General features: G+C 45.2%; 1 protein-coding gene across 3 annotated transcripts; it reads left to right on the top strand.

Moving 5' to 3' along the window:
- The first annotated feature begins 62,419 nt into the window (after positions 1 to 62,419).
- Frmd6 (FERM domain containing 6) lies at positions 62,420 to 133,318 on the top strand. Of its 3 annotated transcripts, none has more exons than XM_052739655.1 (14): positions 62,420 to 62,534; positions 96,553 to 96,817; positions 103,589 to 103,679; positions 108,562 to 108,665; positions 109,617 to 109,693; positions 112,385 to 112,571; positions 115,763 to 115,918; positions 119,190 to 119,255; positions 120,037 to 120,105; positions 122,509 to 122,683; positions 126,111 to 126,446; positions 127,175 to 127,306; positions 127,856 to 127,947; positions 130,364 to 133,318. In XM_052739655.1, exons 2-14 carry the CDS (start codon positions 96,719 to 96,721, stop codon positions 130,646 to 130,648), a joined length of 1,869 nt encoding a protein of 622 aa, XP_052595615.1. In that variant the 5' UTR covers positions 62,420 to 62,534; positions 96,553 to 96,718; the 3' UTR covers positions 130,649 to 133,318. The 3 variants fall into 3 exon arrangements, with proteins under 3 accessions (XP_052595615.1, XP_052595616.1, XP_052595614.1); XM_052739656.1 differs by lacking the exon at positions 62,420 to 62,534 and adding an exon at positions 63,028 to 63,141 and having other exon boundaries at positions 108,562 to 108,641; XM_052739654.1 differs by lacking the exon at positions 62,420 to 62,534 and adding an exon at positions 63,028 to 63,141.
- Positions 133,319 to 144,179: the final 10,861 nt, after the last annotated feature.

The raw sequence follows: 144,179 nt of genomic DNA, 5'->3' as shown, positions 1-144,179 counted from the left end.
TGTTTTGGCTTGCACAATTCTTTTTTTAGTCCTACACTATCATGCAGTGACAAGCCTCAACTGTCCCCCAAAAGGTCCGTGTAGTAAAGTCTTGGTCACCAACCTGCGATGCTGTTGGGAAGTCTGGAGCCTTCAGGAGATGAGACCCAGTAAAAGTACATTTACACCACTACAGATTTTCCGGTAAAGGACAGGGGACCTCCTCTGGTTCTCTTTGTCTCCTGACTGCCAGGAATAGCTCTGTCCCACTGTGGGCTCCCTGCCATGAGGGAAAATACAGCAAAACAGCATGTTGGTCAGAAACATAGCTGACTAACCTGGCTCTTCTAAAATTACCATATTTTAAAATACTCAGTGATTAGCACACATTATTCTCATGACCCGGAAGAAAATCTTTATTTTAAAACACCACCACACTCACACACACACACACACACACACACACACACACACACACACACACACACATGCTTGGTCTAAACTTCAGCTCCCTTGAGAGCTGAAGAAGCCTGTGGCTTTTGCAACTGTTCATCATTCAGGTCCTTCAACCAATACAAGAGCAAGATGTCTGTCTTTCTGCCTATAGTCCTATAAAACTTTTGAGTCCTTGTAATCTTTCCGAATTATCTTCTTACACACAGGGTCAGTGTATGCACATGTTCTCTCTCTCAACCTTGAAGGCCTGTATAGTGTTCTACAGGTACTACCAGAGATCAGTAAATCCTTTACCCACCTCTCCAAAGCCTTGCAGCAGTTGCTAAGGGAAATTACCCAAGGGTCAAGGATGGATCAGCTGACACTGGAACACGTTTAGTAAACTATGTGTTAAATGATTTAAGCGGTCTACACATTTAATTAAAATGTTATTTCTTTTCTTCAAACGACATAATTATTGAGAATCTAGAAGGCCCTGAATCATGGTGGGTACATTCTTTGGTTTCCATAGTAACAGCAATGCAGTCTCAGAATCTTAACACGTTTCTCTGGATTAAGGCAAATGGGGTTACAATTCTTACCCAAATATACGGCCCAGACAGAATTATGATTATTATGTAAGCTACAATTTCTACTTATTAGCTATTATTCATTTTTAATTAACAGGCTAGCTTACAGGTAATTTTTTTAAAAAAATGCATGTCCTTTGTTAAAAATGTATGAAGGGCAATGAAAGCAAAAAACAGAAATTCCTTATGCAACCCAACATTTTTTTTATTAGAATGAAATGTGGTTTTATTATGATACAGGAAAGACTAAATAAGCCATTGGGGAGGCCTGGGTAGCCCCTCAAAATAACGGGAAACAAAGGTAGCATAAACCTCTTGAGACTGAAACTTCTAACCACAGTGCAATCATTGGAGGTTTTTTTTCACATTTTTTTAGTTTCAAAGCTATAATAAATGTAACAAGTCACTTGAACTGTCAAAAAGACAATGAGTTTACATGAAGAAAAGCAAAAACACAAAAGCGCTCAGGTTCCCAAGGAGCAGGCCACACTGCCCAGCCTGAGGCACCCTGAAGCGAAGGGAGGAGCCTCGGGCCCCTCCTACCTCCTGGCCACGCCCACTGCAGACGTCCTGGCCACGCCCCCTGCAGACATCGGAAGAGGACCCGCTCCGGGAAACCTGTGTGTGAGCCTCTGAGAGCAAGCCGGCTCTCTGCTGTAGACTGGGACAGACGATTCATCCCTCTGTGGTGAGATGCACCTGTGACCACCCGGGCACCTACACTGGGTGGTCCTCAGATGACTTTCTCTCCCATGGAAGACTACACGCTTCTCAAGCTCACTGCTAGACAGGCTGCATCCCAGAGTCATCTGCACGCGGCCCGTCCGGAGCAGAGGCAGAGCCAGATGGATGTGTGATGGCCTTTTTTTTTTTTTTTTTTTTTAAGGACTGGCTGTTTAATTTGACTCCAGACGAACAGTCGTGCATGCACGATCATACTATTTTGTCACTTGGTTTAGTACACAGTGAATTGTGTAGTATTTCTACCTAAACCAACTTTTTGCTCTTGATGGTACCCTAAAGAGTTGCATGTCACCGCACTGCCCCAAGCTCAACGTGTCATTAGTGACCTCATGTCCCTAACTTTACACACACTGGAAGAAGCATTTGACAAGGAGAGCAGGGTAGAACTCTACACATAAGTTTCTCTCTGCTGACCTAGAAAGGGTTCGTAGGGTGGGTAGCCTCCAGCCATCGCCATCCGTCTTTTCCCCACGATCACAGAGAACGTGGGAGGGAGCAAAGGACACAGTATTCCCAGAAAGTTTAGCTACTCCCACCCAGCCCTTTAACAAACACGTCTCTCCTTGCCAGCTTGCTAAATTGAACCTGGGGCTTCAAGGAGTGAGCAAGTGACTGCTAATGGAGCTATGCCGCAGGCAGGCAGGCAGGCAGGCAGGCAGGCAGGCAGGCAGGCAGCTAGCTGCTGCTCACGCGTTCTTGTCCCCTGAATGGCACTTCAGATGCCAGTGAGCACAGGATGGTGCCAGACAGGTGAGCTCTCACTCCGTCGCGGCAAACCCAGTCTTGAGTCTTTCTGCCCTGCTACACACTTCATATGCCTCACCTCAAAAAGAAAGTCGAGGTGACATCTAATCCTACCGCTGGCTACCAGAGCATTTGCTTCATTTTTCAATGACAAAACATGGTGACTTGATATTTTTTTTATTATATACATACATATCTAGATATCTAGATATCTAGATATGTATGTATATATATAGCCCTCTCCCACCTTTATAAAATCTATATTCCTTGTTTTCTTGTTTTGGTTTTTCGAGACAGGGTTTCTCTGTGTAGCCTTGGCTGTCCTGGACCTCACTTTGCAGACCAGGCTGGCTCAAACTCAGAGATCCAACTGCCTCTGCCTCCTGAGGGCTGGGATTAAAGGCGTGCATCACCATACCTCATTACATTCCTTGTTTTTAAGAGAAAAATACTTAGACTTTCTGAACCAAACAAAGATCAGACAAAATAGCTTGGCATGGCTGAGTGTGTTTTTAGGGTGTGTGAGGTGAGGTACTGGGATTACTGATGGGACCTAGGTGCGGTTAGGCCATTTGCATACTTCTGGAGACCGAGGAAATGAACATACTTCCACCCCTTCTGTCCCCAGGCAGGAAAGTGTCAGCAGGGCAAAGGCTGGCCTGGGGACTAGAACAGGGATTTAGAGAGGAGAGCACAGGGTAAGTCAATACAAAGTGAAAACTATCAGGACCTGTAGCATCAGAAATGGCAAGAGGTCAGGAGCTGGAGAGGAGGCTCAGCAGTTAAGAGCACTGGCTGCTCTTACAGAGGACCCAGGTTCAATTCCCAGCACCCACACAGTGGCTCACAGCTGTCTGTAACTCCAGTTCCAGGGAATCCAACACCCTTACAGATATACATTTTGCAGGCAAAAACACCAATGCACATAAAATAAAAATAAATGAATTTTGAAAAAGCAAATGTCAAGAGGACGCCCTTCTATCTCACGGAGAAGGCAGTTAATGTGGGTGAATTTTAGATAATAACGCAGATCAATTACCCACCATAGACGGGAAAGCACTGGCTTGGCCATATGGTGACCGTCTATGGTTCATTACAATTTCTCAGTAAACAGCAGCTTGCCTTCCTTAGATTCTGAGGCAATAGTGGGTCTGCCCATTCTGGTTTTAACGCCAAAATGTTGCCAGTAGTTCATTAATGACAGTCTAGTGTGAATGGAAGCCCCGAGATCTTCCGAGACTCCGTATTCTCTCTTCTGTGGAGGACGTTGGGTTCTGCGTGTGGGAAAATGTTTTACTTCAACGGCTGCTGAGACCACAGTCTCTCCCTGTTCTCCACAGCTGTGAAGTTCTGTGAAGTTCTTGTCACTTGCAGAACTAACTGGTGTTTCTGTTGCAACCTTTTTGATTAAAAAGCATCAATGACGGGGGACAAGATGAGGGAGTGGGCGTTGCTTAGCGTTCTCCTGTTTTTATTTTGCGACAATGGTTCTCAACCCACATGTCACAGCCAAATGAACTATGGAACTTGGTGGAATTTCGAGGAGAGGGACGGGGACAGGGAGAGGGAGAGAGGGAGAGGAAGAGAGGGGGAGAGGGGGAGTGGGAGAGGGAGAGAGAGAGAATTTCCACATGGGGCTCTGAATCAAGAGCCCTCACTATTGGTTTCAGTATTAGAGAGCTGTGAAAGCCTGAAGTTGGGGAGTGATTCTCACTCTGTTGTAAACTGATACTCACAAAGTATCGTCCTATCAAATTATCAGATCAAAATACGTTGTGCGCTGTTCTCTGTTCACTCCAGTTGCCGGCTTGAAGATGAGGAGAGGTAGTCTTTCTTAAGGACCCCGTGGTTAAAGGGACAGAGAGGGTCAAAGATAAGGACTCTGAATGTGCTTCTTTACACAGGGATAGGCATGGTTTGTGTCCTCAGGGCAGCGGCTAACAACTGGATCTGGTAGACATCCACTGAGATTTCCGGGTTCTTGTGTCCCAGAGCAAGGAACTGGGAAGGAACCCAAGAATAGTGGGAGAAGCAGAGACCTTTCTTAAGCAGTTACAGAGATAAAATGGACTGTGGCTGGAAGAAAAGGCTAGATACGCAATGACCTTGTGATCTGATGTGACCCTTACAGGCCCCTTGCATAGAGCAGGCCTTTTTTTTTTTTTTTTTTTTTCTTCCCCTGTGAATGCTGGGTCACCTGTTGGCCTCAGAGGGAGGGAAGTTTCCAGTCTGGTTCTTTTATATGCTAAATCTGAACTCTCTCTCCACCCTACTCTCCTGCAGCAGTGGTCTAAACCACCAAAGAGGAGTTGAACTCTAATCTGGTTTCTTTTATATGCTAATTCTGACCTCTCCACCCCACTCTCTTGCAGCGGTGATCTAAACTACGCTAGAGGCGCTGGACTCCAGCTAAACAGGGATCCCTCTGTAGTTTGTGAACACAGCTTCCCATGTGGGCAGACTGGCAGATGGAACAGTTCTCCTGGGCAGAGCCCCAGTGCCCTGGTACAAAACATGGGCCCAGAAAGGGCAGTGAGAATACAAACAGCCCGGCAGGAACTCACAAAAGAAAGTGTAGGGACCTCAGGTGTGGTGGTGCACGCCTTTAATCTCAGTACCAGGGAAACAGAGGCAGGTGGATCTCTGTGAGTTCCAGGCTAGCCCAATCGACATAGCAAGTTCTCTACATAGCAAGTTCTGGAATGTCAGGGATACATAGAGAGATTCGGTCTAAAAAGAAAGAGAGAAAGAAAGAAAAAAAGAGAGAGAGAGAGAGAAAGGAAGGAAGGAAGGAAGGAAGGAAGAAAAAGGAAGGAAGGAAGGAAAAAAGAAAGAAAGGAAAGAAGGAAGGAAGAGAAAAAAGAAAGAAAATATAAAGAAATAATGCAATGTGTGTGTCTCATCCCAGACAAATGGGGCCTTGTGTGTTCAGGAGCTTTTTAGGTTGGCTTTGTTGCTCTGCTGTGTGTTGTTTATACACAGTGCTTGCCCTTCAGGAAACATGGTATAGTTTCTACTAACATATGTAAATATACTTCCTTTATAGTAAGTATTTTTGTAAGAGCCCAGTTGCAATGCGTATCAAACATGGCTATTCATGCAGCAGCATCACCTCTGTGGTGTGTATATTCATTCGCATATTGTTCCCGTCATGGGATAAATTCAGCAACACGAATTGTCTGTCTAATGTGTCCAAGGCCTCAGCCAGGCAATATGGGAGCTGGCTGGTGTTGAAGGCACAAAGCCGGCCGTGGAGAGCTCAGCTTCTATTTGCAAAGGTCGGGTTTGTGCATGTACACAGCACTAGAATACAGGGAGAAATGTAGCAGAGTCTCATGGTAAACTGAGTGCTTTGCCCTTTAAGGATAAGGAGTGTCTGCCTCTGACCATGGAAGGTTAAATGGCATTTCTAGTGGTTCGCAACCTAATGCTGCAACCCTTTTTGTTTGTTGGTTTTCTGAGACAGGGTTTCTCGGTGTAGCCTTGGCTGTGCTGGAACTAGCTCTGTAGGCCTCGAACTCACAGAGATCCACCTGCCTCTGCCTCCTGAGTACTGGGATTAAAGGCGTGCGCCACCACTGCCTGGCTTGCTATGGCCCTTTAATACCATTCCTCATGCTGTGGAACCAACATAAAATTACTATTACTATAAAATTATTTCATTGCTACTTCATAACTGTAAATTTTGCAACTGTTATGAATGTAATGTAAATTTTTGATATGCAGGATATCTGACATGTGACCCCTGGGAAAGGTTGTTTGACACACACCCCTCAAAGAGTCGTAACCCACAGGTTGAGAACCACTGATAGACAATAGAGCTAATGAAAAGGACCAGCAGAGGCAGCTTTCTAAGCAAAGGGAACAGGGATGAACAGGGGCATGGGATGGAAAAACTAGGGCTCATATATAGATAGGTAAGTTTGGCTGGAATACAGGAGAACTAAGGAGAGACAGCTCTCCCTGTGCTATGGGGCCCCGTTGGACGATGGCTGAGCCTCTCTGTACCCTGGTTTCCTCATCTGTACAGTGGTGATCAAGGGGCTGATTTAAAGGATTGTATAAGGAACAGATGAGCTCAAGAATGGCAGATACTTAGAACATTCTGTGCATGCAATCTGAGTTCTGTAAACACCCATTTGAAAGATTAATTCGATAAGTAAAGGAATCTTCTCAAAGTCCTGCTTCTAAGTACACAATACTGTGGTTCACTAGCATTCTCTGTGGTATCTGAGCATGGGGAACAGCTGTGTCCCAGTACCTGGCTATATTTTGGAGTGTAGGAAGGGCCAGGTCTGGGAACAGGGCTGATCTCTGAAAGCAGACAGCTGCCCCCTTCTCCCAACTTTGTTTTTAATATGGAATTTGAAGAAAAAACAAGAAGCCATTTTACACCACTCTGGCTTTCTCTCCAACAGAAAAGTCCCCCCATTTTCAATTTCCTTGGTCATGAAAAGATGGAAGAGAGATAAAAAAAAAAATAGCTTTGCTGTATAGAGAAGAAAAATGAAAAGGGATCAGCTAAGCAAACAAAACAGCAGACCCCAGCCAGAAATCACAGTGTTAGCTACAGACAGAGAGCACAGTGGTCCCAGTGCCACAGCTCCTTGTCTACATGCCTAGGCAGTGGCACCCCAAGTACAACCCAGATCCAGTGGGTGGGCTATCTGGGCATAGGGTTGAAGACAGGCCCTCACAGCCCCTGCCGCTTCTCTGAGGCAGCACAGCTTTCTCGGCCGGCCACTCTGGCTTGCCATCTCCCTTAGTGGTCAGGTCCTGAATGGCGACAACCTCCCAGGTTAAATATGGAAGCAAATGCCTTTGAGGTCCTCTGACTTCTCTGCCCTCTGTGCTTTCCAGAGACTGACTAATCAAACCTCTGAGCACTGTGGTACCAAAGTCCCCAGGTCCTCCAGGTCTGGATGGAGAGAGAGCCAATAATCTCCACCTTCAGTTCAATATCCCAACGTCCACCCATCTCCAGCCACATAACCCAGGCTCCTGAAGAGTTATCGGAAAGCTTGAAATCACCAATCTGAACCCCTCTATTTTAGGAATTCAAGGTGACATTGTTGCTATTCTAAGTTTTAAAAATTACAACACCCTGATTTCTCCCCAAAGGCTACAGAACAGGAAACAGTTGTCTCCACCTTTGCAGAAAGCCCTCCTTTGAGTCGCCACGGGGAATTAGTGCCATGAGCACAGAGAATTACTGCAGTCGATGGCAAAGATGTGCAGAAACTGGGGGCCTAATTTTTTCCTCCATCTAGTACCATTTTTCAGAAGAACACGAGTAATTGGGACATAATTTAGTTATCAACAGGAATCACCATCCTCTCTTGCCATTGACTTCGGAAAATCCTTTTGACTCTCGCAAGTGTTACAGGCAGGGTGAGGAAGGCTGAAATAGATGTAGAATTACAATCGCCAAAGGTAGGAGAGCTTTCTGTTGATATTTAGCAGGCGGGCTCGGGGGCTTCCACGGAAGCTCCTGAAACTCGGTTTGCAAGGGAGGGTATAGCAGAGAGCCTGCTCCTCCCCGGCTACAGCTAGATAGCAATCTCCACAAGAAACCTCTATTTTTCTGAGACTTCGATTTTAAGGCAGCAATTTTATCTATAACATCTAAGCCCAGAATTTATTTTTAGCTTTTCCAGAAAGTTGTACCGACTCAACTTTGCCTGACAATATAAGAGGGAGGGGAAAAAATTTTCTTTAAAGGATAGATTTTAGTTAAGTAAGTAATTTGCCTTTCTCTGACCCATCAGACCTGGGCCATGGCCAAAGGCAGAGAGAGCCAGGTGAAGTGGAACTATGGTCAGAGGCCGGGAACAATGTCAAGGATGGCAGCAAGCAGCAGCTGCCAATAGTCTGGCTAGTCATTTGCATATTATTTTAATGACCTATTTAACAACACTTAGATTTGGAATGAAAATTGGGTGATTAAAGAAAAAAAAACATCTCTGGCAGCCATTTTTAGAACATAGAAATAAGGTGTATTTTCACCTCTGGCTTCCTGAAGCAACAGAGGTGCACAGATGTTGACCTTTGAGCCAGGCCCGGGGTCCTCTTGGCACCCAGGGAACGTCATGGCTGGGGAAAGTTGGCTGGCTCCAACCTCCTATGCAGAAGCACCTGAATTGCCCAAAGCCACCTTTTCCTGACAACTTAGAGAGGCATTTCCCACCCTGGGTTTAAAATGTCTTTCAGGGAAGGTTTCATTCTGGGTAGCTCATCTCCTTCTCTCCCAGGATGAGGGGATCTTTCCAGAAGTTTCCGATCAAACCCACCTGCTCTGTCCAAGGGATCCTGCCAAAGCTCCCGGGTTCCATTCTTGTGCATTTTCTTTAGAGCTTTACAAATCGCTGCAAATTTACTAGAAGATTCAAGAATTGCCTCCAAGCTTGGGTTGCTGCTTAATGGGGGGAAAAGGGATTTTCTTTTGATCATTTATGCACATATAAAGCCATGAAATAGGGACACTTGGATAAAAGCAATGGGCCCCGGGCGGGGGGTTGTAAAGCCATTATCCACAATCCTGGAGTCTACATCACTTTATCTCTATATGTTAATGTCTTTGAAAAGGAAGAAATGATGTTCTCACTTTGTGAGTCTGAAAAAGTCACCCAAAGGTACTAAAAGTATAAAGAGGAAAAATTTTCCCATTCAACCACCCTCCTCCCTAGCAATCTAGATGCCCTCCACTTCCTGAGAGTCACCGTGGAAGCTTCCTGACAACATCAAGGCCAGCACCTTTCCCCATCCTCCATCTTCCCTAAGCAAAGTTGGCGTCCCTGCCCCACTATTCACCCTCCCTCCATGCATTACATCTTAAGGACACTTTCTTTTTTCCCAGAGAAAAAATATTGTGGAAAACAATGTTACCAGACTTAGGGTCACAGTGCATGTACCCCAACATGCTAGATTCAGCTACCGATCCTCAATAAACCGATTAAAATAGACAATTGATGCTGAAAAGCAGAAAAAGGAGGTAAATTCAATGTGGCCACACTGGGAAGAGGGACATCATGAGTTACCTTCAAACAGAAGCTAAGAGCTATGCATAGCTAAGTAGTCAGGCCCAGAGGCAGCCCTGCCCACCATTGTCTCAACTCAGGTCTCACCTGCAAGGTTGTCTGACAAGTTGTAAATCTTTCTCCAGGAGAAAAGTTCCTCCTCTGGCTGCCCCCTGGGCTTTTCCTCTACAGCAGGAGATTCCTAGGGAAAGTCTAACATCCTGGGTTCCATTGATTCGATAGTCTAATAGCCACAGAAGGGCACAAGTGTCTCTTTAGAGTATATCCATTCCTGCCAGGCAGCCCAGTTACAAGAGAACATCATTATAGCAACTAGTTTCGTGTGTATTTTGGCTTTCCAGACATCTCTGGGTAGCCCTGCATGTCCTGGAACTCACTCTGTAGACCAGGCTGGCCTTGAACTCAGGGTTTTGCCTGCCTCTCCCTCCCAAATGCTGGGTCTTAAGGAGAGCACCACCACCAGCAGTCTGAACATTGACAGTTTTTTAATGTTGCCTGTTACCACTTAAGTTGGGGACTTGAGGGAAAGGTTATAATCCCTGAAAAGTTTCTGCACCCCATAAGCCTCTCCGCCAATGCAGCAATCCAAATCAGACCAAATCAGACTGAATTAGAAAAAGCCCCGGTTTAATGGGTAAAGCGTTCCTGGATGGTTCTCTGGTGCCCCTAGAGAGGAGACAGGGGCGAGAGACCGAAAAACCACTGGTCTGTTTTCTGGGGTGCAGTTTAAATACCCTGTGGGAGCTGTGTTTGGCGGGACTTTCTGAGGGGCAGGGTCTGGGCAGAGAGATGGGGCTTCCACCAGAACATTCCAGACTCTTTGGGTATATGTATGCCAGGGTGCCAGGAGCTGAGGTGGAACTTCCACCAGAACAATCCCCTGTAGTCCAATGTGCAGGGAATTGTACCAGATTGTGTTGCTGGACAACATTGCCCAACTATGAGTCTCTACCTTAATTTAGACTTCTATTTAACTTATCACTTACTGAGCAGTTCATAGTTTATGATTTGAAATTTTTTGTTTGTTCTTTGGTTTTGGTTTTGGTTTTTGGAGACAGGGTTTCTCTGTGTAGCCCTGGCTGCCCTAGAGTTAGCTCTGTAGACCAGGCTGACCTCGAACTCACAGAGATGGGCCTGCCTCTGTCTCCTGAGTGTTGGGATTAAAGGCGTGCGCTGCCGCCACCAGCCTGCCGTGATTTGCACCTTTATCACGATTGTTCTGCCTCCCTGATTAAACACCTGGCAGAGGAATTATCTTAGCTTCTCTACTAGCCGCATAGCACCAAAATCACCTTCCTGAATAAACAGCTGGATATCCTGTGCTCGAAAAGGACGTCCCCAACATCCAGTTAGTTACACAAATACATTTTAAAGTGGAAATTCCCAAGAGACAGCTGGTCCCTGCCAGTCACTCCTTGATGTGAATGACTTCCAGAGAGAGAATTAGATACTCCAAGAAACAGAGTTGACTCAGGATAATGTGAGGTTTGGCCTTTTATTTTGTTTTGGTGTGGGGACAGGCTCTCACTGGCCTGGGACTCACAGCACCTGCCTCTGCCTCCCAAATGCTGGGATTAAAGGTGTGTGCCACCCTGCCCAGCTCTGCAATGTGGTTCTTTTGAGACAAGCTGGATCAAACTTACATCTATCCTCCTGAGATGATAGGTGCGTGCCTTCATGATAGACAGGAGCAATTTCTGAACCTGTGGAACTCTGAAGAAGGGTGGCCCACCTACTCTGGAAGGACTTGGGGATAATAGGTGTAGATGTGAGTGGGTGTGGACATAGGTGTGTCTAAATCTAGGACAAAGAAGGGTGGGGGAGGGAATCCTCAGTACTTCTGTGGCTTGGTCTGTAGCTATATGCAGATATGTTATCACCTTGTTAGTATGAATGGATAATTTAGAGCGTGAATGGGCCACTTGCTATAGTGGCACACACATAAAGAGTGCTTTTACATTTTTGAATGGTTGGAAAAAATAAAAGAATATTATTTTTATGACATATATAAGAACTCTATGAAATCCAAATTTCAGGGTTTATAAAATTTTATTGAGACAGCCTCACTAGCTCATGTCTGTCTTTCAAACAGCAGCTTTTGTGCTATGATAGTAGACTTGAGCGGTTTTATCAGAGATCTTATTATTTGTAAAGCCTAAAGTACTTATTACCTGCCCCTTCCCAGAAAACTCTGTCTACTCCAGGTTTATAGCACAATATTTCCTCTTTTTCAGCTTTAATTCTGTCAGTTGAACAGCCTTCATAACAATCATAAATATATTGCTCAAAAAATAAAACTTCTTCCCTTTCAGAATATTAAAATGTGGAAATATTTAAAGAGCTGTTCATCCTCTGTTACTATACACACAGAACCAAACTTCATGTCTCACCAGATGGCATTTGTTAAAGTATGGTGACTCAAAACAGCTGGTAGGTAGGGAATCCTTGGTGCGAGAGTATAAACTTCTGTGTCCCATCACAAAGAAAACTCCTGTGTTGAAATCCTAATTCCTACGATGATGACATGGCAGGAGGGTGTCCTAGGGCAATCAGAGTGTCAGGAAGCGAGAGACCTCACAAATGGAATTAACTCCTTAGAGCACTGCCAGAGAACTAGCCAGCTTTTCTCCTGGGTGAGGTCAAAGCAGGAACGCCCCGTTTGTGAACCAGAACTCAGGTCCTTCCCAGACACCTTGAAGTCCTCAGACTCCAGAGAAACAAATTTCATGACATTTTGTTATAGCCACTCAGAAAGACTAGAGACAAGTGACACGGGACTGTTAACTCTTTGTGTAGTGTGGGCCCATCAAAAAAATGTCTTCAATATGTGCACTTACATTCAGACTTGTTATATCCAAGAGGTAGACTTGTAAATGATCCCCCCTTCTTTTTGTGTCTCTGTATTCTCTGAATGAATGTCGATGAACAAATATTGTTGTTGTTGTTTTTTAAGAAATCTATACATGTACTTAGTGAAAAACTTTTTCCCTCTCATTCCAGAACCAGACATGTTTTTGTTTTTGTTTGTTTGTGTTTAATGGAACAGGAGCTGTTAAGTTCTTACAGAGGACCCAAGTTCAATTCTCAGCACCCACATTGGGTGACTCACAACTACCTGTAATTCCAGCTCCAGGGGATCTGACACTTTCTTCAGGACTTCCCAGGCACTTGCACACACACACAAACACACACACAATTTCACAATTTAAAATAATAATAGTAGGAAACTGTAATAACTTTGATATATTTTATAAAAGTAAGTTCTCCCAGGAGACTTTGGAACAACGACATTGTCATCAAGCCACCCACGGGCTTGAGAAAAGAAGTGCAGGTCACTACTGGCTGTGTCATTTAGATGGCATCGATGCTTTCCATCTGTGCTTGGTTTAGTCTTTCCAAGTTCTCAAAGGAGGAAAACGATGCCCTTTTTTGTGCTTTTTCAAGCCTACAAAAGCTAATGCATACAAAATAACCAATAATTCACCTAGTGTGGAGCAGATAAGCATTAGAAAGTATTGATTTGCAGCGCCTTTCATAGAAAAGTTTGGTTATAACGATGTTCTATAGCCCACAGTAGTTTGTCTTGTGGAAAACGTCATTAAAGTGAAATACAGGGAGTGAGGAGCGAGGAGGGTGAATGACGGATGGGGGACAGCCACACAGGGTGAGATGCCACCTCTCCTGAAGATGAGGGGAGATGGAGTGGTTGGGAAGGGTACTAACTTAATCATTTGGTCAGAAAGCTTCCATATAGTTGGGGGACAGCTGGATTGCTGAGGGAAAGGGGGGCAGCAATGGTCAGAACATCTCCATGGATGTGATAGGGAAAGTCTCTGGAGAACTGTCACAGAGTTCACAGTACAGGCAGGAGGCTTTCACACTTCTTATGGGAATAGCACCAGGAGCCCAAGATGCCTAGGATGCATCAGCTCCACAGCGAGCTGGTGAGAAAGAGATTACTCCGGGGGAACCATTGAAGTCAATCATGGTGTGTCCAACACACTTTCCAGCCTACCTGGTTAGAATGATAAGGAATATTTTCCCACTCAGGGCTAGAAAGAAAAAAAGTTGTTACACAGTTACCTTCACAATAACTATAATTAGAGGAAATTGTTGGATATAGTTGGATGAGGGATAAAAAAAGAGTCACTATAAACATTTAGGAAGTTAAGAGACTAGATACTAAGAGTTTCAGAGAATGGAGAGAGGGGAGTGAAGGTTCTGTAACCCATTGTGCATCTTCAACAGACACCAAGATACATCCCCTGGGTAGGAGAGTGTCAGTCAGAAACCCTACAATGTGCCATATTCCTTTAGACCCCTTTGTTCCTCATGTTCGACAGAGAATGCTACTCTGAGAGTTCATTTCCACGTGTTGGTTCTACCGGAACCTTCTCATACCTAAATTCTCTTCATCTTTTCAACTATTTCTTTGCACCATTCCTGGCACACGAATACAGTTCAGCCCTTGATACTACATTCTCGAAGTCAATGACCCACATGAGCAACGACATAAGCTATGTGAAGAGTAAAGTGAAAGTCAACCAAAACCACAAGCATCTTCACCCCTGCCCACCTACACAATTACTACTCTTCCTGGGTTCCTTTGTACATATATTTCTTTACATATTTTCTTTGTGTTGTGTTATTTACTCTCGTCCAGTTTTAGGATGGATTACTCTAGGTAGCCATTGCTACATCATACGAAGCAAACATAATATTCTCCTAACATTTGATACATATGTCATGCCTGAAGCACTTTGGGTCTTTGCCATATCTTACCACAAAAGGTACATTGTTCTACTTAAACATCCCCCTTGAGGATGTGAAGGGCGGAGCTATATCTTAAGACGTACTCCGTGAGGTGTGGTTATCAGACCTAGAGATCACAACAGGCACCCAAGTGAGGCCTGGGCACCCATCCTCAATAAACCAATAAAAGGAACCAAATTAAGCATGGAAAACAGAAGAAGGAGATTTATTCAATGTGGTGACACTGGATAGAAAGACAAAGAAATCCAGCAACCCCTCCAGTCCATCTTTGGGATCCTGAAGTGAGATGAGTGTTTAAATAGAGGGTCAAGGATATGTAGGATAAGCAGTTCTGGTCAAGGTGTGGCCCCGCCTACCTTGGCCCCTCGTTGTCTGGGTTTCAGTCATGTCCTGTGAGGTGGGTTGATTAGGTGTTTAGGGAGATAAGTGCCCCCCTGGTTACCCTTTTCCTTCTCCCAGCATGAGATTCCTGGGGAAATTCCCATTTCTTTGGGGTCCATTGTTTTAACAGTCTGATAGTCAGAGAGACGTGAATGTCTCTTTAGAGTATATTAATTTGTTCCAGGCTTGTGACAGTGTCACATTCTATCTACAGAAAAGTCACCCAGTAGACCAAAGTGGTACAGGATTAACTTCCTCTGGATTATGGCTATTTCATAGCTTGGCCCCCTCTATTTGAGATAGTATGCATACCTTTAAAAATTAATGATGTAATATTTGTTCATTTTGAGACCCATCGAAGAAGAATGCAACTAGACTTACCAAACATCACTTGATTCATTTGTTAAAAGGGCAGGCAGAAGGAATGAGAAGTCTTGTGTCCCAAGACTTCTTACCTTCCTAAGGCCGATCCTTAGACTCTAAGCTACTCTGCAGCAATACTTAATTACCAAGATCCCATGCCATTGACTCTGGAGGGTCAGAGAAATCAGTGTCAATTGAAAATTCTGACTTAGTCAGAAGCAAGATGGGTCAGTCCCCTGAGACTAGGGAAAGCCTACTCTTTCCTGAGTAGGGGAAGGACATTCTCCTGCCGTACACTTGCATCCTGGTGTGATGCTTCCAAGTCATTGAAAGGATGAGTCAAGAATGTAGTATTAGTCCAGGCCATGGTAGCACATGCCTTTAACTCCAGCACTTGGGAGGCAGAGGCAAGCGGATCTCTGAGTTCGAGGCCAGCCTGGTCTACAGAGTGAGTTCCAGGACAGCTAGGAATACACAGAGAAACCTTGTCTCAAAAAACTAAAAAGAAGGAGGAGGAGGAGGAGGAGGAGGAGGAGGAGGAAGCAACTTAGCAGCTCCTGGAGAATCCTAGCCTGGAGAAAGAAAGATCTTCCCACTCCACACACAGACATTCTCTCATACACAGGCAATTACATAATCATAAACATTCATGCTGGGCGGTGATGGCGCCTGCCTTTAATCCCAGCACTCGGGAGGCAGAGGCAGGTGGATCTCTGTGAGTTCGAGGTCAGCCTGGTCTACAGAGCTAGTCCAGGACAGGCTCCAAAGCTACAGAGAAACCCTGTTCTGGAAAAAAAAAAATTCACAGTTCATTCACAAAATATGCACAACTACACGTATTCGGCTATACAGATTTAAACACCTACACAGTTACACAAACACCAGCACACACATTACATGTGCACACCCTCACATTCACATATACACATATATGCACAAACCCACTAAGCACCGTGCAGACCATTGGTCCAAAGACCAATCTCTACCCTCTCTCACCCTAGCTCCCTCCCCAAACTTCTGTTTCAGTGGTGCTCTGGCCTTGAGCTAGACTGCACGGTCACAGCCCCTCCCGTCATGTTTTCCTTTCCTAGTATCTCTAGGATTGAGTGAGTGTCTGAAATCAGTGCTGAAACAACAGGAAGTTTGTGGTGGCCGGAAGTAGGGTAGCAGGAAGGAGGTGACGTCTCTGTGTTGTCTCTGGAAAGGGTAGATCAGACGATTTCTTCAGTCTTTTCTTGTTCAAACAGACTGTGAAATTAGCCGTGTTTGCACCGTACGGTAGAAAGTGAACTCCACATCTAATTTAATATGGAAGACGGGGTCATGGTCATTGAGATCAAAGAATAAAACGGCTCTGTCTAATCTTCCCGGATAAGGAAATGAGTGGGTACCTCTTCCACATTATTATCTGTTCCTTAAATTCCTTTGATTCAGTTTTACTATTTTCATTACCCGGTGATACATGTTTGTCGTCGGATTGTGAAAATTTCAGAATTACAGGTAACTCCCGTAAGAAACAGACTGCTGTGGTCCATTTTCAATATGAGGTGCATTTAGAGGTCACCGGAGTCACAGAGAAGCAGGAGGCTCTGGACCTCCCTCTCCCTAGCTGGCACCCGGCGCCAGCTTGTCTCGGGACGAGATTTGGAAAGTCACAGGCATCATCTGCTTCGTGCCTATGCCCTCATCAGAAAAAGGGGGCAGTCTCAAGCCCCAAATTGTTCATTGGACGAGTCTTTGTGTAGTAGGCCAATAAGAGGGGGACTTTGGGAAGTGGGCAAGTCTTGGCCTATGGGAAGAGAGACAGGAAATGATGAGCCTACTCTAAAAGAGCCTTGCTCGGAATCAGCAAAGAAGTCACGTCTGCCTGTTCTCCACGCTGGTGTCTCTTCCTGCAGAACTGTGTATTAAAAGCTGCTCCGTTTTCACTAGCCTCTTGAATTTGTTATCTTCTACAAAAACAAACCCTTCCTCCTCCCTCCAAACTACTCTCTGCTCACAGAAAGGCGCTGTTGGTGGTTCCCAGATAGCCAATGAGGGCCGCGCAGCTCTCTTTTATGACAAAAGGGATAGCCTAGTACATGAGCTGTCTTAGGCTGGCCTTTCCCCTCACTTAAGCATATGTCTGAAAGGACTTTCCATTAAGTGATTCTTAAATGAGGCAAGTCCCTGGCCTTCTAGGCAGGGCCTTTCCCTAGCTCCCGCCCAGTGCCACGCAGAGCCTGAGGATCTGTCTCCGACCCTAATTCCTAGTCCCTGCCTTTCCCATCTTCCAGTCACTGTGCCCTCTCCGCAGTGTCTGGGCTCCCGCCTGTCTGCTGTGGCCAAGAGAAGGAAGCAGAGTCGTCTTACTGTAATTATTTGAGGTTCTGGGCAGTGTGTGTGTGTGTGTGTGTGTGTGTGTGTGTGTGTGTGTGTGTGTGCATCAGATCCCGTAACACAAAACAGAAGAAAACCATTATGCCCTAAACCCAGCTATTTACTCTCCCACACAGGATTTGGGGGGGGGGGGTCGCAACTACATAATCTGGGAAAGGGAGCTGGCATCCTGGCTGGGAGCCTTGATCTTCAGAGAGGCTGGAAGCCCTGGCTGGGTGAGGGCCAGGAAAACAGGACTCACAGGAAGCTTAACCAAGGAGGACAACCCAGCATCAAGACAACACAGACGCAGTCAGATTCTTTTCCTCAAATTCAAGGTCCTTGAATGACCTTTTGGCTCTAGACTCTTTGTACAGATAAGTATCCTGTATGTATGGTATGTAGGGTAGCCTTCTTTCATCTGCATAGGGTTTCATTAGTGTTCTGTTTTGTTTCCTAATACATCCATCCCTACAATAAACATTCATTTGTAAACTAGGCACAGTAAGATATTAATATAAAAAACTAATAATAGAATAATTATACCAATGTGCTATAATAAAAAGAGATTTTAAACAGACAAGTGATTTATCTCTGGAATTTTCCATTTAATATTTTTGGACCATAGTTACCTTTTAAGCAACTGAAACCCTGGAAAGGGAGATCACCGTGGTGATGATAATTATAGCTACCTTGCAGTACTGTGGAGTTTTGGGAGAGAAAGCGTGAGAAATCCTGAGGCCGCTCTTAGTAAACAATGATCGGTAGGTCCATCTTTCCCTTCTTCCGGTTATGAGGCTGGGAACCCACTGCTGCCTTCCTTGCCTGGACCTTCCTAGGCGGAGATCCCAGGTGCATCTTCACTCATCTTTTCCTAAAATACCAAAGCTGCTTATATGCGATGTTCGTTCAAGCCCTAGCTCAACTCCCACCTCCCTTCACTCACTCAGGCTCGCCCTTCATTCCTTCAGTAGAAATGTGCCGACAACTATTCTATACTAAACATCGGAAGTACTGATGGGAAATAAAGAGATTAGGCTCCTGCTGTGAAGGAGCCCAGGGGACAGAGAGAGCTCAATGAGCTATCCTAGTGCAGGATACACAAAGATATTCTGGCTGGATAGCTTCTCTTCTCTCTTAAGTTGCTCCAATTCTATCTTCCAAGCATCCTATTGAATTTTTATATTCTTTTATGTTCTTTTTTTTTATTTCTTAGTAGCCTTTCTATTCTCTGATTATTCTTTTTAAAAGTAGTATCTCTTAGCCGGGCGGTGGTGGCGCACACCTTTAATCCCAGCACTCGGGAGGCAGAGCCAGGCGGATCTCTGTGAGTTCGAGGCCAGCCTGGTCTACAGAGTGAGATCCAGGAAAGGCGCAAAGCTACACAGAGAAACCCTGTCTCGAGGAAAAAAAAAAAAAAAAAAAAAAGTATCTCTTCAAATGTGTGGAAGAATCAGGCATAAATGTACATTTCAACCAGGAGAGCTCCTAAGAACCTGATCAGTGAGCCTGGCCTTGATTACCCCAGCCTTGTAACATTGTATGTAGGATACAAGGAGACTGTTGGCCTTGTTGATAAGCACAATCACTGCATCTCTCATATTGTTTTTGTCTGCTGTGTCCTCAGTTGTGGTTTGGAGTAGAAAGAGCCATGATCTGTGCTCTCTGGACTGCACAGCCAACTGGGAGAGAGCATCACACACACAGTGACAATACTGGGGTTGTTCTACAGACATGAGCATGTGGAAGAAAGCACTGGGAGGAGATGGAGAGGGCCAGCGGAAGACTCCATGTGGTCATGTTCACCAGGCAGGGAAAGATTCACAAATAACAAAGGACAGCATGGGGTGGTAGCATATTCCATCAAAGTGGTATTGAAGAGCTCACTGTGTCATGTGTGTTGAGACTGGTGAGAGATGAGGGTTTCTGGGACTGGAGTTGTGTTGTAACAGGATATTCCTTTACACTGTGTGAAGATGTGTCACTGTGATTGGTTTAATAAAGAGCTGAACGGCCAATAGCTAGGCAGCAGGTATAGGCAGGACTTCTGGCGACAGAGAGCTCTGGAAAGAAGAAAGAAGGAGTCCCTAGCTGGATGCAGAGGGAAAAGACATGCAGGAGAGGTAATATCCACAAGTTACATGGCAACATGTAGATGAATAGAAATGGGTTAATTTAAGTTATAAGAGCTGGTGGGACAAGCCTAAGCTATAGGCCAACCTTTCATAATTAATAATAAGTCTCCGTGCCATTTTTTTGTGAGCTGGCAGCCCAAAGACAAATCTGTTTATAAATGGCACCCAACATGGGGCTTGTATATAGAGCAGAGTTTAGTTTTTAGTGGAAGGTGAGGCAGGGGTCTGGAAGGAGACTCAGCTCAAGACAGCCATTCCTCTGGACTGTTCAGACCCTCCCCTACGGTGTTAGAGACTAGGCTTTCTATCTGTACATCTTCAACTCTTAACACAGACCTCTGGAGGACAGATGGTGCAGATTGCGAATCTTCTCACCCCATACACGCATGTAAACACAGAGTCTGAGGTGGCAAAGACTCTGAAGCCTGTCTCTATTGCGCCTGCTTGGGCTCAGGAGAAGCCTCTGGAAGGTTTTAAGGAGTGCTGTGTGCCTAGATAGTATTGAGATCCCACCCTCCTGCTTCCAGCAGAGTCACTGCTAGGTGGGCATCCACCTGTGTGTGGTTCCAGCGGCAGCTGCAGTAGGCGGTACTCGGCAAGCTCTGTTATTTCCCCAGATTACTTGTCTCTTCTCCCTTGATCTACTTGCAGGCTCAGCCCTGACAATCCTCCACCTAGAGACAGGAGTTGGAAAAAAAATGCCCAATTTGACTTTCTTTCAGGTCATCATTCCTTCTACCATGCTGCTTTCCCAGAGAGTTCCCAAATTGCCCCAAAGCTGAAAGCTGAAAGCTCCCATCTCAATTTCTTTTCATTCCTTTTTTTTTTTTTTTTTTTTTTTTTAGCTTTCAATGTTTGGTGGCTTCCTAGAAGAAAGGAAAACCATTGATTATAGTTGGTTGGCCATTACCACCTTCTTTCTTTTTTTCTACTTAAAAAGTTTCAAACAAATATCTTAGGGTTTCTATCGCTATGAAGAGACACCATGACCATGGCAACTCTTTTTATAAAGGAAAACATTTCATTGCAGTGGCTCACTTACAGTTCAGAGGTTCAGCCCATTATCATCAGGGTGGGACATGGTGATGTGCAGGCAGAAACGGTGCTGGAGAGGTAGCTGAGAGTTCTACATTTTGTTCAGGCAACAGGAAGTGGTCTGAGACACTGGGCATGGCTTGAGCATATACATAGGAGACCTCAAAGCCTGCCTCCACAGTGACATACTTCCTCCAACAAGGCCATACCTGCTCCATCAAGGCCACATCTCCTAGTAGTGCCACTCCCTTTGGGGGCCATTTTCTTTCAAACCACCACAACAAACTTTACCAATAAATTTTAAATATCATCCAACTAAATTTAAGGATATGAAAGGTACTGGTGTGTAGCTCAGAAATATTGTGTTCACCCAGCAGGTACAAGGCTCTGAGTTTGATCCCCAATCTCTCATCAGCAGCAGCATAATAAAGATTATAAGAAATTTTTAGAATCATTTTTCAATGACCAATAGCATCTCCATGTATTGTTTCCCATTCTAATAGTCTCTACAAATGTCAAAATAAAATCAAGAGTGCTTAATATGGTTCTAATTCTGCAAATAACAGAAACAATACCAACTTCTATTTTTGGAAACATTTATATTTCTCTGGTCCTAAGTTAGAAACAAATACTCTGGAAGCCTCCCACAGAGTCTCTTACTCATAGTTTATTTTTACTTTATGTGTACCTGTGTTTTGCCTGCATGTACGTCTGTGTACCAGTTTCATGCTAGGTGCCCGCAGAGTTACAACTGGTTTGTGAGCTGCCATGTAGATGCTAGGAATTGGACAGAAGTCCTCTGGAAGAGAGAAGCCAGTCCTCTGAACTGGTGAGCCATCTCTCTGGTCTACAGGGCTCTCATTTTCACGTGGCTGATTGGTTAGAAAGAAAAGGATGAAAATCGCCGATGGCCGTGACCTTTATGTCTTTCACCTGTGGCTGCAGCATTGTGTAGATGGAGTCAGAGATTTAAAATCCAGTGGCTTGCTCAAATGCAACCCTAGGAGAGAACAGACACATAGCAAGCAGGAGAATGTGCGGACAAATAAATTGGGGGAAGAAATGGGCTGGTCTTTCTATTGCTCCTTGGCTCTAGGACACAGAAACCATCATTTGCAGCCTGACAGAATAAAAGCCAGACATCACTTTCGGGAAGAGAGACATAGAGGAGGAGGTGAGGAAGGGTCAGCAAGAGGAAATCACTAGTGAGAAACCTATAGAAAAAAATTAATTTAATTTCTGTATCACTTTGTTGTTTTCTGGATGGCAGTTTGAGTCCAGACTTGGTGTTTCCGGGTTTTTGGCCTCTTATTCAAGGAATTGAAACAAAGGCTCACAGAGATTTGTAAAAGTACCAAGGGAACTTTATTCAAAGTGAAGTAATAGAAAGACAGATTACAGTGTAAGAGATTGGGGCCACCTGAGTGATATTACTCAAGGACCCTAGGTCTCGTTTTATGGGATTCTAAAGGAGGGAGCACTTGCTAAGGGATGTAGTTTGGATGATTCTCTATTTTGATTGATAGGCTAGATTATAATTATGTCTCAATTGTTTATGTCTGTCCCTTCTTGCAATGCATCTGATTCTAATCATCATGTACACCTGACTCTGAGCAGACTTTAGATGGTAAGTAGGGGATTCTCCCTACAGTTGCTTTGAGGACACAATTTTTACCTTATTGAACATGTACCCAAACCAGTTTCGTTTGATTGGCCCTTCCTCTCTTCTACCCAGACACAAGGCTACAACTGAATAGGATCTGGCTAAGTTTGATTGTGTCAGGGGAGGAGAAAGCTATTTTCTTATTTAAAGAGGAGTATGCATGTAGCTCAATGCAGGTGGGAGTCTAGTGTTGGCTTGCTAGGTGTGTTGTTCAGAGGGTATGCACAGAGTAAGAGTCTTGGGCTGTCAAGTGCACAATTGCTAGAAGAGAGGTGTGCACCTAGCCCAAGCCAAGTGGGGTCCCAGGCTGCTAAACTACTCCCTGTGTTAGCCTGCCTCAGTTTTGTCTCCTTTTCCCAGAACTCCTCATGGAAATGCATAGAATGGCCTCATAGGAAGAACTCTGTCACTGAAGAGTGGCATTGATAAACAACTTTGGATCTGTGTGTGGTGGTGACTCAATTTCTTCCATGGCTCTTGAGCACTATGAAATCACCAGGGTGGCTTTGATAAAAGCTACTGTGTGGGCTCCATTTGTAGAGACATGATTAGCAGAGGATGCAATCTGAACATTAGGATCTTGCAGATCTTTCCAGGCCTTTCTGAAATGTAGCCACGGCTGAGAACCACCGTGTCTCTTGCTGTACGTGCACATGAATCACCCGTGTATCTCATTAAATGCAGATTTGAGTTCAGTAGGCGGGGGCTGGGGCCCAAGAGTCTGCATGTCTAACAAGTCCCCAGGAACGGCTCCACCTGAGAAGTAGAGGCGGAGCGATCTCGGAGCCCATGTCAGGTTGCTAATACTATCGGCTTGCTGGACTCCATACCTTTAGCTATGGGTCACTCTACAGCTCAGCACTATGATGCGAGGAATTGACAGACTACCACTAATGAATGCTCACGTCATGAAGTCAAGTGAATTTTCTTAAATCATAAAAAGAGTTGTCATGGTGGCACATACCTATAATCCCAAACTTGGGAGGCTGAAGGAGGAATGTGAGTTTGAGGCAAGCCTGGTCTACAGGAGTGAGTCCCGGCCTCAAAGCAAAAACTGAGCTGAACCAAACTAGAAGGTGGCAGATAAAATTTTATACGACCACAGGTGTTGTCCAACGAAGGCAGGGGCGGGGGGAGGGGGGGAGGATAAGAATGACACCAATAATAATCTTTTTAAACGAGATTTATTTGTGTGTGTGTGTGTGTGTGTGTGTGTGTGTGTGTACACTCATGTGTGTGGGTGTGGAGGAGGAAGCAAGAAGAGGGTGTTGGATCTCCAGAACTAGAGTTACAGGTGGTTGTGAGCCACCCGATGTGGCTGCTAGAGACTGAACTCTGGTCCTCAGGAAACAGGTTCTTTTATTTATTTATTTGCTTGTTTGTTTGTTTGTTTATATATTTAATGTATATGAGTGTTCTATCTGCACGTGCACCTTTATGGTGGGAGAGGGTATGAGACTCTACTAGAGATGGTTGTGAGCCACCATGTGGGTGCTGGGAATCGAACTCAGGTCCTCTGGAAGAGCAGCCAGTGCTCTTAACCGCTGAGCCATCTCTCCATCCCCACGTTCTTTTTTTAAAACATAACTTTTTATTGATTCTTTAGAAATTTCACATCATGCACCCCAGTCCAACTCATTTCTCAGTTCTTCTGTATCTGCCATTCACCCTTGTACTATCCCCCAAAGGGAAACTTAAAAAGAAATAAAAATAAAATTAAAATTAAAAATACAAATAAGAATATTAATTTAAAAACAAACAAATAAAAAGCAAACAAACAAAAAAAAACCACATTACTCCTCCATCTTTCCTGCCTCTCCATCGCCTCTTCATTCATCTCAGTGGCCTTGGGAGCTGCTGTGTCCCATGCAGTAGACCCTTTGGTCCAAACAGCTTTACTTGCGCATGTTCGTTGTGTAATGTGTTGTTGGTCAAGTTCAAGGCCTCTGGCTTCTGCTACACCATCAATACTGGACCCTCTCTGAAACTCCTCTCGAATGGCCTGCTGTTGCTCCAGTTATGGAGATCCTGCGGCTACGGTTCCCACAGGACTTGTCCCTTCATGTGCTCCAACAGGCCATAGGTAGGGTAGATGTTGGGGAATGCCAACTCAAAGCCCTGGATGTGAGTCTAGATAGTAGCTGAGTTGGCCAGTGTGGGCCACTGGGACCACCCCTATAAGGGGTGGGGCCAGCTTTTCCAAGTTGGGGGAACTCTCCTATGAGGGGTGGGGCCAGCTCTCCAGGCCGGTGAAGGGCGGGGCCATCTCAGCAAGGCCCTCCTAGTCCTGTACTCAAAACACATGGTTCAACTCATAATTCAACACATGGTTCTCATGGGCTCCTGTGGTAACACAGGCAACAGACATCAACACTGACCGCAGCTGCAGCAGGACCGCGGACCCAGACAGAGCCATCAACAGCAGCTTGGGCCCCCGATGTCACCATGACCTAGGGTAGTAGCGCAGGCCACCCCCATCTGTATGTCCTGGTGACAGCATGACCCTTGGGCACCAACATGGCCTCAGGTGTCGGCCCAGACTCTGGGAATCTGCACAGTTTTTGGTGGTAATAGGAGCCATGGACATTGACGCAGACCCTGTCTGCAGTAGAGTCACGGACCCAGACATGGCCCTCTGCAGCAGCTGAGGCCCAGACAACACCATGGCCCAGGGTGGCAGCGCAGGCCACTCAGATCAGCACGGCCCTGGTGGTGGCACATCCCTTAGACCTTAACGTGGCCACAGGTGGCGGTACAGAACCCAGGTATCCTTGTAGTCTTTGGTAGCAACACGGGCCACGGATAGCAACACAGACCCCAGCTGTAGTAGGACCACGGACCCAGACATGGCTCTTGGCAGCAACTCATACCTGGGTGTCATCATGGCCCTGGGTGGTAGCACAGGCCACCTCAATCTGTACGGCCCTGGCGACACCATGACCCTCGGGCACCAACATGGCCCCAGGTGATAGTGCATGTTCTTAACTGCTGAACCATCTCTCCGGCCCCACTACCAGTGATCCCCCCATTCTTCCCCGCTTCCCCATCCTGGTTGGTTTTTTTCTTTCGGTTTTTCAAGACAGAGTTTCTCTGTGTAGCCCTGGCTGTCCTGGAACTCTCTCTGTAGACCAGGCTGGCCTTGAATTCAGAGATCTGTCTGCCTCTTTCTCCTGAGTGCTGGAATTAAATGTGTGCTGCCACCACCACCTGTCCTACCATTAGTGATCGTGATAGTGGTATTTTCTTCATTTTTATGGTTGTCAAACGTTCCATAGTTATAGCCGTTCACTTCCGTGACACACAAAATACTGCGAAAGAAATGCCTAAAAATCTGCAAGTAAAAAAAAAAACAAAAACCAGTAAATTTAGCTGGGCGGTGGTGGTACATGCCTTTGAACCCAGCACTCGGGAGGAAGAGGCAGGTGGATTTCTGTGAGTTCGAGGCCAGCCTGGTCTACAGAGTGAGTTCCAGGACAGCCAGCGCTGTTATACAGAGAAACCCTATCTCAAAAAAATGACAACAAAAAAACAAACAAACAAAACAGCAAATTTAATGCTTTCATATATCTAATTTTATGTTGAAATTCACCCTTATTTTCTATTAGCAATATATAGAGCTCGTGAAAATCTCTCCACTTAGCAGATCATGCAAATGAGACAAGTGCTTTCATTAGATAGCTAATAACCCACAGAGCTGAGGCTAAAGCCAGCCTCATTGCCATAATGCGGTTCTTTCCTCCAAAATGTTCTATCTCTCTCTATGAATGTAGTATCCTTATTTATGCTAAGTAGCTTAGAGAGTGCTTCTGGATCTAAGTAGCCACATGAGGAAGGGAAAGCTGGCTCCGCCGAGTACAAAAAGACCTGCGTTCTCATTTTTATCTTGCCCAGCAACCAGCTGCATGACTTTGGACACCTTGCTTAAATCACAGGGACCTGGTTTTCCGCTTCTGCAAGATGTGTATAAAGAGCAACGCTCACTTCAAAGGTCAGTCTGAGCATGGGGTGAGACAGCGGCCACTAAGGGGTAGCTCCACCTCTACTGTGTGCTCCTGAGGAGATGAGCGTGTAGAAGACTCCCCAAGCTTCCTCCAAACTCAAACTTGTAGAGTGAGAGAGCTGTATTTTGGGGAGACCTGTAGGAGCGTTGACTATCTGGAATTTCTGTAGCTGTCAAACAATGCCTCCCAGTCCTTAGCCATCTACTAGGCAACAAGCAGGAAAAGTCACAACTAAAATCAATACAGTGGCATATGTGCCACACTGGGGAAATGAAGAAGAGTGAAGAAAAGTCCCGAACTGACCGCGTGGGTGGCACTGGGGAGAAAGCGAATTTGAAGGAGACGGGAGGGAAAGGCAGTCCACTGGAGAGCCTGCAGGTTCACAGGCTCAGAGGCACGAGGACGATTGGGTGAGGGTGGCTAGAGCCGTGTGGGGGAGACGAGTAGATACAGAACCAGGCCAGAGGCAGCTTATGAAGAAACCTTCTGGCTCCTATGAAGGGCTTATGGCTTTGTGTTTGAACCAGGGAGCGATATACTAAATTTGTGATTGTTTTAAATTAACTTTAACCGCAGCAAGGGAGATGATGTGAAGGAAGAGAGTTGGGAGATTGTAGCAATAATCCAAGCAGTGGCGACAATGAAATCCAAAAGGGTGTACTAAGAGATGGATAGGTCTTAATGACTGTTTGCATGTTGGGTGTGGGCATGCAATTCAGAGAGGAGGAAGCCAGAGATGGCTGTGACCCAGATAGAAAATGCAAGGGGAGCAGGAATAGGGTGAGAGCTGCTGAATTATTCAATCCTCGGGTGGGGAAATCAGAAAGGTGGACTCAGCAGATCCTTGGATACATGTACTCCTGAATCTAGAAAATGGGCGAGCACAGAACCTGTGTGCAAGTGGTCAGCTGACTGATGGGTCGATCATCCTGTTCCTGTCAATTATCAGCAATGTCAGCCTAGCCTGCTGTCACAGTGCCCTGGTACTGGGCTGCATCAGAGACCCACTAACACATCATCTACAGGCTGAGGTGTGAGCCTGTACACCTTCACAAGACCCTCTTTTCTCAAAGAAAAAGTGTCCTCTGCAATTCTAATAAAAGTGGTAGATCAGGAATCTCCTATGGATATAATATGAGCTACTTGTACAACTTCATTTTTTCCAATTGCCATATATCTTCAAAGTAAAAAAAGAAAGGTAAAATCCACTTTAATAATAATTCTAGTCCAACATATATAAAATATAATTTCGTGGCCAAGTGGTGGTGGTGCATGCCTTTAATCCCAGCACTTGGGAGGCAGAGGTAGGCGGATCTCTGTGAGTTTGAGGCTAGCCTGGTCTACAGAGCGAGTTCCAGGACAGCTAAGGCTGTTACACAGAGAAACCCTGTCTCAAAAAACCAAAAAAAGTATATGTATACATATATATGTATATATATATATAAAATTTCATCTTTAATCAATAGAATTATTGTAGAGCTAGTCAACATTCTTCTTGTCACTATAAGTCTTCACGATCAAGTGTGAATTTCAGTCTTGCACTCCCCTCGATTGAGGCGACAGCCTACGAAGTGTGCGGTAGCCACACTACTGAACAGTGACACTGTATTGGATGCAGCCATAGACCACCACTCTCCTGCCGGAAAACTACAGAGACTGAGGAAAGTGTCTGGACATCATGGAACTTCTCAGAACTCACCAGGCAGGCACATCTGCACTTGGTTAAGAACTCTGGCTTCTAGGGCCCGGTTCTCAGAGTCTGATTCTAGAAATAGAATCTTCTTCAATGCTGTGAGGCTTCCCTTTTAATATCTTGCTCACGTCAAATGTGAAATAATGTACCCCGTGTAACGATAAGAACTCATTCTCGCACGGAAAGAGAGGATTCGACAAGTCTTTTTGTTTTGCAACCCAACAGTGGACCGTCTACTAAAAGATGAATTGGGGCATTTTCTGGGAGACATTGCTGCTTGCAGAATTAGTTTGTTAACCCTGTGGAGATTGTTTCCAGGCTGTACAGAAGCCAAGAATTATATGCAACATTTTCTGGGTGGATAACTTTAAATAGGATTATTAATTCAGCAATTTCTTTTCATTGAGTTTGGTGGCTTCCTTTACCCATGCACTGTTTATATACATATTTCAGAGACATTCTGTAAGGCCCTATTCTCTCCCCCAAGCCCCTGCATATGGGTCCTTTAAAGATTGTCCCCTCTAAAGAGTACTTCTCTTGGAGTCTTGGACAGAATTATTTTTAGAGGCAGCGTCACATCGTATGTGAAAGAATGGCCCTTCCTGTAATCGGCCTGTTGGGATGGTTCTGTTGTGGTCTTTACATAATTATAGACCTACGACAATGGTCTAAGGGCCATCAGCATATTTCCAAGGCTTCTAAATCAAGGGCGTGTGGTTAATTGCTCACAGGTGTTTGCTGGTGCTTATGAATGCACGCAGTCTTGAGTTTCATAAAATTTTGGCAGGAAGAGGGGGACAGGGCTGAGGAGTTTCTTAGGTCCATTTCGTCAACTGATTAGAAGACAAAGGGATCTCTCTCTCCTCCTTCGAGAGCAAGTATTTGGAGGATGGCTGAGGACAGACACGTGTGTTTCAAGAAATGTTTAAAAGGAAAAGAAAGGAATCAGGAAATTGTCAGGGCAGGACCACTCACTGTTGTGGCCCAGGCTGCTCTCTCGCTGTGTGGTGGAGGCAGGTCAGTACAGGGAAGTGGTACCGGATTTTAAAATGAAGCAGTGTGCCCGGACAAGAATTTTAATTTCCCTCCCTCCCTCCCTCCCTCCCTCCCTCCCTCCCTCCCTCCCTCCCTCCCTTCCTTCCTTCCTTCCTTCCTTCTTTCCTTCCTTCCTTCCTTCTTTCCTCTCTCTCTCTCTCTCTCTCTCTCTCTCTCTCTCTCTCTCTCTCTCTCTCTCTTTCTCTTTCCTCTTTTTCTCTTTTCAGTTTTTCAAGACAGCCTTTTACTATGCAGCCCTGGCTGTCCTGGAACTCACTCTGTAGACCAGGCTGGCCTTGTGCTCACAGAGATCCACCTGCCTCTGCCTCCCGAGTGCTGGGATTACATTTTACTTACTAATACTCTAAAGTGTAAGCCATCTGGTTGATTCTTCTCTCTTCTGGCTCTTGCTGGTCATTGTGGGGGCAATGCCCTTGGAGAAGACAGAAATACTGATGAGAGGGATTCTATGTTAGATTTGTATGTAAGTTGTCTTAAAAAAAGCAAACATGCCATTGTCTTGTGACATGGTATGAAATTCCAAAAAGTGTTTCACACACAACTTCTTCAGCAGTTGTTTGTGCGAGTTAGAGGGTAAGAGGCTGAAGACTTAAAACTCATTGACCACATCATTCTGCTCAGATGGAGAGTTGTTTTTGTGTTGTGTTGTTTTGTTTTGTTTTTGGCAATTCTGCTCAACAAGCATGGATTGAACACCCGCAATAAGCTAGGTACTGATGTCAACAAGGACAAAGACAGTGTGGTTCCTGCCATCAGGAGCATCATACATTTGAGGAAGAAGGAAAAATAGAGAACCCAGCCAAGTGCTAGGGTAGAGGCTTGATGTAGCCAGCAAATTGAGAGACATTGCATGAAGACTATGACAATCAAGCCAAGTTCTGAGAGACTGGTAAGGCTCAGCCGAATTATGAAAGTCTAGGATTCCAGAGAGAAGACAACCAGTAGATAAAAGACCAAGTAAGGAGTAGACAGGAGTGAGACTGGAAACACAGGTAGACATGGTACACTCTAGGATCATCCTTCTAGAGATGGAGGAGACGTTAGCTTACTTACAATCTGGAGGGAAAGACTCGGCTCCGTAGAAGAGATTCAATACACAGAAACTATGAGTAAACAGAGCAGAGCCAGAACTTGTTCGCCACAGAGCAAGGGATGCCTGCATTTCTAAAACGGGAAAAAAGGGAAGCAGGGTAAGGTTGGATATAGAATAGCTTGAGAGGATTCGGTGGTGAAGGTGGCTATGTTTTATTGCCATACATCTTCTGGTGAATTTCAAAGTGTTGTTATTTGCTGAAAGTGATAGTTTAGTCTTCAGCTATAAACTGAAATTATCTTGGGATCTTAAAAAAAAAAAAATCAGTGCTTGAGCTAGTCAAAAGCCACCAAGCCTGATGACCTAAGTTTTATCTTCAGGATCCACATTCGAAGGAGAGAACTGACTCCCACGAGCTGTCCCCTGACCTCCACACACAAATAAAAGTCATTCAAACAAACAAACAAAAATGGTGCTTAGATCTGATGCCAGTGGGTTTAATTTAGTTTATCTTGGATAACAACTTAGGAAAGGACTTTTTATTTTTAAAGGCTTGGGGTGATTTGATGAAGATGTTACAAATAAGAACTACTGATTTAAATTTAAGGGGTTGGGAGTGCAGCAGAGGTTGGGTAGCACTGCTCAGGGAGGTGGGTAATGGGAAAGGGAGTTGAGCATAGGCAATGAAAACTGAGTCAACCGCAAAGACTTTGTAAAAGCCCCAATCTGCGAGGGCTATTTTTCCCCCATAGTAGCAATATTATACCAGCAGGGAGGCTAGTCCCAAAGTGGGCTTTGGTGGTTATTAAGGTAGTGGTAGAAACGAACATGTGCTCAAGGGCACAGAGGCATGAAAATGGCTCAAGTCACTTCCACTCAGTCTAAGCCAGGCTCGGAAATAATGAGACCGGAAGCTCCCCAGGCCAATCCCACCACAATCCCATATTTGTGCTAGTAGACATTCTAGTAAACAGGACTCTGGGTCAGAAAGACAAGCAAGTAAACAAGCCACTAAGAGACGCAAAGGAACCAGCTACTCCACTACCTGTATTATTAGCTGCTGAATGACCTAGAGGCGGCTGTGTGTGCCTGCTATAAATATGTATGATGTTGCAACATCAAGAACTGCACAGTCTCCTCACCTCCTTTTGGGTCATGAAATAAAACATCAGGACCTGTTTATGACGGGTATGACTTTCCCAAGTGTCACAGAAGCCACACTCAAACCTTAGGAGGGCTCTGTGGTAGCCCTCCTGCGTTCCTGGGGACAGGCACCCTGCTCTTAACTAAAGCGGTGACCTCCTATTGAACTGGTTGCATTGTACACAGTGAGTCACTGTTCTGGCAGGAGTCCCCGCTCTCCACACACATTCTGACCTACCTTTGGAATGTGGGAACACTGACCTTCTCTATGATAGCCTGATAGAAAAGTGGCTCCATCAGAGATCTCATGACTGGACAGCAGACAGATGGAGGGAAAGGAAGAGAAGGGGAGGGGGAGGGAGCAGGAAGAGCAGAGGTGGGAACTGTCGAGAGGAAAAGGGAACGCTGGTAAAGACTGGCAGGAAGTTATTCTATAACCCGGACTATTGCTCAATATGGGAAATCTAGCTATGCAATGCTCAGTGTGTCACAACTACGCTCCAGTGAGATAACCAACCAGAATACGCATTATACTGTGAACTGTACTTCAGTAGACCTACTACTGCATGTGTGCCTGAAACCTTGGTTAGTCATTTCAGCTTCTCTATACCTCTATCTTTCCTGTCTGTAAAAAACAGAAAAAAACAGCCTGGAGTGGTGGAGTTACACCTTTCTCTTTCTTTCTTTCTTTCTTTCTTTCTTTCTTTCTTTCTTTCTTTCTTTCTTTCTTTCTTTCCTTTCTTCCTTCCTTCCTTCCTTCCTTCCTTCCTTCCTTTCTTTCTTTCTTTCTTTCTTTCTTTCTTTCTTTCTTTCTTTCTTTCTTTTCTTTTTCTTTTTTTTTGGTTTTTCAAAACAGGGTTTCTCTGTGTAGTTTTGGTGCCTGTCCTGGATCTCACTCTGTAGACAAGGCTGGCCTCAAACTCACAGAGATCTGCCTGGCTCTGCCTCCCAAGTGCTGGGATTAAAGGCATGTGCCACCACCGCCAGGCTAGAGTTACACCTTTAACCCCAGCACTTGGGAGACAGAGGCAGGTGGATCTCTGTGACTTCGAGGCCAGCCTGGTCTACAGAGTGAGTTCCAGGACAGCCAGGACTATGTCTCAAAACCAAATAAGCAAGCAAACACTAACATGGGTAAATATACCATTGCCTACCTTCCAGCAACTCTGCAAAAGTAGACAATGCTGATATGATCATTATATATTATATTCTTAATGTTGAACTGCTACACTAGACCCTGTAATTATTACAATTCCTGTGTCAGCTAAAATATATTAACAAAAATAAGAGAGCAATAGTAGCCATTGTTATTGTTATTCCTGTGTGCCGAATTGGAGAAACTTAAATCACCTTTTCTCACTTCTTATATTTGTTAAAATTCATCTTATTATCTAGTAAAGAGCAAAAATCACCTGGTAAATTTGTAAGTGAATTTAGTGGTACAAGGACAGTCATGCTTGTTAGACTAACACATGCAAGTTTCCAATGCATAACATTTATGATCTATTTTTTTTCCACGCAAATTGGTTGGACATTTATTATATGCTTACATTGAGTTGAAACATATACAGTGTCTGGAGACCATGCATAAAATTATATATAATATAAAGACAACAATAAAATATATTAGTGTGATATAATACATTAAAATATAATATTCACATTTGCAAGAGGTTTTTGAGACAGGGCTTCTCTGTGTAGTCCTGGCTGTCCCAGACCTCACTATGTAGAACAGGCTGGGATCGAATTCACAGAGATCCACCTGCCTCTGTCTCCCAAGTGCTGGAATTAAAGGGGTGTGTCACCATGCCTGGTTATTGCAAGAGGTTTTTGCTGTTGTTGTTTTAAGATTTATTTATTTTTATTTTATGTGTATGAGTGTTTTGCCTACATATGTGTATGTATACCACATGTGTGCAATGCCTCCATAGAGGTCAGAAGAGGAAGTTGGATGCCCTGGAACTGGAGTTATAGACAGTTGTGAGCTGCCATGGGGATTAAACCTAGGTCCTTTGCAAAGCAACTAGGATTCTTAACTGCTGTACCATTTCTCCAGCCTATATCTGTAAGAGTTTTTAAGACAGGGCCAAGTGTTGTGTTTGAGAGTAATAATTACATTCTCTGGGTTACGTTACATCGTTAAACAAGCGTGGATGCAAGATTTCTCTGGAAATTTACTTTCTGTTAAGACTGGAGGATAGAAAGAAACCTGTATTGTACAAAGTTAGGTATGATGCAGGCTGAAAAGGAAGCAAAGGAAATGTTTTAGATATTAGAGAAGGCCAAGGCAGCTGGGGTTTAGGGAGCCCATGGAGAAGTGGAAAGAGATTGAGACCTGCATTCAGGAATCTAGAAGCAGCGGCCCTTTTGCTCATGTCTCCTTTTTCAAACACCCGCTCTGGTCATTGTGAGTGACACAGATTGCAGAGAGGCAAGTGTGGAAGTCTATTGAGAGGCTGTAGGGGAGTGGGCCACCGACTCGATGGTGGCTTAGGAAGAATGGAGGTGGCCCCTAGAAAACTAGGCAGAGTCAAAACACATTTTGGAACTGAAATTGGTAGGTTTCCATGCCGGGTTGAATATGAAGATGAATATTGAAGGGTGTTAAGAAGGCCTCCTAGGGCTTGGGGGTCACAGCTCAGAGGTAGACACTTGTCTAGCACATGCAAGGGTGTAGATTCGGACCTTAGCACTGCAAAAATCCAACAGAGATAACGGCACCCAGCTGTCTAGTCTGAGGTGATAGGTAGATGATGCTACCACTGACTGAAATAATGAGGTCTACAGGAGGGACAGACTCAGTAGGGGAAGAGGATGATGCCGTGGGATCTACTTTCAGAATCATGTAATCAAACCAAAGCAATTTTATTCCATTACATTCAGTAAAATGTTATAGCACAATTACAGATGTGTTTTACAACAAATTGACAGTTATATCTGTTGTGCGATGTATATGCATGCGCACACCTGTATGTGTATATGCATCTGTATTTATAATATTGAGGAAGTCCAGATGATTCTTGGAGTCCCTGTGCATAAGAAATTTCAAATAATGAGACAAAATCTCAATGGATCATCCAGTGGTTTCGAATTGCCTTGGCTGTTAGTTTGGCTCCATTTGAACCTGCTGTTCTGTCCACAACAGATATTTCTCATGGCATGAGTTTCACACTAACTGTTCTTGATTTGATTAAAAACAAAGAGTCTTCCTGTGTATATATTAAAACAGGAATTTAAACCTGTGGGGAAATTGAGCAATATGAAGAAACACTTATTTTTAATAAATCATAGGAGGCCAGAGTTAAACATGTGACTAACTGTGTCCCTTACAGAAGCATTTATTGTAGATGGATATTCTCTGAGTAACTGAACTGGAATTTGAGGTGTAGAGGAAAAGGAGGAGGGGAGAGGAGACGGGAGGAAGGGACAGAAGAGGAGAAGAACATGCTGGATTTCCTCCCCTCTAACAAATCTGCAGCCAGTATAAAAAACGAAAGAGTGTCATTTGGAAACATTGTAAATATGACATGAAAGATTTCTTCTCAGTGCCCCATAAAGGAAGTTCTCTGCCACTGTGACCTCACAGAACCACCCCCTACCACTTCAAAAGTGCTGGATAGAGAGTGGACTCAGAGACCACCCCGGTCTCAGAGCACCACGGTTTATAGCAAGTGGACAGGGCATGGTTAGAACCTAAGACACAGATCCACCCAAATGTTTGGGAAGCTTGGTGCTTCCTAGCAGCTGCCCCTACCAAAACTATGTTAGCTACTTTGTATATTTTCTGGAATATCTGAAGTAGCTCAAAAGCTGGATGTTATGTGTTTTCTTGGGGCAGGGTGGTGGCTAATATTACTCCATTTTTTTAAAAGTTGGAAAGTGAAAAGAAAGATGAACTTGAGACTACTAGCCAAGGCCGTTCCTCATGGTGACTATCCACACTGTCCCAATGGCAAACACATTTCCCCTGTAGTTGTTACTGCCTTCCATGCTCTTCTCACTTTCAGCGTGCCCAGCTCTGCCTGATAAGCTCTTCACCTTTATGTGCCCCTGGGCCCCTCATTTGCAAAATGAAACAACTGAACGAAATGGTCTACGTGAGATTTCTTCCCGAAGTATCTCTCTGCAACTTCAGTGCTCTCTGGGAACGAAGAGTTCAAACCCCATGGGAATGGGCCTGACCTCTCTGTGGAGGTCATCCAAACCTGGTTTCCACTCAGTTTGGTTTGTGCACTCCACTTTTAAATTGGCCTGGGAACGTCTCTAAAAGTTACAACTGGATGAAATAAATCCATCAAGGGCCACTAATTAGCAGGGATGCACACGCCAGCAGTGGCTGACCAAGAGAGCTCTGTGAGGGTATGGGGAAACGATTCTCCCCAGACCTCAAAAAAGGTTCCACAGATTTGGCACATGTGTGGGGGCTGGGGTGATGACTGTGTCTCTTTCTCTGAGGAAGTATGATTCCCAAGTGTGTCCCAAATAAGAAAGGTCTGATTCTCCTATAACTTTCTGTTCAGAAAGAAGTTAAGCTATCTCAGTCACACTGGGTCCTCAACATGGACTTCTACAACCTGAGCCCACAACCATCCTAGGGATGCTCTTCCTGGGAACCTCCTCTCTCTGTGAGCCTTTTCCTGTTGAATATCCCCACACACACACCCCTGCAGAATAGTTACAGCCCTCTCCCTTCAGGATCTGCCAAGATAGAATAATCTGTCCAGACTCATGCGTCTGCTGCCACAACAGATCTGAGTTGTCTTTCGGGACCCACAGATGAAGATTCCTATAGACCCAGGTCCTCAAGCCGTGCTGCAGACACAGGATGCTGGCATAGGAAGCTTCTAGAGCTCAACAGCACACTCACACTCGTCACGTTCTGATGCTTCTGGAGATGGCCTCCAAGTTGGAAGTAGGAACTTGAGGAAGACGCAGCACCCAAGCCAGCTGACTTACCAGTTTGCTGATGGAATCGACTCGATTTGCTGTCGTGGGGCTTTCATATCACCACATTCCAGGGCTGCAGTATAATTTACTTTAAACACAGAGTGGCATTTAACCACGCCACTGTTTATGGATCCAAATCAGCACTCACAGGAAACTGCCTCTTAAGCCTTAACTTTTTGAAGTTCCTCGACACCACATGTGACTTCGGCAGCCTGGTTAGTTGTGCTCATTGGGGTGACTCAAAGGCTCTAAGTGTGGAATTGGATGTGTAGCCTTCACTAGAGAACTGCCCTGGCATCCTCACTGGTCCAACTTTGCATGGGGCTCCAGGCTTTGAGAGCTTGAGACTAACAACTAAGGCCACCCCTTCTTGGTTCTGAGCTACCCCTGTGCCACCCACCAAGGCCAAGTGACCTCTGGGATCAACTTCTGTAGGGCCACAGCACATCCAGATGACCTGTTTCGTCCAGAGGAGCTTCTGAAGGGACCTGAATGTCTGGTTGCTCCACCCTGCAGGCTGTTCAGGAAGATGGGCAGAGCCTCATGAGGACACACCGGGCTAACTCTACCAGTTAGCTGCTATTCCTCACTGTGTCTGTGATCTCTAAACGGAGGAAGCCATCGGCAATGACTGGTTTCAAGCCATTGGTTTCAATGTATGTAATCTGGAAACAGTAACTTTTTGGACTATAGAAAAACCGTGTAACAGAATCCTCCTTGCAACCCACTGTAAGTAGGTCAATATGATTACCCCCACTTTAAGGTTGGGAAACAGATTCTGGCAGACACGGCTAGGGCAGAGCGCCAGCACCCTAGAGGTGCTAAAGTTAGAGCCGAAAAGCCTTCCCATTTGGGTCAAGCTCATGTGGTCACAGAGGGGACCAGTGCAAGGAGCGGGACCACACCAAGCATCATGCAAACCGGGGCTGGTTTTTTAGAACACAGCAGGAATCGTTGGCCACAACTAAGCCGTACAGTTTGTCTGCCAGCCAACACTTAGCAGAACGTCTCCTGTAACCTTTGCCCGTGGGAGCGCATCCGGGTGATCCGTGAGGTCAGCGGACTGTATGGCTCGGGTCATTCAATTGTGAGGGACTCTGTGAGTGCTGTGCTGGCCGTGAACTGGAGTAGGGAGCGGACAGAAAGATTGCAGTTGGGAAGCATTGCTGTAGAAGCATTTCCAGGCACTTACCTTCGATAAACCTTTCAGATTTCATTCATTGTCCTAAGTAATTATTCATTTGCTGGTCCGGTTTGCATGTTTTTACTCCTCTTCCTGGAAGTCAGTTTGTGGCTGGAGGGATGGCTCAGTGGTCAAGAGCACTTGCCGCTCTTCCAGAGGAGCCAAGTTTAGCTCCCAGCTCCCATGTCAGATGGCTCACAGTCCCCTGAAGCTCTGTCTGATGCTCTCTTCTGGCCTCCATGGAACCCACACATACATAGTATATATTCACACTCACATGGACACACACACACAGACAGACACAAATTAAAACAAATCTTAAAAAAAAAAAAATCAACCCTCCACACACATCCCTCCTACTTACCATCCAAATGGCATAAGCTTCAGGTTCCATACTTGTGCCAGGACACCTGCTTAGGTGGGATGGTCTGGAGAGAAAAGAGCAATCAGCGTCATCCCAAGAGGGGGCAAATTAGACAACTTCTCATGGTACCTTATTTATAATGGTGGAAGTAGAAGGAGATGGTCACTCACGAAAGTTTAGAAGTGCAAGCAAATCTCTCAGCTCCAGCTGAGGGTCACAGATGAAGACACAAACAGCAGTTGTCCTTGGCTGTGTGAGGAAAATGGCCCATTGGTCTGTCCTCTCCTGTAGCCGATGCTTGTGATACTTCCTGCCCGGCAGCTTCACTTGGCATCACTCCCTAGTCAGACTCACACACACAGCACACTCAATTTTGGTCGATTCTTGTTTGCAGAACCCCCAAAATTCAGTCCAAACCAATCTTCAAGAGTCCTTCAATCTAGTTCTTTCTCAGCACAAACTCATCTTATGGCTTTGTTAGTTAACATTAAGATCTTGACTATACAGTGAGAATAAATAATAACTGCTCCTCAAAAAAAAAAGGGTGAGATCAAAATATTTATGTGTTTATTTAAACAAAGTCTTGCAATAATACTGTTGCAAGGTACTGCTGGTCAGAGGTTATAGTCTACCATGGCCTGGCAGCTCTCTGGGAGCTTGGTGCACCATGGAGGACTCCCTTCCCATGTTGGAAGCTTCCTGTTCTCTGCCTGGCCTTTTTTGGAGAATGTCTCTAGGCCCAGATGCCTAGCTTATTTCTAGTGTGGCCCTTAACACAGTTCCCTGCGAGAGCTTCCCCCTGCTGCCCATATGGTAATCAGACATCATACTAGGAGCTTTGCTATAGGACCCTGATGCCACATACAGAGCCTTATGGTAGGAGTGTGGTGTTTCATGCAAATAGATGATGCCCAGCCATTGTCTCCAGCCTTTATATCTCCCCTCACGCTGGAAGAAAGCTGAGCTGTAACACTGAAGCGGTCTCCCGGAAGGCTGTTTCCATTGTACCACAGGTTGGACAAGGCCCTGCTTCTCACGTCTACTCCCATTGCCCTCGTGGCCTTGTGACCAATAGACCACGAAGAAGGAAGGAGCCCACATAACATAGCCCAGGCTAGCCTTGAATTCCCAGTGCTAGGCTATAGCACCACTAAGCCAGAAGAAAACTTCCAAGTGACCGACTTCAATAGACAAGCGAAGGCAATGCTTTGGCGTGTGGAAGGCAGGGAGGGACTAGGTTGTATTAAAGAAAACACAAATGATCCTGGTGGAAGTTCTGCTCATGTTTTAGGAAATGAAATGAGATTTTCATTCTGCAGAATCTTTGTCTCTGTGGACCAGTCGGCCCTCATGCTTCCTCATAGTCAACCCAGGAAATGGCCTTAACAAGGACCCTGGAATTCTACATGCCCAAACACCCAGAGATAGTGGAATATGAAAACTAGACCCCTGACTGGTCACTCTGAATGCTGGCATCCCATAAATCACTCAGCCCCCTCCCGGCTCTGACAATGACTTTTGCCAGGTCAAATGCACGTCCTCTGTCTCCCCTGCTGACAAAGCCTCATCGTGTCTTTTCAGTTTGGGTGACTCTGCATCATCCTTCTCCTTCCCCAGGTACCACTGTACGTTCTGCCCGTTTTGACTTCTGGTCACCACGAGCACTTGGTCCCCAGTCACAGCAGAGCTGCCGTGTGCTGTGCTGAGGAGCCAGACTCACTGACTCCCCGGTCTCTTTGATCACACTTTGAGCAATCTAAGCATAGAGACTACATGTAACACCGGATGAAGAAACAAGCGAACGGAAGCAAGATAGCAACACACAGCACACATAAGGTGGAGACAGGAGCTGTGGTTTGCTGGAAAGTCAGAAATTTTCCCATCGACTTAGTTTTTCATTTTTTCCTGGGAACACCTTGTGTACTAGTCAAACACTGGAGTATAGAAAAAAAAATCGAGTGTCTTGGAGACTCTGAAGAACATATAAATGGTAAAATTGGACTTGTCAGTTTCACAGCTGTCCCCTCTTTATTCCTAGTTTTTTATTTTATTTATTTATTTATTTTTTTTTTTTTTTTGGTTTTTCGAGACAGGGTTTCTCTGTGTAGCTTTGCGCCTTTCCTGGGACTCACTTGGTAGCCCAGGCTGGCCTCGAACTCACAGAGATCCGCCTGGCTCTGCCTCCCGAGTGCTGGGATTAAAGGCGTGTGCCACCACTACCCGGCATATTCCTAGTTTTTAATATGTTGCCTTCCTAGTAATGAGATGGCCAGTAGGGGAATGTCATTCTGTTATAGTGTGTGTGTGTGTATGTGTGTGTGTGTGTGTGTGTGTGTGTGTGTGTACACATGAGTGTATCATTCTATTATAGAATGTGTGTGTAAGTACATGTGAGTGTATCAGTCTATTATAGTGTATGTGTGTGTAAGTACACATGAGTGTATCATTCTATTAGTGTGTGTATGTGCTCTGTTTCTATGTCTTTCATGACATGAACTGTCCTAGGCTTTATTTAGCCAGTGGATCAGAGCCCTAGGAATGCTGCCCCAGGAGTCCACAGGGATGTTTTTCACGCCCCTATAAACTTTTGCCCTTATAAACTTCAAGGCTGAGATAGCTAGACATCAGCATCAAATCTTTTACGCTCCACGAGTTAGTAAAATGAATTTTTTTTAATCCAAATTGGAGCTAAGGGAGGTTGGAAATTTTGTCTGGGATGCCAACTTGCCTATTTAATACCAATCTTAAATGGTGATTCAGCCCAATCTTGTACAAATTTAAAACTGTGTAATTAAACACATTAGGAAGCTTTTAAATGATCCAGGTAGAAGGAAAAAATTATGATGATAATAAAAGTTACATTGTGCAGCTTGAAACCCAGAAAGACAGTTAACATCACCTCTTCTGATTGCTGAAAGAGCCAACATTACCGTGATTTGACAGCACCATCATTGACTGCCTGCTCTGTCTCAGGCATAATGCAAGGCTGGAGGGAAAACTTCACCAGCAAGATTGGTAGTTAGAACCCGTGTGTTAGGGGCAGAAATGAGAGGGTGCTATATCCTTCTTCGTTACAAATGAGCTCAGGAGAGGTTGAAGAATTTCTATTGTTTGCATTTTTAGAGAATCAGTGAAACAAAACCTGAAAACAGGACCTAGGATTTCTAATATTTCTAAGCCTATATTTGTCTCATGGCCCATTTGGAATTCCCCTTTTCTTTCTTTCTTTCTTTTTTTTTTTAACATGATGGCTTGAAAACTGGCATATTCTAGACAGGGTAGAAAGCAGTGCCTGTACAACTCTCGCCTAAACTTTGGAACTGAATTCATTCAGTGTTGCATAGAGCTATTATTAAATAAGTATACATATAGTTTCATTGAATATACATAGATAGATAGATAGATAGATAGATAGATAGATAGATAGATAGATAGATAGCTACAGCCTTCAAATCTTTTAGCACCTCAGCAGAAACCTCATCACGCCAGCCAGGAGGTTATATACAATGTCCATCCCTCATTCCAGGTCTTTGTAAAATATTCTTCCTTCCCTAAAGATCTTGCCTTCTTTAGGTTCTCTACGGAGTCCCATTACATAGGGAAGCCACCCCCACTCCACTCGTGTTAACTGGGTCCTCCTCTAACTCTCTAGCACTTACTTTCAGAATCAGTCTTTACAGAATTTAATACTATTCTCCTCTCCTTTCACCTCGACTGAGTTATGAAACCCCAAAGAACAAGGCCCGTGTCTTATTCTTTCGAATTGTCCTGTCCTAGGTTTTCACTTGGCATTAAATATGCAAGATAAATATTTGTGTGTCCAATCCTTGGTGGTACTCAAAGGTCTGATGAGGAGAGAGATAGCACAGTGGAAAGAAAGAACAGGCATTCTGCATCCAACAGGGCTTTTTAACCTCCATGGCCCCCATTTTCTTCATTGTTGCCATGGTAGAGGCATGAGGTTTCTCAAATAAGCAGCAGGTATTGTGCCTTCTATAAAGAGGTTCTGGACCAATTGGCAGTTGTTTATGCACCAAGTTTTGGAAGATAATTATCCTCTTGTGCACGAGTTTGCCAAATAGATTAATGTGGTCTTGAGGCATTTCTTATTCAGGGAAATAAAAATGATTGAGTAACATTATTTGAACTCAGGAGGAAAGGATCAGGGGAGGGAACACAGGAAAGCCTGCAGTTCGTGGCAGCCTTCCCTGTGTGACTTTTTCTCTTCATCGTTAGGATCCGGACTAGGGTGAATGCAGCACAGGTCATATCTTCATGAGGAAAAGTTTCCAGAGATCTTGTCCTGCTGGTCATTCACTCACTGTCAGTCCTTATCGTTCTCCCCCAAGCTCCTCCAGTCTGATGTCAAATTAAGACAAAGACCTCTAAGACACATCAAAGGGAGATCTTAAAGGAATCTGCCGCGTAAGCGTTTACCTTGAGTCAAATGACCAGTTTGGGTTACTTAAAATCTATGCAGTGATGTGCTGTGGGATAATGGTCTTCATCTCCAATCCTTTGTCTTTCTGCAGTGAGGCAAATGCCAAGACCTTTGAACTACATGGAAGCCAGACAAAGCTGGTTCTTTACTGGTTCTAATTACCTGGTGCCCCGAATACAAACGGTCTTTTTCTTTTCAGGTGCACCGGTGATCTCCAGCAAAGGGAGAGCCCGAAGTGTTCCGGCTGACTTGAGAAGCTATAGCTGGGCCATGGGTAAGTGCACTGGTTAAGACAGTCTGAGGGACTGGCGAGGAATTAGTGCAGTGCTAAGATCGGGTGGGGGCTGGGAGGAGGGTGTGCTCAAGAACAGAGATCTACAAAGAGGCACCTTGTTGCCTACTCATCTCTTAGGGTCACATTTCTTTGTCCTCTCATGGCCTCCCGTCTACAACAAGGGTGACTATTTCATAAGACAGTTATCAGTGACAATGGGCAATGGCTTTAGGGTCAGGAAGGCCTGGGCTTGAATCCTGGTTATGCTGTCAGCTATCTCCTTGAGCGGAGAACCTCAATGGGTCTCATTTCTCTCATCTGTAAAATGGGAATAATTGTTGCACCTACTGTACAGGGACATTGTGAAGATTAAACAAGGTGCTGGGGCCATCATGGCTACTTGATAATTATCAACCATAATTTCCCAAGTACTATAAGCTTCTTATAGTAAAAGACTCACATAGTTCAAAATCCCAATTATTTAGCTGCCAGGTAGGCTTGCAGGACCTTTTCAACTTTAAGTAGGTTTTAAGTAGGCTTCATTTGTATGCCAAATGGGCTAATACTTAGATGACTCACACAGTCTCTGACTCTTCTTTACCTGTCTTTGGAACTGCACCCATGTGGGCCGGGAATGTAGCTCAGCAGCAGAGCTCTTGCCACACATGGACAAGGCCCTGGCTTCAGTCCACAGCAGAGCAAATAAACAAACAAACAAAACCCTGCACCCATCAGTGCTGGGAGCATCTATCTGCATGGTCTGGAGCTCAGTCAGACTTGGAAGGACTGAGAATGGGCCGAGACTGGTGGCACACACTTTTAATCCTGGCATTCGGGAGGCAGAGGCAGGAAGGTCTCTTCTGCGAGTTCCAGGGCATCCAGGACGACACAGTGAGACCCTGCCTCAAAAAAACAAAAAACTGAGACTGGATGAAGTTGAAAGAAGACAGTATTAAACAATCCAGTCCAAAGCTAGAATTCATTTGCTGTTCTTTGAGATCCTCAACCACATTTATTTCCTGCTGTAACATCAATCACAAATGAATAGCCCCAGCCGCCAGCTTAGGTATATGTCTGGAAGACCCAGAAAGACATTTCATAAGCTTCAAATGTGGCACACAGGGACCTCGTCAGAAAGGCCTCTCCAGAGGAGACACTCCAGGGCACAGGTAGCTGAGGAGCAGCAGAGGAAAAAGAATGGACCATTGGAGATCATTATAAATCAAGCCAAATCAAAAGTAGGAGAGGACAGACAGAGGCTGTAGAGCCAAGACAGGAAGTGGCATATGGGCGTGTTGGGTGCCGGGTGCAGACCCTGTGGCACCTGCCCTGCCATCTGCATGGATGATGTTAAAGACCAGAAGTGGCTTCTGGCCTGCTGCTCCCTGCTTCCCCGCATCCTCTCTCTTTTCGGCTTTGTAGCCAATTCAGCTTATTTCTCTGCTTTGCCCGCTGATCTGTGCTTCGCCCAGTTTAAAAGCTACACCTCTGGCGCCGTTACCCGCACAGCTATAGAATGACGGCAAGACCATCCATTTCCAGGAATACAAGATCACGAGATTTCGCACTACCGTGACTGCTATATTTGATAAGAGAATGTTATGAATTATATAGTAGTACGACATTCCAAACAACTTGAAGTACAGTTGTAAGGTCATAAATTTTAAATATGGAAATGTTCTAGGAACTTTTTAAGAGTTGTATAATCATCACCACAATCCAGTTTGGGAATAATTCCAACATTCCCCAGATAAGTCCCATGACAGTTTCCCAGTCAGTCCTGTCTCTTATTCCAAGCCACAGGAAGTCTCTAAATACTTTGTTTCCATTGGTTTCCCATTTAATGGGGTCTTACAGTCTGTCTTTTGTATCTCCCTCCCTTCACTGAGTACGCTGGCTTTAAAGATCATCCATGATGTGTCAGCCATCGTTCCTTTTATTCTGAATAGATTTCCCTTTCCCCGCATCAAGGCATTTCCAATTGACATTGTTAATACTGCTAAGAATACTCATACACACAGAGTGGTGGTGGTGCACACCGTTAATCCCAGCACTTGGAAGGCAGAGGCAGGTAGATCTCTGTGAGTTTGAGGCCAGCCTGGTCTACAGACTAAGTTCTAGGATAGCCAAGGCTACACAGAGAAACACTGTCTTGGAAAAAAAATTCTTGTACAGGTCTTAGAATGGATATGTTTTCATTTCTCTTCATCCCCAAGAACTGAATGGCTGGGTGATATCATAAATTTAACTTGTTAAGAAACTGCCGAGTTGCATTCTGGAGTGAAAAGAATCCCCCATTCCCACTAGCCTTGTCTGAGGGGCCCAGTTGTTTCATAGCTTCACATGTCCTAGTGTCTGCTTTTCAATGACGGTCGCACTGGGGGGGTCATAAGCACCGCACAGGGACACTCAGGGACACACAGCCATTCATCAGCTTGGAGCCACACAGGTAGAAAATGTGTGTTTAGTCAGACACCCAGAATAAAGGGGGAGAAGAGACCTAGAGCTTGTGGCAGATGCTGGAATGAGGTACTGGCGGCAAGTCTCCTTTCCCCAGCCAACTGGGCAGTTGCTTCCTTATCGAAGACCTGCTTTGTTCCTACAAACTGAGGTAGGGCCTTCCAGGATCAGCCTCTCGTAGCCTGTGTTGTTATTTCAAAGAAAACAAGCAGAATCAAAGAAATCGTTTGTTTTTGATTTTCTTCTCAAAATGATGGGATTGGATCAAAGTTTGACATGCCAGGTGGGGGGGGGGGGGGGACAAAGGGGCTCACTGTTCATTAATTGCCCACGTGCCAGGTCTGAGATGAACATTTTCATATTTTACATCACAAAACTCATCATCCTTAAGTTGGTTTTATAATCATCATCCTACAAGTGAAGAAACACAGGCCCAGAGAGGTTAGGTAAATCACAAAGGGTCACACAGCAGGTGAAGCTAAGAGCCAAGCCTCCACCACTTAGTTCCAAGCTGAACTTCACTATGCCAAGAACAAAGAAACGAGGCAGGATTTTAATGGAAAGCACACATAAATGTCAGCTAACGGGAACTCCGACTCCAAGCTTTTCAACTGCCAATCATGATCCCCCCTGTGCGCAGCAATTATCTCGTGGCGCAGGGCTCCTCACCCGCACACTCTGGTGCAATGCACAATGCGGAGTTCAAGCCCTGGGGCCCGAGGGTCCAGCTGGCATCTCCAGGAGGAACGTGGAGGAGTGGGATTCCTGAGTGCTGAAAAGACATTTTCGTTTTTCTCCCGGCTAAGAAAAGATTGTTCATTCCGAGTCCTTGCCTAGTTAGCACAGAGAAAATCCACAGAGTCATTTTTACCACCCAAGGTGAGAAACAGGGAGGCTCCAGAATTAAACTGGTACATTTTTTTGAGTAATAGTTCTGCTTCCCTCGGGTAAGAGGAATTTTTACTGATGTCACTGCCACCCACGACCACCTGGCATCTCCGCGTGGTGGCTCCAGAGGAGGGTGCAGAAGGGATGTTTTGCACAGAAGGAGCTATGGGGCCCTCTCGGAGAAGGCATCCATTATCTGTAGGCTGTCTAGTTCCCTTGGCTCCCCTGTTCCTTACAGAATCAAGTCAGGAGCTGTTCATGCTTAGTTTGGGATTGTGAGACAAGGGACGGAAGACGAGACTATGAATCATATATTAGGAAGTGACTTTTTCTAGTTATTACAGCCTACACCAATTTCAGTAATGGAGGATTACTTGTATGTTAGCAATTAAGTCTTTCCATGTTAGGGCTTTTTATTTAAATCCCAACTCCAGCGGGATCCTGCTACTTGGCTCATCTCAGGTACTTGATAACACTTAGAATCAAATGAATATAAAACTACTAGTTAACACCTGGGGCCTAAGGGTAAGAGGAAGGACTGGACAGAAACTTCACGTTCTCCTGAACCAACTGTGGAGTTAATAAAGGCAGTGGTGTGGCATAGATCAACCTGTTCCCTAACTGTGTTTCAAGAGATGATCTGTATGGGCTAGACGGCCCCAACTCCATTATAAGTTTGAGGAACACTGAGTGAATGTCTTTGTTGAGTACCAAAGTGTACACATTCTTGGCCATTGAACCATCTCCCCAGACCCCATGATAAAGTTCAAATGCTGATCTATTAGCCCCAAATCTAAGAAATCAAATTCACTGGAGCTTGGGCTGGGAGGGAGTGTGTTATTATCTTCTTTTCTCTGTTTTTTCCTCTTCTCCCTCTCTTTCTCCACACTTCCAGGGTTTTCTGGTTGGGCACACTGAGGTACATATAGGTCGCCTCCAGACTGTTACAGGTTTCGTATATATCCAGACATCACAGTCTGGGCCCACATCGGGAGCCCGCAAAGCAGTGATGCCAGTGTGTGAGCTAGCCAGGACATAACAAAAAGCCTATCTGTTATCCAGATGCACAGAGTGAGGTCGGCGATGCTAGCGCTCCGATCAACCACCTCACTGAACAGGGAAATTTAACACGGCTTGTTACTGCTGATTAGTTCCGACGTGTTTGCTGTTTGTAATACAAACGCAGCTGCACATCTTTGAATTAAAAAATGAGAACGTGAGTAATTATTTGCCTTAATTAGAAGGTAGCCATAGAATGATAATAAAAAGCAATGGTGTGTTTTTACAAGTAAAGCATGTTAAATCAAATGGTATGCAAAATAACGCTAATCAATTTTCACACATATACCTAAAAACATGCTCCTGAGAGGGAACTGAACTGCTTAGAATTAACAGTTGAGTGGTTACACATTCCACACACAGAACTACTGTCAACCTTCAGAAGCACAGAAGGTTGGAGCATTCTGACACACCTTCTTAAATTTTGGGGGATTCCCCCCCCCATTTTATTTTTATATATCTTTAAATGAATGTAGGGAGTTGACAGAGAAATCCAGCAAACGCAGTCCGAGCTATGAGTTCAATCTTCTGTATTCTTAAAAATCTGTATCGCCATATTTATGAAACGTCAGAGCAGAAGACTTAGCGACAAGGTGGCATGGGGCCCTGGTTCAGCCCCCACTGCTACAAGAAGAAAGCACAACAAAAACAAAAACAAAACAAAGAGAGCATGCCTAAGCATAACAGCTTGCATGACCTGAGCTAAGTGGGTTAAAAGAGTTAGTGCCGCAGCCTACGCTATAGATGCTTAGTATTATTTAATATATGTACGTGGGCTTTTCTGCGTTGAAATGAGTACAGAACCACACTGAATACACAAGCACATTTTCATCCAGTGAAATAATACGTAACTATTTCTTTAAAATGTTCGCCTCTTGCCACCTAAAGTCCTGTGGAATACCACACAGAGCCTTCCTGTTGCACCTTGGGAGACACCGGTCTAACTTAAGTGAAGCAAGAGTAAATACGCAGCTCCTTTGCTCAGAGGGGAGACTGGGGGAAACTCTCCCCTCAAGGGACAGGACTGTGCTGAAATGATGTTTGTCTGACCCGTACCTAACATGCATGGTGTCTCAGCCATGTTGGGCATGCAACGAGGATCTGCTTGAATAAATGAGTGACTGTTTATCATATCTCCGAATTATCTCTACTCCCCTAGTCCCCAAACCAATTATTTGTCAAGGTGAAGGCTTTAATCAAAGCTCTTAGCCTAAGAAAATTAAATTGCTGGGCTTGGCCCCTTTTGTAGGAGATGCACAACTCATGAAATTCAAATGCTCTTGAGAAATCCGGACACGTTTCATTTACCTTTTTTTTTTCCTTTTCTGAAAAACAAAGGAAAAATTTAAAGATTAATTTATTAGCTTTTATCAAAACAAAATAAAAACCCTAGAGAAAAAAAAAAAGTGGAAAACCGTCTCTGCTGAATCTGGAGGTAACTTGTAACTTAGTGTAGCTGAAAGAATGCAGTGAGGAAAACTGGAGACAGCCCTGGCACACTGGCTGTCCCTAACCCAGTCAAGTCACCTCATTGCTTTCCATGTACAAAATGAAGATGCTGGCTTAGATCGGCAAGCTTCCTTCAGGTCTGCAGTCAGTTTCCCGCTGTCCTTCGAGCGAGGACTAGCCTGTGCTTAGCCGAGGACTAGCCTGTGCTTAGCGGTAAGCTTAGCTCCTTCGCCAGCACCGTCTCGCAGGAAGTCTGCCTACGTCCTGCTCTTGGACCCAATGACATCAAAAATGACGGAAACCTAGACACTGGCTCACAAAATCCTCACTTGCCTGGTGAGGTTTTGTGTAAAGTATATTTGGGGAAAAAAATTCAAATGTTCATTTTTTTTTTTTTTTTTGCTGTGGGGCAGCATATTTTAGCTATAGAGACTATAATCTCTTCCACTGACCCTTTGGGTTTGAATTTGGCTTTAGTTTTAGGTAGAGGACTTCTCTATGCCATAGTAACTTTACCTCTTCAACATTATTATTATTAAATTAGAGAGTACTCTCTGATGAGTTTATTAGGAGACTTAAGAAGTAAAGGAAAATACTTTAGTACCTGATACACAGTGATCAACTGATGAAGCTCCATAATTGACCCTTTCCATAGTCCCTTTATCTAGAAAAACAGTATTTTTTCTGCTAAACTACCATGAGTTCTGTTACTTTGGGCTGAGTGTGGTGGGACGCACCTGTAATCCCAACACTTTCTAGGTAGACACAGGAGAAGTAAAAGTCAATCTCCTCCTCTACTACCACTGGATAATAGAGCTTGAAGCCAGCATGGGCTACTTGAGACCCTGTCTCAAAACAAAGCAACAAAAACAAAAACACCAAACCAAAACCCACTCCATTTAGGTTGATTAAGCTTTTCATGTTGTCCAGTTAGTATGCCTTTTGTGGGAAGTGTGGAGGGCAACGGTAGGTCACTGACTGACAGGCAGCTCTCCCCACCCCTCTCTGGAAGACCAGAGTCTTCCGCGGTGAACCAATCTTTGGCTTGCATCAACTCATCCGCTTACCTCGGTACCTCTTCTGTCTGGCTTTGTACCGTGGCCCCTTATATTTCCATCAGAGAAGTTACTGCATGAAATACCGATTTGTGCTGAGGTTGGCTCAGAATGCCCTTCTATTGGCCGGTGTCTCCGTGTTTTGGCAAGCTACAAGAGATATATCTGTGGTTTAAAACTGTAAAGTGTGACTTGGTATGGTAAGGGCCGGTGCGAGGCCCTCAAGGTTAAAATGTGGGAGGTGATACCTGAAACCTCTCTCAGCGTGACGAGGTCACGTGCTCACTTACACGTGCGCTGGAGTTCGGTGTCCCCCATGCACTCTGGGAAGGAAGCGGCAGAGTTCATTCCCAAGAGAGCTGAGAAACAACGGTGAGGCAGAGACAACTGTAGGGAAGAAAAGTCCAGATTCATTTGGAACCACTTTCCCACGCTCATAAATACCATAAGAGTAGATACATTTCGCATTTAAAAATAAAATTTCACTTATTCATTGAGATAATTGTCCAGAAATTCTTCTTATGTGACTACGATTCCAATTTAAGGTCAAGGATAAACATTTTAAGTAGAAGCTGTTACATCAAAATCCTTTAAAGCCTGACTCGACTAATTAATTGATGTGCTCTGGCTTAACGTGTAAATGATGTCAAGTATGTCATATGTCATTCCTTTATTTTAGGAACATAGCTTTGCTAGAAATATAAACGTATTTTTGAAGCGTAACAAGAGTGGTAACACTGCCCGGAAATAGTGTCTGAGCTAAAGCAAATGGCATGCCATCAGCAGCAGAGGGCAGAAAAATTCACAACTGTTGGCCACCCCAGACTTCCAGGGCAGTGTATCCTAGGGAAATAAAAGTTCAGAACAAGGAAAGTTTGTCTCTCCCCACCCCACCCCACCCCCCATCAATCAGCAGGACCCGTCACAACACTAGAGGGTCTTCATCTGAAGTTACAGCAAGTAGTAAAACTAAAGACTACTTTCAGATGCGGATGTCTTCTCGTGTTCACGATCGTAATACGTACATCCGGCCAAGTTCTCTTCACAGCCCTCCCAACCCAACCCTCCCCACTCAAAGCTCTCAGAAGATCTCAATAGTTGTCTCTCTTCTTCTTCTTCTTGAGACTTGAGGATATTTGTGAATCCTCCAAGATGCTAAGAGCAGCAGGGTTGTCTGTAAAAAGTAGAAAATTTGTCAAGTTCACTCCAGGCTTAATGATTGGAGGGGCCGGGATGGCCTGGCAGTCAAGGCCAGGGGAAGAACGGATGCTCGCCTTCACTCGGCCTGGCCTGTGAGCCTCCAGAAGAGGGTGGTTCTGCATTGCTCACATTCTTGCTGGAGACTCTCATTGCTGGGCCACTTCTCTGGGAGCCACAGCTGGCATGAGAGGCTCTTGTCACAAGGGGGATTTTACCACGTGGCTCCAGCAAGACTACACAAAACCAGAGGGACTGACGGCGCTGACTGAGGGACTGACAGTTTTCCATCTGTAACATGAACGTTCAAACTCTCTTGCTCTGTGTGTGTGTGTGTGTGTGTGTGTGTGTGTGTGTGTGTGTGTGTGTGTATGTGTGTGTGTGTGTGTGTGTGTTACTTGTAGTAGCTGGAGGTTTGAAAGCACAAAAGCTGAGTTCCAAATAGAACGCCCAGGGGTGTGGCAACTTGAGAGCTCCAGTCTGGTCCTTTCTTTAATCCCTTCCCTTCAAGACCCAGGCAAGCCTGAGCTGTCGCAGAGGAAGTGGTGTCGTCAAGCTCTGCCTAGTGACTCCTTCTTGCCAAATGGCCTCCAGTGGCTCCTTGTAATTATTATTAAAGAGGTCCGCCCATTGGAAATCGGCTGAGAGTCTCTCCCCAGCCCTTCCTGTTCCATATTCATACGTGGGTTTAAATCGGTGAGTGGGCACACACCTTGGGTAGTTTCCCCTGTATTCTGACACACAGATTGCTGTCTGAAATCCCTACACTCTGCCAAGAAGGTGGACAGACACTCAGTGTCACCTATGATCTCAATTAAAAACAGGTGTTTCCATTGGACAGACAGAATTGTTCTCTTCTCAAATTACTAAGGCATTCAATTACTAACGAGTTATTCAATTTTGGGTAATTTGCTAATGTCTTGTTTCCTTATTTGTAAAACAAAATATATGATGGTGCCTATCTCATAAGATTGCTGTTATGACTAAAGAAGACCATACACTTAAACTTGGCACAAGCTTTAAGACACAGTGAATGACCATAAACAATCAGCTGTTACTTACAAACGCAACACATTCCTAGAAACCCTTACCCTTGTCATTCGTTCAACAAACCACTTTCTAGCCATGCCCCCTTGTGTCTATTTATCTATGAACTGTCTCCTTCCGAAGTCCATAATGGGAAGAACAATAGGAACGAAACACATTCATTTACACAGGTACACAGGTGTAAAAGATAAACATGGCCAATGTCCTACGTCAAAAGAGAAAACTTCGGAGTAGGAAACAGTGGGATGCTCATATATCCTGCTCGGTCTATATTCTCAAAATGTTAATTAAAGCTCTGTTCGTTTATACATAATTAGATTGATGTGGCAGTTTCTAGGGACCAAATGCAATTACGCTATTCACCGAGACACTGGTAGTTTCCACCTCATTATCTTTAGTTGAACAGCTTCTTACTGCCCAAATTAATAATCAATTTTGATTATTCTATTCACATCACAGGAAATTAAAAATAGACAACCCTTTCTCAACCTGACTTGGCTGCAATGACGTCAATGCCCTTATTGTGGTAAAAAGATTACTAATCGCGTCTTAACACATTCCCCTTCTCCTGCAGGCTTTATTTCCCTGGAAGGGGGTGGGCAAGCTGCGGTGCCTGCAGCGTTTTCAACCTTCAGATTGAACACTGCAAAATCTTGACTTCATGTCGAACTTGCTTTGGCATCAGCCTCCACAAGCCGACTACCCATGTGGTCACGTGTGGCTGTCACAATCACTTAGAGTCGGTCGCTGCTATTTTAAGTCAAGATTCGCAGCCTTGTCGCCAGTTCTTACGTGGTTCAGATCCACTGCCAGATTCGGGAACCACTGTCAAGAAGAAATCAGCTCATACATCTTAGTGGAAATCAGACAATATTTTTACAAGACGATTCGTTCCCCTTTTCATAGCTGTTCTTGGGTTTTGTTTTCATGGGATCTTCAACATACTTAAGTATATAACATTTATAGTCTTTATCATAAACGATAGAGATATGAGTCACAGTGGAAACTTAGAGCTAAGGGAGAGTATTAGTCAATAACAAAGTGATCAGTATAATTTACATAGTCAACTTTAGACAGCTCTCAGTCATTTCAGAGTTTAATTTTAAATGATTGGGGATACGGCTCAGTGGTAGAGTGCTTGCTTGCTTGCCGTATACAAGGTCCTGCATTCAATCCCTAGAAATGAATAAAAACAAAGGTTAATGTTTATGTATTTAGTGGGGGCTGCTTGTTTAACGTACAGACTGTTTGATCTATTAAATATATCTCTACCAAGCCACTTTGTGGGTCCCAAAAATGTGGGCTTCACCTTCAGTGGCTCTGTTCCAAGCTTCCTGAAGGCTCACTCAGGGTCCCCAAATGGATCCCACCCCACCCTAGAACATAGGCGCACTATTCTGCTGACATTTACCTTCTAGATCAGTGATTATCAACCGGCAGTGAAAATTCTTCATTGCAGGTGAGGTCCTCTGCACTGTATAGAGTGTTTATCCGAGTCTCTAGCCTCTACCTGCTAGCCTTACCACTGCCCTTCTCCTCTCCTCCCTGAGGGCTAAGAGCACCTCTCTAGACATGGCCAATGTTCTCTGGGGACAAAATTACCCTCTGCATAAGGACCACCAGAAGTGGCAAAATATAAACTTGCTTTGTGCCCCACGTTTCAGGTGTTGAAATGCCTTCAAGGCAACAAATCCCTCCATAACGGCAAAGGGTTGCTTCTCAGAATGTTCTTGGGTCTGAAATGAGGAGAGCAGGAGCTACAGGGATTTGAACACTGACATATGCAGCTTTTTATTAAAAGGCATAAAGGAAGATGACACCTTCAAGCGTGGCTCACTGGACCTAGAATTATCTCGTCTACCTATCAAGCACGTGCATGCCCCATGCTTTGTGGGATTAACAGCCACAGCTTTGCAGACTAAGGAGGGATCTGGGGCATGGGGCCATAGTGGATGCTTAAGACAAATTGCTCAAATGAAAAGTTCTAGGTTGATTGACAAGGGGTGCTTTTTTTGCATGCTGGGTTTTGATGTACTTGAGTCCTTAATACCTGGCATGACAGTCCCTAACAAAGATCCGCTAATGAGGCAACAGTAACATGATGGAGAGGGAGCTGGAAGAGCTTCGGTAGGGAGACTGAGAAGCATCAGGAAAGAACGGCCTAAGGGAAAACACAGATGAGTCTTGAGGTGGAGAAAATGACCACACCTGAGAAATTGCCTGACCAGCTTCTGCAGTGGAGGCCACAAACAGGACAGAGGGACAAAGAAGGGACAGAGGGACAAAGAACGTGAGGTTCCGTTCAGATTTCCTACCAGTTTTCTGTAAAACTCTGGGCATCAATAAATGAGGATAATGATGGTAGTTCCTTCAGAGAACTACTGTGAGGATTCAGCAAGGTTACATTTATAAACCTTGTCTATGACTGACAAGCAAAGAGGAAGGCTGGGTTGAGAGTGGCGGGAAGAGGGATGTGAAGAGAGCTATGGACCCAACTCCCCTGAGCAGCAGTGTTTAGTATGGAGGGGGGAGGAAACATGGAAGAGGAGGAGGAGGGGAGGGGAGAGAGAGCAAATGCTATCTAGAAACTTCTAAGTAGTCATTGTGCGAGGAAAGGGAGCCAAGCAAAGAGGAATACAAAGTTGACCAAGCATCTGTGGGAACACTGATGGGACTGTTGTCTTGGTGACGTGGCTGATTAATCAGCTGGTCTATTTGATTTGCTTGGGCTTCCTCGCTAACTTTAAAGTAAAATGCAAGAGAAGCAATGGCTGAGTTGACCTTCATTTTGTTAGGAAAGCTGGATTAGAAGGTCGAGAGGCCCAGGACTCAAGACCATCCCAGGGATTAAACTGAAAAGAAAAGAAATGAAGTCAAAAAACCACAAACTGAACAGAGGCTCCTTGGGGGGGGGGGGGGGGTAGGCTAGGGAGCTTAGGGAGCTGCCTGGTCTGGGGAGAGAGAGAAGGAGGGATGTGGCAGACCTAGTGATTTACAGCAAGAGCTAGGAGGTGGAGCCACAGGCGCTAACTTCACCTGGAGGAGGTGGTGTTGCGCCAGGGGAAGCAAGCCCCCCAACCCCCAACCCCGACCCCAACCCCCACCCCACCCCGGCTGAACTCAAGCCATTCTGTCTCCAAGGCCATCCCATGGGCATGCTTTGTTGGTAAAGAATTCAGCAGTTTGTAAGTACCTGTAGTAAAGTGGCTTCAGCAAGAATCTTAGGATGTAGAAAGGCTGTAAGATGATTAGGGAAAGCAGAAGGAAAGGTTAGGGTAGAAGCAGTCTATAATAAGGAACAACATCAACTGGTACAGGATTTTAATCATTATCCCCATATCTATACTTGAAAAACTAAACATTATGGTTGACTTAAGGCATCCTATTCATGCCAATCAAAATTCCTTTTTTTCATCAACCTCTGGGATATTCTGCCCCAAAAGCATCTCAAATGCTGTTTTTCCTTCCACATTCTCATCTGGGAATGCCACTCTGCTCTCCACCCCACCCTCAACACACAAACACAAATGCATGGTGCATACACATTCTTCCTCCCTCCACATAAGTTATGAGAGTCATTCATTCAGTAAATATATGCCAGGCATGTTCTAGAGACTAGGGCCACAGCAGTTAGAGATAAGCTGTGTGCTCATGCAAAGCTTAAACTCCAAGAGACAAACACATTCATAAATAATTTCAGAGGGAGAAGTGTTACGAAAAAGATGAATGTACATGATCATGAATATCTTATGTTGATTTCTAATAAATCTATGTTATATGAAATTATCATAGGCTATATACATGTGCCCATTATCCTTTCAGACAAGGACAAAAATTACTATACAGTATAGATTAATGGCAGATGAGAAGAATCGCCTTCTGTTTTTCCAGCTCAAGAAGCCACAGGGAAGCTGGCCATGGTGCCACCTGTGATCACAACACTTGGGAGAGGGAGGCACGAAGCACAGGCTATCCCCAGCTACAGGAGACGTCTGATACCTCAAAAAAGACAAAACAAGAAACCAAGTGGAATGTTCGGCTCTAATTACACGCAAATCACAAATACATAGTCACTTTTTAAAAGAGTGTGTCTCACAAATGCATCCCCCATCTCACCTTCAAAGTCAGTTAGTTGAAACTAGTATTGCCCAATATTATCCTGTCTTTGTACTTATCAAAAGTCAACATCTTGATCTGAGGGTTTTTTTTTTGGTTTTTTCGAGACAGGGTTTCTCTGTGTAGCTTTGCGCCTTTCCTGGAACTCACTTGGTAGTCCAGGCTGGCCTCGAACTCACAGAGATCCGCCTGGCTCTGCCTCCCGAGTGCTGGGATTAAAGGCGTGCGCCACCACCGCCCGGCAGATCTGAGGTTTTTGAGAATAATTTCCCCGCCCATGATTTCTAATTCAGGATCTGCAGTATTATTGCCAGAGTTCTTCTCTCAAAAACAGAGGCAATCACTCCAGGGTGCTTTGTCAGGCCACCATTTAAAAAACAAAAGTGTAAGCATTGCTTTGCTTGTAGAAGACTTTATCTGGCATTTAACTCCATACTCAAACTGAGGAAGGGTGAGTATTGATTTCTTTTTCTAACTTACAGATAAAGGAAGTTAGGGAATTAATGAAGACGTCCCAAATTACTTTCCTTTTACCTAGCAGGGCCATGTTTTATACGCCAGGTGCCAGGCCACACCAACAGTCCTTTGACTTCAGTGAAATGACTCCCCAGAGCCCCAATATCTCACTTGTACTTCACCAATCTCTTTTAAGCACTGAAAGCCAAGTTTAATAGCGGGTTTGTTATGCTTACAACCTACTCATGGATGGGGGAGGGCGCTTTTGTGGAGGCCTCTCAACAAACCGCACTGTTGCGGGTGATCTCTAGAAAGCCAGCATTCCCCAAGCAGCACACACAAGTTCTGGAAGATCCGTGTTCCCGTTTCCTACTGTTCTCACGGCGGTTGTAAGCACAAAGTGATACTATGTCATAAAACAGTGAATAAAACCTCAGTGGCCCAAGATATCTATATGTTATCACTGTGTCTCAAAGCGACTCCTCCTAGGATTACTATCTCAGATAGCAGACAGAAGATAGGACAATCCTGAAGCACAAATAAGGCTGTGGAATCAGTGTACTGGCCAGCCACACGCTTCCTTCCTTCATCTAATCTAACTTTAGGTGGGGCTGTTACCTAGAAGCAGGGTGTGTTTTCTTTCAGCTTTTCAGAGAGCAATCAAGGAATCAAGAGCAGGAACACCACCCTGGGTCTTTTAAGATCCGTTCTGTGGACACCGATGTCAAACACTATGGATTTCATGCTGGAGGAATCCGTCCCCATTCCTGCTGTGTATTTTCTGTACTCAGCCCTCTGCTCCCCTCCAGTACCTGTGGAATGCGAAGCCTCACTCATAAGACAGCAGGCCTAGCTTCACAAGGACTCAGCTGTGCTCCAGTCAGCAGTGGCACCCCTTCAGCTAGCCCTGCTGCTGCCACTGAGTCTTGCAACAACCAGGACTCAGAGCCAGCCTCCATCCTGGGTCACACCTTTGCAAGAAAGAAGGACTGGGCGGGGCCCTCCTGGCCTTATCTATGGAGCCTTTCTTCTCACTCTGTAGTTGAATATTCTAGTTTTCCAGGACTGAGATTGGGATGTTTGTGGGGAAACAAACCGAACAGACTGTGTGTCCTATATCCACCCTGTACATGCTGTATAAAAAAACCAACCATACAGACTGTCTTCTACATCCTATCCATGCTGTATACCACCAACCATACAAACTGTCTCCTACATCCTATCCATGCTGTATAAAAAACCAGCCATAGACTGTCTCTTATATCCTGTACTTGGCTGTATAAAACCAAACTTTGCTACTTGTTTGTTTGTTTGTTTTGACAAAGTCTTACTATGCATTCCTGACTGGCCTCAGCTTGTGGTAATTCTCCTTCTTCCTCTGCCTTCTGAGTGCAGGGAGGCCATCCCAGCTGCCTTGAGCTTTTCACATTTTGAAGTAAGGAATGAATACATGTGTATAGAAAATTGAAAAAACAAAATACTACAAATAAGTCTTAAAAAAATGTTTAAGATTATTTTATTGTTTAGAATTAAATTGTGATAAAAATTAACTGTGTGAGCATTTTCCAGATTGCATCTGCTATAGTAAGCATGCCTGTACATGTGCTTTCTAGACACCAGAATAATATGTGAACAGTTAAGATCAGTTCCAGATAGTGAAGAAAAACTTTAATTTTTCATCTATTATGTACTCGAAGGTTTTAAGGGATTCATAGTTTATTTTAATGCTGAAATTTTTGTTCTGGTCTAAAAGAAAAGTCAGTACTTTGACATACTGGCTTTTAAAGAAAATGTTCCCCAAATCAAAGACTATTTATCATACTGGCTGAAGGTCATGCAGATTAAGCTCACTTTCCGTTTTGGTAATTATCGAGATGCGTTTTTAAAGCAAACTAAAATACATTCTGAATGAGATTACTTAAGTCCTGTCTAAGGTTTTTTGAATGTCTTTGTAGCTGATAAAGACACGTTATGGCAGACACTTAAAGAGCGTGGCCCTGCCCTGCTGGCTCTCCTACCCTAACATGTAAAATGCCCTTTTTACTGACCTCAGCTGCTTCATCACTGCGTTCTGCAAAATAAAAACACTGAAGGAGATTTCAGTGATTGGGTCAAGAAAATGGAATTCAGGTATTTAAATCTATCTAATTATTCTCCTAGGGGCACCTACCTAGAAATGTAAATACAGGTGGTCCCAATTCATGTGATTTGGGACCTTTTCACTTTATGTTGTAAAAGTGACTTGTCTGTGTTCAGTAAAACCCACATGCCATTTCGATTTTGAGCTTTGATTTTCCCTTGAGCTCGTGATAAGGACTTACTTTCTTGTCATACTAGGGTCCAGAAAGCTGCAACACACACACACACACACACACACACACACACACACACACACACCCCAGTCACATGATCACAGAGTAACCAGAATATAATCTGTAGTGTGCACCATTCAATGATTAATTAAAAGGATTAATGCTATTGAGCAATCGACTTCAAAAGACTTACCTTTATCCAGTTCAGCAGCACAAAACTGAAACACAATTTCATTAAATTCTCACTTGCTCATCAAATTTGGTATAAGGCAGGATCTTGTTATGTAGACTGAGTAGACTCAGTTGTCCTCCTGCCTCGGTCCCTCAACGTGCTGGAATTACAGGGATGCAACACCATGCTTGGCTTTGCTCATTAATATTTGAGGAAATCTTTAGCAATAGGATACCTTGATTATTGAGGGACAAAGACTGATTTTATACAGCATGTACAGGATAGAGGACACACAGTCTGTACGGTTTGTTTCCCCACAAACATCCCAATCTCAGTCCTGGAAAACTAGAATATTCAACTACAGAGTGAGAAGAAAGGCTCCATAGATAAGGCCAGGAGGACCCCGCCCAGTCCTTCTTTCTTGCAAAGGTGTGACCCAGGATGGAGGCTGGCTCTGAGTTCTGGTTGTTGAAAGACTCAGTGGCAGCAGCAGGGCTAGCTGAAGGGGTGCCACTGCTGACTGGAGCACAGCTGAGTCCTTGTGAAGCTAGGCCTGCTGTCTTATGAGTGAGGCTTCGCATTCCACAGGTGCTGGAGGGGAGCAGAGGGCTGAGTACAGAAAATTCACAGCAGGAATGGGGACGGATTCCTCCTGCATGAAATCCATAGTGTTTGACATCGGTGTCCACAGAACGGATCTTAAAAGACCCAGAGTGGTGTTCCTGCTCTTGATTCCTTGATTCTCTCTCAGTAGTCAGAGAAAGAAGGAGAATTACTACAAGTTGAGGCCAGTCAGGAATACACAGCAAGATCTTGTCAAACAAACAAGAGGCAAACACCAAAATATAAGCCTCTTGACTTTCAAGGGCAAGCGATATGGTTATCATGCTTTAAACGCATGGCATGCTTCTGGATTCTTCCTCATTCTGTTACCCTACCTAAGATCCCGTAGCTCCTGATCCCAAGTATTTCTTCACTTAATGTGGGGGTATTAAAAATGTTCCAAAGCCAGCCGGGCGGTGGTGGCGCACGCCTTTAATCCCAGCACTCGGGAGGCAGAGCCAGGCGGATCTCTGTGAGTTCGAGGCCAGCCTGGGCTACCAAGTGAGTTCCAGGAAAGGCGCAAAGCTACACAGAGAAACCCTGTCTCGAAAAACCAAAAAAAAAAAAAAAAAAAAAAAAAAAAAAAAAAAAAAAAAAAAATGTTCCAAAGCCAAGGTTGTAGTCCAGACCTAGTGCACAGTCATTGCTAGTTTTTCAAAGTTCAGATGGTCCCAATATGTTGACAGGCTTGAGAAGGACTGCCTTAAACTGGTTCCCAGGCAAACGTCTGTTCCTCTTTCCCCTCTCAGGTCCCAGGGTTCTCCCTGAAGGCTCCAGGCCTTTGCACTGTTCCTCCAGAGTAACTCTACCACGGCACTGAGGATGTCACAACTGTTTAAATTTCTGCCTCTTCTCCCAATCTGCTCTAAGATTCAGGAGTGAGTTTTTAATCTTTGCATCCCACGGCAACTGCTTAAATTTCTGCCTGTTCTCCCAATCTGCTCTAAGATTCAGGAGTGAGTTTTTAATCTTTGAATCCCACGGCTAGCCCTATGCCCCAGTGTTGGGAATATTTAATACACCCGTGGAATAGATCCAAAGAAAAACAAAACTAAAATTGTATCATGCTGATACTTAAATGCTTTGGAAAAAGTAATAATTTAAGATGCTCAGAATGTGTCACTGGTAAAGTATTCCACGTTAGAGAAACAGCTCATTGTACCAGTGAAAATAAACTAGATCCCAGCATCAAAGGAGAAACCAGACTACACACAGAACTGCATTCCTCATCGTAATGAGCACATTAAAACCATATCATGTGATAAGAAATGCATCCTTTCTCAATCCCCTCTCTATCTTTAGTGGGTTGTGTTGCTTCCAAGTCAACTCTTTGGGCATTTTATGTTGCAAGGGTTTATAAAACTTACTTACAAAGTTTGAAGTAGTTTACAAAATGTATCATGTAAGAGTGGGATTACTGTGCGGTTCACTGATAATATGGCCATTACAATTCAGAAAAATACTCACATCGTAAATTTTACCACAATCTAATCCTGGACAATAAGTCCAATCTTAAACATTTTTTAAAGCTATTTAAAATATTTTGCTCTCTGGATTGCCTAATTGTTTTAATAATTGCAGTTATGTTTCACAATCTAACAATATGTTGTTTTCTTTTTTTTTTTCCTCTGCTAGACTTTGATACATGAAACCTGAAAACAAATCAGATTTAGGAACCCTTTTCCAAAACAGTAATATGTTTCTCATTTATCATATACAGTAAATGCTGGTTTATCTCATTAAACTCCAATTAAATTATTACCAACTAATACCCAGTATGTACCCATCCTGAGTAAGTATAAAAAGTGAGAGGAAAAAGTCTTTTGTTCACATGCTTGTGGGGAGTCAGAGACAACTTTTAGGAGTTGATTTTCTCCTACCAACAGGTGGGTCCTACAGTCAGGCATGGCCACCACTGCCTTTAACTGATAAGCCACCTCGCTGACCCCATTATCTACTTTAAATGCAATACAAGACATCATGATTCACTACTGTGAACGTTAACTATTATTTTATATTAGTATATACAGTACGTAAAAGGCTTTTATTGAAACACTTTTTGTTCTGTTTTCCACCAACGAGCCATCACTTTAAGATCTAATTGTGATTTTCCTAGGGACTGCCTAACTAAGAAAAGGTAACCATCACAATCCTTAATACTCATGCTCTCCAAATAGGAAATGCTTTGGGTGGGGGGTGCTGTTTAGTTTTTATGTCAACTTGGCATAAGCTAGAATCATTTGGGAAGATGGAACCTCAATTGAGAAAATGCTCCCCCCACCCCCACCACACTGGCCTTTGGTGCATTATCTTAATTGATGATTGATATCAGAGGGCCCTGCTCATATGTGTGTATGTATCGGGGATGGGGTGCCACCCCTGGGTTGGTGGTCCTGGATACTATAAGGTAGCAAGCTGAACCAAACCAATAAGCAGCATTCATCCATGACCTTTGCATCAGCTCCTGATACTAGGTTCCTGCACCGAGTTCCTGCCCTGACGTCCTTCCGTGATGGAGTGTGGCCTGAGAGTTGTAAGCTGAAATAAATCCTTTGCTTTTGGTCATGGTGTTTAATCACAGAAATAGAAGCCCTAGCTAGGACAGAAGCTGTTTCAAGCATCTGTAAGGAACCCCAAATTGACCATCTTTGTATGCAAACAAGTCACACAGATAAGGCACGTCTATTCAATCAATAACAGATAGCTTTATATAGTTACGTATGGATCGAAAGAAGAGGACTATTTCAGAGCTGGCTTCTACCGGTATCAAGTGTTGCTTCTCGGCTACCTGGCAAAGCCAGACATACAGACCGCCCCCTCTGAGAGCAACGCTCACAGACCACAGAATCCAGCGTGTAGTTCTGTGGGTGGCAAGCCTCGTGGCCAGTTGGGGTCGCTCTCCCTAAACCTTGCCGGGCACCGCTGCAGAGACAGACCGGTGCAGAACAGAGAAGTGGACTTGACTTCTCCACCTTACTACTAAAGGGAGCAAGGAAACCTCCACGCACTGCTGAGGTCTTTAGGGCTAACGAAATCCTTTCTTGCCGCCTGCTGCCTCACTCGCCGCCGAGCGGGCCACCTTCACCTCGGGCAAACATCATTTTGGAGGGCCACAGGCAGAGGAGGCTGTGTCAACCTGGAGAGACAGACTGAGCGGGGGCGGATGGGCTTGGGCCGCGCCCACATCCTGCATGCAGGATAAAGCTGTGAGGGCGAGGTGGGCGCGGGACAGGAGGGGACCGAGGAGTCACGAAGCCTCCTCCACTGGGGACCGCCTCCCCTCGGAGTGGCCGCCCCTGTTTGTTCCGAATTATCAAACGGGAGCTCAGGTCAAACAGCCACCCACAGGTAACCCGTCTAGGCCCACGAGGGTGCGTCAAGGGGGGGTGGGGGTGCGGGGGCGGGGCGGAGAAGTGGACCATTCAGACGGAGGGGGGAGCTGACATTTACCCTCGTGCCCTGGCCTCCGTCGCCCGGGGGGGGAAAGGAATGCAAAGCCAGAGTCCACTCTATATATGTTATTAGAGCCTGGCTCGGTTATCCGGGGCTCAGAGGAGGGACGGATCTCCCCCGCAATCCCTCGCCCCCAGGTCGTCTCATCCCTCCTCGGGATTTTTGGTTAGGTCCGAGGCCAGGCGGGGCGGGGCGGGGCGGGGCAGGGAGGGCAGCGCTCCACGTGCGGCCGCGATCCACCAGCTCTCGGCTTCTTCCGCCGCTCGGCCTCCGCTTCCAGCTCGGGAAGGGGCGGGGCCTCGGGGGGGGGGCGGGAGGGCGTGTCTTAGGCGGGGCGTGGGCGTGGGCTCGAGGGGGCGGAGCGGAAGGCGGGGGCGGGAGGCGGGGCCGCTGCCGCGTTGGTCTGGCGGCGGCAGAGGGGTTGGGAGCAGCGAGAAGGCTCGGCGCCGCCGGAGCAGACGCCGGTTCCCGAGTCGGACGCCTGGCGCTGGCGACTTTGGAGGTATGCGCGGGAGCGGGAGAGGACGCGGGCCTGCTGGCCCCCATTCTGGGACGGTGCACCCCGGCCGCCGCTGTGCCCCCTGCTGGACTAAAGTGTGATTCCCGGCAGTGCCGCTCTCGGCGTCTGTCTTTCTTTCTCACGGGGCTGGCTCTCTGGGCGTCGGGCACCGGGCGGGCAGGTCGCCTCTCCGCGCGAGTCGGAGCTCGCCCAGGCCGGGGCCCCGGGGCAGCCGCGGCCGCGAGGGAGGCGCGGAGCTGGGGGTGCCGGGAGCTGCGTTCCCGGCGCCCCCAGTCTTCGGGACCCCGGTTCGTGGGGCGCCTGCTTGTAGCGCCCCGTCTGACTAGCTGGGACCGGTCGTGAGCCGGGTGTTCCCCCCCACCGCGAGCGCGGTGCCGTATTGCCTGTTGTGCGCGCAGGCCGGGCAGCCGGCTTCGGGAAGGCACCCCAGCGCGGCCGTCCGGTGTCCCCGCAATTGCCTAGTGTGGGAAGCCCCTGAAGGGGGCCTCAGGGATGGATGCACAAGACGGGGGTGCGGCCTGCAGAATTTGGGTTTCTGGAGGAACTTAACATGGCCAGGCAGAGAAGACCACTAGCCTCCTCTCCGGGAAGGCGGGGATGTGGACAGCTGGGGGCCACCCATGTGAGGTCTACAGGATTAAAACAACACTTGGGAGTTCCAGGAGGGCTTAGCCTAATGGTGGGGCGCTTTCTTAAAGGCAGGGGTAGATGGAAAGCTGTCAAAACAAGCACATTTAAAGTTGAAATAAAAGCTGGCACCATTTTCAGACCATGCAGCTGTGTGGCTAGTGTCGGAAGAAATATTACCTCATTGGCCCCCTTACACCTTTTTTTGGTGTTGTTTGTTTATTTATTTAAGCAGCCGGTCTGTTTTTGCTAGCATTGCCCTCGGGAGCTGTGTAGTGCCCACAGCGGGGAGAGAAAACTTGCGCAAGGGTTCTGGGCACTTCTAAGTGTGGAGGGAAAGTGTACCTTGCCGTATTTTCCACGCACGATTCCCTCCTTTTTTGGGACCTGGTGATGTTTGTTTACTGGTTTTCTAAGCATCTACTTACATTTAGTTTTTGCGCGAAATATGCCCCCTGTTGCCACAGGGTGTAGTTTGGGGATTAGAGAATGCTTTGGGAGAAAGCTGCTAGTGGCTTCATTTTCCAAGAATGTAAGTCATTTCCTTTCTGTGGTTTCAGGGAGTTGATATTTCACAGCATCAAAACTCTGTGGGGAAATTTTTCCGTAATACATCTGTCATTTAAAGGGCTTGTGACTTTTGGGTTTTCTTCTTAAGAACAGTGCATAAATATAGGCCCAGCATTGTTAAAGGGACAAGAAGGGTTTTTTGGTTTTCCTTGTCCCGAATCTAGAGTATTGAGACTGCTGTAGAAAGTTTTAACAAGCAAGACTTACAAATGGCTTGCAGGATGGAGAGTGGGGGAGGGGAAGAAAGCAGAAAGGGCCAGGAAAACAGATGCCTTTGGCTCCCGGTCCTCTGTAGTAAAACTTTTTAGCACCTAATCATTTTCCTTGGGTGTGGTTTTGAGACATTACAGTTTTACCTTAAAAATGAGAATACTCCACAATTGAAGGCAGTTGACATTGAAATGTGGGGTGGTTTTTTTTTTGGGGGGTGGTGGTGGGTATGTTTGTAAACATACTGACTTCGTATTTCTTAGTAAAGTAGACCTTTGGTAAGATTATTAGATGGAGGTTCCCCGGGGCATATCCCATATCAAGTTCTCTGCAGGGTATCTTCTCCAGAAAGTGGACTGACCTAAGAATTCATTCCCCCAACAGTTTTGAGTTGCTTGCAGAATACCTGTGATTGGCCGCTGATGGGCCGCAGTCATGGGCAGTTCCGGCAGGGCTCAGAACGTTTTGACTGACACAGGAAACTCTTTTGTCTTCTTCATCCCCTCCTTTTTGGGGCTAACAGGGTTAAGACACCAGCTTCAAGTACGCAGTGTGAGCGTGTCGATTTAAGATGCCCCTGGCTTTACAGGAAAATGCCCGAAAGCAACCTGGGCAGGCATGAGGCCTTGCTTTTAAATAAGGCAACATGCCAGCGTGCTATAGGTTTGTTTTTTTTAAAAATCTGTCATTCAGCTGGGCTGGCTGAATTGGGGGCTGTTGTAGGCCATTCCACATTTAACTATGCTTATAGAGCTTTTGGCTTTCAGAACTTATGACATAATGGGCTGTGTAGTCTTTTGTGGTAGCTGCTTGGAATGCAAGTTTCAAATAGAATTGTTTTTGACTGAGCTGACAGGTCAGAGTTGTGTGTAAATGACTCCTGTCTCACAGCAAACTCTCTGATAAAGGAATTCTTGGTAGTTTTCAGTTTGGATGTTACACATTTTGATTTCTAAAGCTGTGGTTTTTTTTTTTTTTTTTAATGAAACCTGCAACCAATTATTTTATTACATGAAAGCCAGTACCAAGAAAAGATTAATTCAGTCCAGATGTAAAAATGTATGTGAATTTTAGATTTGGATGATCTCAACAAGTTTCCCTTTTGTTGATGAGACTGCCTGGCTCCCAGATGGCATCCACAAATTATCCCATAGGCCCGTTTCTGAATTGAGGACCGAATTTCATGGGCTTTCTCCAGAGTCACTTTAATGTTATTTTAAATCTTCTCAAATAGAAAGCTCTCTGCACGTCTGCAGAGAGAGAGAGAGAGCTTGTTATTCGCATAGCAGCCTCCCAGTGCCCCAACGCAGTACATGCAGTCTGTTCCTTAGTGTCAAAACAGGAGGTAGAGAGCATTTAGATGACTAGCCTTCAAAAGTTTCTCATTAGTTATCCGATTCCAGCTTTTCTTTAACAGGAAAAAAAAAATGTTTCAGGTGTTTACAGTCTTCAATGGAATCCAGCTGTAAGAGTTTGTGGTTTCATGTGTGTTTGGTTCTTGTTTGACTAGCCTCAACCCTCTGTCCCCTTCTTAGTCTGAACAAGTAGTTTAGAAAAGAAAATTGATCTGTTTGTTTTTCCAGGCAGAGTTCCTCTGTTTAACAACTCTGGCTGTCCTGGAACTCACAGAGATCCGCCTGCCTCTGCCTCCCGAGTGCTGGGATAAAAGGTGTGCTCCACCACCACCTGCCCAGACTCCTAACTTACACCTATGTTAAAAAGACTCTGATGCACATTTCCAACCTTGGGTTTTAGGAGTCTTTGTATGATTATGGGGTCTTTGTTTTTAGTTTTTTTGTTTTTGTTTTTAAATAAAACCTGAGACAGGTTTTTTTGTTGTTGTTTTTGTTTTGTTTTGACAGGGCCATACTAGGTAGCCCTGGCTGTCCTATGTAGCCCAGGCTGGCCTCAAACTCACAGAGATCCACCCATCTCTGCCTCCTAGTGCTGGGATGCTGGAATTAAAGGCATGCTCTACCACACTGGGCTTTTCCATGATTATTTTGTATGTGTAATTACCCATTTTGTAACTTTGCTATGTTCTGGTTGTGTGCAAAACAGGAGATGTCTGTGATGGAGTTTCGTTTTTGTTTTTTATGCGTGGGTTTTGTTTTGGGTTTTGGTTTTGTTTTGAGTTTTTTTTCTAGACAGGGTTTCTCTGTGTAGCCCTGGCTATCCTGGAACTCCCTCTATAAACCAGGCTGTTCTCGTCAAACTCAGAGATCTGCCTGCCTCTGCCTCTGCCTCCTGAGTGCTGGGATTTAGGGCATGTGCCACCACTGTGCAGCTCTGTAAAGGAGTTTTATGAGTTCTCCAAAGCTAAGTGGGAAGAGTAGCAGTACCAGCCTTAGTGACTAAACTTCCATGGGGATGAGATAGTTGAGAGGGCTTTTAAAGTCGCACAGTGTCCAGGGAAGAGGCCTTGCCAACCTATGTAAATAAGCAGAAACAAGTTAAAGGGATAATTTGAGAGGAACGAGACAGCAGAGTACTGAGCACTGGGTTGCATGGAGAATTAAAACTTAGAAGGATAAGTCGTGAAAATCAGCATTGAAGTAGGGAGAACTTCTGATTTGAAAGTAGAAATGAAAAGAATAATGTCTCTCTTAGCTGCACAAAGGACGGATTTGGAATTGCCATGCCTAGGGTCTATATACAGCCTGGGATGGGACTGGCTGCTGATTGATTGTTGTCCTGGAAACCTTGCCTCCCTTCACGTTGATTCACTAGTTTGCTGTTAAGTAATGCGTAGGAACCAAATACCATTATTGCTCACCCCTACCCAGTCACTTCCGGTTTTAAAGAATGGAAAATTTTTGTGTGTGAATGCTAATGATTATACAGATATTTAATTGGTCTCTACCATTTGGGAAAGCTATTAATACATACTTAATTAAAAACTGTGGGACCAAAGGCTTCTTAGCGGTAACGGCCGACATTGTTAGAAAGTTTGGGGTAGAGGCAGGCACTCTGTACATCTCATTGTCTTTCATGATTTAATGGTGTAATTACTTCTAGTGCAGGTTTGTATATGGTCACTCTTTATATGCATCGAGTGGCGCCATCCTGCAATATATCATATTGATCAAAGAGATTACAGAACACTGAGAAGCGGGGAGAGAATAACTGATCTCACAGCTGGCTGTGTTGCTCCAGGAAGAGAAAAAATGTGTTGAAACATTCCCAGATGAGCCAAGTGTCACCCACAGGAGAAGGCAGTGTTTCCCTGGGGCTTCCCTGTCATTGTCTCTAGCTTGGCATTTTCTCACTTTTCTTTTCCCACCTGTATGGCCATGGAGGCAGAGTTCAAACAGTAAGAAACTAGGAAGGGATGCAGACTACCCGGGAGATTGTATTAATGTGCTCACAGGACGAGATTCTGATCAAAAGCATCAACTTAGATACGCAGTATCCTGAGTGGATTACCCTGGTATACCTTCAAATGTTTTCCAACATTTTTATGCTTTATATAAAACGGTGTTTTATATTAGCATACAGCCACAGTCTTCCCCTAGTGAAGTTAACTCAGGAGCTGGCTCTCTGGTCACACTGAATGAAATGTAATTAATATTCTCCCCACAGGAAACAGCATATGCTGTACCGTTTGAGTGGCTGGCTGGCTTTCTTTCACACCTTTTAGTCCTTGTTGCTTTATCTCTTTGAATCTGTTGCTCACTTATTATATATATAACCAGAGGAATGCACTACTCAGAATCGTCTAGCACAAAGCAATCTGGTCTAAGGAGGACCATTATTCTGACTTCTTATGCAATAAGCTAGTTTAATCTGTTCTTAGATTTCATCTAAATGCAATCAAATGTAAGTTGCTTGGTTTTCTTGCCTATTTTCCTTTTGGGGGCTTGGGTGGTTAGCCCAACAATGTCACATAATACGTAGAAATTGATGTAGATAGTGGTGATGCTTTTTCTTTTATTTCCACTAATTAATACATCCAACTTTTCCATTCTGTTGACAGACAGTTGACTGTTTTGATACCTCAAAAAAAAAAAAAAAATGAGTACTTCAGAATTGAGAGTATAATCTTAAGATTAAAAGCAACAAAAATAACTTCAGAAATAGAATATGAAATGATTTTTAACAAAGCGGTATCAACAAAAACACTGAAGATACAGCAGGGAACTCAATTTATGGGACACAGTTTGAAGACACAGCTAAACAGTGCCCGACTTCAGCTAAGCCTTGAAGTAGTGAAAGGGGCCTTAGGTGACATACTGGCTAACCCATCACTTTTAGAAGTAGAATGACTCACACCACGTCTCACCTAATGACCATGCCATAATGGGAGCGTCTCGGGACCCAGTGGAGTCCAGCCAGCAGCCAAGACAGATGGGGCTGCTGTCCCGAGCGGTGCAGATTTTGCCCTGCAGGGGAGAACACAGGGCTGGAACCCAGTGCTTCTCATGCTAGTCTGCCTGGAGGCTCAGGTTTTAGAGGGTGGATGTCATTTTCTGATTCACCCCCACGGTGCTGTGTGGCTCTGCTCAGATAGCCAACCTGCTGGAATGGATCTGTAGTAGGGCGGGATCTCTTTCCGTCCGGATGTGTCCATGTACACACACACACACACACACACCCACACACACACACACACACACACCCATACCCTCCAACCTGTCGGAATGGATCTGTAGTAAGGTGGGATCTCTGTCCATCTGGCTGTGTCCTCCACACTGAACTATTGGGATTTCTCTTTCCCCTTTCCCTAGCTCCTCTTCCTCCTGTCTAGGCTGGCCAGTGGTATATTGGGCTGCAAGCAGCTGAGTGGGTATCTCGAACCCTGTTGATTTCTTGACTTACTGGTCCCAAGTGGTCTAAGATGGACTCTAACTTCAGAAGATCCTGTCTCTAAAGAAGGTTCACCGTTTGGATCCTTCTATTTCTGCTTTCTCCCTCTCTGCAGTCCCCCCCCCCCTCCGATCCCTCCCCCCAGCAAGTAAGCATCCTCACAGACAGCCAGTCTTCACCAAGAACAGCAGTGACACTCTGACACTGAGTGCTGTGGCCTGTCCCAGGAAGCACTTACGAAGAAGCAGCCCGGGATTGTGATCTCACTGAGAGACCCAGTGGATAACACCAAGAGCCTGCAAAGGATGCAGATGCTTTCTCTCTCTCATGTCTCCCTGAAGAATAGAGGACATTTTCCTGGTTCCAGACGAGGCTTACCATTTCAGTTCAGGCTCATTAAAAAGGTGGTAGTGAAGCCGGGCGGTGGTGGCGCACGCCTTTAATCCCAGCACTCGGGAGGCAGAGCCAGGCGGATCTCTGTGAGTTCGAGGCCAGCCTGGGACTACCAAGTGAGTTCCAGGAAAGGCGCAAAGCTACACAGAGAAACCCTGTCTCGAAAAACCAAAAAAAAAAAAAAAAGGTGGTAGTGGATGGTAGAATTACAGACATTTTAAGTAAAGAGTATGTCATCATCAGCCCTGTTGGAATGAGGCATTACCTTCAACAGAACAAATTTGTCATGTGTAATCTTGGAAAAATGTTCAGAGATGCTGACCAAAGATCTTCAACCCTGACATGTTGCTTGGTGAAATGACAAAAGGTATGACCGTTATAGTTTGAGGACTGTCTAGAGGAGAAGTGGGGACGTGAGGTGGTAAGATGCGGACTTCCGTTTGTCTTTTTTAAGTTGGCATGTATTCATTGTACACAGAGATAGGTTTCATAAGGTGTTCCCATTCAAGTGTACCATGTGGTTTGACTGTATTTACCCCTCCCCCTTCACGTCCTTCCTTTATCTAGCTATCCTTGCCTCTGTTTTCATGTAACACACACATACACTGGCATAGGAATGATTTCATATATGTGTATGAGATCTAGAAACCACATATTAGAGAAAATGTATGAGTCTTCTGAGTTTGGTTTATTTCACTTAATTTGGTGATGTCCAAATTCCTTCTATTTTCCTGCAAATGATACACTTTATGATTGGATAAAACACACACACACATACACACACACACACACACACACACACACACACATCAAATTTTTCTCCATCTATTCATCTGCTCATAAGCACTTAGGCGAACGCCACACCGTGACAGTCATCATGAGCAGTGTCTCTAGCATGCTGACCCAGATTCCACCAGGTAGCTTTGAAGTCACTCCGTGGTACTCCGTCAGACTCTGCTGTTCTCCTTGGGTACCTGGAGCAATGACTTGAGCTTTGCATGTCCTTCCCTCCTATAAACGGATGGGTGATGGTATGAATTGCCCCCATAGAGTTCCTGTGATCACAAGATGGAATGGGACGTGCAGAACAGCTGGCCTGGTGTCTGACATACAGCAAGCAATCAGGTTTCAGCCATTGTCACTGAAGAGGAAACTATGTATAGAAAGATTAATGGACTTCTCAGAGGTCGCCTTTGTTGACAACTAGTTCATTGGATTTTCCTCTCAGGAAAAGCAGGCAACAAAACCGATTGCTGTTCAAATATTGGGCAGTTTGTTGCTATAGGAAGAACAGGTGGTCTTTCCTACTGATTGATCATTCATGGGAGGAAGTTTTCCCGAGTTCTCGTCTAATTGTTTTTTTTTTCTATTTTCTTTGTTTTTACAGATACCAAAAAGTAAATCTGCATATTAAAAATATTCCTCTATGTCATTAATGTATTGGGTAAAGTACTTTCAAACTTAAGAGTGGCAGAGGACCCTGCTTTCTGCTCATAGACCCTGCAGAATTTCCCATGAGCCCTTTCAAAGAAAGCCCCTGTTAACTGGTATGAGGCAGTTGTTTATCCCTCAGCCCCTCCCCATCGGCCCAGTTTATATACTGTGAGTCAAACCCTTAATGACTTTCTGTTATTGGGCCCAGAGTTTTAAGATTTAAAACCATTCATTCAGAGGAAATTAATAGTCTGGAAGTTTCAGAGGGAGCATTTAAACAAAAAGGAACTTAGCTTCAGCACATTGGGAAGATACATTTACATCTAAACAGCATAATTACTAGCTCAGCTCTAGGCCAGGATGAGTCGTGTGCTGTATCACTCTGCTCTGTTCCTGGAAGAGGGAATGCTACCTCACATGACCTGTTCCTGCCTCTTCTGCACTCTGGAAATCCCAGACTGGAGTAAACCGAACACTTTAAAAGTGTACACTAGGCCCAGCAGAAAATAGGTTCCGTGTCTTTATGGAGTGTTCAGAGCTGTGCTAAATAGTTCCTGCAGTTCCTGCCGAAGGATCTCATGTCTGCCTGGCCAGTGAAATACGTGTACGGGGAAAGGGATTAGATGTTTGTAGGTAGGTGTTAAGTTGAGCCTCAGTTATTAGGTAACAAGTGGTGATGGCCAAGTGTACCAGATCTAGCCCCAGCTTTGGGTGCTGAGCCTGTGCTAGGTAGGAAGCCAGGCTGCGCTCCATCTTCAGGAACTTTCCTGGGCTTCTGGAAAAAGCCTCAAGTATTAGAAGAAAACTAAGACATTGAAATGACTCTGTGTTTCAGTTCCATTGTTCATTTAACATAATACACAGCTGGCATGGGCCAGGTTCTGTTGTCGGCCCCAGAGGCATGTAAGTGAACATAGGCTCCATGGTTCCTGTAGTCGATTAAGAGACGACCAGGAAGAAAATACATTTCATGTGTTTAGAAGGTCGTAAGTATGAAACCAAAGGAGGTCAGAAGAAATGCTAGTCCAAGGAGCTTGAGGTACAGACTGCTCTTGGGCTTGTGTCCGATATGTTCAAGCTGAGGATGCTGGGAGTTGAAAGTGTGCTTCAATGTACCTCGCTTACTGAACAGCAGCGCTTAGCTGCACAGGGCTGGGGAGTGTGAGCCGTGTCTCGAGATCAACCGCACTGCTCCAGCCTCGGGAGAGAAAGTTGTTCTGCGTGTGGCCAGCCCGGGAAGGATCAAAAGTCAAAGCTTGAAACATGGTTTAGCTTACTGTATATCAACTTTGCATCACAGTTAAAAAATTAAAAAAAAAAAGTCAGATTATCTGCAGTGCAATTTAGATAGGCCGCGTTGAGAAGGTAACCTGAAGGAGCCGTGCAGACGTTCTGAAAAGAACATTCCAGCCGAGGGCTGGTGAAGGCTCAGGTGGACTGTGTCTGAGGCTAGTGAGCAAGAAGAGTGACGGAAATCAGAGCACTTTGGTGACTCATCAGGTAGGGCCAGCCTGGGCCATTAGAAGAACTTCGGTTTTTACTGAGTGAAGTGGGGAGCCATGAGGGTTTGGGGGGGCGGGGGGCACGGTGCTCTGACATGTGTCTTGATGGAATTACTGGCTATTGTGGGGAAAATGCAGGAGTGGTCAACGGTGGAAACCGAGATGTCAGTTAGTAGCCGTTGTCAGTAATCACGCCTGACAGGTGCCAGAGAGGAGGTGGGAAGAAGTCTGTAAGAAACAGCATCTTCTGATCGTCTCAGCCCGAAGACCAGGCTATCAGGGCAGCACCGAAGCGTTTTGCTTCATTGTCCCAGCCATGGTGACTGAGATGGGCAGGGTTCCCAGAAGCTGTTTTGACTGACTTCCAAGTGGAGAAGCTGAGGAGGAGCGAGGTTGGCTGTGGAATCTGGGGTCCAGGGAAAGGGTCCAGAGTTTGGAAGGTGCCAACAGAATGTGCATGAGATAACTTGTGCAGAGAGAGAGAGAGGCCGCTGAACAAAGCCATGGGAGCAGATAAGTGTTCATAGTTGATAGAGAAGAAACCCACAGTCCAAGGGAGGATCTTACGCCAAGGAACTTACACATTTCCAACCGAGTGGGCCCTTCCTTGAGTGTTTGATATTGTTACTGACACCATTGTCCACACCATGGGCAGAGTTGTTTTTCTGACTGTGGTGATGGGCAAGCTTAATTCCGGGATGCTTTATCAACAGACTTGAATTTAGAGTGAGCTACCAGAAGGATTGCAGGGCATGTCCCTGAAGTCAAGTAAATGTCTCCAAGAGGAGAGAGTGAGTGAGTGAGTGGTGGTGTCACGTGTTGCTCGGAGGTCAAGCGGGGTAAGGTTGGAGAGTCATTCTTTGGACTCCTGAAATCACTCTAGACCAAGGCAAAAGCTGTGGCGATAGCAGGGTTGGGACAAAAACCCAGTTGGAGAGAACCACAGGAGAATGAAAAGTTCATGAAAGATAACTGTGTGTAGTTCTGACACTTACAGACATTTAATATTGGTTGTGTGTATATTTTAATATGGGACAGTAGTTCAGAAACGGGATTGTTGGGAGCCATGAGGGCTTCAGTGAGCTCTGACAGGAGTTGGGTACCTTTAAGCCCCCCCCCCCCCGCCCCCAGTTATTGTTGCTAAGACTCTGGTGTTCAGATTGTGTGTAGTCTACTTATTTGGAAGTAAGAAAACTATTCTGATGCAGTTTTGAAGTTGCCAGTTGAATGTCTTTGGCTAAATACTGTATCCTGAAAGCACTTTGCGTGAGTCTTTATTTTATCCGTCCAATGGCCTGTTCTTGAATTCAGTATATGAATTCTTTTATAGGAAAAGAGATGTGTGCTTTGAGGTGGCGTTTTCTGAAATAGCCGTAGGTTTGGGGTGTCCAGACTATGCATAGGGACTACTCTGGAAGTTGTCATTCACAGAGTGGAATAAAATTCTCTTTAGTGTTTGCTCTATCCTTTGTTAATGGTTTTCATCATGACCATATCTCAGCTTGTGATTAAGCAATTGTTGTAATTCCGTGTTTTATATTATAACTGAGCACCAAGAATTTTCCCTTCCTGGAATTACCTTTGGATTATAATGCTAATTTTATGTAATACTGTTATCAGAATGAAGAAACAATTCTCTGATACTAATTCTCTTTTTCTAAGCGTATTAAAACCTAAACACTTAAGCTTTGAATGCACACGGATTGTCTTAGAGCGGTAAAAGCTTATAAGTGATTGGGAGAATTAAGACTTTGTTACACGTATCTGACTATTGTTGTTAATAAAAGATTCTTTAGAAAGTCCCTGATTGTGCAGAAATGCTGAAAAGGGCAAAGACTTCATTGGCAGAGGGTTATGGCACACGTTTTTTGAATAGTGGAGCACCACTGATTATAACCTGTTTACAGTGGACTGTGGTTTAGGCATCTAATGTCAACATTCTTAAGCACTGCTCTGTCAACACTTTTTTTTATTATCTTTTTGCATGTTTTTTCAGCTGAAGCTTGCAACTCACTCTACAGTTGGTTAAATGGTTATAATGGACGTGTTGTAGAAAAACACACCGGGCCAGTGTGAAATGTTTCTGCAGTGCAGTATTTTCCATGGTTAAGTCTCTTCTGTCAGGGACTGTAGGATGCTATCCAGATTTCTTAGCATGGGCATTTTTCATGCCAAACCAAAGTTGTGTGCCCGAGGCCCACCAGCAAGATTGGCAGCAGACGTAATTTAGCTTTTAACACGTTTATTTGCCAACATGTAAAACTTGGGAAATTTGACATTTTAAAAATTGTATTTTAGACTTTCCCTTGAGAAGTCAGAACCCCTGATGGCGACCTTCTTTATGTGGGCGTGTACTCTGCAACCCCACAGAGCCCGGCAGAGAGCCGTGTCCACGTCCCTGGAGTTGGACCTCTTTGTCTCAACGGGAGCCTGCCTCATCCAGTAGGCTGTGCGTTTGCGGGGTGTGTGCTGTAGCTGGTTATTTTTTCCCAGTGTCATTTCACAGCGTCTTAGGTCTAGTTAAATGGCCTTTCCCATGAGCCTATATGACACATCACCACCACATTTCCTCTTCTGGGATCTCTTTCCAGAAGCTGGCTCTGTGCTGTCGCCCCTCACGGCTGAAACCTGGCACCTGGTACAGTCAGCTTTGCACGCGTTACCTAGCTCAGCCCAGTTCGTTCGTTTCTTGAAAGCAAAGCCCATATAATTTACTAGCACCAAGAAAGTTTATTTTAGATTTACTGGATTAGTTATTTTGGGTTAGTTTCTAGTACATAGTACTCTATAATTACAGTGGTGGTATAGAACTGGAAAATCGCAGTCTTACGTAAAATCTCCCTCAAATTGTACTTTTAGGTGTATTATTCCCAGCCTTTGTGATATCCTTGGCGTAATCTGCTCGAGTATTCATTCACTAATCCTTTGGTTACCTTCGATGCTCTGTCGTATTGCATAGCATTTCCAGATTAATTAGTTATTATTGCTTACCAGTTTGGGGGGGGAGATGTATGCTTCACCTTAACAATGAGCACTTTCAAAAGTCCAAATCTTTTCATTCATTTGACAAATAATGTGTACATTATTGTATCCACTCCTAAAAATCTTATATTCTAACTAGAAGTCAGATTACTTTTTTTTTTTTTTTTTGGCTTTTTGAGACAGGGTTTCTCTGTGTAGGCCTGGCTGTCTTGGAACTCTGCCCTGTAGATCAGGCTGGCCTCAAACAGAGATCCTCCTGCCTCTGCCTCCCAAGTTTGTTTTTGTTTCTAAAGACAGAGTCTCACTGTGTATCCCTGACTGGCCTGGAACTCACTGTGTAGGCCAGGCTAACTTTGAACTCACAAATCATCTGCCTGCATCTGCCTCTGTGAGTACTGGGACTACAGGGGTGCAACACCATGACTGGTCGTGAAAGGTAGGTTTTAAATACTAGAATACATAATGAAAATTACTGCAATAAGTATATAAACAAACCGGGCAGTGGTGGTGCACATGCCTTTAATGCTCCGGAGGCAGAGGCAGGCGGAGGATCTCTGTTTAGTTCGAGGCCGGCCTGGTCTGTGGAGCAAGTTCCAGGACAGCCAGGGCTACACAGAGAAACCCTGTCTCAACACCCCCCCCCCCAAAAAAAAGTCTACAACAAGATCTTAGTAGGGAGCTTTAGTGTCTGGGAGGGGCAAAAGTAAGGGATATAATAGTGACCAGGCTCTGAACTCCTTCGCCTTTCCTTCTGTTCTCTCACAGAAGATTTTAAAATAATCGAAATATAAAAATACAGCTTTGGGGAAAAAATTAATGAAGATGTAACTAAAAATGAGGGGGTAGGGGATGAGACTGCTCAGAAAAGGACAGAGTTTTCCAAGGCTCTGGTCATTGCAATGATGCTAAAGAAAATAATACTTTAGGACCGTAGAAATTGTTTGGTGGTTGAATCTGCTCTCAAAAGCAAATAAAAGACAAAGGGAACGTTAGGCTTAAAATGGAAGACATAGCTAATTTGGAAAATATTTTATTGTTATTTTTGATTTTATTGTTATTTTATGAAACTATTAACTATTTCAAAGATATTAACAGTCATTGCTCTCAGAAGGAAAAACAGTAAAAATAAATGAACACCCTCCCCCATGAGAAGTGGGAGCACCTTTTATTTAATGGTTCCAAGCTCATAACTGAAAAATACCATTCTCTTCCCATCTGATTTCTTTGGGAAGTAATGAGTATCGTGGTACAGGACTCAGCTGTAAAGCCAGTGGTGTGCGGCCTACAGAAGGTGCACACCAGTCTCTGTGTTTGTGTGGATCTCATCACCACTACCACAAATGGCTCCTGGTTTCTCCAGAGAAAAGAGAATTCTGTGCTTAACCAATTATCCAAATGCAGTGTTAAAGTTCATTTTTTTTCATAGTAAAGTCAGTTTCAGGGTGCTAGTTTGAAATATTTGTTAAGGAATTCAAGTCACTTATAGAAGATTTTTTAAAATGGACAAATTTTAGGGAGTGTTACTTCAAGTAAACCTGAGATTTTCTGTTTTTTTTTTTTTAATCAAATTAAGGAACAGTTTTTTCCAGAAATGTCCAGTGTCTAGAATTTGCAGTAAATTCTAATTAAGTCCATTTAAAATACAGCCTTTCTAATCTCCAGAGTTTATTTTCGAGCCTACAGTCATTTTAAATAACTGAAAACGGACATTTGGTTGATTTGTAACTCACTAAATTACTTGCTTTTACAGGTGCCCAGAGAAACATTAAAAGAGAAATTTTCATGAAGTCACAGAGTCAAACCTAGTCCAGAAAGCTAATGGAAGTGACCCAAGATAGAACATAAAATCCCCCTTACTAGCAGCCTGGCTGTCCTGTAAGTGGACCAGCTTCCCGAGAAGTACATTGTCAGGAGCATGGGAATCAGAATGGTAGAGACAGAGGTCTAAACTAAGACCTCTTGTTCTAGAATCTGTTTTCTGTTGAATAGACTTTGAAGTAGTATTTTAAATTGCCTAAGAGATTGGAAAGGATGTGAAATTTAGTTTGAGGGCTTTGGGGAATGGAGCTGCCTTGGGGTCAGCCATACTGCCTTTTGGGGCACTCGAGTCCTGGTGAGACTTTGGATGGTGACTCATGTGTCTCGTGTGTCTCGTACAGGGATGCTATACTGTTGGGAGGTCTGTTGCAGCTTAATAGGTAGGCAGCAGGCAGCTTGACAGCAGACAGGCTCCTGCTCTCCCCGTCTCAACTCCTTCCCTGCCACCTAGAGCACCCCTGCCACCCGGAGCACTCCTTCCCTGCCACCTGGAGCATTCCTTCCCTGCCCCCCGGAGCACCCCTTCCCTTCCACCTGGAGCACCCCTTCCCTGCCACTCGGAGCACTGCTGCTTCTTGACCTGCGTCTGGCAATATCGCCGCCGTATTCCTTCTGAGCAGTGTGAGGTCATTCAGGTGGCATTTGGGCTTATACCTTTAGCAGATCACTTGTGACCTGCTGACCCAGAAGTTCAAAAACAACTAGAGGGAGTGTATTCTGTCCAAAGTCTGGCATATGAGTGAAATCTGTCGTCCTGTTACAGTGATACATATTCAGCTCTTAATATTTGCATTGAAAAAAATACAAATTTCGCTCCTTAAATATTCAAAAGGCCCTAAGTAGAGACTGAGTTTTATGACTACGGATAGAGGATAACAATATAAATTATCTGTGATTTCTCAATGTGAGATCTATCTTTTGAAATGCCCAAGTTTGGGAATATTGTGCGACAAAACCTGGGGAGATGCTACACACACATCTGTTCACCCCAGATTCAGAGCCCATGACAGACCAAAGTAATGATACCGCCAAAGTCCAGCTTGGTAAACCAGTGAGTTTTATGGGGTTACTTACAGGAATATGAGTGAGGGGTTACTTGCAAGAGCAGAAATGACTCAAATGCATCACCAAAGCTCACCCCAGCATGGGCGACACTAAGGAATCTGAGAACTGAGTCTGAAGACTTCTACAGTTTTGAAATATGTAGCTTAACATTTTTTGTTCCCCCTCTTTTTTTTAAACCCTTTAAAATTTATATATTTATTTATTTATTGAGAGAGATTCTTACCACATAGGCTGGGCTAGCCTGAAACCACCACTCTACCTAGATGAGGCTAGCCTCTATCTTGCCACAATCCTGCCTCAATCTGCTAAGTACTCTTGATACCTTAAAAAGCCAATTTTAGTTTCTGCCAAATACTAGCAACTTATTTTCTTTAGCTCATGTTTATTTTGACAGAAGTTTTATTTCAGGCTAAAGTCTATCTTTTCAAACATTTTTCAACTTGACACAGAATTCCAAATCGTTGTCCTTTAACCACAAAAAGCAAAGATGTGTGTAAAATTTTACACTGTGGATCCTTTGTTGAATGCAGCTGTTATCTTGTTACTTTATCGAACTGGCTAAAAAGGAATCTAAAATGAAAAGCGTTTTGAAATGAGTACACGTTATGTATTTAAAGATTAGACTTCATCTACTCTTCACAACTTCATAGTTTAAAAACTGGGATATGCAGAAGGCTCTGGAGCTCATGAGATAGTTTAACTAGCATTTTGTGGAAGCGTTTCTACCACATACCTTCTATAGTGGTACATTTGCTCACAGGTCACTTTGAAAATGAAAACATGGATGACTTGTCTCAACACTGGTTTGTGTGCCAGAGATGAGCAAGGCAAGAGCCTAGCACAGGTCGACCAGAAAGACCTTTGTCTTTGAACGTACACTTAACACAGTATGGCAAGGGGAATGCTACATACAACTGCCTTCCTGTTTTTGTTTGACAAGAATTTATCTTTTGCTGTTCGGAATTCTTTCTTCTTTTTATTTTACCAAATTGCCATGACTTCCTACATTTCAGTTTTAAGATTGAGTTTAAGCTCAGGGTTTAAGATAAAGCCTCGGCTTTACCAGTTGAGCCGATCTTACATTGTATTCATTTCACATATAACAGGAGGTTTGAGGTAACAACTGCTACTTAACATATAAGCACTAGTGGATATATAGATTCCTTTTTAAACACTTTACCTCCCTATGACAAATAACATGCATGAGAAATAAAGTTCACAAATTATAAGTAGATAATTGAGTTTTGGCAAATGTATTTACTCACATAACCAACAAAAGAACTAAAATATAGACTATTTCTATGGGGACCAAATGTTTCCTGTGGCCCCTCTTTAGTTCCACCCCATGCCTTCTTTCACCTTCCTTTTGTACATGGTTTCTTCTGTCATTTAGTATGTGTGTTTGGGGAATATAAACTTTTGTTAGGGATTTTGGTGAACGTGTTCATGAGTGATCTTTTTTAAAGACAAAGCCAGGCGGTAGTGGTGCACACCTTTAATCCCAGCACTTGGGAGGCAGAAGCACGAGGATCTCTGAATTTGAGGCTAGCCTGGTCTACAGAGCAAATTCCAGGACAGTCGGGGCAACACAGAGAAACCCTGTCTTGAAAAACCAAAGGGGGCGTGGGGGAAGAGGAAAAGTTCTTAATGCTTTGAATTCACTGTTGGTTGCCCAAACCAGTAGTTCCTTTTGCCTTCCTGGGTAGCATTCATTTGTCAGTTGGCTCATTCATTGCCCTACTGATGAAGAAACGCCTTGGGTTGTTCCGCTTTAGAGCCGTGATAAAGTTACTATGAATACCCATGTTTATTTCCTGTCTTAGTTGCGTGGTATCTAAATATGTAACCTTAATAGAGAAACTGCCTAGTTGTTTTTCTAAAGTGCCTTGTGCCATCTCAAGGTCCTATGAGCAGTGACCAAGAGTTCGTCTTGCTTCAGACTCTTGCCAAGTCTTGCTATTGTCAGGTTTATGAGAATGTAGGTAACTTACTGTGGCTTTTATTTGTGTTTCCTAATGAGTAATGATGTTGAGCGTCATTTCAAGTGCTTATTTGTCCTTCCCAATTAGTCTTTGCTGAAATGACCATTCAGATTTATTGGTCATATTTTTTAAAAAGTTGTCAGTTTTGTTTAGTTATAAGAGCTATTTGTGTTATTTATGTTTTCTGGGCTTGTCTTGAAGCAGATGTTTACTTTTTTTCCAGTTTGAAGATTTCTTCATCTCTAAGGTGACTTTCAAGGGGCAGAGTTCTGTGGAAGATTTTTTGTGTAAGGCCTATGGTAATTTTTCCCCATGTAGTTAGGCCTAATAGTTTCAATACCTTGATAAAAATGTATTCCTCATTGAATCATTTGATGGCTTTTGTCAAAAGCTGGATGACTTTGTAAGGCTTTCTTCCTGAATTCTATTCTATCCTGTTGAGAGTTCTGCTTTTGTTCGGTTCTGTTGACCTGCATCTGTCCTTAGGCCCCTGTCCTTAGGCTCCTGTCCTTAGGCCCCTGTCCTTAGGCCCCTGTCTTTAGGCATGTACTACACTGCCTTGCTTGCTCTAGCTTTCCTAAGAATTCCATGAATGAGATCGTAAGACTTACTTTGTTGTCTTCAAAATCATTTTAGCCAATTTTATATCTGCTTGTTTAGTTTTGTAGAGAAAAAAGCACACTGCAAGGTTTTAAAACTTTATTTTGAAATGATTTGAGAGCCACAAGAAAGTCCAAAAATAGTAGTTCATTGTATCCTTTGATAACCCCTCTACTTGGAAAAAAATCTCATAACTATATATATATATATATATATATATATATATATATATATATATATATATATTCAAAACCAGGAACTTGACATTGGCATAATACTATTATCTATGCTATAGACTTAAACTTACTGTATTTCCTCCTGGTTGGAGTTTTTTGTTTGGTTTTGGTTTTGGATTTTGGAGATAGGGTTTCTCTGACTAGCCCAACTGTCCTGGAACTTGCTCTGTTGACCAGGCTAGCCTCAAACTCAGAGATCTACCTGCCTCTGTCTCCAAATTATTGGGATTAAAGGTGTACATCACCATGTCCAGCTTCATCTTTGTCCTTTATATTTTGCAGGATTCAATACACCAAGTTTTGTTAAGCATGTCCATGAGAGATGTTGGTCATTTTGTTTGTTTTTCTTGTAATGATTAGGTTTTGAAAATGCTGTCCTCATAAAAATATTTGGGAAATAATTCTCCTTAATTTCCTAGAAAATTTGTATAGAATTGGCTTTTTTTTTCTTTAAACATGATAGTAGTTGGAGGGACAGCATCTGCACTTGGCATTTCCTTTGTCAATTTTCCTAGAAATTTGATCTGTGTGACAGATAGTGGTGTATTCAGGTAGCCTATTTCTCCAATGAGCTTCGGTAGATGGTGTCTTTTGAAACATCTGAAGATTTCATCTAGATTGTTGAGTCTGTCAACTTAAACATCTGTACCAGTTACCGGGTTTTGAGTTTGGACTCTATTCTAGCATGCTAGTTCCATTTGGTCCTCGGAAGAGTTGAAGCTCATAAGGTATTTGGAGAGTTGCTTTCACACTATAGCTATTTCGGAGACTTGCAATGGGGAGGGCCTTCAGAGTAAGCCATCTGTTACCATGCATGCTAGGGAGATGTTCTCCCTGGCTGATGGGACCGAGAGCCATTCCCAGACCCTGTGAGTGAACTCTGGGGATTATTGGCCCATTGCTTTCTGAGGATGCTGTGTTTGGCTTTGTGGGACTTTTTTTCCATACAGGCACCAATCAGTACTTGGCCGGTGATTTCCAGCATGTTCCCCCCACCCTATAGATCTTTGGCCCTCACTTTGCACCTCGACATCCTCTTTAGTGTTCTGTGCTGCCCAGGTCCCAGCTGCCTCTCCCACTCCAGCTCTGATCTCAATCGCCACGTCTCAGTGAGATGGAAATCAGCAAGAACTAGAAATTCCTAGATACGGTGGTTTTGACTTGTTTTTAAATCTTTAAAGCTCCTCAAACTAGAAGAAATACTTGTGAAAATATGGAGAACAAAACACTCCGGGGTGTTTCATGCATAATTTCTGTGCTTGTGCTGATTTTGAAGCATGGTTCCAGCGAGCACTCATCTGCTAAGGAAATTTATGTCTCATCCTGAGTGTTGCCAAGGTAAGACTGAAATGAAGGTCTTATCACTAATGTTGATAACCTGGAGCACAGGTATCCTCTGGCTACCATGCGTGGCAGCTTGGGAAACTGCCATCCTTTACCCTCAGAGGAATCATTTCCAAACTCTAATTGGAAGATGGCTTTTGAAAGGAAGACTTGTCACGGGAAGTTTTAGGATCATCTGATTATTGTGACCTGTATCGACAGCAGATGACATTTTGCAGATCTTATACATGAGAAAGAATCCTCACCCAGCTCTCCATAGTAGGAAGCTCAACATTAGGGGTGACATGCTTTCTTAACCCATTCCTCATCCCTAGGTGCTGGAGTTTGAACCCAGGACCCAACATAACCCTAGCTAGGAGTTCTGCCTGTGAGCCATATCCCCAGTCTAGACACTCAAGTATTTTTAATTATTTGGGGTGTGTGTATCCGTGGTGCTTGTATGGTGGTCAGAGTCAGGGTGGGTTTCAGGAGTGGCTTCTGTCCTTGCACCAGATTTGAACTCAGGGGTCGTCAGGTTTGTGCATAAGCCATCTCCCTGGATCAAGAGTACATTTTTATTTTTATTTTACTTTGAGGCAGGGTTTCACTGTGTAGATCTGGCTGTCCTGGAACTCATTGTGTAGACCAGGTTGGCTTCAAACTCACAAAGATCTGCCTGCCTCTGCCTCCCAAGTACTGAGATTAAAGCCGGTACTTGCCACTATTCTGGCAAGATGAGTACTTTTGAAGGCACAGATGAAATGGTTGAGAGCACTAGCCGTAGACGGGCTTGTCCTGGTTAGGATTGAGGGAGTTCATGGGGTGGCACTGTGCCACCGGTGTGAGGCATTGGCCCTGCCGTGAGTGACAGCTGGTCACAGATAAGCCGCACATCCAGTTTGCCTGGGCTGAAAGTCCCTGGCTCATCTCAGGAATAGTTGTCTTTCCGGTGTGATCACAGTCTTATGAAAAAAGTACTGAGCCGAGGTGGGGTAGTTTCTGGTTTTGTTTGGCTTGGGACTTTTTAAAACTGTAACCTTCAAGATTGAGGGATGGTCCCATTTTTTTCATGGAAGATTAACCATGTTAGTGTAGGGTAAGGTGTGATTCTGATTTCCTTCCTCCACACCCTTTAAAAGCCAGACTAAGTCTCCCACAGTGTCAGTGGGTGATTACTGTAAGAAGGAATGTGCAGTGTAGAGGGAGATGCACAGCACACAACCAGAATGCAGTGAGCAGGTGGGTCAGGCCCAGGGAACTTGACTAGGCTGTTCGTGACTCACCTCTGTACTTTGGCAGCCTCACATACCATAGGGCACAGAGGTTCAGGCCATGGCTTTCTTTCCATCCGCCTTAGAAGAAATGGATAATCATGGAGTTGCCCTTGATTTTTATCTTGATTCAAAACCCCAGTGAAAAGAGTTGGAGAAATAAGACTTGTGAATTGGCGTAGGGGGAAGCAGAACATTACCCCACAGGTAAGCACCCTTCAAAAATGACATTCCAGCTAGTGGACTTGGCATTTTTTTGGCCATTACCTTCCAGAAGTGAGAAAGCTGAAGGAATTAAATACTGGCTATTGGGTAAAAGAGACAGCTCCAGGCTGAAGATTCCCCAGGGACAACATAAAGGCCGTAGCTGTGGCTTCCCACCATCTCCCATCAGCCACTCTAAGAGGGACACAAACCACCTCGGTTTCCTCAGAGCAGACCAGCTCATGGATTTAATGACACTGTAGGGACTGTTGACCAAAGCCGGGCTGGGGCAGACATTTTTAATGTGTCTGGTAGAGAATCCCTGTGTGCGAGGGACTATTTTGTGAAGCTGTGAAAAATAGGTCATGCACAGAGCAAACACTTTTATCGTTTTTCTTAAGAGCTCTTTAAGCCATAAATCACAGTTCTGTCTGTATATGACATTTTTGTCTCCAACTCATGTATTCAAAGCAAAATCCCCAAGGGGGTGTAAAACAAGACTTCATAGCAATATAAAGCTTTGTTAGAAAATTTTCCTTTGAAGCCTGTAGATTATGCTTTTGATCTTTTACTGAAAAGGGTGTCTGTCCCCAGACTACATGTGTACAGGCCACGTGTATATGTGTGCATGTACATGATGGTATCTTGTGGAACTGCCACATGTTTGGGTGTGTCTGTTAACAGTAAACCTCAGTCTCATAAATATATATATATATATATTTGATATTGAATTTCTGGCACCTCAGAGTCTTTCTCTAGCTTCGTAAGTTTCCCGGTATAATTCTGTGGCAGTCAAGGTAGAAAAGACATTGTATTAGCACTTGAGTATGTTTGAGGTAGTTAAATACTTCCAGATGTTTCTTAACTTTCTATTAAATATGTAGCTGTTGTGCCTTCTGAAGAAATTTAAATTACCTCATGTCCACTACTGTTTTAAACTAGGGAAGGAAAATCTTGTAAGGAGAAGCCCAACCCACACCAACAGGGTCATTTGGTCAAGTGCCAGTTATCTTAGTTGTCAAGTTCTCAAGTTCAGCTAGTCTCTAAGAGGCAGTGGTGAAGATTTCACTGATGGCACTTTATTACAGTGTTTCCATTTAGTATACTTGGAAACTCAAGACGTGAGCACACATGTTGTCACAAAATTGTCTAAGTGTTCATTAGCATAAGTGCCCTTGAGGCTGTTTTTCAGTTTCAAAGCCATGATAACCATTATGTGCTAGGTGAAATATTTGATAGTAACTTAGAATTCGATAAACTGCCTACAGTCCTCAGTGGATCGCCTTGTGAAGTGTGGCAAGCAGTCATAGCAGAATCACATATATTCCCGCCTTTGTATATCTTTTTAAAAACTCGATCGCTAATAATGCGGTTATTTTTCTCATCAATACCCCGTGGATTGGTTTTATTTTCTATAATTGGAAAGTCACACATAGAATAAAGTGTTTATATGTAATTCTCATACAGTTTTGAGATGACTCATTCCTTTGCTTCCCTTGGTCATTTGGCCATGTGCGTCCCGTCCTTCCTAAATGAATCATTTGTTAATTTTGCCTATTTTTGAACTTGCTAATCCTAGAGATAGACTCATATAGCTTTCTATTAACTTGATTTTTTTTTTGGTTCATCATTTTTGAAATGTATATTTGTTCATCTGTAGCTGTAGTTCATTCATTTTCCCTATGAGTGGTTTTAATGCTGAGTATGTTACTCTTGGTAGTGGATGTCTCTGTTTCCAACTAGTATGTGTATTGTTAGGAGGAAATACATGATATGGAAAATATGCAGTATTCCAAGAAAGTTAGCAACTTCTCAGATGTTTCATTCAGTCTTTCCTAAAGGAGTTACAATTATGTTCTCTTTGGACAAAAGTATTTCAGGAGAAACATCCAAAAAGTTAATGTTAGAATTCCATATATATTCTCATACACACACACACACACACACACACACACACACATCTCAAATAATGAGAATTTCACAACAAAAATCATCATCTACAAAACCATAATTCCTGTGGCAGATGGAATTGAGTGCAAGCCCCGTGAATGAGGAATCAAAGATTTCATTGTAGAAATTAGAAGCAGACGCGTCTCGGTCCAGTATTTTCCCTGAGAGCAGCCTTTCTGTTGGCAGTGTCAGACTGGAAGGTCATCTTGGTTGAAAGGAATTTTTGTGCCTCGTTGCTAAACCTGGTATGACTTTTGAATGCAGATGGCTGTGGAAATAATGTTTCTGTGGTTTAAAATTCATGAATTTCAGCGTTCCTTCTGCCCTCCCTGCTGATGGCCTATCTACCTCACCATCTCAGCTTCCCCACGGTACTCAATTTTGGTTTTAAAAGGCCATTTGCTTGCAGGGAAGTTGATTCTATCTCCAGATCTGGAGGCGGACTTGTTCCTGGCTTTTGATGGGGCGTTGTGACCCATGACATTAGTTAAGTATTTTTGTTTGCCACCTACCACATGCTGGCTGATGGTAGCCCCTCTAAGAGATGCTGGTTCAGATGGGACTGATTTCGGGATATCAGGAAGAAACTAGGTCCTAGATGATACTGTGTGCTCCTGCATCAAACCCACATAAGACATCGGCTTTATAAATCTCCTTAAATTATTTAATGAGTCACGTTTCTTAACAATAGTAAGATTTGCGTCGAACTTGCCGTATGCCTTACAGTACCCTACAGCACATGGACTGTTCCGAAAGGTGATAGCACTTACCCACAGTCATAGAGCTGGTGAGTAGCTGATGAGTTAGGAAACAGGGAACAAAGAATCCAGCAGTTGGCTCCACCGGTCAGGTTTCAGTTGAGGATTTTTTGGCACTTGCAATTTAGCGAATCCAAGTTGATGTTACCAGAAGTTGTGGAGACTTTAAAAAAAAAAACAAAAAAAAAACTTCTCTCTTGATAGTGTTGGGGAATAGTATTCTCACTGTTTGCCCGTTACGTTTAGAGGAAAAGAAAAGATGTGCCATTTTGTCTATAACCCTTGTAGAAGATGTTCAAAAAGCTGTGGTCAGTACTTCATACCACTGAGGAAAGAAAGGATTCGTTTGCTTGCTTGCTTGCTTATTGGTTGGTGTTTGAGACAGGACCTCACTCTGTGATTTACTAAGGAATTTCTTTGCTTCTTTGGCAAGTCAGTCTCACTGGGTTCCCAGGACAGACATAGAGCTACTCCAGGCTAATACAGACCTGTCCTGGAGACAAATCGTCTTCCCCGACCCGAGCGGAAGCGGCAGCTGCTCACCACCCGGGGATGAGAAGACAGGCTTTCTAGACCAGCACCTGCACTTTCTAAGGAGCAGGAAGGACGGTGTTTGTTCTCTTGAAGAAGTTGACAGATGGGACAGGATGCGAGGGGGGCTATCCTGGGCAGACGGAACAGCAAGAGAAAACCCGTGAAATGAGTTGCGGTGACCCAAAATGTGAGTGACAGGGATCACAGTCCCTTGACAGACAGTCACGTGTTCCAGAGAAGTGCTGAGCCATTACAGAATATGAGTGGGTGTGTTAGCCGTGATGGGGGGGGGGGGGGTGTTTATTAACACAGTCGCATGGGAGGGTGTGGTTAAGGAGTAATACAGTCCAAGAACTCCGGAATCTGGGTGAGAACAGCAGATAATCGGGGAGCAGCTCATCAAAGGGGTGAACGGCAGGAGAGGAGTATTATTTTTCCTTTCTGAGATTGTTTTTCAGTGTTTATGTATGGCAGTCAGATCTTTCAAGCTTTGAAGATCACTTTGTTATTTACCCCCCTCCCCTCATTCTTTGTGTTTGGAAAGATTATCTATCAAAACAAATTAGGACGTTTGTTCTCATTTTATCGCCGTGGCGTGTGAAACTGTGTTCTCCCAATAAGTATTCCGATGGTAAGAGGGCTGATTAACTGAATGATACTTCGTTTTCTCTGGGGTATGACCAGGGTGAATATGACATTTCCATCAGGGTTTTAGAAGAGCAGGAGGTCACCCTGGCTCCCTTCATGGACTCCAGGAACAAAGCCCTTCCAATCGCTGATTAATAGTATGATGCTTGTTCCTCCTCACTCTAGAGAACAGGCATCCAAGTCATGCTTCGAAGGACTGTGCTGTTAGTCTCTAGGGTAAGAAAAGTCATGTTACTTCCCCAAGTACCACAGCAATCTTGCCCTTTGCTTAACCTTCTCACTCAAGTGAGTGTGAACGTTACAGAAAATAACAATGGTAGAGGGCAGAGCTTGGGAGCAGAAGTCAAAATAGCAACAGTTGGGTGCAAAAACATCAGGGTAGCTAGAGCAGGCGACTAGTTGGTGGACGTCAACCTGATGAGTGTGCTGTCTCATTGTATAGCATCACTTAGCATTTAACTGGGATGTCATAGTATTTCTGTTCTTTCTACTGTGTTAACTTGGACTCCTCACAGATTTTCAGCTCTGATGGGCAGAATTTAGCAGGGGTACACACGGGCTCTCACATGTCATCTCTAACATGAAGTCATAAACCAGAATACGGGGGTAGGAAGCTTTATGGGCAGCTGTCAACATATGCTCCAGAGGTTTTAAAGTCAGAGTTTCACATTAGGAACATTTGCTGGTAAGTCTGTGCAGGTGTCCAAAAATGTAAAACCTCTAGAATCTGAAACACTCTGGTCCCAAGAATTTCAAATACAGAAACACTCTGGTTCCAAGAATTTCAAATACAGAAACACTCTGGTTCCAAGAATCTCAAATACAGAATATGCAACTTGCAATATGTTACCAAGTACTAGGGTGCCGGCTGGCGTTGGCTTATTTGTTGGTTTGGGTCCCTATATTACTCCAGTAGTTGCAGTGGCTGTGGATGGTTGTGGGTGTTTGTGATTTGAAGGGATGTGTAGCAAATGGCTCTTACTGACAGCATTCCGTTGCACTACAGTTTACAAGCACCTTGCTGTGGGTAGACTTCTCATTTCTTCCATCCTCACTTCCATGGTTATACTTTGCTGGATGCTTTCATTCAAAAGTGTATTATGCTTTGGTCAGAGTATTGCTCCAGACGTGGAATTGTTAAGTTCTGTGATGTAAACATCTTTATGCCTGTCATAGATGGAGCCATATAGGTTGTATTCACTGGCCATGCCAACCATAATGTAGGAGATTGTAACATTTATTGTATCACGGTATGACACATTTGGTCCTTCAAATATTCTTCTCAAGTCAAAAACTAATCTACCTCTGTGCATCCTTTGGTTAGCCAGCACACATTTGAATACACACGCCCACAATGCCTTGCTCTTTTTCCAGAATTTCAAAGGGGTAATGGCCTAATACAATGTCACTATACCGTGTACAACCAGCAATGCACGTCCGCTTTCCCGGGATAAACTTCCTGTAATTTAGCTGGCTATGAAGATGTGGAATGAAGCACTCTCTGTGGGATGACTTTATTACATGGCTCAGTCGTAGCTATTACTTTTCCCTACCTGGAAATTCATAGCTGCTAGCAAACGTCCTTTCCTACCCAAAAAAACCTTGACACTGAATATTTTATATTCCTTATGCCATTTAATCTATCCAGTATTTTAGGAGGCCAATATTATGGATTTACAAATGAAGACTTGGCCTCGGATTAGGAAATGTGCACGTGGTCACACAGCTGGTATTCTGTGGAATCTGGATTAAGACCTAGGTTTGCCTGATTGATGAGGTCGGGTCTGTCCTGCTCTGTTTTGTGCATGCTGTAAAACTCCTGGGGGCCAGCTCTGTGGAGATGTAGCCTCACCCTTCCCCCAGTGCTTATTTCTCTACTGGAGCAAGGTTGGAAAGTGCAGATGAGCAAGCAGGAAACAGATGTTCTTCCAGAGCGTTTGGCTGCAGGTGGGTAATAGCCCCCAGGCACTCTCTTCTCACCACAATAGTCACTACAAAACTAGCCATAGGGCTCTTTTAGAAGACCCAGGTTCGGTTTGTAACACCTACATGGTAGCTTACGAACCTCTGTAATTCCAATTCCAGGGGACTTCTTCTGGACTCCATGAGCACTAGGCATGCATGTGGTGCGTGCGTGCGTGCGTGCGTGTGTGTGTGTGTGTGTGTGTGTGTGTGTGTGTGTGTGTGTGTGTGCAGGTAAGCACTCATACACATAAAAACTGGCCATAAACAGAAACTATCCCACTTACTCCTCTAGCTAAATGACAAAAGTAAGTTTTATTGTTCTCTAGTATCTCTTAGAAGCAAATAACCCTTTCTTAAAATCCTTTGTAAGATAAAATATCCAGGCAGATCACAAGTCAAATGTCATGTTTCCAGGTTGGTCTTCAAAGTAGAGAGCTCCTTGGAGTACGTGCACAGTGATGGGCGTATCTGTATGAGCAGTCTGATAATGCACAGCCACATAGCTGAATTTCAAAGCTATTCTACAGCTGCAGGCCATGTTCATTCAAGAAATTGACTTTTAGGAGTTCCAACCAGATTTTTTTTCCTGATTTTTAATTTAATTTTAAATTTAAACTTAATTTAAAATACTTAGTTTTAAATTAATTTACTTTTAAAAATACACATTTGGACCTGGAAAGATGGCCCAGGGGTTAAGAACTCCTTCAGAGGACCTGTGTTTAATTCCCAACACACACGTCAGGTGGTTCACAGCTGCCTATAGCTCCCGCTCCAGGGATCCAACTCCCTCTTCTGGTCTTAGAGGGCCCTGCTTACACACACATATGCACACATGCACACAGTTAAAAATAGATATTAACATGTATTTAGTAAAAGCTTATTACTTTAAAAAAATAGGTGGGTGGTTAAAAAAAAGCAGCCCATAATAATTCTATATGGAAACTTATAGAACATTGGTATTGACCATGGATAATTTTGCCCCAGGGTAAATTTTGGTAATGTCCATTAACATTTTGGGTTGTCACAGCTGATAGAGAGAGGGACTTCTGGCAGTTAATGGGCAGAGGCAAGATGTAGCTAAACACATGTGATTCAGGATGAACCCCATTACAGAGACTGTTTGGCCCCCCCAAATAACAGTAGTACTGGGTTAGTTGATTTCCTCCTTGTCATGGAGTGCCTGCTGGGAGCACCTTGAAGGAGGGACGCTTTATTCCCGTTCACAGATCTAGAAGGCGCAGGCCGTCCCGCAGGGTCCACGGCAGTGTCCTCTGTGGTGGTGCAGCAGGGAGAAACGGAAACAGCCCGGGATGGGTTAGCCTCCACAGGCCTTTCTTAGGTGCTCCCCCCGTCCAGCTGTGCCTGACATTGAGAAAGTTCCACAATGTCCCCAAAGGGTGCCTAGGATCCATTGCACATTCAGATCATGACAAGTGCCAAGGCTGAGCAGTCTTCCGTGGGAGCCTCACTGGTCGGGGATGTTTGCTGTATGCAGACAGCCAGCAGTTGATGAATGGTATTCCATGAGTCTGGCCTTTGGGGAAATATAGTGGCCCCACTCACACATCTGCAAAGACAAGACAAGAAAAGGCAGAATTGGAAGTGGCTGAGCTAAGTATTCAAGTAGAGGTGATGTTTTGATACAAGAAACAGTTATCAGGCCAGGCAGTGGTGGCGCACGCCTTTTATCCCAGCGCTTGGGAGGCAGAGACAGGCGGATCTCTGTGAATTAGAGGCCAAGCTGGTCTACAGAGCAAGTTCCAGGACAGCACAACAAAATCCTGTCTTTTTTTTTTTATATATATATAACTTATTTTTATTTATGTGCATTGGTGTTTTGTCTACATGTATGCCTGTGTGAGGGTGTCAGATCCCTTGGAACTGGAGTTACAGATAGGTGTGAGTTGCCATGTGGGTGCTGGGAATTGAACCCAGATCCTCTGGTAGAGCAGCCCATGCTCTTCGCCACTGAGCCGTCTCTCCAGCCCCCAGAACCCTGACTAGAAAAACCAGAAAGAAGAAAAAGAAACAGATGTCTGCAAAAGTTGGTTTTCTGTGGTGCAAAGCACCCTAGCGTGGCTTGTTCACACAGCCCACCACAGTTCCGGGGGGGAAAAGGACGGCCTGTTACTGGGAACATGACAAAGAGGTGGCTCTTGTCTTCCCTGTTCCACAGGTGCTTAGCAGCAGTGCCCAGCACCCAGCAAGTGCGTAGCCAGCGTTAGCCATCACCGGTACTGTTACTTCACCTGTGCCGGGCATCAAGCGAGCCTTGGCATTTACCTTCCTCTGTCTGGGAGTTCTTCCCTGAGACAGCTGGGTGGGTGGGTGGGTGGGTCGGAGCAGGACACGACATCCTGCTCTTTGTCCAGGTGTTTGCTCAAATATCAGCCCGTCAGCAAGGGGTCCCATTGCCTGACTTAACACACGTCCACACATCATGGCCAGCATAGGTCCCGTCACCCACTCTGGCCTACAGTGTGTGCTCACTGCCTGTCTGTCACTTAGTGGGTGCTTCTCACACGTACTTTGTATGAATGAAATACATGAGCAAAACAGTGTGGAACTTGTTTTATGGAAGACATGTGATAGCATTTTAGGACAGTGTACTTACACCCCTAATGCTGTGACCCTTTAATGTAGTTCCTCATCTTCTGCTGATGCCCAACGGTAGAATTATATCCTTGCTACTTCAGAACTATAATTTTGCTACTGTTCTGAATCATAATGTAACTATCTGCTATACAACCCCTGTGAAAGGGTCATTCAGCCCCCAGATGGATCGCAGCCCATGGGTTGAGGACCACTGCTTTAGAATGACTTTTTAATCACATCGTATAGCTTACATATAGGCTTTACTTCTGTACTTGGAGCTGCCACTCAACTGCACCTTCCTTGAGCTGGCATGCCGTTGCCACCCATGTATGTGCTCTTGGGCATCGGAACAGTGTTCAGGCTTCTTGACAGCGTCCCTGACCATGTCAGAGGGACCGGCTGCCCCTGCTGTTCTGCTGCTCATCGAGCAGAGAGCACATAGTCTGTGTGTGACCTTAGCCTTACGAATGGGAACCAGTTAAGTTGAAGGTAAGTAGGGTTCCCATAGTCCACTTTCCAAAATAGCGTCCTTTGTTTTCATTGGATAATAAAGTGACCACACTGGCTGCTGCTGGGGTCTTTCCTAATCATGTTTGCCTTTAAGACAAGGATCATCATCTTCTTACATTCTAAGGAGGTAGATCCAGAAAGAGAATCCTTTTTGTCTCCATCCAAGCTGAAACTACATTATGTGGGTAAAATTTTAAGGCTGGAGATTGTGGAGTGTATCTTTTTTGTAAGTCTCTTTGGGAAAAGGGCTGGGGATGTGATCACTGTCAACACAGTCTCTAGGTTGTCCGTAAACTGTGACAAAAGGGCATTGCTCGGGGTAGCAATGTCCTGGGACTGAGTTGGGGCTCAGCATAGACCACAGAACAAGTAGCTGGTAATTTCTACCTGATTTCTGCAATCCAAATTGGTATGAATTCTGTCTAGACTGTTTCCCAGGACAGTCCAGTTTAAGATTAAATTTTATACTGGTATGTGTAAGAGATAGGTTTTGGTTTGATTTGTGTTTACCTTTTTCATGGAACTTTTAAATCCGCTTCAGTGCTGTCTTGGTATAGTGAAGGCTTAATTTCATCCCGTCTCTGTTCAGGGGGTTTGGATTTGTCACCCTTGTGTTAAGTGAGGCCGTGACACTTCTAACTGTGACTATCAATAAATTTGCCGCCACCGTCTTTGTCCAGACTTTTGTTGCGGTTTTTTTGTTTTGTTTTTTTAAAGATTTATTTATTTATTATATATACAGTGTTCTGTCTGCATTTATGCCTGCACACCAGAAGAGGGCACTAGATCTCATTATAGATGGTTGTGAGCCACCATGTGGTTGCTGGGAATTGAACTCAGAACCTCTGAAAGAGCAGCCTGTGCTCTTAACCTCTGAGCCATCTCTCCAGCCCTGTCCAGACTTTTGTACTGTATCCGAACCATAAAATAAGAATTGTACCCAAATGATAAATTTTAATGAGGCTGGATCCATCCTAAACCTCGGAACACCTCCCCCCCCCCCCCCCCCCCCCCCCCGCCCAGTTTAACTTTTAAATTCCAAAAAGTAGGTCAGTAGAAACATCCTGCTTTAATTGATTTAATTAAAAATGGAAATGCATAGGACTATCTCAATATGAAGTGCAGATTTAAATATGAGGAATTATAGTGGGATTCATGTCACTTAAGGGTTTGATCTAAGTAAGATATATTTAATCACAGCTTCTAGTTTGTGTAGTGAAGAGATGCCTAAAGGAATATTCCAATAGATAAGGGAAACTGGCCGTGGAATTTAGTAGTATGATGGAGAGTCTGTCCAGAACTGCCTCTCTCAGTTTATATGGTATGCCTAAGGATGTTGTTCTCCAGGACCTTAACAGCAGTGTTTGGGGAGAGGAGTGTTCTGTGCGCAGTGAGTGTGTGCAATGTTCTCATTTCTCAGAGTCTTTAATACTTTCTGAAGTTTTAAGAGAGGGTCGAGTGGGAGGCTCTCAGCCCCCACAGTTGACCGTTTTAGGAGTTTTCGTAGTTTTGGTGTTTTTACGACAGTCTCCCTGTGTAGCCCCGGCTGGATGGCCCCAGTGTGCACAGCCATCATCTCCGACCTCTGCAGGCCAGGATTGCCAGTGTGCACCACCACACCTGGCTTATGTTTGGCTCCGTGAGATGGGGACTTGCTGTCTATAGAACTGCATGGGAATGTATAGTAGCCCAGGATGGCCTTGAACTTGAAATTCTCATGCTTTAGTGATGAGACTCCCAGCATGTACCTGGCTTGCTTTAGGGATGTATACCTTTGAAAATGCTGAGAACATTTCCAGCAGTAGCAATGAGGGGTCATTGTCTGGTGTGGGTCAGTTCCTAGGGTGTTCTCCCAGCATGCCCCGAGAATTGGGTGGAATCCAGCACTATGCTAGGTTCCTTCCCTTAATGAAGTGGTGGTCTCCATATGTGCTCCACAGCAGGATGTTGTCGTGAGTGAAAGTGTCACTGTGGCCTGGACACTGCGTTTGTCTCCACCCCCAGGTGTGAGTCACATGCAGCCAACATCATCCTTCGAGCTGGTACTTGGGCACCGTCGATAGAAAAGGAACACTTTCTAGATGAGCGACTGCATTTGGGGAGTGGCTCCTGGGACGCAGGGACTGAGCATCCACTGTAGAGAGTGGCCTCCAGAGGTGTGCTAGAAACCAAGGGGAGGCATTTACCCTTTTCCTTTAAGGAAGACAGAATGTCTGAGCAATGGATAGTCCCCTTCCTAAGAAGAAAATACCACATACAAGATTAGCCACCTAATTTTAGTTTCGAATAATTCTCTTGAAGATTGTATTTTATTTATGTTTAAAAAAAATCACTAGATCATATTTACTCCTGTTACCAGCTATGAATACAGTCTTTCTTAAATGAGCTATAAGGAGCAGATGGGTCAAGATTCTGTCTTGGAATTCAGTTTCGTATTCCTGGACTGCAAATAGAGCTGCCGGGGCATAATGTAAATACCGATGACATGAGAGGCAGCTAGTCTTAACACTGCAGTTGAAGGATGTCCTGCCAGCAGCAACATGTGAAACACTCCTTAAGAGTAGGAAAAACTCACCAGTGCTTTAAAATGATTCTACGGGGTCTCACCAACACCAGGAGGCAGAAACCAGAAAGGAAGGGCGGAATTACTGAAGTCCAGAGATAAAAGTTTCAGTACTTGCAAGCAAGGTTACACGCTTCAAAACTCTGGGCGGGGATGGACAGCTTAATGTCTAGTTAACTGACAAAATACGAGCGGTTTCTAAGACCTGTAGTTCTTTTATGTGTGTACATGGTTTGGTCATACAGCATTCTTCTTGCTGTATGTTATGTGATCAGTGAACTAATGAATTAAATTTTCATCAGCTAGTTAGAGAACTAGGAGGAAGCAGGACATAAGAACTAAGGAAGACTTAATAACCGTGGGAATGCTGTGGAGAAATCCATTGCAGTGGCTACTGTGGCTCCCGTGGGTGGTCCAGCAGCCAGGGCTTCCTTTGTAAAGCCAGCCAGTGAAGTGATGAAGGTCACGAGTGATTGGTCAGGAAAGTGATAGAACACTCATCTGTGTTCCCGAGTCCCGGAAGCGAGGCTTTTGTTGATGCCGTTCTTGTAGTTCATTCCAGAACCCTGTCGTCTCCCTTGAGAGGCCGGGAGCTCCTCAGTCAGGATCCATCATCGCCTTGAGCCTGTGGTTCTTGGTCGTCTGTGAATGCCCAGGCTCTCACCATGTCTGTTAACTCGTGTCTGAGAGTGGAGTGTGAAGGTGGTTGTTCAGGGGCAGAATCTGCACCTTCTCGTGTACCGAGAACAGCAGTCTTCGCTTGAAACGCACCTTCCCTGTGCCTGATGAATAGTGGTGTACCCCTGGCCTGCCGCTGCTCTGACCAGACTTTCCCCTTTCTCCACAGGTCTCCCCGTGGACTCTCTACAGCTATGAAACCTACATAGTGGGCCGCCACGATGCTTCTCCTGTTGGCCACAGGAGAATGAGGACAAGTTGGCTTTGGAGTGCTGGGAGCAACTGCTGAGCACCCGGTACCCCCAGCCTGCCCCCTGGAGAGCCCACAACACACAATGAACAAACTGACCTTCCATAACAACAGAGTCATGCAGGACCGTCGAAGCGTGTGCATTTTCCTTCCCAATGATGAGTCCCTGAACATCATCATAAACGTGAGTCGTCCCCTCTAGGAGTATTTCAGTGTGTGGTCCCCCTGCCAGACCACACCCACGTTAGGCAGTTCAGGGTGAAATCATTAGAGAATGAACCAGGGATATGTGGCAGGCTTATTACACTGAGGCACCCACACAGCTGTGAACAGCATTATGGCTTCTCCTCAGCCACCTTCAGCAGTGTCTGACTTGACGTAAAATTAGGAGTATGGGTACTACACTAAAAAAAAGTTTCTGTTTTTGAACTTTATTGAGTAACTTTTCAGTTGAATTAATTTATTGGATGTCTCTGTTTTCTTATCTTTCTGTGTGTTCAGCCTTGTGTACATTTGGGATCATTTGGAATACCTTCCACATTTCCACTCAGGTCTAGGGAAGGTTTCTAATTCACGGTGCTCAGCAACAGTACCCCCTCAGATCCCACCATGAGACTCAATTACTTTTTTGAATTCTTCTGCCCTTAGTTTCTGCGTTAGAAAGGATTCATTTTGCTATTTGTACTGTAAGGAAGCCTGTCTCTCAGCTGAAAAGTAATGTAACAAGATGGGACTCGGAGACTCTAGATGGAGTAAGAAAAACAAATCTAAACCTTTTTTGAGCCTTGGTTTCTGCCTCTAAAACTGCTTGGCTCCCTGAATAAAATTTCTGTTTAAGTCTGTCCATTTGTGTCCATTTTAAATGCTCAGAGTTGTCACCCATGTAAGTAAAATGGTAGCCGTGGCTGAGTTTCTCATACGCATGTTGACTGGTTTAATCAGTCAGCCTAAGCAGTGTCCAGAGTGAGCTGAAGGGCTGTGGATAAGCTAAGCTGTTAACCTCTGGCTCTTAAGAATCAGATATTTAGTTAACCAGGACATTGAGGGCTGGGATCCTGTTTGTAGCTTTTTCCTTCTGACAGGTAAATTGTAATTTACACATTGCAGAGCATAGAAGTCTCTTAAGTGTGCAGCCCAGTTATATATATACTGTTAGTATATATGTCCACGTAGCCATTGCCCAGCTGAAGATACTGGTTTCCATCTCCTCTGACAGACCCTTTGTGACACTTTTTGGGGGGTAGACCTATAAACACACACATTAATCAGAGTAGATATGTGAATCATAGACCACCCCAGTGAGTACCCTTGGTGGTATATAACACACATGTTCTTTACATGTTTTGAGTGCACGCAATCCAGGACATAGAGCTTAAGCACTGAGGAAACTCTCCTGCCCTTTTCTGTCATGTTACCCAGGAAAGTGTGTACGCATGTTGCTGAGTGTGTGGCCTGGACAGGATGGGGAAACTCGTAACAGATCTGTCATCGTGAGAAATGCTAGGAGGTGGATACCTTTTCTAAAGGAATTCATTGGTACTGGAGTCTCAACTGAGGGAAATAATTTTGGAGAGCAGACTAAAAGACTCCAGGCAGGTTCATGGCATGTTTTTATGGTATCATACCTAGCATTTTTAAAAGGTTTCCTGCTGTCATCCTTCATACTTTTTCTTTCACCTAATTGCAGTCTGATAGAATTGAGCAAAAATTGCCTTAATGTGGTGCTGTGGGTTAGTTTTCCCACATATATCCTACTATGTAGATCAGTGGCTTTAAAGTCTACTAGAATTATTCGGGGAGGGGCTTGGTGAACGAATGCCCAGCTCTTTGGGCTTCACCCATGGAGATGCTGGTGTAGGTCTAGGGCAGGACACTGGAATTTTGATTTAGCAAAATCCTCAGCAGGGACCAGAGATGGATGAACTCCTGAGGCAGACAGGAAATCCTGTGGCCCAGCCCCACTCTGGAGAGCCCCGTCACTCACTGGTCTTCAGGGCGTGTGTTGGTGATTGAGGCTGCTGCCGTCAGGGGGCCTGGTCTGAACTGTCTACTCTGTTACTTTCTTTGCAGCTTTGGGCATGCTTCTTCAGTCTGTCGTTCATTATTTGGTTTGTTTTCCCCGTATGAAGAGGGGTTGTTCTATGACTCGTGTGGGAACACGGCACGGGTTTAAAGACACTCTGTGTGTAAAGCCCTTGGTGGTGTATGTCCTGGGAGTTGCTCAGTCAGTCAGTCATTGTGGAGTAGTGCTTCACTTGGCTAGTTCCCTGAGCTGTCGGTTCCATTTCATTAGGGGGCTCTGCCACTGAAAGCAGAACGGAGCGTCTGGGCGCCATGCTGCCCCAGTAGACTTCTTACCCCAGGGATCATAGGTCCTCTGCCATGCCGGGGCTCCTCTCCAGCAAGCCCTGGGACCTCAGGAAGGAAGGGGTTAAGTAGCCTGGAGGCTTGTCCACTGCTAGAAAAAGAATCCAGAGCTGCCCAGAACCCCTTTCCCCTACAATTGAGAATGGTGATTTTGATGTTTGCAGAGTTGGGGGTAACAAATTAATTGTAACAAAAAATGTTTGGCAGTGGCCTCCCGGACACACACACACACACACCCAGCAGTGGGGAGTGTGGTTCATATACACTTTTTTTCCCCTGACAGGTATAGGTGACTTCATATTGATTTTCTGCGTGTGGAATCAATTTAATGTTTTAGTCATTTTGAATCTCCATGAATTCTACTAAGATTTTCAATTAATCTTAATCATCAGATATAAAATATGGAAACTTAAAAATAAAAGTACGGTGACTGTAAGAGGCAGAAAGTCCTTGAGTGGCAGAAATCGCAGAGCCAGGAGCTTACACCTCCCTTCCTGTGGCAAAGCGAACAATTCTTTCCCTCCAGAGAATATTTCAAACATCCTTGCACAGTAACAAGCCATTGGCACAGCAAGGATCAAACCCCCTTCCACTTCAGAGTTCCACACAGAGGGTATTTTTAGATAAAGCCCACGCCGCCATTGGGAACGCAGTACTTTGTAAAGTTCCCATTGCCCCTGAAGATGAGAGAGGAATTCAGAAATTTCACAATCAGCCATGTGGCTTTGAAGACTCGACTCTGCAAATACCCAACGCCGCTGCTTGTTTTCACAGCAGGTAACTTTGAAGCCACATCCTTATTTAATTACAGTTTTTAAACAAGAACACTATACTTACTTGATGATTGTTAAAGAGCTTTAGCAGAAGGTTCCAGATACTTGATTTAAGTAGCGGAACAGTAATAATTAGATGGGCTGCCTGGAAGAGAGGCCCGGCCTTATTTAGTCAAGAGTCACCACAGATTTTATTTTACAAACGTTTAGTTTGTAGTTTGGAATCCAGCTGCTTGTTCCATTTCATCCTGGCTGCTCCATATCCAGCCAGGCCAACCAGAGTTTAAACACAGTCCAGCCAAGGGTTAAAAGTGCCCCAGAGCAGTGTGACAGTTTAAGTAAGTCTCAGGTTTGTGGAGCTTAGCTAGTGTAAGAGTCGTCTGTACATGTGAGCCTTTTCCCTCTTCGCTCTCTGTCTGTTTTAGCCTCTTTGCAACAGTATAGGCATGACGTGAAATACAAACCCAGCGTTTACAGTGAATGCTGGAAATAAATAGAACTTCTCCAGGACACAAATCAAGTACCCCAAGCTGTGGGATCAAACCAGCACAGGGGGACTGGGGTGGGTCTTCCAGCGGTGAGGTGAGCTCGCGTGGATACATGGTTATGAAATTACTGGATGTCAGGACTGGAGAGCTGGCTGCTCTCCCGGAGGACCCGCATTCAGTTCTCAGCACCCACCTGAGAGCTCATCCAGGGGACCCGATGCTCTTCTCTGGCCTCTGAAGACACTGCACGCATGTGATGCACAGACATACATTCAGGCCGAACACCCGTACACATAAAATTAATGGTTACAGTGTTGCTGGATGACGCACTGATAAACTAGAGTGTCCATGGGGGTCACTGAGGGAGACGTCTCTGGCGGACCACAGCACAGGTGCTCAGGAGCTCCCTGGGAATTGGGTCCTTGAATGTAAACTGACGCAGCCTGTGACAGTTCATCACTGGGACAGGGTCTAGAATCACCCAAGCAACTTTGCAACGTCCCCGTGAGGGATTATCTGAATTAGGTTCGTTGACACAGGAAGACACATCCTAAATGTGGGTGACCACCCCATGGACTAGGATCCCAGACTGAATACAACTGACAAAGTGAGCAGCAGCATTCATTTCTCTGCTGACTGTGAATGCCACGGGACCCTGCCTGAAGCTCCTGCACCCCTACCCCCTACCCACTCACACTGCCCTGCTACCCCGCACCCTGCCTTCCCACAACAACGGACTGTATATATATCCTTGTACTATAGGCCGGAATGAGCTCCTTAACTGCTTCCTGTCACGTATTTTATCACAGCAGCAAGAAGTAACTAAATAGCCCCCACAGCTTTCTTAATTCCTGGTGCTTGGAAGAACTGAACAGGTCCCTCTGGCCTTGAGTGTCTTCTGCTCTTTCCAGTGGGATTTTGCATGTTTTCCTTTTCTGCATTTTAGTGCTGTATTAAAATATGATAAAAGCCGGGCGGTGGTGGCGCACGCCTTTAATCCCAGCACTTGGGAGGCAGAGCCAGGCGGATCTCTGTGAGTTCGAGGCCAGCCTGGTCTCCAAAGCGAGTTCCAGGAAAGGCGCAAAGCTACACAGAGAAACCCTGTCTCGAAAAACCAAAAAAAAAAAAAAAAAAAAAAAATATGATAAAATCATCAACTCAGAGTTATGCAAATTATACTCACTAAAATTACAGTTGGTGCCATCATTGACTGTATGCAGCTAAAATTCGCAAAGGTTGTGTCGCACATGTTTTGACTGTATGTAACTGTTAATGCGTGTAAGTTTGGAGGGTCTGCCTTGGTCACTGCTCACTTGTGTGCCTGAGCAGTTTTGTTTTTCTTCTGTGACCTGAAGAGATGGAGCTGGGCCGTCTCTCAGGGGATTCTGCAGGCCCGCTCTCCTCCCACCTGGCATCTCATTCATAATTGAGAAAGCCTCAGAACTGTCTCTGGGGGCTGAGTATTTGGCTCAGAGGGTAAGAGTGCTTGCTGAGCAAACTTGGGGACCTGAGTTCGAGTCCCCAGAACCCAGGTAAAAGCCTGACACAGCAGCACAAGCGTCTGTTACAGTGTGTCTGCAGGGAGATGGGAGGTGGGGAGGCGCATGCAAAGAAGCAGCACCAAAGAGACCCCTCAACCAAGGTGGAAGGTGAGGACTGACCCAGGGTTGTCCCCTCCCCTACCATGCACACTCCACAAATACAGATGCATGGGCACAGACGCAAAGGAACAAGCGATGTCTTCCCAATAATAGCTCATCTCCAGAATGTTAGTGTGGTTATTGAGTTATACTGAGACTCAAAGGGAAAAATAAGTAATAACAGTGACTGATTAAAATAAATAAAATCTGGGCAGTCTGTCATTGTGCAGTAGGTGAATATTTTGCTTAGACCCTTAAGAAGAAAACGTCCCTTGAACAAAGACCCTAAGGAGACATGTCTCATGGGAAGGTGCACAAATGGCGGTCGGGTGTCCACTCAGGTGCTCGGCCTCAGGAAGCACTGAGCATCAAGAAAACCTAAATCGAAAGAACAGTGAGTGCCGCCTTACAGCCGTTAAAATGGCTGTCGCCAAACGAGGTTGACAAGGGTCCTGAGGACGTGGAGAAGAGCAACACTTGTCATCTGTGATTAGAATGTAAAGCAGTGTGGGCCCTTGGGGCCAACGGCATGTGGTTCCTCCGAACAGTAAATATAGTAAGAGCACTGGCTGCTCTTCTGGAGGACCTGAGTTCAGTTCCCAGCACCCACATGTGAGCTCACAACTGTCTGTAACTCTAGTTCCAGGGGATCCGACACCCTCACACACATATACATGCAGTCAAAACAGCAGTGCACATAAAATTTTAATAACTACAGCATGAGTATGTGATCTCGGAGGTCCACTCCTGGGTAGCCCGAGGCAGTGAAATCCCTGTGGTGGATGTGCCCCTGTACTCTCCCACTCCCAGCAGCCTTGTTCACAGCAGTCAGCTGTGCCCACTGGTGACTGAAGACAAGGTGTGGTGCGTCCACACATGCTGGAGTCATAAGCCACACCAGGAGGGAGAGCGTGTCATTTACAACAACATGGGTCAATCTGGAGAGCGTTCTACTAAACAACATAGGCTAGACACCGGCTGTGTGATCTCATTTGTGTGGAATCCAAAAAAAGGCTACCTCAGAGAAGCAGAGTACAAGGTAGTTACCGTAGTTCCTGGGGCCTGAAGAAGATGGCAGGGAGACGTTGGCCAAAGGATCCAAAGTTTTAGCTGTAGGATGAGTAAATTCAGGAAACCTATGAATGGCAACCGTAACTAGTCATGTGCTGATACCTGAACTTATCGTTGGCTGAGAGTAGATTTTAAGTGTTCTTACCACACACAGAAATAATATGTATGTGAGGCGATGCATCGGTTAATCTGTTCTGTAGGGCATACACTACACCAAAACATGGAATACTGTGTAAAAACGTATCATTAAAGTAAGAAAAAGTGTTCAAGGACAGAACATACTTGCCAAATAAACATCTTCAGTGGAGTAAGCTCTTCTGGGGACCTTCTGAGGAGCCCAGTTTTCATGCAGGATCTGAGAACCTGACCATGTGTCGTAAGATTTGAGTCTTGTGCAAGGTTGGATTGGTACTCTGTTAGCATGCTGTAAATCATGACTATATTGTGATAATCACTGAAACACAGCCACAGGTTGTGTTCATAAGCCAGCAGTGGTTTTGCTGATGTTCGAACGTCCTGAGAAGGTGCATATTTACAGAGTTTTAAAGTGGCTGATTGTGGTTCACAGTGTAAGCTGAATTGAATTGTCTTAAGTGTCCTTTTTTCCCTCCTGCAGGTTAAAATTCTGTGTCACCAGTTGCTGGTCCAGGTGTGTGACCTGCTCAGGTTAAAGGAATGTCACCTCTTTGGTCTCAGTGTTATACAAAGTAAGTCTCAGTCTGTTCTCTGGTATGTTTAGTCAACTGTCCCTGAGAAAATGACATTTTAAAGCCTAGAGCCATCATGCTATGTAAACTAATTGTTTACATACCCATCAGCTAATCATCATTCTTAGTCTAGTATTTATTTATTTTCTAATATCAGCATGATGTATTTTTTACATGATTTAGGATTTTTATTATATTATTAATTTATTAATATTGATTCCTTTATAGGAATCTAGATGCTTATGCATCTGTTCCCCATTTTTGTTTTATTTAATTTATTTATTTAATGAACCAAGTTTGAGTTTTGTTTTGTTTTCTTATACACAGAGACCAGCTGTAGCTGGGAGTTAAGCAGATGTTTTTGTCATTTATCATTCAGTCTATAATACTATAAATGATAATGGCTTGTGACATTACAGAAAATTTGAACACAGTAAAGCTGCCTTTCTTCTGTTTAGTTCTCTTGTGGTTCGCAGTGTAACAGTGATGGATTCATTAAATTTCATTTTCTGTTTTTCCTCGTGCTCTTCTTTTTTCTAGTCAGGCTGTTTGACTTTGAAATGCAGTCATTTTCTTCCTCCATTATATGAGAAATTTGCAAGGAAGGATTTCATAGACGGGCTGCCTTCTCATGTCCCTTACTTAGCACTAGACTCCTGGGACTACCTGCATCCATTTAATAAAAGCTGTCTTATGTCAATTTGTAGCTGGAAATTTCTCTGCCTTAGTTTTCTAAACCCCAGAGTCTTTTAGCATCTCTGCTCACCTTTTTCAAGGAGATTGACTTGTATTTAATTATGCTTTCTATGTTTATGTGGATAATCTTTTACTTGAATCAGTTTAAAGCTAAAGGATTATGATAGCTTGAGAATCTGGTCTGTGCTATGAATATTCGCATCTGCCAAGTTAGAAAATGTACTATGGTCAACAGATAAAGCCAGCTCCCTGTCCTCCAAAGTGGGAGCCGTGTTCAGTTGTCTGGGAACACGGGATGGAGAATGAGAGGCCTGCAAACCAGCCATGTGCTCCCTGCTCTGTTTCTGCTGTAGTCAACGCAGTGATAACAGGAAGGATCCATCATTGCATTTGTGCAGACCTCTGTCTAAACAGTGAATCTCAACCTTCCTGGTGCTGTGACCCTTTAATACAGTTCCTCGTGGTGTGGTGACCCCCAACCAGAAAATGATTGGTTGCTATTTGCTACTGCTGTGAATTGTAATGTAAATATCCAGTGGTCTTAGGTGACCCCTGTGAAAGGGTCTTTGGACCCCCAAAGGGGTCGCAGCCCATGAGTTGAGAACCACTGGTCTAGAAGCTGTAAGGCGCCTTACGGACTCCAAGTGGCTCCTGCTGCCGTCTCCTCGAAGCTCATTCTACCTTTTGCACCTGCAGCCAGACTCTGTGGTTCAACAAGTCGATCCAAGAAAACCAGTTCCTAGCTTCCTTCAGTTTTCAAGTGGAGCTTTTGAGATGCTCTGTAAAAGAGAGTGGACAGTGTGGTGAAGGAACGTTGGAACAGCAGTCAGGTGACCTGGTTCTGATTCCGGTTCTACCGCTGGCTAGCAGTGAACTCTCAGACATGCCACTAGACTTCTGTCACTGTCAAGTTGTCTCACGTCAGATAGACACTGCTGTCCACACCAGCTTTGCAGGATGAATGTGTGCTTGAGAATTGGTCTCACGGGCTTTGTTTGGTTGGGTGGTTTTGGATTCCCAGCACAGTTGAGCAGGAAGTATAGAGAGTTCCAAAAAGCCATGCACATGCAGGCACAGCTTCCCCAGTGTCAGCCCCAACACGGGTGGAGCATGCGTGGTAATCAGTGAGCCTACACGGATCCTTTATTCCCCCAGAGTCCATCATATGCATTTGGGTTCACTCCTGGTGATTGTATCCCATGGCTTTGGACAGATGTATGGCATGTATCCACCATCAGACTGTGCAGAATGGCCTCACCGCCCTGAAGCCACCACTATTTTAGAAATTGTCCTTGTCAGTTGAATAGTTGGAAAGAATGTAATCCTCGAGCACTTCAAACACTGGCATGTTAACACTCTTCTCAGAAACCACCTAAACACCAGGAACCTCGGTGTCACCCCAATTCTGCAGCTTTTGTTTTGAAATAATTTCGAACTTCTAGCAGTGTAAGAAGACAATAAGGCTGGGTGGTGGTGGCACATGCCTTTAATCCCAGCACTCAAGAGGCAGAGGCAGGCTCTGTGAGTTCGAGGCCAGCCTGGTCTACAGAGTGAGTTCCAGGACAGGCTCCAAAGCCACACACAGAAACCTGTCTTGAACCCCCCACCTAAAAAAAAGAAGACAATAAGGATTTCCTCAGTTGTTAATGCCAGAGCACATATCTTCTTTCTATCTGTGATCTACCAGCCTGTTTCCCGTCTTTCCAAACTTGAGGGAAATTTCTTAGAGACAAGCAATATCTCTTACATAACTATGGTGGGAACTTCACTATCAGGAAGTAGTTTTTAGCTCTGCCAAGGAGCCCGGCAATACCCATCATAGTCCGAGGTAGCCTGGCTCAGGTCTGTTCTTCAGCCATTCTGTTACCCCGCCCCCCGCCCTGTGATCTTGGCTTTTTTTTTTTTTTTTAAACGAGAAGAGTCAAGTTACTTTGTGTAATGTCTTTTCATTTGGATTTGGTTTATGTTTCCTCATGATTAATTCAGGTTATGCATGACTTGGGTGGGGATATCAGATAGATGATAATGAGCCCTTCTCAGTATAGAGTATCATGAGACATACAATAGTTATTTATGACTTTATGGTGATGTTAGCTTTTGGCCAAAGTTCCTCCACATACGTTCCTTGATATTCGTGAGCTCATATTAACACTTCTAGTTATAATCTAGTTCCATGAGATTTGTTCTGCCCTCTTCTTCCCGTTATTTTCAACAACTTTCTTCAACGGTGAGAGACCTGGCTTATTTGCTCAGGCATTTAGAGTGTGTTATAAAGGGTGTTACAGAGGCACAGATTCCAGGACAAGGTACGGAAGGGGACACAGATCTGCTCTCATTGGGCCTACCAATTTCCACGTGTTCAGATCCCCAGAGTTCTTAAGCTAGACAGCTCTGGTCACACTGTCGAGTGAGAGACACATAAAGGTAATTTTAAAATATGCCTGTGCTCGTGAGCTCATAGTGTGGCAGCATCCACAGGGCCTGCACAGATCTAAGCCAGGTGGAGTCCCAGCCCCGAGAGGATGGGAATAGTTCCCATCCCTAACCCAGAAGCTATCTCTAATTAACCTCTCACAAACGAAAAATTCGTTTTCTCCTGTGGAATCTCACTGGGAATACAAACCACTTAAGTGCAGGCCCCATGCCCAGCAGTAAATGGCTGACACAAAACAAACTCAATGGTATTTTTGAAGACATTTTGTCTCATATTGCCTTGGGCATTTTTTTTTATCCTAACTGGTCTTTTGCTTGTATATTATGGTTTCTGATTTTGTGTTTTTATGGGTTTTATTTGTGTCTGTGTTTTTGTTTCTTCTTTTTAATATTTTGGGTTGTTTTATTCGCATGCTTGCTCTCTAAAGAGAGAGAAGGCATGGAGTTGGATGGGAGGGGAGGTGGGGAGGAAATGGAAGGAAATGGGAGAGAGGAAACCATGATCTGAATACATTGTATGACAAAATTATTTTCAATAAAAAGTAAAATGAGAATGTGCATGTGTTACTCTGAGCAGTCTCACTTGGGTCTCATTTTGCTGCTTCTGACAGGAGCTCCAACCACATACCCATCAGTCATGTTCAGTCAGTAAAAATGAGAGGCCAGGCGACGGCGTTCACGGCCTGCTAGAGTGGCACCTCCCTGTCTTTCCTCTTTGGGGTGTCTTATCCCTTCTTTCATGTTAAGAGGACTGAAGAACCCGTTTATAGCCAGAGTAGCAATTCTTACCAATGGCATCTTCCAGTCAAACCCAGTGTTCATCTGGGGCTTCACTATGGAGTCAGCTCAAGTCTTCCTGGAAGGAGTACATGTCCTTTCATTGTGAAAGTTGTTATGGAACACCCAGGAGAGGTTGACTTTAGTGATGGAGGAGAATAATAGCTGGGGGCTGGGGGGGTAATTAAAACTCTGTACAAGATAGGAATGCTACGGGCTTCTCTTACGAGATAGATCTTTGGGAAACAATCTCTTGAGGAAAAATGGAAATGTTTGTGTTTGGGCCAGCTTGTTTTCTTACGCTCCACTCCTTTCCCATAAGTTCCAGGGGACATATTTTCTGTGATAGGATAGATCCCAAAGGCAGAGCCAGTAACGGTTTGTCATTCTGGCAAGCTGTGCTCTGGCGTGGGAACACGGAAGGGATGTTTTTAAAGCCAGCTCTCCGCAAAGCAGGTGTCACGTCCACACTTGGAAATCCATCCATGTTCAGTGTCTCGCAGAGGATTGGAGTGGTGGTGATGGTGGTGGTGGTGGTGCTGCTGCTGCTGCTGCTGCTGCTGCTGCTGCTGCTGCTGCTGCTGCTATCAATGTTTTGTGTCTGTGAGAAGAGTCTTCTGTACACCAAACCAACATGTTATATTTTCTAAGATTCATGTCCACGGGAGTGAGTGCTAGATGGTGGTGTGTGAAGATCCTGGAAGCCGAGCATGTGTGGGAGTTAGAAGCCACAGTTCTTCCAAGCATTGTATGTTTTAGAATCTCAGGTTCTGTGTTGCAGAAGCAAGAGAATTCATAACCTCATTAAAGTCTAGCTAATAATACACCTTGGATTTTTTTCATTTCTTGAGTTTTCCTGACTCACGATGCATTCACAGATCATGAGGCTGTACTTTTTGAATTGTAGATTTGAATTTTTTTTCTTTGAAACAGATCTTTTCTCTTTAGCATCTTGTCTTTTTTTTTTAATGTGCAGATAATGAACACGTATATATGGAGTTGTCACAAAAGCTTTATAAGTATTGTCCAAAAGAATGGAAAAAAGAGGCCAGCAAGGTACGACAATACGAAGTCACTTGGGTGAGATTACATTTATGCACAAAATTCTTTTTTATTCTTTAAAAATGTTTATTTTAGCTGTCACGTTAGAAAAAAAAGTCATAAGCAATAATTTCTCCAGTGGAGAATGACAAAAGGAAATGAATTATAAGTGCTGAAATGTGTTGTGCTGGGGTGTGAATGTCTGACAACGTAAACCAATAAGTAACAGTGTTTCAGTAATATGGGGGTAATGCTCGGAAGTGAAAGGCATGAGGAAGTATTTGCTTTTCTCCTGTGACAGTGTTGTCAAAGCTTGTAGGATTTGTTTTTATCAATTTAAATTTGTTTTTTACAGTCTGACATTCAAGCCTTTGTTGTTTTATTACGCTGGCATCTTTGTGTAGTAAACACCAGTTCCGTTTGAGCAGGGGAGCAGGCACAGGGGGGTTGTGTGGTTTCCCCCATCGCCCTGGTGAAGCAGGAATGAAATCACCCATCTAATCCCAGCTTCTCCCGTGGCAGCGCAGGATTCTGGGGCTACACTGGAAGTCGACTTCAAAGCTGACCACAGAGCGAAGCAGTCCAGCGTCTAAGTCAACAGGCAGTGTAGTAGACTGTGGTGTGTGGAATGTTGAGGAAACAAGAGAGCATTTGTAGTAGGGAGCAAATGGTCACCACAGGAGACAGAGCTGGGCCAGAAGCCGGAGCTCAGCTAGAAATTTCCATGGCGTTTATTTTTATCTTCCCTTATGTTCCCATTGGCATCACGGCGAATGGGAATCCAGAGAGGGAGGGTGCCCTGCTTTGCTTTGTAACTTTCTGGTTTGATGTGGACCTGGTGTCCACATGGGACACCTGTGCCTGCTACAAGCCCCACGTTACAAGCAGGTCCAGCCTCTCTGTGCTTTGCAGGTGATGGCAGTATGATTGGCTATGGAGCCTGTGTTGGAGATAACTAAACACAGCTCACTGCACGTGTCTCTGTCTTAGGGCATCGACCAGTTCGGGCCTCCCATGATCATCCACTTCCGGGTGCAGTACTATGTGGAGAATGGCAGACTGATCAGGTAGGAAGAACCCACGAGCCTAAGCCTTGCTCTCCTCCATAGCACTTTTTTCTGACATACACCAGTACACTATAGTGTTCACTGGTTCTTCAGCCTGTTGGAGTGTGAACTCTGCACCAGCAGCAGGTCTGTTGTTGTGTGCTTGCTTGCCTGTTTTTGCACATTCATGTATTCTTAGTGCCTAAAACACAGAGGCATATTTGTTAATGAATAAGTATTTGTTGGCTAAATAAATCGTAGACTAAAGGTGAAAATGTTAATGTCACTGGCTCACATTTTCACTCACAGTCACCAAGAAGGAACTGTCACTGTTGTAAAAAGAGATTCCTTAGGTATGATTATATTCTTTTCGTTTGTTGTGTTTTGTTTTTTTCGATACAGGATTTTGTTGTGTAGCCCTGGCTGTCCTGGAACTCACCCTGTAGACCAGGCTGATCTTGAACTGATCTGCCTGCCTCTGCCTCTCAAGTGCTGGGATCAAAGGCGTGTGCCACCACTCCCGGCAATTATATTCTTTTCCAGTCAGGATGGGGCCACACACTCTGAAGCCACCCATTTTTATGTCAGCTTGATCTTCACTTGAGGTCTTGTTTGCACTCTCAGTAGTCTGAAAACTAAGAGCAAGCCTCAGGGAGCTTCCTATGGGAATCGAGGGTACACTCTGAGGGGGCAGGGGACAGGTTTCTTCTTCGTGGAGATGGAAGTGTGATGAGCACCATGGTGTGAATCAGAACGAACTGGTTTTGAATCTCTTCCTAGAGAACGAGAAGAGATCACATTTTTGGCTGACAGAAACTGTAAGAAATATGAACCTGTTTCCCTTTACTTTGAAACTTTGAGAAACTTGATATGAAAGGAAAAAAAGATGCTAGACCAACGTGATGTAAAAAATTAGGACTTGATAGTTTCTACTATTACCAGATGCACAGTAAGAGTAAGAAGCACTGGTACCCGGAGACTGTTTCTAGAGGCTAAACACTTCAGTAGTTAGCTTTAGTTTGTGTGAAGTGCTCACCTGCTTTTCCTGGTAGGATGGAATGCCCTGTAAGAAAGAAAAATAGAGTACTTGGCCACTAATAAACCCCATAGGGTTAATGAATTGTTAACACTCTACTCCTGTGCACCCACACACACACTGTTAACCCCAAAGATGGGAGGTGAAAGACGACCAGCCCAAATCATCATGGCCAAATTAATCAAAGCAAGCTTTTTTATTCATGTCCATGGGCTGTCTTCCCCCTAAGTCAGGGTTTGAGAGGTCAGCATTGGATGTGAGGAAGACAAGGCTTTTAACTCAGGGGTAAGGGGTTTCCAAATGGTGGATTTGGCGGGCAAAACAGGCAGGGTTACAGGAGCAGAACATAAGCATACTAAGTTAGTCCTAACGACCTCCTGAAACGAAGACAGGGTTGCAGGTGGGCATAACAAGGTAGTCATAACAACAGGCAGTCACAACAAAGTACTTACAGGTGGTCATGTAACCTTTTGAAACACAGGTAGGGTTGCAAGATGGTTATAAACAACTTTTTGAAACAAAGACACAACTGCCGTTCCCAGAACAGACAGTGCAGAGCCATTTGCAGTGGAGGTTACAGGTGGGGCAGAGCCCACCCAATCTCTGAGAAGTAGAAGTTTACTCACAAACAGGACCAAACCTGGTTTGCCCTTACTGTAAGATGGAGTCAGGCTGGTTTTTCACCACCTCGCCATTAAACCACCCAACAGCGTGTAGTCCGTATGCTAAAGGGCAACACTGAAAAGTGCCCTGTCCACGGGAAAGGAATCCCATAGGTGCTTTATTTTTGAGCTCTTCCTTCTTAGCCTTGGTCTTGGTTAAAATAGACAGACCATTATGTTTCTGTGATCTGCTGATGAGCTGTGACGGTAAACGGTCTGAAGTGGTGAGGCCAGTGACCTCGCCGAACGTGTGCATGTCTGCGATGGTTTTTCCTTCGTTTAAAACGACCCTATTTGCCCGTGGACATTCCTTCCGAGCTGACTAGATGTCCTGTGACCCGCCCACCCCTGCCGCCAGCACTTCCTGTTCATCTCCTCAGTGGAGAGCGAGTCTGTTTCTGCCTGGAGTGGATTTCAGAGTGTGCACTGTCAGTATTTCCTGTTGTGGGGAGCGTGGTGGCTGTCGTTTCATGTGCCTGGGAAAACATGAAACAGCACCCTCTTCCTGTAAAACAAGGCAGGTTGAAGGAAAGCCTTGGTTCATTCGTCCTCAGAGCAGCAGGAAAACAACAAACCACTCGTGTGTGGTGGTCTACGAGCATCTTAAAGTGCTTCAGGGCGTTGTGATGCCCTGCAGAGAGGAACAGTACCGTCAAACGGGCGTGTTCCCATTGAGTGGTACGCACAGCAGTGACGTGGAGAGGAGAAAGGAAATTAAACAGACTGCTAGTGCCCAGCTTCTGGCATGTCCGTTCTGTGTTCTGTGACCTACTTGCCTTATTGGAGTGCAATTCCTCAGACCTCCCTGCGTTTGGCATCTGAGCCTTCCGACCCCCGCAGCCTCCCGAGGTGGTGATCAGGTCCCAGCTTGGGCCTTCCGCCTTGGTGAAGTGGGCACAGGGAGCCGAGGCCAAGGGCCTCTGCCAGCAGATGCAGAGGGAGATGGGGGTTCTGTTGACATGTATGTGTACCGTTCCGCCCTAACACGGCCGCTGTCTGCCTGTGTTCTCCCAGTGACCGAGTCGCGAGGTATTACTATTACTGGCACCTGAGGAAGCAAGTCCTGCACTCTCAGTGTGCGCTCAGAGAAGAGGCCTACTTCATGCTGGCGGCCTTTGCGCTGCAGGCTGATCTCGGGAACTTCAAAAGGAATAAGCACCGCGGGAAGTACTTTGACCCGGAGGCTTACTTCCCTGCATGGGTAGGTACTGTCTGCGTCCTCCAACCTGCCTGCCCATTCAGGCATGAGCTTCTTCAAGAGATGAGCCTGCATATCCTGGGGACAGGGAAACCACTCACGATGCCCACGAACAGGTCTAAGAATGGACAGGAGCTTGTCACACTGTGTGTCTCTGCTAGTCTCCTCACAGCTGAGGAGGCTCACTGGCCATCCTAGATACAGGGGAACTCAAGTGTCCCCAGCCCCCTGCTGGGGTGTGCATGGCAGTGACACTCATGATCCCCCTGGTGAAATGCATTTTTTTACCCCTTTGAGGAAAAAATGATCACTTCTCAAGAGATGAGGTCATTCATGGTTTTCATGGGCTGAGAAAACAAATCTGAAACCCCCTTTGGCTCTGACCTCTGTGTCCTTCCCTGCCAGGTGAGGAGCCACCCCCTGCTGTCGGTGAGAACATAGATGTAGGTCAACAGGCTCCCTACCCTGTTGGGTTGCCATTCTCCCTGCAGGCCACTCTGGCCCTCCCTTCTGGGTCCTCCGCTCGCTCGGGCTCAGACTCTCCCCTGCAGTAGGTCGACCTTCACAGAACAGTGGGTCACCTGCATCCACAAAGCCCAGCCGCCTGGTGTGCTTCCCATCCCAGGGGAGCCAAGTGTGTTTGACTTCTCCAGCTTCTTCCTTCCCGTGTGCGTTCCTCAGCCCACCTCCGCCTGCCTGTGTCCCTCAGCCACACACATGCTGGCCTTTACCTTGCCTGTTTAGTAGACACTTTTCTCTCGTTTTCTGAGTTTTTCTACCTCACTTGGCCCTTAGCCGTTTACCCCAGGGAGATTTCATCCTAGTCACTGCCTTTCATGACCACCTTCATAATATGCAGGTGACCCCTAAATATGTTTACACGGTCCAGTGAGATGGCTGTGCAATCGTACGTCCCACAGACTCAGCACCCCACATCACACTCCTCTTCCCCCCACCTCCACAGAAGTAGCCCCACCTCCATATTCCTGGTATCAGAGTGCTGGACATGGCCATCAGCCCAGTTGCCCAGAACCTGGCTGGTGTCCCATGGACTCTGCTTGGTACTCTGCCCCCTCCATGTCCCACCCAGCCACAGCAGTGTCCTCTGGCATGGCCACTCCATTACCTGTCACCCTGCTTAGTCCCGAATCATGTGACTTGGTTTCCTTCCGGGTCCACTGCATCCCCTCCGCTCAGCGGTCGGTCCCTCCGTTTGAGTCCCGGATCTCAGCACACTGTTGTGACGCCGGCCTTGCTTCAGTGTTCCCCAGCCTGCAGCTGAGAGGACTGAGCCTCCTCTGTCTCAGACAAACCTGCAGCAACTCGGCGGCAGTTGCCTGTGCTGTGAAGTCCGGGTTCCCCCCAAGTACGAAACGCCAGGATCTGGCTCCCGCTCCCTCCAGCTTTTCTCAGCTGCTTGCCCTACACCTTCAATTTTGTCTTCTGGTAACATCCAGCCTACTGACTTACCGATGTGTCTGCATAGCTACTGTGCTTTCTCACTCCTGGCCCTCTTTGCTTGCTTGCTTGCCTGCTTAGCTGGTTGTTGTGTTTTGAGACAGACTTTTACTATGTAGCCTGGCTTTCCTGAAACTCTCCGTGTAGACCAGGCTGGCTTGGTACTCACTGAAACTCTCCTGAGTGCTGGCATTAAAGGCATGCACGTGCAGCACCACACCCAGCGGGGGCCTCTCTTATAGTCCCTTTAGCATGTGGGGCCTCTCTCCTTGTTTCAGCTGGCTGCCTCCTGATCCTCTGGAGATGAGCTCCTGGGGTTGGGTGGGTGGGTGTTCCTGCTGGGGTATCCAGCACTGTGCCTGGTGTCCCAGCTCTGGACAGAAGGTCTTGTACATAAGTACTAGTCATCTGCTCCCAGATAACCTGTTTACCCCTTGTCCCGACTACTGTAGTGTATCTTCATATATTTTAAGGGACAAGGATGGCTTTAGCCATTTCTGCTTTTGATTGACATTCAGTGTTTGGTTATCAAAGGGAAAGTGTGAGATAGGGCACCTCTTGCTGTTGATATGGCTACCTCTTGGTAGCAGGCTTTGCATTCTCTGGCTGTCATCAGATACTCAAGTGTGGTCATTTCAGTCAGAGCTTCCCTAGTATGTTATAGCCTCAGTGGCCAGGGTACCAGTTCTCCTGTCCTCGAAGTCATCCAGATCATCCACTTGAACGTCCTTACACATAGTGTCTCCATGTGTTCGGGGCCTGGCAAAGACAAGCTTGGTGTGCTGACGGAGATGATCTCCATACAGACAGAGCAGAGGCTATATAACTCCAGCAAAACTTGATAATGGCCCTATCATTTCCCATGCATAATTTTCTTCGTTTTGTTTGGAGACGGTTTCTCTGTGTAGTCCTGGCTGTCCTGGAACTCTCTGTAGCCCAGGCTGGCCTCAGGTCCACCCGCCTCTGCCTCCCGAGTGCTGGGATTTCATAAATTCTTTCTGAAATATTCAAAGTAAGAAACGAATGCTGTGTCTGAGAAGCCACGTCACAGCTGAAGACTCATGGTGTTTTCACTCTACTTGAAACCCTTCCCTTTGCTCAAGGTGCCGCCATCTTTTCATGGGTTCAACTCCACGTGAAACCAGGGAGGGCATTCTCAGCACCTCTTAGCCTGCAGCTGCTGGGGACTGTGTGTCTTTGTCACCTTAAAGCGCAGGTGGACACCATCTGAATGTAAGCCTCAACAAGTCACAGTGAACGTTGAGTTGAAACGGTGTCCATGTAGAGGTCCTGTCCTCTCATGTGAAAACCAAATGTTCCAAAGAATCCTGCTTGATCCTTTACCTTCCCCAGACGAACGTTTATAGTGTCATGTTCTATGTGTGTGACTGAGGAGCCAGTGGGAGCCAGAGGCTGCCGTGTTCCGACACACGTGTTTTTTTATGGTGCCCGTCATTTGGGGAGTACAGTCCATGAACCGTGTGAAGTTACACCAGTTTGTGTAGGGTTTTCCCCCACTTCGGTGATTTTTAAAACCAAGAGAGTCTGTTTTTCCCATTGGGATTTTTCTTCTCCCAAATGGACTTGTAGCTTATAATGTTAGCCCGTTCCACCCAGTAGCACAACGAGAGAGTTGAAAGTAGAATAAAATTAGAATTTCTGATGGAAACGAGCCAGTTTACGTGGCCTGTTTTAGCCTCTCATCCTCTTGTCCTCTGGGGGTGGTGTTCCAACAGGTTGTTTCCAAGAGGGGGAAGGAGTACATCCTGAAGCACATTCCAAACATGCACAAAGACCAGTTTGCACTGACGGCCTCGGAGGCGCATCTGAAGTACATCAAAGAGGCCGTCCGGCTGGATGACGTGGCCATCCATTACTACAGACTGTACAAGGTAGGAAAGTCCTCGGCCCAGCCCCTGGCTGTGCTCTGCTCCTTCCTGAGCGAGATTTCAGCTCCCCTTGGTTTCCAGGGCTCAGGCCTGGAGGCCATCATGACTTCGCCTGAAGTAGGATGGAGGATCCCTTAACCGTTGGTAACCGTCGGTAACAAATGGCTACAGATCGTGGCTCTGGCTCTTCGTACTTACGCTGTAGGTCTTTTTCGGCTTTGGAGAGTAGCCCTTGCCACCCGTTTGGTGGATATGATTTTAGTATTCCTCCAGGTGAAGCTCCACCCTCACTCACCCTCCATGTGTTCCCTGAGTTACAGGAATGTCCCCACAGGACCCAGTGCAGACAGAGCGCTGTATTCCTGGTTTATTCTTCAGACCCCCACCACTCTGTAGGAAACGCTCATTTTATAGGCCAGGAAGGAAACTTGAGGAAGTTAAATAATTCATCAGGGTTGCAAAACCAAGTGACAGAACGTGAATCCAGCCCAGGCTCCTCGATGACAGTGTGTGTGTGTGTGTGTGTGTGTGTGTGTGTGTGTGTGTGTGTGTGTGTGTGTGTAAGTCAAGCACTGCTCACACGCAGGCGCCCCTTATTCTCTCCTGCAGCCTGTGTGTCCCTAGCCCTATTTTTCTGGCCTGAAATGGGCCACACATTCACAGAGCACTGGGGAGGGGGTACTCCGCACACACTCCCGTTGTCCTTCAGCATCTTCTTGCCTTCTCTTCCCTGCTCCACCTCCCCCCATCTTCCCTGCCCTTACAAGTGCTATTGCTTGACCAGAATTGGGTTCTCCTGAGCACTCAAGGTGTTTTTACAAACCCACTGGGATGAAGTTGTTAAAATGTGGTCCGTCGGCCTTCACTATGAGATTGAACCCCAGTTCGGCTCTTTACTGTGTGACCCTAGGTAAGCATTTGACATCTCTGTGCTTCAGCTGTCCCGTAGCTTAAAGGATGCTAGAACCTACCTACCCCGGAGGACTGCAGTGTAAAGGAACTGATGAGTGAACCACGCTTGAAACGGTGCCTGTCACATGTCCCGCAGAGTGTTCAGCAAGCTACTTCGTTGATATGTTTGCTGTCCCTACCACACCCTTTGTGATGGGATTAGTATAACTGGACCTGTGTGTGTGTGTGTGTGTGTGTGTGTGTGTGTGTGTGTGTGTGTGTGTGTGTGTGTGTGTGTTTAGTCATATTGCTGGGTAGTCTTCCCAGCCGATTGCAAAACTCGACATACTGCAGAACTCAGCATCCTCTCCCTCCCTTGCTCTGGCTCTCACAGTTAATACCTCACCATCCTAGGAAGGCATATGGAGTTCCCCAAGATCTGTCTAAATTCCTAAAGCGTTGACTTGTTTTTCCTAAGATATCTTTGTGACACCTCACTTCACGTGAGAAAACTTCAGGAAGTGGCATTTGAGACAATCCGTTCATACTTTGAAGTGCATTAGAAATATAAGTGGTATTTTGGACAGACTGTGGCCTTGGAATGAGATCTCAGTTAGAGACCCTGGGGATCCTGGGCAGCTGCACTGGTCACGGGCCATCTGTTGACTAAGAATGACGCTGTGTCCTGTGAAGGCCAGAGGGGTCCATGCAGTAACAGGCCTGAAATAGCAGGACACTTGTGACATTAGCAAGCGTTCAGAAAGTGACCGCTGCGTTTTATCTTATTTGCTGGGGAAGCTGGCCGGCTTAAAGAAGCCCGAGAAGGAATTAGTCTTTCACTAAAGTTGATATGGTTCTGTGTTACATAGAAAACGCCTTGTCTGTTTTAAAAAGGACATTTAATAGAGAGCTGTCACTGAAGTGGGTGGAGGAGATACCGCGACCTGATGGTCACCTCCTGTTTGGAGAATTCACATGGCATCCATTCAGTCTGCTTCAGTAGGGGCGGCTTATAAAAAGGGAAAAGGCAGACCAGAGAACTCTCTGAAGGAGAGTCTGTGCCTCTTCTGTGTGCCTGTTTTCTCCATACACTCCGCATGCACAGCAGCGCTGTTTTGGACCCAGCCTTATTTCAGAAAGCGTGGCAGAGCCTGGGGAGAAACCAACCTGAGCTGGTGTGCTGATGGGGCAGGCGTGTGAACCTGACACCGCATGTGCCTTTATTGACATGAAAACGGATTAGCTGGGAAGAAATCATCCAAGCTCGTAACAGGCCAGCTTCTTCTCTATTCCAGGAAAGAGCGTGTTTTCTAATACTTCTCCCTGTGTTCTGAGAAAACTGGCCTTAAACTTAGTGAAGACCTAGGGGGCTGGAGAGATGGCTCAGTGGTTTGGAGCACTCGTTGCTCTTTCAGAGGGCCTGGGTTAGATGCCGACCACCCACGTCGTGGTTACAACCCTCCCTAACTTCAGTTCCGGGGCATCCAGCAGTCTCTTTCAGCTCTGCCAGCCCTGGGTGCACATGGGGTACACATACCTACACCCAGGCAAAATACCCATGCACATGAAAGAAATCTAAAACTGCTGCTTTTAAATGTAATAAAGATTCGATAATACTCACTTATTGTTTTGAGATATCTTGTAAAGAAAATGTTTAATAGTAAATTTCAAAGTGTCATGTCTACTCATTACACATAAGTCCTTAAAGATTTGCCCAATCTGAGTACATTTTTAATTGTAGCATTCTTTTTCTTATAGTTAAAATGGCCTGTTTTACAGTTTAGATATGTACACACATAAGGTGAATGTGTATCTCGTCAGCAAGTATTTGCAAATTAACAACATAAAGCTTCTTCAGGAGAGCCTTAAGTGTTTGGTCACTTGCCTCTCCTTTTGGCATCAGGGATAGGTAGGGAGGCGGGGTGTTCCCTGATTTGAAGCCTGCCAGCCTGTCAATGTGTCTTAGACTATGACTAGACCGTTGGATTCACAGGCCGACATCCACACAGCACGTAAGCACAAAGAGAAGGGGAAACGGTCACTGGGTGGGAAGGCAGTAAGAAATGCCTTGCTGCTGCTGGAGTTCTTAGCGCCATGAGCATTTAGAATAGCCTCAGCAGTGGAAGTTGTGTATACAGTGCTGAACACTAAAACCTGGAAACCTAAGGAGTCAGAAATAAAGAGAGTAATTGGTTTAATAAATGCTCACGATATTCTGAAGCCTTGCAGGAAATCAAGAATGTGGAAAGATTTGAGCATTTATTTTAAATTAAGAAAACAAAAAGAAAAAACCTAATTCTGAAATGTGTTTTTTTGTTTCTTAATGGCTCAGTGGTCTATTATACAAGGAAAAATGGTTTTTCATAGAATTGTATTCCTTCAGGATAAAAGGGAAGTTGAAGCTTCACTGACCCTGGGACTGACCATGCGGGGAATACAGATTTTCCAGGTTTGTAAATGGGGGGAGGGGGGGGGTATCAAGTGGTGTTGAGCAGGTCTTACTACAGAGAATGCCTGTGTGACCCTGCCACAGGCTCAGCCTCATTTCCTGTCTGTCGGCACAGAGGTGGGTGATGTCAGCCATGGATGGAGAGGCTCCTCCTGCCCTGACAGTGGTCAGTCCCCCTTAACAGAAAATGCAGGGCGGAAGATCAGTCCAGTCAGGCACTCCCGAGCCTCACTATCCAAATTTGGCTCCTTGGGTCTCCTGGATTATCAGTGTTCCTCTCTCCCACCATAGAAAGCTCCTACCCAGTGCTTCGTGTCCGTTACAGTTTTCTGACACACGATGTCCTGTAAGTGGGTGGGGACTGTCTCCCTTCCACAGGTGGAACAGTGTTGCCCTTTAGGCTTACATCGGGGACTGGGAGGAAGTAGCTCCCTTCGAAGAAGATAGAAAGATGTCTTATCTTTGATCCAGGCAGAATATCCAACTATGGAACTCTCAGTTCCTTGGTTGCTGAGTGTCTGTGAGTCTTTTAGACTTCCTGTTTAAATGCAGGGTTAGACCAAAGGGAAAGTTGCCTTTGGAGAGCCAGCGGATGCCGTCCACGGGAGCTGCAGGGTTTTATTGATCATCTTAATTACCGTCGGCCCTCCTCCAGAGAGGGTTGAGGACCCTTTCAGATTTTTAATTACTGAATCATAGTTTACTATGAAGTTAGAAGACAGTTTTAGGATATCTGTTGTGTTTCCTCTTAACTCCTTCTGTGCTGAAATTCTTTCTACAGAATCTAGAAGAAGAGAAACAATTGCTGTTTGATTTCCCCTGGACAAATGTTGGGAAGCTGGTGTTTGTGGTAAGTGTAAAGTAACTAAGAAAAGAGGGGTGAGGAGGAGCAAAAGAAGCCTTTCAGGTTGTTTTTGAGAATTTGGGGGGGGGGGGGCGGGTTGTTTTGAAAAATACTGTGACTAAGAGCAAAAGGAATCTTGGGTTTTTTTGAGTGGGGTCAAGGATGGTTGTTTGTTTTGTTGTTAAATCAAAGCTAGGGCTGGGTGAAATGCCTCAGTACAGAGGGCTGCCGTGAAGTTTAACAACCTGAGTTGAATCCCTGGGACCCACAAGGTGGATGGAGAGGACCAGCTCGTACAGATTGTTCTTCTCCCCCACCCCGACACACACAATGGCTTGTACCCCTCACAACATACACACACAAAAAAAGTGTTTGGGGGTTGGGGATTTAGCTCAGTGGTAGAGCGCTTGCCTAGCAAGCACAAGGCCCTGGGTTCGATCCTCAGCTCTGGGAGGAAAAAAAAATGTTTAAAAGTTTTTTAAAAAGTAAAAAAGCTGACAACAATTTGCTTTCTTAAGTATTCTCATAACCAGAGTTATTTAGGTCAGAAGCAAATTAAAATCACAGAATTGAATGTGTGTCCAGTGTTTGCCACTGCTGTAAGTAACTTGGATTGCAGGGGAAAGTGAAGGGAAAAACACAAGGTGGACCCACCAAATAGGATTACGTTTAAAAATCCACAGCAGAGGCGTTGTTGGCCCACGGAGTAAGTGACTCAGCACGTAGGCTGACTGTTGGCCTAGGAAGTTACCTAGTTCCAGTGAAGAATGCAAAGTGAAATTTACAAAGGTGTTTCCATTAATGCCAGACGATTTCACAGTTCTGCTCCTCGTTTTCAGTAGTCCTCCATAAGCAATGGGGAAAGCTCTGAGATGATATAAGTTCTGTGAGAACAAATTCTTGACTCGTCGACATGTCTCTACTCTGCCAGCCATGTTCACTGTGCGGCAGCCTTCCAAGGATTACAGTTACTATTGTGTGTGTCTATGTGGAGGTCACTAAAATCCATGATTCTACTGAGTTCTGAAGCAATTGAGAAAAGTTGACCAGAAAAACTGTAGCTAAAGTTGGGTAGACCAGAAGGCCTAGACGATAGAGGGCCATCTTGCCTTTGGAGCCTTGCAGCCCTGCCAGTCTGACTCTGCATTGCCTTAATTCCTTGAGCGCTGTCTGCCCTGGCCTCACTCGTGTTCAGTGGAGCTTGCTCTGCCCACTCCTCCGTGGTGCTCTCGTGGCCTGGCCCTTTTCCAGAACTGTTTGAAAATCATAACCCCATTTGCCTCCTTCATGGCCAGAATCAGTGGTGCTAAAATGCATTGATGAAATGATGCATTCCTTAGGGAACTTTAGACCTCCTGAAACTCTCACCACACCACCCTTCCCCAGGACGTTTTCTGATTCGGCATGGACACCAGGAATCCATTTCAAACGTTTCCCGGCCCTGCCGACCGTTGAGATCTTGAGCAAGAGACACTCAGTTTCTCTCTGCCTTGGCTTCTGTCTGAGATGGGAGCAGCCTGTGCTCTTCACTACAGCTGTCTTGTGAGGGTTCCATGAATTGTTGCATGTGTGGTGCTCGCTGGGTGTCAGTTATTGCTGTCCCAGCATTGGGGTCATTCAGGAGCCAGTGGTTTAAAAACAGCACCATCTCTGTGTGAGTTAGAGTCCTGTTGGTGGCTGTTTTCTTACTCTTTGTCTCTCTGGTGGCCTGCCACCTAGCTCCCACATAAATCACACACGGAGGCTTATTCTTAATTATGAATGCCCGGCCTTAGCTTGGCTTGTTTCTAGCAGCTTTCCTTAAATTATCCCATCTATCTTTTGCCTCTGGGCTTTTACCTTTTCTTACTTCAGTAACCTTACTTTCACTCTTATTCTATGGTTGGCTGTGTAGCTGGGTGGCCGGACCCTGATGTTCTCCTCTCCTTGTTCTCTTGCTCCTTCTTCTCCCAGATTTCTTCTCCTATTAATTCTCTCTGCCTGCCAGCCCCGCCTATCCTTTCTCCTGCCTTGCTGTTGGCCATTCAGCTCTTTATTAGACCATCAGGTATTTTAGACAGGCACAGTAACACAGTTTCACAGAGTTAAACAAATGCAACATGAACAAAAGTAACACCTTAAAATAATACTCTACCACACAGTCCTCTGATGCTTCGCTCCAGCTCCACCTGCTTCATTTGCTACCTTAAAGTGTTGGGGTCGCATCTGAAGGGGTCTCGTGCTGGGCCAAAGAACATGAACGCAGCCCTCCCTGAGTTTGGTATTCTCTGTCCTTCGACAGCTCTGGAAGGGGAGAGGAAAACAATGATTTGTCCCTCAGAGAATCTTAGTTTAAAAATGAAGGGGACTTTGGCAGTTTGGAGATTTTTTTTTTTCTGCCATGATTCAATTTGCACTTTTCCTCCCCAGGGCAAGAAGTTTGAGATTTTGCCAGATGGCCTTCCCTCCGCCAGGAAGCTGGTCTATTACACGGGGTGTCCCACACGCTCCCGGCATCTCCTGCAGCTCTTGAGCAACAGCCACCGCCTGTACATGAACCTGCAGCCTGTCCTGCGCCACCTCCGGAAGGTGGAGGAGAACGAAGGTGGGACGAGTCAGGGGATGTTGTGCGTCCCCCGCTGGCCTCTTCCTCTCCCTGCCAGGAACAGGAATTTTTAAACACCTCCAGAATGGGATCTTTAGAGACAGAGACTGGAAATTCCGAGCTCAGTTCCGTTCATGTCTCAGTCCAGGAGGCCCTCTGACAGCGCCCCAGCCTGGTCTCTTTGGCCCCTCGCTTGAAAAGCTTGCAAAGGACTAGGGTGGACCCCTTCTGCATCAGAGTGCTGAGTGCCCCAGGCCAGCGTGATGCTTTCCTTAGGCCCACGTGACAGTGAAGATAAGTCACAGCTGCTCTGGTTGACAGCAGGGAGACCCTCAGGATGACACCATAATAATAAAAATGGAGAAGGCCTTTTCTGCCCACGGACTTTGCCCACAGCCCTGTGGTGGCTTTGTGGAGATGCAGTGGACCCGAACAGTGTGTTTGAGGTCCTAGCACTGTTCCCGAGGAGAGGGCGAGCTGTGTGAGGAAGGAGGCAGTGTCGGGGCCTCTGGTGGCAGACCTCAGTTTACAGCTTCTGTCTCTGTCGTCAGTTATGGGCCCTGGGGCTCCTCTGCTTAGTAAGTACCCCCTTCTCATCCCTATTGTGGTCAGTGTCACAGCGGTCAGCTTCGAAATGGAATGTCTGCCTGGGCCTCAGGACACAGTGGTTCATGCTGTGGGTCTATATATTAAACTGTGCTGACCCCAGTGCTCCTGTGGAAAGGGACAAGGACCTGTCCTCCCTCTCACAAAGCAGCCTTAAAGAAGACGTGCATCTGATCACCTTCTCTAAAGCCAGATGTGACCAGATGTGTGCGGAAATTCCTTATGTCTACAGTGGTGAGACCATGAGTAGTCACTCCCTGCCATCTGCCACTGTGACTCTCCTGTGGCACCATGCGGTGTACTGGATGCTGGTGCGGGCTGCCCATTTCCCATCCGCCTAACACATATGTCACCTGGGCTGGCATGAATCTTAGGGACCCACTCTTAGAGACTTAGGAATCTTAGGGACAAAAGCACCAAGGAGGAGCCTGTGAGAGCAGGTGGCCCAACTGGGTGCAGAGCCTGTGATCTCCCAAATCGGCCGCACTCCTGAGTGGCCACTGTGGAACCTCAAGAGAGGTTCATTTATGCCCTCAGTTCTCAGCCCAAGGCATCGTAGTAATGCAGAAGACCTTGAGGGGACCCTTGAGAGGCTGATAGAGTTAGTGCCTCTTCTCTGCAGAGATAAGGGAAATTTGCAAAGGATGCTGAGCTTTTGGAGGCCAGGGCACCATCCCCTTGATGTGTTGGAGCTTAAGTGAGCAAATATCTCAGTCCACTCTGCTGCTGGAACAGAGCATCCCAAGCTGGCGATGCATGGAGAATGTCTGGAAAGTCCAAAACAAGACTGGGCATCTAGCAGGGACTTCTGATGCATCATCTGGAAGAGCAAGGAGCAGGTGCAGGGACCAGAGGAGATTCCCATAGTAACATTTGTCCATGAATAAGGGCAGGGCTCTCAAGGCCTACTCACCTCAGAACAACCCCACATCTTGCACTGTCAAAACACTAAGGAAATTTCAACCTGAGTCTGAGAGGGGACATTCAGAGCATAATGGAGAAGTGATAAAGGTGTATGTTGCATCTTTTATTTGGTTGAGTTTAAATAAATGATGGGGGTATTATTCTTACAAAAAAGATGCCCTTTTGTTTGTCTGTTTGTTTTTCCTACCTGGAGGTCCTTCAGACCGGAAGAAATCCTCACACCGAGTTTCGGTGAGCTAGCTCTGATGCAGATTCACTAATCCACATGTAAGGGCTCCATCATTTTAACCAGAAAAGCCCCTTTTTGGCATTTAGTTAAGCATAAAAGAAGGGGTATTCTCCAATTTCATTTCTTCATACCTTTTGAAGACGCTGCTGTTTCACCATTTTTAGAGTAATGCTCACGAGAATACTTCCATGGGGTTGAGAGGAGGAAAGTTTGCCTTGTGTCGTTAAAAGCATCATCGAGCGAGGCAGTGGTGGTCCACACCTTTGATCCCAGCACTTGGGAGGCAGAGGCCAGCCTAGTCTACAGAGTGAGTTCCAGGACAGCCAGAGCTGCTACACAGAGAAACCCTGTCTTGAAAACACAAACAAACAAAAAAAGCATCTCCTACAGTTACTAGAACAGATTCTTAGGTCCCAGATTATATTTCAAAATATAGTCCAAAATCTTCTGTTCTCCAGGCTTACTCTGTAGAAAGAAGTGTTGGTTTCTGATGATCTGGCTGTGGGCTCTCGTGATCAGGAGGAGGCAAGGGGCCATGAGCTGCATCCCCCAGGCCTCCTTTCTTTCTCCTGCCACCCATTTCCTCCGGAGAGCTGGTAGGGGTGCAGGTCATGGCTTTGTGCAGACAGAAGGGCTGCAAGTGTTTCCATTTAGCCAAGAAGCAAGGCAAGCATGTCCATTAACAGGCCCCCCGAGATCCCAATTAGTCTGCTGGTCCAAAATTCTATCAATTTAATGTTCCCCAAATGTACTCTGTCCTTCACATTGCTCTACTGTGTTTCTTTTCATCAGTATTAAGACAGGGAAGCTAGACTGTTTCCTTTACATTTTTCTCACCTAAAACAAAAGAATTCTGCTGTGAGCACCACCTCTTAGTTCAGCAGCGGCTCTAACTCCATGTATATTTAACTTAGTGTTTGCTAAGAGAACTTCCTAAAATCTGACTTCCCAGTGTCTTTGACCGCATCAACCAACACCACCAGTCTGTCCAATCAGAGACCGCCTGGGTGTGGCACCAAACCATTAGTGATGACCGTGGTAGATAACGCCTCACTTTTTGGCCGAACTGGAGAAAGCCAGTCTTGAATTACTTGAGAAGCTAGGTTTTAGAATCTTTGAAGGCAATGGTCTGAATATCTTTGTCTTGTTGATCACTGAAGGTAACAGGAGACCGCATTGAGCAAATGGACACACAAAATGAACAGCAGTTAGCATATTGAGTAACTATTCATTGAATGTTTCTAGAATCACTTGTGGAGGACCAGATTTTGATATTTAACATGCTGTTATCTGCCAGCTTTGCAAAATCCCACAGTGGCTGTCGTGGCAACATCACACTGCTCTACCAGGTGTCAGGTGTTCTCAGTCACTGAACTTGTTTCACTGGGGAATGGTAGCAGTGTGCAGACAGGAAGTAAGTGACCTGCCATGACACTCCGCAGAGCCCACTTCTCTGGTGTTTGGAGCTTCGTAACTGGCCGTGTTAAAGTCCTCCCAAGGGATTGCTACACCGATGCGTATTCCTCGTGTAGTGTTCCTATGTCAAGCTCCAGTTCCCAGAATCCCTCAGTCGCTAGATTGAGAGAGACCGCTGTTGATCTCAGCCTGACACTCTCCTGCTCTTCTGCCTTGGTTGAGTATGCCGCTGACCTATGGTCTCCCCCACAGAGAAGAAGCAGTACCGGGAATCCTACATCAGCGACAACCTGGACCTTGACATGGACCAGCTGGAAAAGCGCTCTCGCGCCAGCGGGAGCAGCGCGGGCAGCGTGAAGCATAAGCGCCTGTCCCGTCACTCCACTGCCAGCCACAGCAGCTCACACACCTCGGGCATCGAAGCCGACACTAAGCCCCGGGACCCAGGCCCCGAAGACAGCTGTTCAGGCAGCGCCATGCACCGCAAGCTGAAGACCTGCAGCTCCATGACCAGCCATGGCAGCTCGCACACCTCAGGGGTGGAGAGTGGCGGCAAAGAGCGCCTGGAAGAGGACTCGCAGGATGATGGTAACGTCTGTCGGGCAGCTTTTCCATGTTGGTCCTGTAGAATTGGTATCTGGTTAGTGGCTAAGAGTGGTGATAGAGAAGTCTTGAATCTCCCCAGTGACCTGATTGAGTTACCTGTGTCTGTCAAGGACCTTTGCAGCCTCGAGGTTGGCAGATTGTGTTCTTCTTCCTTCAAAAAAAAAGAATGCATCCAGTACATACCATGAACTCCCACAGTGTTTCCTTGAGTGTCCCCCGGGTCACCAGGACTATAGGGAGTATAAAAGAAACACAGAACCTGGCCGCTAAGAAATGACTCTCTGTTGAGAGAAAGCCTCAGATCCCAGCCTGTGTCAGCCGGATTTAGCATTTGGGTGCTTCTTTTGAGTGTGTTTCTGTTTCACACGAGATCTGTAGCATCGGGAGTTTGATGGGAAAAAATAAAACAAAACAAAACTATTGATGGGTGCTAATGACCGACCCATCAGCGTGGGTTAGCCCCAGGTCATGGCGGCTTCTCCTCTCCCTTGAAAAGTGGAGCAATTGACACCAAATCATGGCACCAGAGCTTTGGCAGTAACAGCAATCCTTCAAAAGGAGCACATCATCCTGAGAATGTCCCTAGACTTTTCTACTGCAGAATTGCGTTTATTCTCAAATGCGCATATTTACCTGGCTGCCTTCACAGTGTAGTGTGGCTGCTTCTTCCTTGGGGTCATTAAATGTCTTCTTCCCTACTTCTGTGTCAGAAATAGAGATGTTGGTCGATGACCCCAGAGACCTGGAGCCAATGACAGAAGAGTCGCTGGAAGTCAGCCCCGACGTGTGTATCTACATCACAGAGGACATGCTCCTGTCAAGGAAGCTGAACGGGCACTCTGGTGAGCTCTTGCAGCAAGCTGTTTCCTCCAGAAGCCCACAAGCATGTGCCTCTGAGAATAGGAAGGTGGTGGGGACGCCTGGTCAACCAGGGAGAAAAGCCACTTCAGGTCACTTGATCACAGGGCCAAGTGCCTTCTCTGTAAGAACTGGCCAGGATACACAGCCAGTTAATTATGTGGGCAGGTTCCAGCCCCAGCCCATCTGATTACAGAGGCCAACACCCTCACACCTGATGTCCACATAGAGCCAAAGCTAGGAGATTATATTGGTGCTCCACACTATGGTATGTGGAGAGGATAAGGGAGACATGGAGACAAGGTAAAGAGGCCTCTTTACTCCTAAGGCCTCCATCTAATGTTATAAACAGCTTACTCCTGGACCTCCCCACTTTAGTCGACCCTTACTCCCTGCCCTCTGCTTCCTACCAAAGAGTGGGTGCCACCAGCTGTGAGCCAGAGGAGTCACCATGAAAGTCCTCAGTAATGATCACAGTTGGCCTTGTCAGAAAATGTGGAGGAGGCTCATTGTTTTTTTCTGTTTTACCTCAGGACTAATTGTGAAAGAAATCAGTTCTTCCACCTCCAGCTCTTCAGAAACGGTTGTCAAGCTGCGTGGCCAGAGCACCGACTCCCTTCCGCAGGTACGGGGCACTGAAACCTTTGTATTAGCAACTGGAGTTACAGACCCTGTCTAGTTAGGGTTTCTAGTGCTGCGAAGAGACACCATGACCACGGCAACTCTTTTTTTTTTTTTTTAAGATTTTTTTTTATTATTATGTATACAGTGTTCTGTCTGCATGTATCCCCTGCAGGCCAGAAGAGGGAGCCAGATCTCATTACAGATGGTTGTGAGCCACCATATGGGTGCTGGGAATTGAACTCAGGACCTCTGGAAGAACAGCCAGTGTTCTTAACCTCTGAGCCATCTCTCCAGCCCCCCACGGCAACTCTTATAAAACATTTAACTGGGGCTGGCTTACAGTCCAGAGGTTTAGTCCATTATCATCATGGCAGGAAGCATGGTGGTGTGCAGGCAGACATGGTGCTGGAGAGGGAGCTGAGAGTTCACCTTGGTCTGCAAGCAGCAGGAAGTGAGCTGTGGACCACACTGGGCATAGCCTGAGCATATAAGACCTCAAACCCCACCTCCACGGTGACACACTTCCTCCAACAAAGCCACACCTCCTAATGGTGCCACTTCCTATGGGCCAAGCATTCAAATGAGTCTGTGGGGGCCATTCCTATTCAGACCACCACACATGCTTACACGGGACTGCACTTCATACAGATGAGCAAAGAACAACCAGAAAGAAACGACCAGTTACATACAGCCTCACTGTTTTCTGAATATTTTCATCACGCTTGCTAGTTCCACTTATATTTGGGGTTTACTTGGATAACTGTGTACTCTGTTGTAGTGGGAGCCTCTGGTCATCAGGCTTCTAGTTAGCTGTTTGCACCTAAGAGGGTGTGTGTGTGTTTGTGTGTGTGTCAGGGTTGACTGGCCACCTCAGCAGGTGGGAAGATCGTTGTTGAGTGTGGTAAATGGCAGGGCAGTTTCACTGAGTTTCCAAAGTATGCGAGTTACACTATCTGCCGCCTGTGGCCACTGGTGCAACTCTTTAAAAATGTGTATAGACTTTCTATATACATATACACTCCTTTCCCCTTCTTTTCTTTCTTTCTCTGGTATTGTGGCTCACTTTGGACTTTTTACCCTCACGTTGTTGGGTTTTTTTTTGGGGGGGGGGGGGTACCCATTTTTGGTACTTCTGTAAAAGAAGCCATACTACGAAAATGACATTTATTAAACATTTTTCTAAAATTTCCAATATTAAACAGTATGTGTAGCGAGGAAAGTTGGAGCCCAAGTTCTGTCACCCCATACATGCTGCGTACACTGTACACAGATGTCCCTAGACACCACAGGTATCACTGCTGAGCAGCAAATGCCAAACCTACAGCTCTGGGACATTTGTGTGCCTTGAGAGTTTGTGGTAATAATCAAATAATTCCATGTCTGAGGTCCTTTTGAGACCTTGGAAGTTTAAGGAGCCATTCCACTTTTTAGCAACACGTACTCCTGGAAGGTTTGTGTCTAGTAAAGTGGTGTCTTTTCCCAACAAGATGTTTGTGGTGCCAGACAGCAAACTTAGACTATCGAGTTTCTTTTACCCAGTAAGCATCTCCCATTTGTGTTGTTTATCTTTAATGTCTCTATTTTCCACCAGGACCACTTGGGATAATGAATTCAAAAAGCCTGCCACCTACTGGTAGCACTTGGAAGGACAGAACCTCTCTGAGTGGCCAGGACTGCTGCTTTTCACTCTGCATTTCAAAAATTATTTTTTAATTGTGTGCATGTATGTGCACATGCATACAGTTACCTGTGGAGGCCGTAAGAGAGTGTTAGATCCCCAGGGACTGGAGTTTACAAGTGGTTGTGAGCCACTGCTGTGGGCCCTGGGAACCGAACCCGGGTTTTCTGGGAGGGCAGCCAGTGCTCTTAAAGGATAAGCCATTTCTGCAGCACCAGTTTCCTCCCAGCCTTCGGCAGCAAGAGCACTTTATATTCTGGACTCTTTAAAACTTGCTTCTTCAAGATGTGTTTCTTGAGTGATAATTACTTTTCCATTTCTTATTAAAATATTAATAGGCCTAAGCAGGAAAGGTGTTAGCAAGTTGAACTGCCCTATCCTGATGGAAAAAAGAAAGAAAGAAAAGCAGTGTTTTTATCTTTATAGCCTTCTTTGGCAGTAATTGCTGGATTTCTCACATGCTAGGAGTAGTTGCCCGCATGTCTTTGTGTTGGCTGTACGTACTGGGGAGGAACACTACATGGCATGTACCAGCTGAGTGTTTAGGCAGAACAGGCACAATGAACTACTCAGTGAAAGGTACTTCCCCCAGAAGCCACGGGTTGGAAAGCACTTTCTAACACGTAAGGACTACTTAGCATTTTATGATTTTTGCAGCAACCCTCTCGGCCGGCCAAAGACATTACTTTCCCAGGTCATCCGTGTTATTTCATTTTCTCCCCCTTCCCTTATCTTGCAGACTATATGTCGAAAACCAAAGACTTCCACCGACCGACATAGCCTGAGCCTTGACGACATCAGACTGTACCAGAAAGACTTCCTGCGCATCGCAGGCCTGTGTCAGGACACTGCTCAGAGCTATACTTTTGGGTGTGGCCATGAACTGGACGAGGATGGCCTCTACTGCAACAGCTGCTTAGCTCAGCAGTGCGTCAACATCCAAGATGCTTTTCCAGTCAAAAGAACCAGCAAATACTTCTCTCTGGACCTCACTCACGACGAGGTCCCAGAGTTCGTAGTGTAAGTCCCACCCGTAGGCAGCCCTGCGGGCAGCTGCTGTCTGCTGGGGGCTGTGGAGTCCGGGGTTCTTTACATACTATTTGTGCCATATTTTTTCACCCCCAAACTTAGCTCTTTCTTTATAATATCCGTGATGGAAACAAAAGCCTTGGGACGATGCACTTTAAGTATTATGCAGAGGTAGAAGATACCCAGACTGTAAAAGGGAGACAAGTGCCCGATGTTTATTGACCCTTTGGAAGGAAGTATGCTTTAGAGCTTACCCAGCTTCCAGACTGTTAAGGTTGTGGTGTGTGTGTTCATCTCTTGTTTTCTAGTTCAAATCATGTTTATCACGTGAAAGATGTCCGGCTTATCTGTTTGCTTGTGAGGGTTTTTTTTTTTTTTTTTTTTTTTTTTTTTGTTGTTGTTGTTTGTTTTTTTGTTTTGTTTTTGTTTTTTTTTTTGTTTTTCCGCCACTCCCCCATGGAGCGCTTATGGTTTGAGGGAGGACGGAGGGAAGCTCTCTCTTCTTTCATGGAGAGCCGTTCTCAGTACATAGCCATTGCTGCCTCACAGAGGTTGGCCAAGAATGAACACTGCTGAAGTGATGGGAGCCTGTGGTTCTAGCCAAAGATGAGTACGTAACGGAGGCGCTCCTCGGAGTACAGGAGACGTGTGCCGGGACTCCTCCACACCCGGACAATGAATGCCACAGCCGCTGTTCTTCCAGGAAGCTCTGGGATTCGCTGGTGTTCATGACATGGTGCGTTTTGTGGAGTTTACAAAGCTGGTATATGTTCAAAACAATGGAAATGTCTTAGAAAAAGTTTGTTTGCTGGTATTTTCTTGGTTGTTTTTTTAATGCTGGCAAACAGATGGTACTGCTAGTTTCTGCTTTAAAAAGATACCCTAACTGTATGTATATGTTATACATATATAGATACATGGGACTATGTGTGTTTATATGTGTTTAAAGCTTAATGACTCTTCATCTGGACTTCCATGTATGTCTTACACACATCGAATTCCTTGTTTAATGTTGAGGACACATTGTTGAAAGAATAGCCAGACAATCAGTTGATAAATGTAGAGTTCAGAGCGACTTTCCTTGTGTGCCTTTGGCCAAGATCCTCAACCCTGATTGCATACTAAGACTTATCTGGGGAGCTTTTAAAACGAGCCTGGGTCCTACCCCAGGCCAATTTAAATCAGTCTCTTGGGGGTGGGGCCCAGGTGAAATTGTCCTTTCTTGTAAAGCTTACCAGGTAGAAATAATGCACAGTAGGATTAGAGCCCACTGATCCAAGAGTGTCTTTTTATTAATTTTGAAATAAAAGTATACAGAGGATATTAGTGATTGTGGATGGGCCATTTTTAAGACAAGTTACTGCCCTGCTGCTGTTACAATGTGTAATGAAACCAAGCCAGGAAAATGAGTTTATCAACTTGATACGCAGTGAAAATGTTGCTCCCACTTCAGGAGAGAACCTCATAGCACAATGTCTTTCTAGGGGATGTTTTTAATGATTTAGTTAGTATTTTACAGCATTTGTTTACCATATTTTGATACTCCATTTTTGCTATCTGCCAGGTTTTATTAAAAAAAAAAACTATGTATTATTTTCTAAAGAAACTCATATTTTTGTACAAAATTATGTTTTCAAGTAATGAAGAAATAGATTTAGGGTACGGCAGAACATGAGCAGTGTTCCCTGTGGATGGGAGTCAGTGTTACAGAACCGGGGGGGGCCACAATCCTGCCCCCCCCCCCCAGCTGCCCTCCTGTGCAGACACAGCTTCAACAGAGTCTCACCCACCAACTCTTACCTGACCCTTTCAAGAGAAGAAAAAAAAGTTCTGTGATCATGACATTGTTTTGCTTTTGCCTAATGCTTTTAGAAGAACCAAAGTTTCTGATACCAGAATGTATCTCAGTCTCCTTGCAGAAGGATGAATGTCAAAGGGATGACCTCATGACTTCTTTTGCTTACGAATCATTACATAATCTCACCATTTTTTTTATAGACCCTTAGGGGCCAGACCCTGGTGAAGTTTGTACCCTCGAAAGCCCAGATTGCCATGCTGTGTGTTCCCACAGCCCTCAGCATCACTTGCAGATACCAAGATAAAAAGGTCGCTTCATTGAACAGGTCATGTTCTATACCTTTCCCCCTCTCTGCTCCAGAATCCAGTCTCCAGGGTTTTGCCTGTGGAGTTGCTTTTCATTCACTCTCCTTTGGTTGGATTTGGGAATAGCCTTACGGATTTTTTCAAAGATGAAAAGTGCTAGGGCACATTTTTCACTTTCTGATCCATGGTAGAATCGTACACAGATATGTTTGTGAAAATCCACTTTGAATAATTGACATTTTTGTATTGGGGAAATTGTTTTTAAGAATAAAGGAAAAGTGTACAGCTGTCACTATGCTGCCTTTGTTAACATGTCGGTTGCTGGTAATACACCAGTTTGGTGTATGTCACCTTCCCACATCATCTGTGTTTGTGTTCGCAACAGTGAGCTTTATATCTAAGTAAGCTATAAATAGTCCTTTCTGTGAAAGGATCGTCATGATGGGTTGATATTGAAAGTATGTTTAAAACAAAAACAAAAAAAACTTGCATTATTTTGTAATTATTTCTTATAGGTGTTTCATGGTAAGATCGGCAGTCAATAAAGTTAACTTTCAGCCTTTCAGGTGTCTTTTCTTATTAGACTTCTCAGTTAAGCAAGAACCGGGAAGAAGTGCCCGTGTGTTTTCTTTGTGTTCTCCCGTCCCGTAATAGAGGATGTTTAAGGCAACCTTGTGCTGATGGTGATCAGAGATGTCGCCGGGTTCTGCCGTGTGCCGGGCCCGTGTCGCCCAGGTTAGGACTGCTCATGGTAATCCTCATGTCCGTGAGGCGGTGATTCCTGCCATCAGAGGCTCAAAGGACTAGTTTATATATTGTGTGCACATGTGGGCACATGCCACGGTGCCTGTGTAGAGGTCAGATGAGAACTCTCAGGGATTGAGTCTTCCATCGTGTGGGTTCTGGGAAGTCAGCAGGAAGTACCTTTATCCACTAAGCCGCCTCCCTGGCTCTTAAAAGGCTACTTTAAAAAAAAATTTTTAATTAAAGCAACAACTTTAACATAAACATTTAAAATTATCAGTTGTTTTTAAGTGGTTGCATTCGCAAGGCTGAATGGTAAAGGCCCCGAGGCATAAAGGGAAGGAGCCAAGAGTTGCATCTAGAGATGATCTCTGCAAAGCCTAGCTCACCATCAAAGACAAGACCATACCCCTCTGCTCCGGTTTTCTTGGCTACAAAGCGACAGTAATAATTCAAAGGACTGTCTGAGAAATTAAATAAGGGAATAAGATGCCCTGGTGAGTAGGGTGAGACACAAATTTTCAGAACTTCAAACAGGCATTTAACTCTTACGGAATAGAGCCATTGAGAAGCCTAGAATCCCAAACGAGAGGTGGGGTGGGTGGGGGAGTGAGTGTGTGTGTGTGTATAACACTGAGGTTTGGAGTTAGGGCCCCAAGCATGCTAGCAAGCACTGAGCTACATCCCAGGTTCTTTTTGCTTACATGTGATGTGTCTGTGTGAGTGCACAAATGCACGTGTAGGCCCAGAGTTAATGTTGACTGTCTTCCTTCATCTCTCTCCACTTTATTGAGGCAGGCCTCATGCTGAACCTGGAATTCACTAACCTCAGCTGGTCCAGCTAGTCAGACGGCCTAGTCCCTGCCTGTGCCTCCCAAGTGCTGGGGTTGCGGGTGACCACCATACCTGCCCAGCATTTATGTGGCTTCTGGGAATCCAAACTCCAGTCCTCGGGTTTGCAAAGCAGGTGCTTTGTCCACTGAGCTGCCTCCCTAGTCTTCTTATTTTTTCTGGTCAGGATCTCACTAAGTTGCTGAGGCTGGCCTTAAACTCATGATCCTCCTGTCTCAGCCTATTGGATGAGTTATAGGCCTGTATCATCAGGCCTAGTTAAAACCAGAAGATTCTGGGGGGGGGGGGGGTGTTGTTATTCATGAATGTTGCGGAGAACCCAGTAAACGGAAGTAAGTTTTCTGTGGAATAATCCTGTACATTGTGTGAATATATGTTGCTATGATTGGTTTAATAAACAAGCTGACCTTAAAGTTAGGTGGGAAAATCAAACTCAAAATATGGGATGAGGAAGGGCGAAGGTCAGGGTCGCCAGTCAGACAGAGTTGGACACACAAAATGGGGCAGAGGTAAAAGCTACGAGCCTTGGTGTTGCACATAGATTTATAGAAATGGGTTAAGTTGTAAGAGCTAGTTAGCAACAAGCCTGAGCTATTGGCCGAGCATTTATAATTGATATTAAGGCTCTGTCAGTGATTTGGAAGCAGGCAGTCAGGACAGGAAAACTTCCTACATAAATTGAAGTGGAGGGGGAAAAAAAATCAGGCCACTTGTTATTTATCCAGTGCTATATCCATCTTGTCTACTCCTCAAACCATTCTAGCAAGTAGTCACCCTCATTTCGCCACTGAGGAAACAGTCAATCTTGCCCAAGATCCTAAAGTTAGTGAATGGTACAGTGGCATTTCAAATGTTTTTTTTAATTTGAATGTTTGAGTAATTTTGTCTGCATATATGTATGAGTACCATGTGCATGCCTAAAGCCAGCAAAGGCCAGAGGAAGATGTCAGTCCCCTGGAGCTGGTGTTACAGATGAGCAGTATTGCCACGTGGGTACCAGGTACTGAACTCCAGCCAAGAACAGCAAACGCTCTGAACTGCTGAGCCATCTGTCCAGCCCCATGAATCAGTTTTAAACCCAAATCTATACAAAACCTTTCCTATTGTACATGCCAAACTAACCAGTGACCTTAGAGAAAACAGACACAGAGAAGAAACTTTCTGGGAGTGAAAGTGATATTTGCCAATTGATTGTTTTTTAATACCCAATATACCAGGCTTACACGGGTATTGTCTTGGCACAAAGGCAGTAAAGGCTTGGGCATGAGGAGTGGGAGAGGAGAGGCTTTTTGGGGAAAGACTATGCTTGAATAGGGACTTTCTGGGAGGGTGGGGCTAGCCAAATAAAGGCTTAAAAGTCACAACCGTGGTCCTCTGGGTCCCTGTAAGGACGAACCTCCGGAGACCTGTTGGCTTGAGTAATTTCTACCTAGCCGTGAAAGGTCTCGAGTGCAGAGAGAAGACACTGGATTTTGTTTTGTTTTCTCGATAGAAGGAGTCACTGAAGGGTAGTGTAGAAGGGAGAAAATATGTATTGGTTTGAAGTAAACAGCGGGGTGGTGCTTGCAAATGGTTAGGAATGGGAAGCAAGACTAGAGAGGATGGTGAGAGTGTGAACAGGATGTGGCAATGAGGTAGCAGAATCAAAGGGCTGTTAGACACTCGTCTTCTCTCCCACTAAATAGGAGACAGCAGGCGACTGTGCACTTGGCCAAGGCCCTGGGGAGATGACAGTTATCTACTACTCTGTATTGTTAGTGACGTATACGCTGCATGAATACTTGTTGAAAATAGTCCCAGTGGCTACCCTTTCCCATCTCTTCAGCTTCAGCTGCTCATTGCAAAGACCTGTAGAGCATAAACCAGCCATGACCCAGGGCTGGCCTGGGGCATCTGGCCAGTTCATCCAGGGTGATTCTGCAGGTAAAACTAATAAACAAAGAGTGGAGCTTGTTGTGGGAGAGCTGGACCTGGGCAATAAAAACCAGGCTACTGTCCCTAAACTACCATGAGTCTTACTTGGGATGGGCTAAGTCTCCAGGGCATTCATGTAGATTGCATTTTGTGAGAAGACATTCCTTTTGTCAATACAACTGCTAAGAGGGACTGAAGTTCAGATGAGGCAATGGGCTCACTGTGTCAGGACATCTGAGTACATCCACCCTCACGGGGTGGTGGGGGGAGTGTCACATGCTGTTAACTGAGTGTAAGGGTGGGGACCAGGGAGTGCTGCCAGATGTTCTCAAATGCCCTGCTGCTGTTTTATTTGCTCCATCATTTCTCAGATGCTTTATGTAGGTTGATCGCCAAGCAGTGGATAATGAAAGTAAGCTACTCCACCTAGTCCTTTGATTCTTAAGCATGTAGAGTCAACAGAGGAGCGTGACTTCTGAAAAGTCCGGCTCAAATGCCCTGAGCCATTGTAGGTGACAAAGTTAAAATACTCTCATGAGATTAATCGAATGCTCTACACATGGCAGAGCTATAATTAATCAACTCATTACATAGGGTGGGTGTTTACCCATCTGATGTCGACTGTAATCAGCCCAGGTCTCCTCCACGCTCTGCTGTCATTACTGCAAGAGGTTGATTTTGTTGGAACAGCCAGCTCTCAACAGGGAAAGGAGCTGTGTTCCAAGTTTGCTTCTAAATTGATTGTCTGACATTTAGAACACGAATTCCCCACTTCCCTTACTAGCCTGCAACCGCCTGTTTCATCCAGGGGTATTATTAGAGATTTTCTGTTTTGTTTTGTTGTTGTTGTTGTTTTGTGCCTTGTGCATTAGTAACCATCTGTCAAAGAAGGCAGGTGGAGCGACCCCACGAGCAGATGCCAAGATGACAGCAGACCCTGCAGGGCAAGAGTGAAATCTCAAGTTTTACTTCTCACAGTTCCTCCATACCCAACTATAACACATGTAGAAAAGGGCATCAGGTAAGCCAGGCCGGACGAAGCTCTTCAAACCCTGTCCATCTTGGAGTTGAAGAATGTTCACTGTTTCCAGCACCCACCCCAAGTCCAGGGCAGCACTTGGAGATCTTCTGGCATCGTGGAAGAATGGTCTAGAAAATGCTATTGTCTGATCCACAGAGGTGAAAGGAAGGGTTAGGAGCTGCCCAGGGCCTTAAGAGTCTATCCCTGAATTTTCTCTGGGTAGGGGAGGCTCTCCAGAAAAATTAAACTTATGTGAAAGCTTTCAAATGTAACATCAATATGAATGGGTGTGATGATTAATTTTTAGCTTAATTGGATGAATTAAAAACCCTGGGCATTAGTGAGCCACACCTTTTGGTGTGCCTCTGAGGACTTTTCCAGAGACGGTTAGCTGAAGGGAAAGACATACCTTGAATGCAGGTGACACCATCCTGCAGACCCAGGGAACTTTTCAGCACTCACACTCGTCCATCCATTGACTCCAAATGCTTGTCTTAAGACTTCCTCATCTGGCCAGGCGATGGTGGCGCACGCCTTTAATCCCAGCACTCGGGAGGCAGAGCCAGGAGGATCTCTGTGAGTTCGAGGCCAGCCTGGGCTACCAAGTGAGTTCCAGGAAAAGGCGCAAAGCTACACAGAGAAACCCTGTCTCGAAAAACCAAAAAAAAAAAAAAAGACTTCCTCATCTGTCAAAAGTAAACAAGCGGTCCTCAGCTGCTACAGGCAGCACCTGGTCCCACTGTCATTTGAGTCAGGATGGATTGTATCCCCAGAGTTGTGAGCCCAAATAAACCTCTTCTAAGCTGTCCGTGTCACATTTCATCACAGCAGTAAGGAAAGACATGAACACAATGGGTAAGGTAAATGCATGGGGAGGATTTAATAGAAGGCCGAAAGGAGTTGATACACTGTGTTCCTAAAATGTAAAGCTGCAATAAGGTGTGTTATTTCCATCAGTTCCAATCAAAATAAATCATTTCAGCCATGATGGAGTAATGCAGACTGGCTTTCCCATCTAACCTTAAATAATGTGTGTGTGTGTGTGTGTGTGTGTGTGTGTGTGTGTTTGTGTGTGTACTATGTTTTAGATATTTGACAATTGGCAGTAGAGTAAAAAGTCACAGAGATGGGAAACAGGCATTTTCATTACCCAGATCACTGCCTGGAGAGTTTCCAGGCCACAACAGGGTGGAGAGCACCCAGTGGAGCCCAGTGTCCTCTTGAAGGAGAAAGGAAAGGTGAGGAGATGGGTAGACTGAAGTGGCCAGAGCTAACAGGGCTCAGTACTGAGGGGGAAGACAGAACTGAAACCGTAGTGCACACTGAGAAGGAACACACTTAGGACTGAAAAAGAATGCACAGAAAGGAGAATGAACAAAATCTTGGCGCTTAGACAGGGCCAGGAGCAGTCTGCATCCCTGCCAGCTGGGATGAAAAAGCCCAGGGAGACGAGTAGTAACACTGAGAGGGAACTCAAGACTGAAGGCTGCTGTGTGGTCTTGCCTAACCATTCTAAATCAAGCCTTTCTAAGTATCGAGAGGGAGGCGTGACAACGTAGAATTTTATACCCAGCAAAAATCTCTTTCAAAAGCAAAGACGAACAGAAAGTATTTTCATGGCGTTAAATGCTAAAAGAATTTAACACCAGCAGACCTGTATAAGAAGTGTTTGTGAAAATCTTTAAGGGAAAAAAATGTAATAAGGTTATAGGCATATATGGTAAAGTTTTATTTGTGAAAAACAATCTGTACAAAGAATGAAGAAACCTACAAATAGTAATGTTATTTTTTAAACAGTTTAAACATTTAATAATTTGACTGTTTGAAACCCTTTACTGTGGTAGCATTGTGTTCCCAAAAATATTGTACACCCTAATAAACTTATCTGGGGTCAGAGAACAGAACAGCCACTAGATACAGAGGCTAGAAAATGGTGGCACTCACACCTTTAATCCTAGCATTTCAGAGGCAGAAATCCCTCTGGATCTCTGTGAGTTCAAGGCCACACTGGAAACAGCCAGGCATGGTGACTCACGCCTTTAATCCCAGGAAGTGATGGCAGAAAGCAGAAAGGTATATAAGGCGTGAAAACCAGGAACTAGGCTGGTTAAGCTTTTAGGCTTTTGAGCAACAAACAGTTCAGCTGAGATTCATTGTGGATGAGGACACAGAAGCTTCCAGTGTGAGGAAACAGGATCAGCTGAGGAACTAGCAAGGTGAGGTGGCTGTGGCTTGTTCTGCTTCTCTGACCTTCCAGCATTCACCCCAATACCTGACTTCAGGTTTGATCTTATTAATAAGACATTTTAAGATTTATGCTACACTTTTCAAAATAATTGGCTATTTGAAACAAAAACAAAAGCAATGTATTATGAAGTTTATAAGCATGTATGGAAAGAAGGTGTCTGGCCATAATAGCACAAAGACCAGGAAAATATACTATCAAAAGAACTAGAAATTGTTTTCTATAAAAGGCCAAGAAATTAACGTTTTAGGTTTTGTCAATCATGTGAAGTATGTTAGAACTTCATACCCCTGCAATTCCAGCGTCAGCACAGCCCTAGACAACATAGAAACAAAGGATCATGGGTCTGTTCCAAATAAAGAGATACACACACACACACACACACACACACACACACACACACGCACGCACGCACGCACACACACGCACACAGGCACGCACTCACCAAAACAAAACAAAACTACAGGTAGCAGGCTGGTTTTGGCTCCCAGGCTGTCTATGATGGACAATCTTGATGGTCAGCCTGAATGAATTGAAAAATTGCCTAGATTAGTAAGTGTATCTGTGTATCTGTGAGGACATTTCAGAGAAGATTAACTAGTGGGCAAAGAACTAGACCTGATGTGGGGTGCACCATCCCATGGGCTGAAGGCACAAGTGAAGACATGCCTTCTTCGTGTGCATCCTGGCTGCTGTAATGTGAGCAGCTCTCCTGCCTCCCCAACACCTCTTAGTGAGCGAAAACAAATCCTGTATACCAGCACGGTATGGGAAAAGTCACGTGGTTATGTGTGTGTTTGCATATTAATGCATGACAAATGGTCATGAGTAACTCTGAAGAGGCGAGGTAAAGACCTGAAAAGAAGACCGCTGCTGGGTTCTTCTAAACTGCCTGTTCTTCTCAGGAAATTAGTGTTTTAGAACAACAGATCCTAGGCTGGAGGGGTAATTTAGCAGGCAAAGGTGCTTACTGCCAAGCCTGGTGACCCAAGTCTAAACCCCAGAACCTGCAAAATAGAAGGAGAAACTGACTCCCACATGATGTTCTCTGCCCTTCACATGTACACACACACACACACACACACACACACACACACACACACAATACCTTCGTTAAATAAATGTAAGTTTTAAAAATTAAAAGTAGAAAATCAGGGAGTGAATAGCTTTTGGAGAATATTGTCAGAGGTAGAGTGTGTTGCATGCAGAATTGTAGAGAGAGTTGCCACACAGTGAAGTGAGAGCGTTCCACAGAACAGAGTTAAATGGCTGTTCCGAGGGAAGAGTTGGGAGAGAAAGGGAGTCCCCCAGAAAGCAGCAGCAGAAGGCCAAGAGGGCAAGAGGAAAAGAAAAAAAAAATAAGAGGGTGCCAACAGACATCCAGGACCCGCAGACATCCAGGACCTGCAGCTGGAAAGCCAGCTGGTGCACACCAGCAATATGGAGAGAGAAGGCTTACAAGAAATGACTCCGAATGAAGACAGGCTTGTCCAAACTAGAAAATAAAAAACAAAACAAACAAAAAAATAGGAAGGAACACTCGGAAAACAAGTCATGAAGAAACACCCAGAAAACAAGTCATGAAGACATTCCAAGTTCACCAGGCAATTTCCAAAAACCCTGGAAAGTCTCATAGTGTGTTTGGTTCTTAAAGAATGATACGGGAGGTTTGTAGTTCTGTGGGTGATACAAACTCAGACGGGCAAACAAAGGAGCAGTAACTGAGGACACCGTCCCGGATTGCGGGGCTCACAGAAAACACTGCCCGCTCCCAAAGCCAACACTGCTAACAGAAGCAGAGTGTTAGTCCTGGAGGAGGGAGCTGTGTCCGCGGGAAGAACCTGTACATAGGGCGGTGGGAGAGTCTCACCTTTCCTGTTAGAAAGCTGCTAACAGGCCAAAGGGAATGAAAAAGCATGAAAAAGCAGAAGGCAGATATTATAAAAATGTTATTTTAAAAATATGGATTAAATCCTTTTCTTCTGAAACCACCTTGTGAGTTGAAAGCATTGGTGTGTGGAGATGCTGCCTAGTAGAGTCTTTGCCTTTTAAATTATACTAATGTACCACTCAGATACAATTTTTTATTTTTCCTGATTGATTGATTGATTGAAACAGGGTTTCTTTAAGTAGCCCTGGCTGTCCTGGAACTCACTCTGTAGACCAGGCTAGCCTTAAATTCGAGATCCACCCGCCTCTGCCTCCCAAGGGCTAAGATTAAAGGCGTGCGCCACCACTGGCCGGCTAATTTTTTCTTTTCAGAGAGATCACAATTATTTCAGTCACTAAGCACTGAACTGCTCTTAGCGAAAGCCACAAAGAGGCGATGGCAGCTATGAGGTGGTGACATGGCTTCTGTCTGGGAAGTGTTGCTGTGTTTATGTAGAAAAGATAAGAAGTGGGTGCGTAGCGGCTGCCTCTTCTCCGGAGGTCGACTCTTCCTGGCAGTGAACTCGGGCTCTTCTGCGAGGTGTTGGGATATTAATGAAAAGGCCTTTGGGGGGTCACATGGGAGTTGTTGGTAGGAAGGTGCCAGAAGGTGAGGCGGCTCCCCTTTTCTGGGCAGGCAAGGAAGCGTGGCGCTGATGCCCCTGAGAACCATCTGGCTCCAGTTTCTTCCAGCAGATGGGTGTCTGGTAACCCGACGCCCCTGTTGAAAGGACCCAAGTTGACTGTTCCACCTGGCACTGGGGCTGGCTTTGCCTCCAGTTTCAGCTTCAAGCCTCTGGGGGGGCTAAGGACAAAAAGTGGAACCTGAGACCCTGTATTCAGAGGGAGGAGCTGGGTCCCACACAGAGGGTGGGGGTGCCTGGAGTTGAGGGAAGGGATGCTCACCACAAGTTGGTGAGCCAGTCCACCCTACTTCAAGGGCTCATAAACAAAGGAGGCCCTGAAGCTACATGGGGAGCTTTTGTAAATGCCAATCAGAACCTCCAAGAGTGCTGCCAAGGACCGTGATACGCCCATCCGTCCTTTGACCCCTCTCGGAAGCCTGCCAGATGCACACAACCTGGCTACGGCTCCAGGCAGCCCCCTCTACCTGAGTTCTCTCTTCTCTCCCTCTGTCCCTAAGTTCAGACACAAAGGGAACTTTCTGCGCACAGGGTCTGGGATGAAGGTTGAAATCCCGCCCAATAGCCTCCGCCTGTGATGAATTGGTGCAATTGGTCCGGCGGGGCGGGGCGCATAGATGCCCAGGGGCGGGGCTTCTCCTCTAGGTAGTTGCTATCTTTCATCCCAGTCATCTCCAGAGAGCGATGGTGTGAAAAGGGAGGCATGGGAATCACCAGGGAAGGTGAAGTGGTGCATTTATTAGATGGTGGAGATTAACAGAGCCTTCTTTATTTAAAAATTGCAGCAAGTTGTACACATAGATACAGGAACAACCCCCTCCCCCCCACACACACACCACCACCACCACCACCACCCCATTTGCAGTGACACTTTAAAGACATAGTTAGTGGTGAGCCTGGCATAGGAAGGGACCTAATTAATACTGAGCTTAGCAACAAGTGGAAGTTCCAGAGCCACATGTCAGGGAGCCAGGTGAGTAGGGTAGATGACCAAAACGTCTCCCCTTGGGACCCTTCCTCTGATCCATCTCTCCTGGTCTTAGCTCTGGTGACTCTGCTCTGACCGTTCTCTCCTGCCCACCAGTTTTAACGTTAGCTTCTATTGTGGCCCTACCCTGTAGAGGTTTTCAATAGCACCTGTCCTAAACTCCGATCCCGACTAACCCATTTATTTGTTATTCTCTGATGGTCTCCTCGTAAGTCACAGCGTAGGCTCTGAGAAGGCTTTGTAATGGAAGTACTAATCCTACCTCCCAGAGGTGCAGCCCAGAGCAGTGACACACCCATCCATCCTTCTGACCCCTCTTAGAAACCGGCTGTACCAAGTGCACACATACCCCATCCAGCTTCTGGATCAGGTATGTAGAACAGCAGGTGTGTGATGGATTTGGGTAAGTGAATACGGTACCATTCAATTATAGAAGAAACCTTGTATTCATCCTAAGTTACATTTTGTTTTTTACGGAGTGGGGCTAATCTTAGGATGGCTTTTGCCTACTTGATGTTAATGTTCCTCCAACTCCATCCGCGGAAGCCGCTGGTGTGCCAGGGTGTTGTGGATTATGTTTTATCGCCTATGGACAACAAGCAAGGATTATCCTGAACAGACAGCTTAGCTGCATCACAATGCAAGATGCTTTTGCTCAGCACTGGAGAAGACGAAAGCACATCAAATAGGTTGAAATAAAGAAAGCAGCTCTCAGAAGAGACCGGAAGGAGCACAACACCACATGCACCCGGGGAGGGCGGACCAGCTCCCCTTATATTCACTCTGCACAGGACAGCGAGACTTCTCTTTCACCCCAGCCAGGGCGTTGTTGTGACCAAATGCAATTGTGCATCTTCAGATGTTCCGGTAACCTCACATTCTGTGGTTTGCGGGGCCCGAGGGGACAGTGATTCCTTCTTTGGCATGTCCCCGGTCAAAGGCTCGGCTTGGAGACAGCCCTGGGTGGGTGAGCACACAGCAATAGCTGTTCAGGAATGATGAACAAAACCACAGGCAAGCCGGGCGGTGGTGGCGCACGCCTTTAATCCCAGCACTCGGGAGGCAGAGCCAGGCGGATCTCTGTGA

The sequence above is a fragment of the Peromyscus californicus genome, unplaced genomic scaffold (assembly GCF_007827085.1).
Source record: "Peromyscus californicus insignis strain IS unplaced genomic scaffold, ASM782708v3 Scaffold_15__1_contigs__length_86483966, whole genome shotgun sequence".
In the NCBI taxonomy this organism is placed as follows: Eukaryota; Metazoa; Chordata; class Mammalia; order Rodentia; family Cricetidae; genus Peromyscus; species Peromyscus californicus.
This window is presented reverse-complemented; position numbering and strand designations above follow the sequence as displayed.

What these genes read in the sequence shown, in the direction of transcription:
- Frmd6 (XM_052739655.1), top strand. Translation starts at nt 96,719, where the DNA reads ATGAACAAACTGACCTTCCATAACAACAGAGTCATGCAGGACCGTCGA. An exon ending in TGGTCTCAGTGTTATACAAA is followed by an intron (nt 103,680 to 108,561) that starts GTAAGTCTCAGT and finishes TTTAATGTGCAG; the next exon opens with ATAATGAACACGTATATATG. An exon ending in GAAGGTGGAGGAGAACGAAG is followed by an intron (nt 122,684 to 126,110) that starts GTGGGACGAGTC and finishes TCTCCCCCACAG; the next exon opens with AGAAGAAGCAGTACCGGGAA.